This window comes from Aplidium turbinatum, chromosome 11 (genome assembly GCF_918807975.1).
Source record: "Aplidium turbinatum chromosome 11, kaAplTurb1.1, whole genome shotgun sequence".
Lineage (NCBI taxonomy): Eukaryota > Metazoa > Chordata > Ascidiacea > Aplousobranchia > Polyclinidae > Aplidium > Aplidium turbinatum.
In genome coordinates, this window is record NC_137482.1 from 8,521,596 (window position 1) to 8,662,454 (window position 140,859).

Consider the following 140,859-nt stretch of genomic DNA (forward strand, 5'->3'; position numbering starts at 1 on the left):
TCACTGCTTTTGCCGCCCCTTGTCTCTGAGTGACTACCCGGGGTTCCATGTAACCATTTCTTGACCAAACACGATCATTTTGACTGTTAAAATGATGCTAGACATCAAATTTCTTCTCATCGCTGAACACAAGATTTGGCAGCGTGCCTCCTTCAATGCGTGAGAGCAGAATACTGGCTCTGGAGAGACGTTTCTCAATAGTATTGACATTTAGCAACTGTTTCTTCATTTATTTAATGGGCTCATCTTCAAATCCTTCTTGAGAACTGTGAACATGTTTCCATAGGCCACGTTCGCCTTTTTGCCAGTTTTTGAATTGGATCTCTTGTAACGTTAATTATTGATGACCCTTGTAATAGATAAGCCGTTAGGTTAGCTATTCAATCACAGTATAACAAATAATTCAGCAAAGATAGCTTGGGCTCTTTTGTAGAACTCACCACAATGCCTAAAACATTTGCATGATTGGCTAGACTGTTTTAACAAATAGGTTGAAGCAAAAGTCCAGTTGCTTTGATATTTTTGCTTCAATAATTAACTGTTGCAAGCAAGTAAGCCTATAGGCCTGTCGTTTTTAAGCATAAAACAACAATTTAAACGCTAGAATTGTAGATTTGAGAAAAAAAATTTTCATTAAATAAAAGGGAGAGTTGAGCCATGTGGTTCAACTCTCCTTGACGTGATGGTTCAACTCTCCTAATCGTAGCCATTTTGAATTTAGCCCGGATTTCTTCAAAACGCTTTTAAGAAGCTGCATGGTAATTGTTGCATACAATCACCTTTTCCAAAGGTACCCTGCACTATATTTGTAATTTAAATATCTTTTATAGATCTAGAGTTATTTAAGCAAATGCTGAAATTTGTCGAATCTACTTTTTGATACATTTTTTGCATTTTCAAAGATAGCTTTCCGTGGCTATATCGTGAAGCCTTCTTGACAACAGTGAAGCTGTAACATTGTTTTTACATACCACTAGTGACAGTAGAGTGCAATTATGTTAAACAGAATTTCTGCTAGAGGTGGTGGTTCAACTCTCCTTGTGCCTCAACTCTCCTGCATCTCCCCTACGGGTAATACTAACAGGTGTCGTACCTTTGACTACAACACAAAGTCAAGTTTGCGGTTTCTACTGTTGGCAAATCGATTTATCACGGAGTCTGTATCAATTAAAATGTCCCGATGCTGGTATAGTAAGGCTAGGGACAGTAGAATATTGGGATGCGCAACTACATCCGCTTTTGGCTTATCCGCAACACTAGAAGGGTTACGATTTTTTCTGATTTACAAAATAATGTACATTTTATAGGTTATATAAGAATTAAGAATGAAGTTGGTTTTAAAGTAATTTAAGGTTTTTAGTTGAAAACAAGCGAGCAACAAAACGTGAAAAAAATGTCAAATTGGCAATTGACCCTTTTAATGTTGGCGGAACAACGGAGTTGCGCGTCCCGGTATCTACCGTCCCTAAGTAAGGCCAATCCATTCAGTCTTTCATCGCCGATGTTGTTCCTCAGCCAGGTTTTCAACGACCGAAGTCAAGTCAATTTTCAAGTCAAGTCAAGAGATGAAAAGCTTCTTTCGGCTGATGCTATGCTGACTGGCAAGGTTAATAGTAATTTTAGAAGAAAGTGTACGATTGTGTAGGCCTACACATCTTCATCACATTGCTGTAAAGCTTCTTCCGCAGTCATCGGTAAGACTGCAACAGTCGCCGGAACAGTTATATTTGCCCACTTCTCCTGCCATAGTTGGATCTCTGAACATAGAGCAGATTCCACTGATCCCACACTATATATATGACGTAACAAGCCGTTGTAGGCATTGCAAATGACTTTTGTCAATGTTATCGGGTCGATACTTCAGCAATTTCGTGGTGGCAATGATGTTAGGTGACAAAATGTTAAAGTCTCAGCCGAAAATCTTGTTTCCAAGTCAAGTATGAAGGAATCCAACATTGGAATATAGATCGACCTTTTGTAGTATTGGTCTGGTGATGAAGATGGAATATTTGTCCTGTAAACTTGTCGTTGATTAGTTCGAGGTAAGGTAGGCTAACGGTAATGTCCAAATTTGACAAAACTTGAGATGCTTTTTGGAATAAACTACAGAATCATCATCACAATTTTCACGCCGGGCTTTGAAAATGCTTTTAAATCTCTCACAAGTGTTGTAGCTGCAGATAAATGCAGGCTCTTCTTCTGAAACAACCTGCTAAGTGGTAGACACAACATAAACACAGATTGTTGATAAAAGAGTGTGGTGATGAACTCCACATTTCGTATGGATGAAATCATACTTTTAGCTTGAGAAGCACTTTTTGTTTCATTCCAGTTCGAAATGTATTTAAGGGCTTCAATCATCTTCCGCAACTGGTCAAGAAATTGCGCCAATAATTCTGTTCTTGCAACCCACCTAGTTTCGCACATGATCCGCAATCTAGCTTTAACCACATTTAAAAGAATATGATTTCGCTTTGCAGAAGCGTTAAAGAAGGACACGACTTCTTATAGTTGTTCCAACTGTATTACGGACACTGGAAACTGATGACGTCTTGGACATAGACAAACTAAGTGCATGGTTGAAGTAGATGCACCTGGATGCATGGGATTATTATTATAGCCTAATTTAATCTTTGAAAATGGCAAAAGACTTATTCAGCATTGCTTTTGATAGGCTATGTTGTTTTCCAAATCGTATACATATAAATGAAAAATAAAGCTACTTTCTTAGGTTTTAGGGGGGGCGATCGCCCCCCTCTGGACCCGCCCCTGGGCCATGACAACGTACAATGGGATTGTTAAAACTGGGGGCAGATAGTGACGTCATAGTGCCGTTGTCTTCAATTGAACCGACATTGAACGTTAATATTTATAATCCTGAAACGAAAGCTGTGGCAGCTTTAAAAAATTATAATGTTGTTACAGAATGGTCGCCTACTGAAAGTTGAAATAAATTGCCAAGTACGCTACTCGTCTTGTGAACAATTTATATATTTTTTAACCTCGTATCAAACGTATCAATCTCGTATAAAAAGAAACTTTGCATCGAGTTTTCTGACAGGCAACATTTTCCAAACAAACTTGGGGCCTCCAAAAATAGATACTACCATAAAACTCAGCATTGTATTTGCAAGCAAATCTGGCTTATTTACAGCTTTGCCAAAGAGGGTATTGCAGCATTGCCTTTACATAAACTTCATCGATTAAAAGCAGACATGTCTTTTGCCTCTGATCCAATGAAGCGAAAACGTTCTGAAAAAAAGAAAAATCATCAGTGTTTTTGACAATTGATGTGAGTCTTGTAAGTGTTCTAGTACTGGGCAACTTGAAATCCCGTCTCAGTCGGTTGTATGAGCTTCTGGACAAAGATAAATACTTGAAGGACCCAACGATTGTTTCCACGGTGTATTTCTTTTCTATAGCCGGCATGAAATTCATAGATTTCATCTGTTGCAAAAGAATACTTTGTTGATGAGATAATTCCATATAATGCAAGAATCTCACAGCTTCTTGAATTTGTGACCATCTGGAACATTTATTTGCTGATAAAGAGGTTATAGAGCATTTTATTCCAGAATGAAATGCTTCAAAGCTCAGATTGTCATCAATTCTTAAAACAAACTTGGGTAGGCAGGAATCTTTCATAAATTCCTTCCATTGAAAAAAAACCGTCTGATGAGCCCGAAACAATATCATCACCTGCTAAAAATGAAAATTGGACATTAAAAGCATTAGCCAGGAGATTTTCAAAGCTCACAATAATGTCACTTTTGTCAAAACTTGGTAATTCATCAACAGGCTGATTGCGAGTTCCACTTAACGCCCTCTGAGTAGCCTACTTCTACGAAGAAATGTTGGTGAAGGAACTAAATTCAAAGGGACACAGGTAAAAACAGATGGTGGATACAAAGGTCTTACCTTCCCATGCTTGATAGTGGTAGGATAGTTTTCTGGCCAATGGCGTTCACAAACGACCGTGTCCATTGAATCGAGAATATTATCCATTGGGATTGTGGCCAGTGGCTTAGAGAGGGGGGGAAGTCGGGCCAGTTTTCCCCCTTCTCGGAGCCACTGGATATGAGCGGGAAGCTCATTCTGTACAACACCCGTTACACTACTCATAAAGTCATAACACTTGTTGGCAGAAGTTTGGCACACATTTGGGTCTGACTGGTGGAATGATAATTTTTTTTCTGGCAACTTTGAATTGGCAAATGAAAACAAAGTAACAACTTTGCAATGCAATTGTCCTGATTCCTGAACTTCTCCTGGACCTGATTGACTGGTTCGGAATTTGGACTTGCTTTGGTTACAAATATGCAATGTGGATTGCATTTCTTCTCGTTGTGTTCTTCTGGAAAGCGGATTACCAGGAGGTTCTCTTCTGAAAGGTAAAATTTAGAGGTTCTTTGAAGTTTGAAGTGGCTACATTTATGCTGTCCTAAGTGCAGCCGTTTCCTATGGTGTTTTCTGGTTAAACTCAAAGTAGCCTAGCTAATGCGTATGCTAATACGGTACTATTCAATCAAAAATCCTGTATTTTTTAATCAAAGTAATTTGTACAAAATAAAAATTAAAAAACATATGCATAAAAGTTTGATTGCAAAATATCATTGAAGTATGGAAAGTTTTACTGTGAGTTGTCTTTTGATTGACTGAATCTTTATCCTTTGAACTGGGAAAGCTTCTTTGAGTGCTTATTCCTGGCAGCTTTGCTTACTTGTAGAGGCGTTGAACCACTGACGCTGGCCCGGTCACAAAGATTGACAGATTTAAGTTTCTGATAGTAAAAGTGTTGTCAAGGAATTTTACAATCTTGACTGAAAGTGTTGTCAAGGAATTATTCCATCCATTAGATGCCACTGAATGGAGACTAGAGCATTCCTTAACGTGCGTTTCCTTTCTCTAGCACACACCTCCCAAGAGTCAAACCAGCATCGCTTGATCTTGAAGCTTTTTCATTCATAAAATCAAGCGTTAACCCATAGGCGCCGGGTTTTGAAAATTGTCGGGGGGGCAAACTTTTTAGCCGACTGATTGCTTACATTCAAAATGTTGATGTTTGTTTGCGTCTATCTGCCATTGTATATCGCCAAGCTTTATAGTGTAGGCTCAGGCCTCGAAATTCACGGCGGACATGTCCGCCGTCACAGCATGTGATGTCCGCAGGAAGTAACATCTAGATCGGTCATATTTGTCCGCCGAGAAATAGCACAGGAACTAGCGATACAAATCGTCATTGCATAGCACGAACAATTGTTGCGATTATATATTTTCCAGCGCATTTTAGCGCGCATCTAGAAAATGTGAATCCTGTATCCCTTAGCTTCCATTCAAGGAGGAAAACTTTCGATTCTTACTTTGCTTCAACGATTGATGACATTGAATCAGCGTAACAAAGGTGAATTCTTCGCTAAGAATCGATAGGAGTACAGATACTTCTACACTAATCACGCGCAATTTAGTTCACGTTTTACGTCACAATGTCTGGCTTTGATCTCCGAGTAATGATGATACGGCAAGGTTGGTTACTAAATTAGATTATAAGAGTAGGCTATTACAGCAAGATGCAACAAAACTTGTTAAGTTTTGGTATTACAGTAAGAAAGAAAAGACCCAAGGAAAATTCACTTTCGCTCACATGACACGCAAAAATAAACTTAAAGAAAAACGCCTGTAAAACTTTGCACAGCAGAAAATAGTAGCGTTGGTGTAGACATTTTCCGACTCCTGCCCAGAGCATTGAGACGCAATAAGCAACACGACCTCGTTCGGTGGAAGTTAATCAGTTATGTGACGTATTGACCAGCTACACGGCGCTTTGACTCTTCAAGCGCAAGTCGTTGGTCTGATGAAAGCCTTTCAGAGTGACTTTACTGATTTTTTAAAAAGCCTTCTAAAACCGTAGTTAGAGTTCTGAAATGGCAAAGAATTATCATCAAAATAAAGTGATTAAGCATGACGATCGACGGCTAAAACTGGTGTGTCCGCCGTGAGACTTAATGTGTCCGCTGAGATAGCTGCTCAGACCGGACACGTTTGTCCGCCGTCAACAAAAACGAATTTCGAAGCCTGTACGCTACTTCGAATTATATGCTGGTCACTTTGAACTTTAGCTCTTAATACGAGTAGTGAGCAAACTGCACCTCGTTATTGACACTCCCAAGAAAAAAAAAGCGGAAGAAATCAAGAAAAAAGTTTTTCAGTCATTGTTACTATGCTTTAACGGCACCATGCTGGCGTTTATCAGCTACCGTACTTCTGTTCCTTTTGTTGTCTTAGGAGCAGCGCTCTTGTTGCAACAAGTAGATCTTTTAAATGAGATCGATCCGCAATGAAGGTCAAACTAACGCAAATCTGAACTTAGAAACATTTGATTTAGGATTTTTTTTTATAATTTGCGGGGGGGCAGCCACCCCGAGCTAAATTCACGGGGGGGCGCCGCCCCTCCGCCCCCCCGGAGTCGGCGCCTATGCGTTAACCGATAACCAACTCAGCTATCTGGGTGAAACAAACTATAAAATGTTTAATGGCTACAGTAATTATCTGACTTAAAAAAGCTGCAGCAAGCTTATCTACTGCAGCGTGAAGACCAACAAACTGGGCAAAATTCATTTTAACATGATTGTTGATTATATGAATTGGTTAATCAGAATTAGTTAAAAAAGTTACAGAAAAGGGAGCTGGTATACAAATCCCCCCCACCTTGGTAACTCATGACAAAGAGGAATTGACCAAAACATGTGGATTGAAGTGTGTGAACAGTGAAGCAAAGGTAAAGTAGTTTCACCCTATATGTTTGGTCGAGTCCTGTCTTTGTCATGAGTTGCCAAAGGGGGGGAGGGGGGGGAGGAGGACTTGCATACCAGCTCCCAGAAAAGATATCATCTTAATTTAATTATCTGTGGAAAAGTAGGTTTTATAACTTATTTAAAAAAAAGATTTTTCAGGACATTATTTTAGAAATAGGCTGTCAGCTTTATTTACTAGTTTTCTGCTGTTTTATTGATCTATGCAAATATGAACATATCTGCTGAATCTAAGTCACTGAGTAAGGAAAGAAGTCAAATTAGTTTTTCTGTGATTGAAATGACTAATTTGCTGGATGGTGGAAAAAATAAAACTGCAATGAGACAAGAGATAGGTAAAAGCATTCACATTGTATTTTTGTGGTATTGTTTAAATATATCATACTGTAGCTTATGCCTGAATATTAACTCGAAACAATGCATGGGCTACAAAATAAGTAAAAATGTGGACAGATTGCTGAATGTGATGTTGACATAAGTTACTATATCATAATTAGTCAATTCATCCTCATCAATTTGTTCCTTCCTTAGTACGAGACTTGGTGTTTGTCCCTGCCAGCAAGGGACCTCCAGTTTTTGCAGCCTTTTGCTCTGCTTCTTGGTTGTTGAGGTTGATTCAATCCAGATTCTTCACACTGATGTCTTCTTTCACCAACTCTAGCCATTTCTAATTTTCTGCCTCTCAACAGAAATCTTTTTTGCCACTACTGGAACCTTATCATTAGACATATGTCCAATTGCCCATAAAGGGTAGATTGTGAGATATGTTGCACATATATGCCAACAAGTACTGTTGACAAAAAGTTGTTTAGTTGTTGTTGTGGGTTTGGAACAGTCTGACCATTTCACCAACATCATTTTATTTTTGGCAATACTTTGTTGTCTGGACTGAAAGTATTTTGTAAAATATATATGCTGTGTTACACAATTTAATTTTTAAAAGTTTATTTTATCCTTTTGGAACTCTTTTTACATATAAAAATATACATTTCAATAGCCTAAACTTTGTGGAGTAAGTAGAGGTGAGCCACATAGGCTTATGTTTTTACATTGCACATTTAAATTTTTAAAAACTTTGTTTCATCCTATCTTTTTATATATCAAAGCATGGTTATGAGTAGTATAAACCTTTATGGAGGAAGTAGAGGGAAGCCATATAGGCTGATGTTTTTTTAATACATAATAAAAAAATAACAATTTAGACCAACATAAATACTAAACAACTTAATATATAAACAATCTGTAAAATGTTGAAGTGCTATATATATTATATAGGATACATATTGTGAGATGCCATGTTTTTAATATTAATTCTAACAACCGGTTAAATTTCCCTGATGCAAGGTGGAAGAGTATTTACTTTGGGTAACTATATTCGTATACTTTTGTAACTATATTTGTTACTTTGTAGAAAAAGTTATTTTGAATGATCCCAACATGAAGAGTATGGATATCAGCTTCATGAGCCCTGAAGAGCAACAAGTGTTTGGTGTGAAAAGAATGATTTATTTTTATTCACATTTAGCCACAAAAATGCAGTGGGATTTTTCTGACACACGTAGCCCGGAATTGGAATTTTTACCAAGGTAAAATGTATCACCACTATATGATTTTGACAACAACATGAGTGAAAGTATGAAATAACTTGAGAGATACGTTCAGGAGATACAGAACTACTACAGTATGACCTAACTTTTGAGTTTTGTCTATTCTATTTTTAAAAATAAATCTTTTGCATGTGGAACGACACATGTGTGGTGTGTTATAACAGTATACTATTACTATCAACTAATTTTTCTTCATAGGGATCTAATATGGAAATGTGTAAGTTACTATACGTACATTATCAGTATATAAAGCACTTAGCAACCTAATGTTTTGGCCTAATAAGTGCTTAAGTTGACTGCTTTCTTTGTGTTTGTAGAGCTGTTGGGTTGGCCACCTCAATAATGCTTCATGCATGTGCATTCATACCACCTATTTCTTCCTTGGGAACAAAGGAGCAGGTTGATAAGTGGTTGCCCTTATCAAAGGATTACTTTATTTTAGGATGCTATGCTCAGACTGAGCTGGGTCATGGTGAGTACTGTAGTACTATTTGCGGAAGTGTAATAATATTTAATGCATTTTTAGTGGCGCTCTTGCTAATATAAGTACGGTAATAGTTTTTGTGTTTGTGTCGCTGTTGGAATTTCATCTGTCAGAAGAAGAATATTTTAACTTGTATCTGTAGTTGTACTGCAATTAATAATAATATAGGTATAACAGTTTGGTCACATTTGTATTTACATACTTATACACAATTGATACAGGTACCAACCTACGAGCGCTTGAAACCACTGCAACATTTGATTTAGCAAGCCAGGAATTCATTCTTCATTCTCCGAGCATCTCTTCAATAAAATGGTGGCCCGGTGATCGTAAGTATTTAGAATTTAGATGATAAAAGATTTTTACACTGATTGATAAGGCCTTGCCAAGGCTTGTAGCGGACGTCAAATAGTCCAAAGCATCCGCTCATACCTAGCTGTAATTATTCCAGCCAGGGGCTCTGGACACTTCCTGACAGTGGGGGGGGGGGGGGGGGGGGTAATTTAAGTAGGCGCGGGAACGATATTTTGACATCTACAGGAGGCTTATTGGATTATCACATCACATATACTTCCGGGAGGTCGCCACCCAGACCCTCCTTCGCATTACTGAAAGCTTCAGTTACCGTACTCACACAGCGTCGTAGGCGGCATGTTTCGCGCCGAAGGCGCAAAATTTTTGCCTTTTAGCACGATTTAAAATCAAAAAATTATTTTAACGAATCTGAAATTGCGAGCAAAAGCTCTTTAACATTTGCCACATTTTTTTAGGTTTTTAGACAATTTTAACTGGAAGAGGTTGGAACGTACGCAAAAATTTCTCTCTGTATTCTTCCTTGGCTCAAGTCCTCCAAATTTTGCACTTCAGACGCTAAATGGTTAGATTTAAAAAAATCGTTAAGGTCAAAGCTTTCTATAACTTAATTAACACGATAAGGGTCTAGGTCTACATTCAATTCAGAAAAAAATAAAATAAAAACTAAAATGTATTAACTTTTACAACAACCGAAATTATAAAGAGATTGAAACAATGCAACTGTAGTGGTTTCGTTCTTGAGTGGTAAAAGCGAAATTAAACAGTTTGCAGCAGTGAGAAACTATGACGTCACACAAAGCGCATTGTGGTGCGTATATTTTTGACAGGATACATTGGTCATAGATGACTTCGCGTTGTCTTCGAGTCAGTTTCCAAGCAAAAACCTCAAAAGTTGTGCAACAAAATAAAAACATGAAAATAAAGCACAAAACTAAAAAATATATTAAAATGAAATTTTTATCTCTTCCTTAGTGAGGGGTAATTTTACGTTAGTTACCCCCCCACTCCGATTGGTGGGGGTGTAATCACCCCCGGGGGCCCCCCTCTAACGGAGCCCATGATTCCAGCAACATCCTGAGCACACAAGGTGGTGGGGATGATCCGAGAATGATATCTTGATTTCTACAAGTATGAGTTTATTGCAAAGTATTGCAAAAAAACAAACCATCAGGGCGCATTATGGCATTAACTCGAAAACGTTGCAACCAAAAAATACTTGGCTAACACGACGTGATGAACTGAATCAAATCATTATTCGAAACATAAAATTGAACTACCACCTCAACTGCACTGGTAACGTGACTTTCAATAAAAGAATCCGTGGTGAACTGACTGGAAAACATGCACCACCCAAAGACTGAGAAAAACAATACTGATTCTGGTTTAACCCCAGGCGCGTTGGTTTAAGAGAAACCCAGTGTGATTGGAATGCTTCAAGCGATGCACTTAATCACTACACACAACCGCACTGTGGCATGCAGCAGATGCACAACGCTAAAAAGACGTATATGTGTATCAAACTGCCGATTGCAAGCACAATTACTGCTAGCGTTTCAAATTCCTAATAAACGCACAAACTCTAGCTAACGTTTCAAACTTCTAATAAATGATACAAATGCTTTAAGAAGCGCACAAATTCTAGCTAGCAAAACCGCAGGGACCCAAAAGGCATCCAGGTTTCACAACGGCAAAAAGAAGGAAACATAAGAAAAACCGCAGGAGCTAACAAGCTCATTTAAAACTTAGTGTGATGTAGTATATTGATGTTACTTTTAAAGCCACACGATTGCTCACATAAACTGTTGACCAATATTTCCTAACCAGTGAGTCCACTCCCTCATGGATCATGAAGCTCATATGAAGGCTGCGAAGCATTTCAAGTTACTGTATTTTTCCTGTAGCTGCTGTCAATCGGGTCATATCCTTTGTTGTCACTTGTCAGAGCATGTTGTCAAATTAATGGCATTTGCTATCACATACGGCTAGGGTTTGAGAACCGAGAACCCGATTTCAGGAATTCCCGGGATTTAGCATTTTTTCATTTCCCGTTTCCTGTTTTTTTTGAATAAAATTTCCGGTTTTTTAACAACCCAATCCAGCTGGTTTACAGCGAACAAAAAATTGAAAGCCTTTCTGACAGGCTCCAAGCACACATCATTAGGCATTCCACAGACTCACACGTACAATCGGATACAGTGTTTAATGGCAGAAGCCGGCTCCAAGTCATGATAATGCCAGAGATGAGATTACTGGAAGCTACTGTACGAAGACCAAGCAAAACGGAGCAGATTTCCAAAATTCCAATGCTTTATTGAGCATCCCACCAACTTCAGTGGAGACAGAACGTGCATTTTCTGCAGCAGAGTTGTTTGCCACGAAGCTGCAATCACGCCAAAGCGATTAATATGTCAATGCTTTGTGTTTTTACGCAGTCGTCACATCTAAAATACAGAAAATAAGCTTGGTTGCACTTTTTGTTTTGTTGATTCTATGCCCTACTGGTTGTATTTTTAGTTTTCACGTTATTGACTTACTATTATAATTATTAGTACTGGTATAACCTTAGGCGGCAGTGTAGCCCAGTTTCCACATTATACTTACTGTGCAAGCCATTTCTGGTCTTTACATGATTCATTTCTATATTGAAGACAAAACGTAAATTGAACGAAGCAGCATTTATTTCTCCGTACCACTACAACCTTGATGCTGAACTCCACAAAGCATAGCTTCTATAATCTATATTTTGATCCTGCTATTTTGCATTCATCAATTGCTGGCATTTGCACAACAATCTGAGCTCTTAGTGTAATTTATTAAAAATCGATCTCGCTATAGTAATAGCATCTTCAGCTTATTCAAATAGAATCATATTTTGACCCGATTGAAAGTTGAAACTCAATGTCCTGGCTTAAAAAAATAACGGTCCAAGCAAGTAGCCAACTCATACTACTGTCTTTAAGAATTCCTTTTTCCCCCGGAATCCTGGATTGGATTAAACTTTTTCCAGTTTTTAGTAATTCTTTTAAATTCGAGATTTCGGAAACCCTACATACGGCACTTGTCTAAGGAAACAGTGTTTAGTAAAACTTTAAATACAACCCGTGGTGTGAGAGTTCCTTGTATCAAGTTTGACTACATATAGCATGTATCGTGTGTTGTACTTCCAATTTTTACTTGTTTTTTACGTTTCATTTCCATATCGGAATTTTCCACGATACTTTATAGAAAACCGACAAAAAAAATTGAGAGCAGGAGCCAAAAAGCTCGGAAGCTTGGTGACCTAAGTCAGTTATTAACCTTACTTCGATTTAATGTGGCTGGTTTTTTCACGATCATTGTGAATTGTGCTTTTCAGTTGGAAAAAATGCAAATCATGCATTGGTCATGGCTCAGTTATTCACACAAGGGAAATCCTGTGGCATGCATGCATTCATTGCGCAAATAAGGGATTTGACAACGCATCATCCTATGCCAGGTGTGTTGCAATATCATTTTTAATGAAAAAGTCACATTATTTTCCGCACGATAGTGATGTATAGTAGTGTGTGTAAATTAAATAGAAATGCAATTGTGTTCTTCTAAAACAATAAGAAACTGAGTTTTTTTTTTATAGGTGTGTCTGTTGGCAGTATTGGTGCCACATTGGGATCGACTGGTGTTTCTGACAATGGTTATCTGAAGCTGGACTGTGTCCGAATACCACGGGAAAACATGCTTGCCAAATATTCGGAAGTAAGATTTATTTGTGCATATTTTTTACAAACTATCATGTCCTTGCACATTGCACAACGTGGTGTAGTCTCTGAAATGCCAAAAAATTGTTCAAAATTTACTTTCAAGAAATAATGTTGTATGAATCAGGTCTTGCCAGACGGAACGTATGTAAAAAAGGGAAATGAAAAGCTAATGTACGCGTCTATGGTGAACCTCCGTGTCCTGATGACCAAAGATGAAGCAGTGTTAGCTTTGCAAAAGGCGTGTACGATTGCTGCAAGATACAGTTGCGTTAGAAGACAAGGCAGTTTGGAACCAGGGTATGAAATTTATAATTTTTTAATTTTATAATTTTAAATTTATAATTATAAGTATTCAACCTATTTTTTTTCTTAAATTTTCGACGCATAAGTATCTGCTTTACGTGGATCCCTTAACAAACTTTACGTTTATTTAAGGTTAAATGTGTCAAAACCCTTTTTAATTAGTGATTTGAAGTATCTTGCATCCGGCTCGCTCGGATCATTCTACAGGAGGCTGGCTTGACTGGTCTCAGATTTGGGCGTATGTCAACTTGACTGACCCCCATTTTTATTGTTAGAATCTAAATACTTCCCAGAATGCTTTTAATGTATTTTCTTTGAACATTGTATGACCCAATTGCCTTCATAATTTGCATAAAAATTGTCATTATTACTGCTCGTAGACTAATTTCGCAGACTAATTCGTTTCTTGGCAACCACATAACAATTTTGTCATTTTCTAAAGTGAACTGCTGTAAATTTTACTGTACTATGCTGCCTGTTTATATAGTTGTACTGAAGAGGGTTTAATACCCGAAATCGCGATCTGCAACAAGATAATTTCAAGCTGGACATGAAAACTTTGAAAAATATTAATGGTGTAGTTGATCTTACATGGAAGTTTAGTAAATAAACTCTTGTTTCTCTTTGAATTGACTTGTACGGTACTCTACAAGGTGGATGTTAATATGTTAAAGTATTCAACCTATTTTTTTTCTTTTATGAAATTTATGCTTGAATAATGTTTAACAAAAGTTCGCTTTCAATACATTGTATTCAATTCATTACTTGCAAAACACTTCGTAATTTTTGCTAAGCTCTCTCGTTATATCTTATTGTGCTTTATCATATTCATGTATTAAAAAAGTATTTTCTAACTTTAAAAGGTGTTATTTACGTGTTAGCTCAACAAAGTACGGTGCATAGGCTCTCAAGTAAACATTATTCATCCTAGAGTGCATCAAACCCCCTCATGAAGAAGTTTTCTCATGGAAGTATATTAAAGTTGTACTATACCTAGAAAAAATCAATTGTGTAAAATATTACAACATTTGGATGAACTCTACCGGGCCCACATCGAGCTTGAAAAAACGAAAAATAGGGTCATTCCACATGACAACAGGAAATATGAAAATATCTCGAATACGATACCTCGATGGGTGGTACTCGAAATTCAAATGGCCGCCATGGACGTACCCTTCGAGATATTGTTCTAACACTTGGGATTCTTTCGTTTGGTAGCATAGTATGACAATTTTTCAGCAAAATCTGAGAGGTATCCTATTTGAGATATTTTCATATTGCCTGTATTCATGTGGAATGACCCTATTTTTCGTTAATTTCAACTCGTTGTGGACCCGGTAGAGTTCATCCATATTTGGTAATATTTTACGCAATTGATTTTTTCTAAGGGTAGTACAACTTTAATATATTGCCATGAGAACATTTTTTCATAAAGGGGTTTTGATGCACCGTAAAAGGCAATAATAATTTTTTTTAGATTAAATATCTGACTGCCTCCACTGTGAACAGTAAACGCGTCTAAGCAACAGTCATATAATGAAAACTACACTGCAGGCCAATTTTTAAATAAGCAAAATGGATATTTTTTACATACAGTATATTTACAATTTATATTTCCTGTTTAGAACGCCAGAAATTCCAATCATTGATTATGTAACGCAGCAGCATAAAATTCTTCCCCAAGTGGCGGCCGCATATGCCTTTCATTTCACTATTAGAAGAGTGCTACAAACATACAATGCCTATCTTTCGGATCTTGATCAAGGACGTGTTAAAAGTCTTTCTGAGGTATATAGCTATAATGATTTCCTTAGTTTTAGAACAAATGGCATATTACCTTGCAATGTTTTCTACCATTCAGACTGTTGTATGTATGGGCTAAAGACTTTTTCGTATAAGGCAGTTTTCGCCAATATTTTTCGCCAAAATATTGCGTGTTTTATTTTTTCTTGCCTTTAATCGCACTGCAGTATATAACCTGGTGAAATTTTATTTTGTATGTTATTCGCTCTGCGGATGCGCATTGTCATGGTGCGCGAAACGTCAGTGAAGCAATTAACCATCTTGTTTGTTGCTAATTTTACTTGGTTCGTTTTGCTACTGACCCAAAAAATAAGCAAGTTTTTGAGTAACGTTTGACATTGGATTAGTTACAACTTTACGTTGTTTATTTCTTGCAACATATTGATCATTATGTTTCATTAGATTCACTTTCTCACGGCTGGAGTGAAAGCAAGTTTATGTGACCAAAGCGCAGAAGGAATTGAAATTGTTCGAAGAGCTTGCGGCGGACACGGATTTTCTCATGTATGTATTATATGCTTCACTTATACTCCTGCTTCACTTGTTTTGTTCAGTTCTCAACGCTTTTGTGTTTGCCTTGAAATGTATTTTTGAACGGCACAATCCTTCACTTTGGTCTTGTGTGTAATGCAACATGCATTGCCGCACAGCCTGATTAGTTATTATTATTGATAAGACTGGTTAACAGCCAACTTTCCTTTGAAACGAATTGAGTAAATCTTGGATAATTTTAGGCGGCTAAACACGAATATCACGTTGACATTTGTTGGTTAGCTCTGGTTTCGGAGATACGGCAGCATGCTAAAATGTGCTTACTTTACTTGCTGATGAGGCCAGTAGTGTGCGTCTTAGACGAGGCATCTGTTTATATATTTTTTTTGTTAAGATAATCCTTTTTTTTTAATTTTAAAATTATAAGTTTTATTTTTCAATTCGATCCCATTGCAGGCAAGCGGGCTCCCGTTTCTTCTGTTCCGCGCAATCGCATCATGCACATATGAAGGGGAGAACACCGTCATGTACCTGCAATGCGCCAAGTGAGTTGCTTTGATTAAGTTTTGATCGGAAAAGTTTTCTTTTTATTTGGCCCAAGTTCATGGCGTGGGAACAATTGGACGTTCGTACATTGCTGCGTTTAAAAGTTTTAAAAGTGAAAAATTGCTTGGTCCCACTTCAACTTTTTTCAGAAATTTTTTGCGTTAAAGCTTTCTTGCAAACATTGATCATATTTTCACTCTCATAGTTATTTGATCAAATGCGCGTCCAAAATATACATGGGACAACCTATAGAAGGAAATGTGAAGTACCTGAGCGACCCCGTGGAGCCCAAATGCAAAGCTTCGTCTGTGGATGATTTCTCTGAGCTTGATACGTTGCTGCGTTGTTTCAATCACAGGTGCTGTTATTATTATTGTTACTTGTACTTCTTATGTATTTATGTTGTTGTACTTTTTGCTGTTTGTTCCAGTAAGTGTTTTTTCTTTTAGATTCCAAAGATGACTTGTAAGTTTAGTGGTGTGTTTTATAGTACAGCAGGCATGACGAAACAAGTCAGACGAATTATGGGTGTTACAATCAACACGTAAAGGGATGGAGCCTTTTACTCCTTGGAAAAGCTTTGTGCTTTTTTGCAAATTTGAGTTTTATCGTGTTCTGAAAGCTTTATATAGGCAATTCGTCTGGTAGGTTCCCCAGATAGTTTTTTTGGGCTACGCTGCAGCACTTAAAACTTCACTAAAAACCCCTTCAACAATTGCTTTTCAAAGAAAGAAAGATGCTTAATGTGATCACCAACACGTCAGAAAAATTGTGCCTTTACTTTGATTGACAGAAGTCAATCCATGCTAATGGCGACAGCATCAAGAATGCAGCAATTGGTTGCTGAGGGAGCGTCACGGATGGATGCTTGGAACGTGTCGTCGATTGATCTTGTCGATCTAGCCAAGGTATTTTCGATTATCATCGGTACATTTTACGAGCGTTTGTTAATTTGAAGCATATTTCGTTGTCCTGGTGAGTGTATCAGCCTGAAAATCTTTTCTTTTTGTTAACTTGCTGAATAGCTTGTCGTGGTAGTAGCAACTTTTTGCTTCAAGTGTAGTATTTGGATTGAGGAGATGTGAATTTCACGTCTTCAATTATATCTAACACGAACAATGTTTTGCACCCGTCTGAAATTCGAAATTAATCTGCTCGTCGTTAAGTTGGAATGACCGTGCTAATGTGCTGACACTTATCTTCGTTTGCAGGCGCACATGATAAGATACGTGTTTATTTGTTTCATGGATGTCTGGAGTGATGCTTCATGCTCTGACTCTGTTAGGAAGATCCTTAAAAATCTCTGTGCCTTATACGGTCTTCATCAGATTTCCAAAAATCCTCGAGACTTTTTAAAGGTATTTGATTGTTGCATAATGCATGCGTGGGCAGCCAGCTGACCATTATCATAAAGTTGTTACATTTTTCTCATGTTAGAGGTTGACTGTGTTATTTTCAGGATGGTTACTTGAGCGGAGATCAATGCACATTAGTCCAAGCCGCTGAAGTGAAACTTTTAAGACTTCTCCGAACCGATACGGTCGGCCTGGTTGATGCTTTTGACTTTAAAGATGAGATTTTGCTTTCTTGCATCGGTTCCTTTGATGGGAATGCATATCAAAGGCTTTACGAGCACGCGAAAAATCTTCCTATTAACCAAGCAAAGGTACATGGATGGCGTTGTGCTGTACATTTTGCTTCATTTCATAGAGTTGTGCTGGAGAGTTCGCCTTGTACCACAGACATATAAAGCCAAGTAACATTACCAAATATGTTTAAAAATAAATCCATAAAACACCAACACAAGCCAACAAAAAACTACATTAACAAGTATTTACATCTCACGTTCTCAACAAGTCATACCGTCCTCATCAGGAATAACAATGCTAAATTTTTGCTACGTCTAAATAGCAAAAATGCAGTGGTTGGAGAGTGAAGTTATCTAAACTCCTATGCCCCCCCCCCCCCCCTTTTCACATAATCTAATTCTGCAACAACTGAGTGTAACCCCGGATAAAACGAATATTGTTAAATATTATGACGTGCTTGCAAAGCAATTGTAGTAACGATTTGTTTTTTTTTGCATTCAGGTTCATACCAAGATACATGATCTCTTGCGGCGGCAACTGCACATTGGACGAGACAAGTTGAATGAAATCAAGACAACTTCTAAACTGTGATTTGTGTTGTTGTAGTTTTATTAAATTCTCTAATTGTGTTGCGATGGAAGGATAGAATTGTTACGCTATAGCAGAAAACCCTCAGTTGTTCGTTTTATGTTTTGAAGCATGGCGACCTTTATACACCGGCCATAACAACGTGCAGCTTAAAATTTGACTGAAGGCCGATCTGTTAGTAGCCGAAATCGCTAGTATAAGTTGATAATTTGAATATTAATAAATATAGTTTTTGTGTATATTTTGTGTAATTTTGAGTTACTTCTGTGCTATTGTTACCATTCAAATAACAGTAGACCAGGGCTTCCCGATTCGTTTATCACCCCGCACCCCATGGGATTGATAAAGCCAATCTCGCACCCCCTGTTTTGAAGCAGAGTAGTTCTGAGAAAAAAATTCAAAATACGTACGAAAACAACGCAGAAAAGCAGCTCACCGGCCTTTATATGGCTAACGAATAGGAAAAAGTGGCAGCCTTCAACAACGTAATCCCACAAAATAGAATAAAGAAATAACACAAACTGAAAACATAATGGCGTTAATCAAGATCTTTGAGCTTTCTCTTGCCTCTTCTTTGAAATTATCTGTTCGAAACGTGGAACCTTGTGGGACAATGCAATGCGCAGATCATTTTTGGGGTCCAGGGCGTTGCGGTATTTATTCTTTATGTAAAGTAGAGATGAAAATCCCGATTTACACAGCCAAGTGGTAGCAAACGAAACCAAAACTTGCAGTGCTTTCTTAGCCAGAGTTGGATACCCAGTTTGACCGCTGCACCAGAAAGTTTCGAGTGAGCTGGACTCATAAAGCAGCTTTGTCGATTGGCATGCTTGCATGTCTATCAGATGTTCCTTATCTTCATCCTCATCTCCCATCTTCTCTAATTTGAAGGCAAAGGGGTTGATGTTCCAAGTTTCCGGTTCTTCCAGATCTCCTGGGGAGAAATATCCGTCAAATGACTCTCTCAGGCTTTCCAAATGCTTACTAATTTCTGCCTTGACACTTTCTTCCAAGTCCAAGTTGCTGTGTTCCAGTATGACTTTCTCTAGCAAGGAAAAATTAACGAAATTCTGCTGCAGGATACGCCGACTCCACAACGGCAGTTTCTGTCTGAAAGCACGGAACAAGCCACAAGCGGTCACAATATTCACATTCTTTCCCTGTATCGAACGATTTAGGTCATTTAGATGTTGGAAAACGTCCGCCAGGTATGCCAACATAGGAGCAAAGTTAGGAGATTCAAAAGTATGCACAAGAGCACTTTTTCGTTCTCGCAGAAATTGTTCAATTTCCAGTCTGCGCTCAAAAAACCTTTGCAAAACCTTACCTCTGGAGAGCCACCTGACGTCTGTATGAAATAGCAGCACAGAAGCATCGTCATCAAGATCACTGCAAAATGCTTTAAACAACCTGTGATTCAAAGCTCTTCCTCGAATATAATTAACAATTTTAACACACGAATCCATTACATTTTTCAGAGTAACGGGCAAAGTCTTTGACACAAGAGCTTGACGATGAAGAATACAATGAGTATTCATGACCCCTGGAATGTCATTTCGCATGAGAGTAACAAATCCGGACCGGTTTCCTAGCATAGCTGGAGCACCGTCTGTACAAATAGATCCGATAGCTTGCAGCGGAATGTCGTTAGTGTTAAAAAAGCTTTTAAGGAGATCGAAAACATCCCTTGCTGTTGTAGTTGTTTCGAGTGGTTTACAAAAAAAGAAATGTTCCTCGACGGCATCCCCCTTTACATAACGAACAAAAACCAAAAGTTGGCTGCAATTACTGACATCTGTCGATTCATGCAACTGAACTGAGATCTTGGCGGAAGAAGCTTTGATGTCTGACACAATTTGATCAAGAATATCAGCGCCAATATCATCAATTCTACTCCGGATAACATTGTTTGACAGAGGAATCTGTTGTACTGTAGTTTTTTAGCGGCCTCCTCACCCAGGACATCCTTCACAATATTATCGCATTATCGCGCCACCAATCACGTGACGATCAAACCACAGCCTTTTTGTTATCAATAACTTGTCAGGTGGTATTTTCTTGTTGTTGTGCAGTGTGCTGTATGGGCCAATATAGAATGCTCTGAGAGATAATCACCACCTCCGTCGTCAAACAAAATCCATCTCTATATATGGAATAGCTCTTCTTCCTCGGTGGATTCTCGCACCCCCAGCAACAACTTCTCGCACCCCCAGGGGGTGCGAGCACCCCCAATCGGGAAGCCCTGCAGTAGACTTTGGCACTTGTGCTAGAAATCCAAAAAAACGTCTGGCAACACTGGCAAATGAGAAAAATTATCTTTTTTTAACCTAATATTAATAGTTTTGCAGTGTTTTGGGATTCAGTGATCACACTTTGGAAATTTTATTCTCAAAACTATCATTTCAAAGAAATATATAGTAAGTTCAGCTTAGATTTCAAAATTACATCGGCCTTCAGTCAGGCCTCCAGTTCGCACGCTGTCAAGGCCTGTGTATATTTATCGCTCTGTCTTGAAGTCATTATGTGCAATTTTAAGTTCCATTGAATTTATCAAGATATTTAATTTCCTTGTAACGTTTATTATGCCATTCTTGCAATAATTGTAGCTGAATCTTTATCGGGCTTATGGTTTCACGCAGACGATTTGCCGCGACTGTGTCGCCGTCAAGAGTTTGACGTCAGTTTTACAGCCATGGTTACTTTTTGTAAACAACTTTGCAGCGAGCTAATGGTAACTATCGTTCTGTCCACTGAACATAGGCCATGCTTTACCAGTAGTAAAGTTCGTATAGAAGTTATTTGATACTTAAGATCAGGCAGTTTCTTATTTACTACCTCGATGGAAACCTACTAGAAGACCATGTGGTCTCTGCTAGAAAGAGGCCCCCTGTACAATTTTTGCGTTCCTCTACTCTATTTCAAACGTGTGTCGGGCATGTTTTGTAAAATAACCACTCGGTTTGAATTGTTGAAAGCAAACTTTTTCATTTCTTAGGCCTACAGCAGTTCAGTGGGCTATAGATACTCAGAGATTTTATTCTTGAAAAATCGTCTTTTTCTGCATTGCAATTTCTAAAATGCATAGTACATATCATTGATGGTACTAATTCCCATATGTTGCATGTTCAACTTTTGTTAATTATTCTTTTGCACTGTTTGCCAAGCGACGTAAATGCTTCACGTGTAATCATTAACCTTCCTCAGTACGTGCCCAACTTTACCAGTTTTATTGCGCTGAATGCTGCATGAGTTTCAACAAAATCGTAGAAATTGAAGTGCAAGATTTAGATGGCAAAAATATTTTAAGAATTAGATATTCTCACTTAACAAAGTTGAGGAAGCAGTGTGAAAGTAACTTTTGTTTGCTTGTTTAATGTTTATTCATTATATTACCCAAGAATACGGTATTGCGTGGCTAAACGTAAAGTTTCATGTCAATTGATTTATCTGAGTACGGTAGTTAGGGAAGGAATGTGATTGGAAGAACAAAACAAAAGTTAACAGCCATGATGCAAGAGCGCATTGCATTCACAGCTTTTCAGATTAACTAAACTTTACTAGCAGACTACTATTTCGTTGTTACCTTATGTGATATGGTGCCATGTATGATATAATAATATGATGAGGTCGCTGTAGCAGATGGGGCATTTTAACTGGTAGACTATTTAACATAGAGCAATTTTTGTTATGAACCAGCTGACTGCAGTCATTGTGACCTTTTTAGCACTCAACCTGAGAGTTGATGCTTGCTTTGAACTTTGTTAATTACAGAAGAAAAAAGAGTAATGGTAGGGGTGGGAATCGAATCCACTTCATCGAAGTGACTAATTCCTTAACCCTCAAACCGCTAGACCACACTGCTGACGGCGAACAGTTCACTTAATTTATTTTCTGACATGCAAGCGTCACATGACTGCAATCAGCTGAATGTTGCTTTCTGATTGGTTAATAAACCTCATCTGCTACAGCAGTGGTTCTTAACCTATGGGTAATTACCCACATGTGGGTAATTTCAGGATAGCAGGTGGGTAATCAGCTGAACCAGAATATTTAGAATTATAGATGTAACAAACAATGTCACAGAGCTCTGTAAGTGGTAAAGTTGCTTTATTACTTATGCTTTTTTTATGTTTTGAGTCCGTTCAAAACAACCAAACAAGCACAGTGATATTTTATCATTTTTAGAATTCTTTCGTCATAGTGATTTATTTTTCGCATCATTTTTGTTGCCGGTTTTATGTATTTCATTTTTGTGACATATTAGTAAGATTTTTCTTGTATAATCAGTTCAGTTACAGTTGTTTTATGAGCAAGCTTGATGGCTGCGTTGCTGTTAGCAGTTGTTTGAAGTAGTTTATATAGCTAAGTGTACATTTAGAGTTAGTGTTGAGACGAGCGAGCTATATTCTTTTGAAGATGAAAGCTTGAGAAAATTCTGGGGAATGATGGGGAAAGCAATAAGCATATCCAAAAGTTGTGCAAAACCACTAACATTGTTGACTATGTTCCATTCCACTTATCTCTGTGAATCAGCATTTTCAAGTGTTGTTGCTTTGAAGTCAAAACTTCGAAACAAGCTGTTAGATCTGAAGTCAGATTTGCTTTGTGCAGTATCCAAAATCGCACCCAATATTGCATCGATTGTACACAAAAACAGCGCAAATGTCTCACTGAAACTATTGATGCCGTTCTTTACGTTAAATGTTGTTTTTGCTGAATAACGCTGTTTTATATTTTTAATATGGTAAAATAGATAAAATTAGATTTTGGGTAATGGGACTTTGATCTGGACAGAAATGGGTAATAAGGGAAAAAAGGTTAAGAACCCCTGTGCTACAGCGACCTGCAGGTTACAAATACGCCCACGGTTTATAGCTGTGGATATTCCACCAGTGTCAATTCCATCAGAACGATGCCATGTAACTTGCTGCTCGGTTGACACGTGTTACCTCACTGAAATAACAATTCAATTTTTTTCCAGGTTTAACTCAATTTTAGGTTTAGGCTAAAAAGCTGTTGAAAGAACATGAGTAGGCCAATACCCACCACTCAAATGTTAATGATCGACAAGGAAAGAAAAAAGATAAATTTCTCTGTCGAGGAACTCACCAATGTCATCGACGGAGGGACAAACGAAACAGCGATTCGTCGCAGAGTAGGTGGGTAGTGGCTATGTGCGTATGTTTAAGTGCTTACCGGCTACCATAGAATCCTAAAGGTTTTCCCATTATCGCCTTTCTCTTGATTTGTAAAATAGCGAGAAAAATATGGTTGTCGTGATTTGATTTGACATCGTACGCCAGCAATGAGTTATAATAGAATAGTTCTACTTTTTTGATTGTTTGACAAATTCTGACCATCGGTTTAGCTATGTAACAGGGGACTAACATGTCAATCACATTCTAATGATAAAAGAGATGATTATATCTCATACTAAATTACATTTAAAAACATAATACTAAAGTAAAAAAGCCAAGTTCGGTAACTAATTTGATTTGTTTATGAAGCTGTCGCCACCTTAAAGTCGGCTTCTTCAGTATTCTTATTCAAATACAAATTACATGTCTTCATCCTCACATCGTGAGCTAATTGTTTAGTTACTAAACAATAGGTAACGTAATAAAAGAAAGAAACTATAAAGAGTGTTCCTGTTCTAACCTACAAAACCTCACAACGGTATTTGAGTAACAGGTAACACCAGGTCTGCGTCTTGGTAAAATTCGACACTTTTCTGGCTTTATTCCGCTACGTGAGACGCCGGTACGCATTTTCTTTCCGCAGTAGGTTACTATACGGTATTGTGTGCATCTTCTTTCAACCCTACTGTTTTCATAACATAACCCCTTAACCAGCTTCATACAATGTTTGTGTTTGCCTTACGCTTGTACGCATGCGCGTAGTCATGCGCACAAATCGTAACGACAACTTTACCATGTTTTACGTAATTCTCAGCCCAGAAAAAACTGTTTGCAGCTGTCTTGCGACATTTTTGCAAATTTTAGTAAAGTAGTACATTATATCTGACCTTAAAATGCCAAAAACAAACATGACGTGAGTAAAATGTGAGGCACTGTTACGTCGTCGCAAATATTGCCCTTTTCGAAAAGCAAGTTTTGAGCTCGGAAGTTTGGATGGAAATTTAAAAAAAAACTAAAACAGAGGTTTTAAAATATCCTATTGTATCCGAAAATCAGCGTTTAAGTTGAATTTGAAAATTTGCACTGATTTTTACGTATTTCGTCAAAAATAAATTGCTTCAAACAAGGGGCCTATTTATCAGTGTCAATTAATTTCTAGATAGAATTATTTTGAACGACCCGATGTTAAAAGCACCAGAGCTTTGCCACATGAGCAGAGAGGAAAGGTTCACGTTAGGGATGAAGAGAACCGTTTATCTGTACAAGAAGTTGCTGCAAGAAGAAGGCTGGCACCCGCAATCTTCTGAAATGCGTTATCTTCAACGGTAAAGTGTTTACATTTGTTTCCATTTTTTAATCTTTAATACTCCATCACTGTTGTCTTTCCAGACGTTTAATATAAAATAAGCAATAATAATAGTAATAGCCAACCAAGTGAGAAAACCATTTACCTTTTGTTACTTACTGATTCAGTGTATAAAATCAACGCAATATATAGTAAGAAAGAAACGCAAAACAATCAACTAAGGAACGTGGTACAGAACGCTTAATTGATTACACGCGTTGCGCGGTGGTAATCAATTCCAGCGTCTGTACCAGAAAACGCTGAATGTTATTATGTAGTGAGGCAGGTCACAAGTTACATAAAATCAACGTAAATAAAATGACGACTATAACAATCACTTAAGCTAATTACTGTAATTATTAATTGTTTAACCATTAAACAAACTTTCCAAAATAAAAACAGTGCAAGGTAAACAGAAGCAACCACGTATGAGAGCCAAGAGTATCAACAGTTGGACACTTGAGATAAATGATATACACGTCAAAGATTTGCGAGTTTTAGCTTGTAGGCGGTACATTGCTTTCAAAGTAGTGCAGCCAAGAAGAGGTTGCCGATGAATGTATACACCGAAGCTCACTGAACAATGGACTTCTGTATCATTTATTAGGTTGGTTATTATATTTTCGTTTTCTGCGAGCTGCGTTACTGAGTGGAAGATGTGTCTGCCAGACCCTTAATATGACGTCCGTCTTCTTAAGTTCCTGGAGCATGCGAGTGCGACTATGTCTGATAACACTAAAAACATACTTGAAGGCCAACACCAAACTTGGCTTATCACAAGGGGATCAATTTTTGTTACTTTTTTTTAACTTTCTCGTAGTTGCACTGGTCGTGGCTTGTCGCCACAATTTCTATTGTTTGGTACTTTTATGTTGTTTAGCGTAATTTCTATTGTTAATCACTTATCATGATCGTGTTTGCGTAGAACCATCGGAACAGATCTTTGCCTCGGCATACACGCTGCAGCGTTCATCCCCAGTTTGATGAGTTTTGGCTCAGACGAGCAGGTAGCCAAGTGGCTGCCTCTGGCTGCCAACTTACACATACTTGGGACGTATGCTCAAACGGAACTAGGACATGGTAAAACAAGTTGCAGCCTAAAATTTCTTTTTAGTTTTTAGTCTAAAATTAGTTTGTCTTTCAGTTATTTCTGTAGCATGTATGGTAGGGTTGAGTAGGTAAATTCCAACTTCAAGTGATGTAAGACATATTTTTGAAAATGTAAACACCAGCTAATGTAACCTTACATTGAAAATGATTTTTATGTTAGGCCTCCAAGTCTTAGTATCAAAATGCCACCCAAGATATCAAGGATGTTGAAAAGTATTGCTTACTCAGATTGTTATCTTTGCAGGAACGTTTTTACGTGGACTTGAAACTGTAGCACAATATGATAAAGCAAACCAAGAATTTGTAATCAATTGTCCAAAAATATCGTCTATGAAGTGGTGGCCTGGAGATTGTAAGTCATTTAAATATCAAACTGTGATCGTGGGTGTGTACAGATTCATTTACCTGTAGGCTATAATACTCACTCATTGTTTTCATGAGTAAAGCTTTTAGAATTACAAAAGTTTCAAGCAATGTGATTAAAACGTTGAAAATCCGTAGAAAGTGATCGTAATGTAAAATAAAGAAAGAGTTTTTCCGAAGCTACCATGTTGTGTTAGATTGGGTGAGCACTGAGCAACCAATATGTTGAGGTGTAGACTCGCATAAAGAAATCGGTTTCGTGAAACTTCGCAGATGGTGCACAACCACAGCCTCAGAAAGGTAGCCAAGTCGTATCACAAATCGTCGCTAATATAACTCGCAAGTCCAGTGCAATGGTATTGTCGATACGCAATTACAGATGGTATTGGCTTTACTGCAGTAGCAGTGGTAAAATTAACATTCCGAATGCTGATCTCATATTTTTTAATGTGACGTGATTTATAAAGGAGAGTTTATAACTGTCCGCTCCGTTAGCTCAGTGGTTACGCGCCGGGCTCAAAATCAAGCGGCGCTGGTTCGACTCTCGGAGTGTGCGCTTGAGCAACGCATTTCAGGACTGCTCTCCATTCAGCGGCACCTTGTGAATGGAATAATTCCCCGGCAACAACACTCCTACAATAGGAAAACTTCACTCTGTCAATCTCGGTAACCGGTGTAACGGTCCAGGAGTTACTGCGGTCTGAAAGTTACTGTAACTTCTGGACCGCGTAGACGAGGTCTGAAAGTTACTGCCAGTCCAGAAGTTACTAAAACAGGGTTGTCAGATTTGACGCTTGCAGCAGATTTGTATAAATGATTTCAACATTGGAAACATGTTGAACTTGAAGACTTATCCACCATTGCATCTTAACAACATGGTTTAACGCAGAAACGTAATTGGGAATGAAGCGAAAATAAGATGAAAGTTAAAAGATGAGTTTTGTACCAGAAATTGTTGCTGTATTGGAATGAAATTTTAATTTGTAACCTAACAATTTATGTAGGCTATCATTTTAACCTGATTTGTTTGTATTATACCATTTTGAAGTTGTGTCCGTGCCTTACGTGCGTTGGCAAATAAATTTGCATGGGGAGGTGATTGACTAGATGACCACTTAGCCTATAGTCTTTGCTGTCATCCTGATTGTGCTATGATGCAACCTACGATTCACAATGTCTAGTGTTATGAGTGTTTTATTGACTCGTTGTAGGCTATATGGCGCTGTTGAAACAAACAATTTAATTGATCATCGCTCCAAACATTTCAAAGTTTGAATCGTGGTGAAGGCTGACTTGTTAGCCGGTTGTCTTGAGTTGTAGTTGACGAACATAGTCTTTGACTATATTTTATGTATTTCATGAAAGTTAAAACTAAAGTTTTCTAGTAAATGAAGCACTGAGCCTATTTTTGGTCTGGTTTTTCATAGCTACCGTTTTGAAGAAATATAAAGTAACTTAGGCTACATGTCGGCCAACCGGTAGTCAAAACGCCATTAACCTTCAGTGAGTAGGCTATCACAGTCTCACGCGCAGGAAGGCTTTAACTTTTACGAAAGTGTTGAACACTTTGAGATTCCAATGAATTTTCGTTGGACTCCCATCGAAAACACGTGGCATGAAACTTAAAGTCAAGAATAATGGTTTCGTGGTGAGAATGTTTATCCTTGGGATTCATCTTTCGCATACTTGTAGAGGGTTTAATCTACTGACCAAGTGAAGTTTAAACTTTTTTTCAAAATTTTCAGTCCATTTACAAGTTTTCCCAAACGAATTTCGAAATAGCACACCCACTTACAATAGCAGTAACTTTTGGACTGTTTCTGCGGCGTTGCAGTCTGGAAGTTCCTGTCAGTCCAAAAGTTACCAGGGGTGCCCGGCGTTTTCACAATCGATAGAAAAGCGAAAATTGTTTTAACTAAGTGTAATGAATTCATTGCTCTCAAACTAAGGCAAGCTTTCCAGTTAACATTACAAAATACTTATAATTATTAATCTAACCTTTCGAGAGGTTAAAAATTTTATTATTTCTCAATACGAAATTAAATAAAATTTAAATGAAATATTTGGCAACCCTTGTAACTTCTGGCCTGCAGTAACTCTTGGACTGCTACACCGGCCCTGCGTCAAGAGCCTCTACAAGTATGCGAAACTATCAGTGAATGACCAATCAAGGCATTGTCAGTCCGAGGATAAAAATTCAAAACCAACCAACCAACTGCCTAGATAATTGACGTAGTCCTTGTGCTTAGCTATAGTGGACTTCCATATTTTGGTCGATTGTATCGCCTTCAAGTAGATTTATAATAATCGATGTACTTTGTATGTTTGCAGTAGGAAAATCAGCCAACCACGTTTTGCTCATGGCTGACTTGAGGATAGGAGAGACTCGGCATGGGATGCATGCTTTCATTGTGCAAATACGTGACTTAACAACACACCAACCTTTGCCAGGTGAAGTGGCCTGAAATGAGCATATCTCGCTCTGAATCTCTAATTTAATTAATTAATGTGGACAATTCAGGTTGTGATTGAAATTTTTAATGTTTTTTTAACCGTCTTCAAGCATTGATTTCATTTGCTTGTATTCTCAGGTGTCACTGTGGGAGATATCGGCAGCAAACTTGCATTTGAGAGCACTGACAATGGGTTTCTGTACTTGCAAAACTTACGGATTCCACGGGAAAACCTACTTTGCAAGCATGCTGAGGTGCGAGCTTACCCTGTTTCTAGTTTGACATGGTTGGATACCAGTTCACCTCAACATATTGTTTTTAGTTGAATGTCTGGGTTTCACTGCATGCAGTATTGCATAAAGAAGTGCTTTTGACATAGTATGTGAATTTTTTGGAAAGACAGCAAAAACACGACTTAAGATTTTTTAGGCAAATCGTATTTATTTACAGTAACTTGAAAATTTATTAATTACGTGGTGTAAGTAAGACTTCAAATAAATTTTCTGTAAGATATCCGTAATAGCATTTTACTGTTAATTGGGCTGGTTTGTAATGTGTATCAGCTAAATACGGTTAAAAACGGTTTTGCGAGAATGGACGTTGCCAGTAGAGATAAAAAAAATTTACCTCTAAAAATTTACAACTTAGGCTAATACACCAATTTGCATAGCTTCAAAGCGGTATGCCTGAGTCCAGTTGCTTTTTTAACAAGCTCTTCAGCGTAGTCTGGTTATAGCATGCTGAAATGCTTTCTCGTGTTTCTCTTAACCATTCACTATTTACCCAGACAGCATATCAACCGGTTTTTACATTGCAATCTGCAGACGTTGAATCAATGTAAAAACAGCTATTTTGCTGTGTGGGTAGGTTGCTCCAGACGGAACGTACACGAAGAAGGGCAGTGACCGTCTGATGTACGGTTCAATGGTGAATCTGCGTGTGATGGTTCTCAAAGCTGAAGCTGTTTTCCCACTTGCCAAAGTGTGCACAATCGCAACAAGATATTCGTCTGTCAGAAGGCAAGGATTGCTTAATCCGGAGTAAGTTGATAGACAGGCAAGCATTAGGACACTTTACTTTCTTAACCTCAGTTTATGAAATATTTCGAGAAAAAAGTCATGTTGCTAACAGGGCCGGATTTTGCTTTCCGGTCCGGGTCACTTTTAAATCGGGGGGCCCCAGTGCATAATTTTTTTCGCGCCGTTGGCACGAAAAACCACCTCTACGTCTACAGTAGCATTAATCCAGCGCTGCACTTTGCAGAAACTTCAAAGGCTGATAGAAAAAAAAAAAAATAACACAAAATCACATTTTTTCCACGTCGGGAAGCCCTTCAAAAGGGGGCCCGGGGCACCTGCACCCTCTGCCCCCCCCCCCCCCAAATCCGGGCCTGGTTGCTAATCAATCGGTTTATTTTCAATGCCAAAATCGTTTATTGAAGTGTGTTTGAATCTCGTTGAGTCTTGTTATTTCAATAGCGCTGTGACTTCGAGGTTTATATTACAAGTCGTCGTCCGCTTTGTTAAGGAGACTGCTCTGGTAATAATTTCAGCTGTCATTAGACTGTTTTGGCATTCTACAGTATAATATTATTTTTGCAGAAAACCCGAAGTCGCAGTATTGGATTACGTGACGCAACAGCACAAACTATTGCCTCAGCTTGCCGTTGTATATTCAACATTGTTTGCAACCGAAGAATTAAATCGAACATACAGAAACTTTCTTGGAAGATCCAATAAGCGAGACATTTCTCAATTGCCAGAGGTGTGTTGCATGATTTTAATATTTAAACCGCGTTTTTTACATTGAAGATGCATACGCTCTGCACAGACGAAAGCATGCTACAAGCGATGGTTGATATTATGAACTATTTTATAATACGCGACTGAAAACTCCTTGTTGCTGACGTCAGATGCTTTGACAGCGTCAGCAGTTTACCAGCCTGTCAGTATAGGTTTTTAATGCGACAGCCTCCTCTGGACTCCAATGTACAACCACGCCAATTGAAATTGTTGTGTATATTGATTGATGTCAAGGTGAAGACTGACGATAACTGCAATAAACAAACGAAACTAAGACAGGTGCCTAACCTACACACATATTTACACTCGCACATAATAAACCAAACAGTGTTCATACAATGTATGCTGCTATTTTTAATTGTCTTATTCTTACGGCATCATTTGTATCTAAATACAGTAACCAAATCGCACAAAGTATGTACCTGACGTTGGCGAAACCAAGACCCAAAGAGAAAACTGAAATTCTTCCAAACGAACAATCTACAACAATATTTACCAATGAACTCAGGCTTCAACAAATCTAAGTAACCATAGGGCAGATGAGAAATTATATCAGGGCATGTCAATAATGATAGGCTACCCTATGCATCAAATAACATTACACACAAACTACAACATAAAGGGTATGCCGGATATGAGCCCAACAGCATAGCATTTGATTAGACCAGGTTTACTATTAAATTTGTATACTTGCACCTTAACACAGATTGAGCACAACACTAGATACCAGGACAAGTAACACAGCAATGCAGATAGTACACAACAGATAAATGTGAAATTACATACCAATTCAAGTACAGATTTCCTTGTGGCAGTTCCGATCGACTTAATAAGGACAACATACAACTATTCATTTTCACTAATGACCATTTAAACTTAGTTCCAAGCTTTCTTTTAAGTGATTTCAAACTGGCCACATTTTAGAAAGATAAGAAAAACAGGGTTGCCGGATAAAAACACAAACATTAAAAAATACGCAAGGAGCGGAGGATCACGCAGCCGTAACATCGCCCCCCAAAAAACAGCTTTATCACCATAAATAGAGGTAGGGGATACAACACATTTTTTTGGGGGTAGTGTCAAAAACATCAGTGTCCAACCTTTTTGGAAACAGTTTGGTTGTACGACCTCAAAACTTCAAAAAATAATAAAATCCGTCAAATACACATCAGTAGACATCATTCGTAAGATTATCTTCATCAAATTCGCGAAACGAAAAATCACGCTAAATTTCAATGATATACAGTATACAATTAACTCACACCAACAACTCAAAATAAATAGCAGCCTCAATTTTCAAAGAAATCGGGTACGCCGGTCTAGTTTCCAAGCTTCGGTTCTCGGATGTATGACCATGACCATTTTTTTCCTGGAATTGAAGCTAGAAAATGGAAGTTCGGTAACAAAACTTTCGAGGGGGGGCAAATGTGAAAACGGCGGTTGCATGCCCGATTCCTTTCCCCAAAGTGTGAAAACACACCCTGCACATCCTGCATAACAGTTTTCGGGTACCATAGTTACAGTTTCACAGTTTGGTAGCAGACTCCTTGTACGGAAATGTGAGTTTCACACTTCGGTAGCAGGAATCTGGGTACCGTAGCATGAAACTCACACTTGCATGCACGGAGCCTGGAAAAAAGTCACTTTTAGAATATACACATTAAATTCAAGTGCATTTTTATCTTTTTTATTTTAAGTTCAAAGATAAAAATGCGTTTTTAATTTTTGATACGACATATGCATTGATCGCTTCTCTCTGAAGCTTCGTGTCTTTATCTTTTTTTGGAGATCCACCAGGTGCATAAGATAATATTGCAATAACGGTTTCCGATAAAAATGGCAACTTATCACCTAACACAAAAACTAGATTCAGTTTTTCAGTCATCATCAATAAGTAAAGGTGATTGCTTTGTTAACTAGGCTAACTCAGGGGTCCGCAAATACTTTTTGGCGCGACCCAAAAAACAATCGTTCGAAGCCTTCGCGACCCAAACGTTTTAGAAGCATAAAATTTTGAAGAAAATATTTTGCAATTTAATATCAAATTCAATACGGTCGTCTGCTTATTAAGCCCACATCGGAACTGGACGATTTCGGGCTTATTAAGCGGGAGACAATTTTCTACCACTCCTATACCTTCAGTAATTCCGGAATGGACCAAATTGGGCTAAATAAGCCGGTGGACCTACTAACCGTCATCGTGTGAGCTTCTGGGGCCGAGGGTCTATCCTTTTACCACCCCAGATTCACGATGTTCCCAGACTACACTGGAAGGCTACTAGAGAGCAGCCAGTCTTTGGTTTCATCATCCATGACGCGCAGACCTTGCACTCCGTTTGATGGCTTGAAGATGGTACAGTCATTGATGATGTGGTCTGCGGTGTGTTCCTCGGCAACACATTCACAGGAGGAGGAATAGGCCATTCCCCATTGTTGCATGGTTGAGCGGAAAAGCCCGACGCCCGTATGAAGACAGTTGAAGCCCACCCATGTCTGTTTTTGTAGTGTCAGGCCGATGTGGCATATGTTGGCTTCGGAGATAAACGGATGAAGTGTGGTGGTAGGCTATTTGACTTCCATTCAGAATTCCATTTATGGTCTGTCCATTACCCAAATAGTTGCATAGATGTCTTGTTCACCAGCTTCGTTGATCAGTAGTTGAGCGGCTGCCACGAATGGATGTCAGGATTTCATTCGACAAGGGTGCTCGTTTGGGGGAGCAGAAATCGTCTGGTTGTGATGGAGAAGATGTTAGGCTCCAGTGCCTGTCGGCCGAGAGACAAAGTGGCTTCTTCGCGACGAAGCTCGGCAAGTTGGATGCCAGCGAGAATGGGGAGATTGTCCAAGGGTGTGAGACGCAGAGATCTAGTCACTGTGCGCAGGGCGCTTTTTTTGGCAGTGAGCACTGCGGCACCAAACAGCTGCACAGTGCTCTGCTGAAGAGTAGACAAGAGCTAAGGCTACTGTACGCAAAGTGTCAGCCCTCGCCCCCAGATGGAGCCTTCCAGGCGCTTGAGTAGCGCAGCGCCGGATGTCAGTTTCTTGCGCAGTGACACCAAATGGTGGTGGTATGTGAGTGATCTGTCCAGTATCCCTCTCAAGATATTTTCGTTCGGGACAGAAAGACAGAGGTTTTCCATTGTTTTGAACATGTAGCTCACGATCAACTTCCCGATTGTGTAGGTGGAAAGCTTCTGCCACAGTTTTGGTTTCGCTGTGTTTCAGTCGCCAGTTCTGGGGATAAGCTGAGAGAGTTTTCATGTCCTGGCTCAAAGTGTCTTTTAGACTTTATAACCGTAGGCTTAATAAGCGAGGGCTACTGTAGGCTACTACAATCGAAAGTATATATACATTTTTTTTCTACGAAACTCAGCACATCAAAGAGTGTATGATTGTATTTATTTTTGTTATACAAGTTATATTGATAGTAAATTTAAACTGTTTTGTGACCCACCGTGGATGGTCTCGTGACCCAAATTTAGGTCGTGACCCACTATTTGCGGACCCCTGGGCTAACTCAACTTTATAACTAGGTCTTCATAAATGTAGGAATTTTCACTATTTTAAAGGTCACGAAACGAAAGGTCATGCCTCTGCTCTAGGGGTCAACTAAGGTCAAATTAAAATTAGGGATGTGCGGAAGAATAAAGTGGTTCAAGTGGAACGTAACATAATAATGTGCATGTAGCTATGTAGACTTAGAGGACCTACACTCCTAATTATGAATTCATCAAAACACGCAGAAAGCCGAAATTTACGTTTTTTCTCACAAATATGGTCAAAATTTTAAAAATTGTGTCTACTGATGAAAAATAAATATTTTTCAAAAATTTTTGCATATTGTTGATAGTTATCACAAATACTTTCCAAAAAATGTGGACAGAGCAAAATCTGAGAAGGTCACATTTTATCCCCTACCTCTAATAAAGTTTTTTTTTTACAAATTTCACAAGTTAAACGTCGACTGGGGCAGTTTACAATGAATGAATAATGAGATAGGCCTATTGCAATTGTTTCTCTTCGCGCACGTTGCTCCTTCTGTCATCCTCGAACTTAGTCCTCATCCGTAGGTAGAAGTAGAATCACCTTGTGGACGGGCCTACTTAAAAACGAAACAGTTTTAGTCGGTCTACCGCGATTGTCAAGATGTGCATTAGCCATGCGTAGTTTGACTTTGCGTACTAGTCCATCATCGCTAGGAATAACCGAGTCAATTCTGGCAAGCGGCCAGTGATTGCGTGGAGCGGCGTCGTCAGAGACAATCACGATGTCGCCGGTCTGTAGATTGCGTCGTCTGGAACACCATTTCCTTTTGGACTGCAAATTGTGAATAAATTCTTTCCTCCAACGAAACCAAAACTCATTGGCAAGATGTTGGACTCTCTTCCATCTCTTTCTTGCATAAAGGTCAGCCCTCTGAAATATTCCTGGGGGAGGAAGTAGTATCTTAGGTTTCATTGTTAACAGATGATTAGGAGTAAGTGGGGCAGGACATTCTGGGTCGCATAGCTGATCGGTTGAAAGGGGTCTGGAGTTAACAATGTTTTCAACTTGTGTCATCAAGGTCCGAAATAACTCGTCATCTAGTTGACTGCCACACGATTTAAGCATCGGGTCAAGAGCACTTCGAATGGTGCGGATCTGTCGTTCGACCGCTCCATTCATGTGACTGGAGTGAGGTACATTAAATTTATTCGTGATTAAGTCACAGTGATGCTGTAAGAGAAAGTTACCGATGTGTTTTTCGTTCATTTCACGTTTAGCTTGCATTAAATCATTATTGGCGCCAATCAGGTTAGAACCACAGTCTGATCGTAGTTGACATATTGGGCCTCGTCGTGCAAGAAACCTTCTAAGGGCGTTAATAAACGAGCTCGTATCCATTGTGTTGGCGGTCTCTAAGTGGACAGCTCGGCTCGACATGCAGGTAAATACCACACCATACCTTTTCAAGATCGATCGCTTTTCTCGGAGATAGTATGGACCAAACAAGTCAACGCCGGAAAACGTAAAAGGGGGCTCCTCACTCAATTGCTCGCTGGGAAGATCCGCCATTTTTTGTGTTTGAAGAGCACCTCTCCAACGCTTACAAACTACACAATTGCTGATGTGGTAACCTACTGCAGAAGATCCACCAATTATCCAGAAACCGCTCTGTCGCAAATGATTGTGGGTGATTCCGCGACCCATGTGGCTGACTTCCTTGTGACAATGGTCAATTATCAGATGCGCTACATGATTTTTTCTTGGAATAACAGCCGGGTGTTTGGCGAGGTCAGAAATGGAAGCATTTCTAATTCGACCACCGACTCGCAAGATACCATTTTCATCTAGAAAGGGATCTAATTTGTAAAGACTGCTAGTCCTTTTCACAGTTGTGCGTGTCAGATGAGAACGACCTTCCTGTTGGAAACTGGAGAGAAATGATACTTCTTCACTAAAATGTTCCTGTTGCAAGCCTTTGATTATCTCTATCTCTGCGGTTCTCAAGCAGTTTGCAGATACTGCTTCAGCGAATACAGAAGTGTTCTTCCTAATTTTGTGTAGTAGCTTAGCCTTAAGAAGCAGACAGTTTGCTATCGCCCTTTTGGCGCTCAGCCAAGAAGAAAATCGGTCCAAACGAGATGTTTCAAATTGATTGATTGGTTTTGAACGTTCGTTGACAGCCAGTGTTGTTCGGACAGTAGCCTTGCGCATTTCCTTTTGCATTTCGCTTGCGGTTGCTTCGTCTAACGTGGACCTTGCAGTAGCAGAAAGGTCAGAATCACCCCATAAAAATTCTGGGCCTTGAAGCCACATAGATCCTTTTAAAAAGTGTTGTGTATTCATGCCTCTGCTAGCTTCATCGCTTGGATTGGCCTTGGATTCTACATGGTACCAGGAGTCAGGACTGCAAAGATCTCGAATCTGTTGCACTCGGTTGGCCACATAAACATGGAATCTTTTGGCTTCGTTGTTTATGTAACCAAGTACAATTTTGCTGTCAGTCCAAAAATGTTCTACCACATTTGAATACCCCATCTCTTCTCTAACATATTTACTCATTCTAGCTGACAGCAGGGCGGCAGTGAGCTCTAGCCGAGGGATGGTAAATTGTTTTAGTGGAGCTACTCTAGCTTTACCAATAAGAAAGGAGCAATGAACTTGATCAGCACTGTTTTTAAGCCGAATATATGAGCATTGGCCATAACCGTGCTCACAGGCGTCTGAAAAGTGATGGAGCTCTACCTTTTCAACTGTTTCAAAACCTTCAGGCTGGATGCATCTCTGAACTTCAAGGGTACTTAAGGCACTAATCTCAGATCTCCATTTACGCCATCTGGAAGCTAACATTTCAGGAATAGGGTCATCCCATTTTGCACCCTCTCGACATAGTTGTTGCAAGATCTTCTTTCCCTCCAGAACAACAGGGGCGACAAACCCAATAGGATCAAAAATGGAACTAACAGTAGACAGTATCCCTCTTCTGGTGAAAGGAAGGTCTTTGAGTATAATTCTAAACTGAAATGAATCGTTTTCAACGCACCATAAAATTCCCAGTGCATGCTCAAGAGGAAGAGGATCTTTGTTAAGATCTAATGCTTTCACACCATCAGCTCTTTTTTCTTCTGGTATTGCATCAAGGACGGATCTATCATTTGACAAGCATTTGTGAAGTTTTAAGCCAGCCCTTTCACAAAGAGCTATACTTCCTGTTATAAGAGAAACAGCCTCATCAGCGGAAGGGACTGAAGTCAAGCCATCGTCAACATAAAAGTCGTGTTTTATGAAGTCAGAAACATCCTTACCAAATTCCGCTTCCCCATCTTCAGCTGCTTGTTTCAAACCGAAATTCGCACAACCTGGTGAGCTGGTAGCCCCGAATAGATGGACTTTCATTCTGAAGACTTGCAAAGGCTTGCTGGTATTTCCATCCTCCCACCACAGAAACCTCAAGAGATCTCGGTGCTTCTCTGAAACATAGAACTGATGAAACATAGATTTGATATCGGTCATTAAGGCAATCCTTTCTTTTCGAAATCTGCAAAGGACACCCACTAGTTTGTTTGTTAGGTTGGGACCTTGCAACAAGTGGTCATTGAGAGACACACCTTGAAATTCTGCTGAACAATCAAATACCACACGAATTTTTCCAGGCTTCTTTGGGTGGTATACTCCAGTATGAGGGATGTAATTAATTTTACCAGTCTTCTCTGCACCATGATCATCATCCACCACCTTTTCTGCACATGTGGAAACAACGTCTTTCATAAAGGTTACATAGTCCGATTCGAATCTGGGGTTTCTGTCAAACCTCCTTTTAAGCTGATTAATTCTCTTTAGAGCTAGAGCTTTATTATCAGGCAACATGACTTGTTCAGATTTTACTGGTAACGGCATGACATAATGGCCATCTTCTTGTTGTGTGATGTCATGAGAAAGGATGTTGAGAAATGTTCTATCATGTACAGACATAGTACCGTCTAGGTTGTGATCAATAAAATCAGATTCCATTACCTTTCGAATTTGAGAAGGATTGATTACTTCTTTGGCATTGGTGGGATAAACAAATGTGCTGGGTATGCCTTTAACCCTTTGAGGACCATAAACTTTTGAGACATGTTTTATTGAAATATTGATGATTTTTACTGCAAGTTTATCATTTTAAAGAGGTATTTGAAAAAAAAAATTTTTTTTAATTTTAAATAGAAGTTACGCTGTGGTACATATGTGTACCATTGGTCCTTAAGGGTAATGTGTTTAGCATCATTGCTGGTATGGTTTTACACAGTGGCGGCTGGTGCTATTTGTGAGCAGAGGGGCTGCAATGAATAATGAAGTGGGGTGAAGCCCGCCACGGAGATCTCCGAAGGCGAACGACTTTGCAGGGGTCTCCTCCCAGAAAAATTTGAAAAATCGCATTAAATTTGGTGCGTTCTGAGCATGTTTTTACCCCAAATTTTGAAAAAATGCTGTCAAACTTTGTTGAAAAGTTGATATTCCTAAGCTGTTTTTTTAAAAACCCAACAGTATTGCTTTGGAGACAAACTTTACTAGTATTGAGCTTAGTCTTGACTAGCCTAGCCGTTGCATACAAGGTTCAAGTGATTTTGAGATGCCCTAGACTGGACTAGCACTTCCTATAACCTGCTGAATACTCTAACTCTACAGCTAACACTTCTACATTCATGGCTCATCGCTACACTGCGAAATAAAAACTAACTTCAAAAAGTCTGTAAAGTTATTTGGTTTGGTGGGACTGTTTTCAGAGGCTCACACGGCGACGATGACGGAAATCATAATTGCTTGTGAGTATTGACATAATTCGCGACAAATTATTGAAAATGTTTCAACCAGAAGTAATGCTATCAGTTAAATTTACCTTTGCATGAAGGTCTAAAATACATTCCTAAAATATTACGTGTTATTTACATTAAAATTTCACAACAACAGTCTTAATTTTTATGTTTTTCCCACATCACTATATCCCTCCATTAGACTAATAGAATTTACCCTTCAGGACCTTTGGTACATATGTGTACCATAAAAGTTTAGCATTATCTAGCAACATTTTGTTCTTTTTTTTTATGGTTTTACTGATGGGATAAGTCAGATTAATCACTAAACATTGATGTAGAATAAAAATTATATTTTTTTTACATTTTTTTCTTGTCCTGTTGATCTTTCAAAGTTTACCACTTCAAACCCTGACGAATTCACCAAACAAAACCAGTTAAAACAAAGCTAAACAAAATACAATTTCCAAATTTTTTTTATTTATAAATAGATTATCTATTTAAGAAACGTTTAGAGACAAATACTTTTTGATAACTACAAGAGAATGATTAGACATCGTGGAAAAAGTTTATGGTACACATATGTACCAACGGTCCTCAAAGGGTTAAGCTTTGTATTTTGCTGATGTTCCAAATTCTCGACATTGACACGGTGAGCGACTGATACACTGTTCCCAGTGGAATGGCACACTACTCCAACAATTCCCCAGCCAAGCAATGAACGCTGGCCATAAGGTTGGTCGTCTTCACCAGACAAAATCTCTCTTGGTTTAACAGCCTGCGGAACGTTGTTACCAATTAGTAGACTGACTGGAACTTGTGGCAAGTATGGTGCTATTTTCTCGGCAATAGGCTGTAGATGGTTCCACTTTCGAGCTACTTCGGGTTTGGGAATCTGGGATCGACTGGCTGGGATGTTATCTCTTGTAAAAACAGCAGGCAAGTTGATTTTAGTGGTGCGGTTAAAACTAACGACTTCTAAGTCATTTAACTTTCTTGTTGAAATTGTGGCATTACTTTTGTAAACAGTGGACAGGGTCAAGTTGGTCTCACACCCAGCCAAGCCTAATTGCACTCGCAGCTCATTAGAAATGAAGCAACTATTGGACTGATCATCGAGAATTGCGTAGCATAGAATTTCTTTAGATGGATTATGCTTGCTACGAACCCACAATGGAACAATCATGGAGTTGTCACATCCTTGGACTTCATTTTCGCTCTTGCAAACTTCTACGCACCTGGAATGCAACTGTCCACTTGTTGTTGCCTGATTATCTGGTGACCTTTCGAAATGAAGTCCAGTGAGATGACGTCTCCGGCAAATTTGACACACTGCTCTGTGCAAACATTGTTGAGCCCGGTGGTCACTACAGCACCCGCAAGCAAAGCAAAGTCGATTGTCCTTCAAAAATTGAAGCCGCTGATCACGCACTATCTCCAAGAATTTAGAACAATCATTAACAACGTGACTGCCTTGGCAATATGTACAGTACTGTACCACACGGTTATAATTTCTTTCTTCAGTAGTAGTGGCAAATGTTCTTGCTGGTTTGGGGTCTTTAATGGCATTTTTAAATGACAGCACTTCAGTATTTAGCCCTGTCAGTTCAGGAATATTAACTTCTTCTGATCCAACTTCGACAAACTTTACTAATTCTTCAAAAGGTGGGTACTGGCCTGCAGTTCTTTTGTAATAGAAAACCCTTTCCCGCCATTTATTTTGCATGTAAACTGGAAGCTTTTGAATGATTTTGGTGGACTCTTGTGGGAAGTCCAGAATTTGAAGACCATTGACAGACTGTTTTACTTCAGCAACCTGTATCAGAAAGTCTGACAGGTGCTGAAGCTCCGCCGTCTGTCGAGGACTGATCCTTGGCCACGAGGAAAGCTTGTAATGAAATGCCTGACCAATCGCACTTGGATTGCCATACCTTTCTTTCAGGCGATTTCTTGCAATAAAGTACGCATTTTCGCTTTGGTGTAGAAGCAAACCGGTAATGAGCTCCTTTGCATTTTTATCCAAATATTGACTAAGGAGATTCAGCTTGTGTTTAGGACAATGGACCCTATCTCCTATTAGGGCATCAAAGGCAGTTTCCCAAGCTGGAAATTCAATGATGTTGCCCTTGAACACATCAATCTTGATGTCAGGGATGCGGTAACTTGCAGTTGCCCTTTCAGCATATAAGGGAGCTCTATTGTTGTATTCTCTTTCCATGTGCAGATTTTCCATAGACGACATGATCCGATGTTGCTGCTCGTGTTCTGATTCTACAGGAATATTGTGCAGCATTGAATTTAAACTTGATTCGTGTGGACCACGGTTTATTGCCGTGGATCTGGCTTCTTCTTTTGGAATTTTCAAGGTTACATGTCCATCATTGTTTCCTTCAGGAATGGGATGGGATTTTGTGGATGGGTTCTTGGGACCTACAGGTTGCTTTGATTTTCTTGAGGCACCAGAGACAAGAGACATTGAGTCACTGGAACTAAACTCGATTGCAAGTCTTTGAAGCGCTTCTTCAACACTCTTGTTGGCTTGATCGGCAAGCTTCTCACAATTTTCAAACTCTTCTTTGAATTTTCCTTCTTCATCCAGGTTGCTTTCTCTTGCGCTCACAAAAGACTCTTCTAAGGCATCCAACGACGAATACAATTTCCCAACAGCACATCGAATCTCTGCACTGTCACTGGATGTGACTTTTAACCTATTAATAGGTTTTAAACATTTCTTGAATTCGTCTAAGAGTGAACCGAACTGCTCATGTTTGGCCATCATGTAGAGCTAATGTTGAAATACCAAGTTGAATAAACAATAAACAAGTTAGGGTCAGCTAGGTTTAGGCTGCTTATAAATAAACAGCGTCAGTTATTGTGGCTGACGTCAGATGCTTTGACAGCGTCAGCAGTTTACCAGCCTGTCAGTATAGGTTTTTAATGCGACAGCCTCCTCTGGACTCCAATGTACAACCACGCCAATTGAAATTGTTGTGTATATTGATTGATGTCAAGGTGAAGACTGACGATAACTGCAATAAACAAACGAAACTAAGACAGGTGCCTAACCTACACACATATTTACACTCGCACATAATAAACCAAACAGTGTTCATACAATGTATGCTGCTATTTTTAATTGTCTTATTCTTACGGCATCATTTGTATCTAAATACAGTAACCAAATCGCACAAAGTATGTACCTGACGTTGGCGAAACCAAGACCCAAAGAGAAAACTGAAATTCTTCCAAACGAACAATCTACAACAATATTTACCAATGAACTCAGGCTTCAACAAATCTAAGTAACCATAGGGCAGATGAGAAATTATATCAGGGCATGTCAATAATGATAGGCTACCCTATGCATCAAATAACATTACACACAAACTACAACATAAAGGGTATGCCGGATATGAGCCCAACAGCATAGCATTTGATTAGACCAGGTTTACTATTAAATTTGTATACTTGCACCTTAACACAGATTGAGCACAACACTAGATACCAGGACAAGTAACACAGCAATGCAGATAGTACACAACAGATAAATGGGTCATTCCATGTCAACTCAACAGGTTTTTGGAAAAGTGCAAGCTCGACCCTCTTAGATTTTATTGAAATTCACACTAAAGTTTCATATTGATGTATAATGAACACAAAAAAAATTTCAGCTTGTTATCTCAAGACGTTTAGAAATTACAGCCCTTCAAAGTCACCAAGGTCCCTCAAAATACGTTCGCATGTAAATTTTCCTCCATGTTTGGGTCTTCACAACTTTTCATGTGAAGCATTTACAAATCTGAAATTTGGTATTCTGATTCAGAAGCAGCCCTAGTTTTCATATCTACCATCAAAATTGCTAATTTCAAATTAGTTTTAGATATAGAACCTTTCAAAAATTGAAATTTTTAACATTTGAATAAATTACATCAATTTTTGATGTCCGCTATCTCCCAAACCAATAGTCCCAGAACTACCATTTTGCATATCATTACTCCATACTAGTTGGTAATTAACCCCCATGAAACTAACACCAAACAAATGTGAAATTATTGAAGTTTGGAGGGTGCAAAGATGAAGCCCGAGCAAAAAAGCTCAAAATGCGCCATCTTGTGGTTAATATTTGACCCTGTGGACAGTCATTCAGGAAGTTGAAACTTTCAGAAAAAAATCTTCTTTGCCTAAGCTATAAACAGTTCAAGTTTCAAATATGTAACCCAACTCCTTCAATAGTAAATGCAGCTGTGAAATCATGAGCTTGGCCATCACATGCAAAAGTCTCGGGGGTGTGAGGTAGTTCTGGCTTACTTGGCAAACATGAAAATGTTTTGAATTTTGCTGAGGACACCCTTTTAAATGGTGAGGTTGTCAGAAAAAATAACTCCTTTAAAACATTTTTGAATTTGAAATTGATTTAGGGGTGGCCCTCTCCCCCTGAAGTTCTGCGCCCTCCCCCAAAATACCAAATCTTCATATCTCAAAAACTGCTGGAGTTAGAGATACAGTTTTTGTGTCAAAAGATGCAGAAAACATGATTTCCTATCTGCTTTCTGAACAGTGATTGGGCCTATCATGAGTAGAAAAGCAGTTATTTAAAAAAAAAACTGTTTTGGGTATTCTGGCACAAAACAGCGCTGAACAAGTATTGTGATCCAAGTTATACAATACACACAAAGTTCATAAACTAACTTGTATAACTGGTTAGTTTCAAGATAAAAATGAAACTAAACAAACAAGCAAGCAAACAAAGAAAAAACAAAACAAATGAATCAGTAATAGGTAGTAGCACAAAGATGAATCTGCAGTGTGGATTTGTGAGTATCAATTTTTGAAAGGTTCTATATCTAAAACTAATTTGAAATTAGCAATTTTGATGGTAGATATGAAAACTAGGGCTGCTTCTTAATCAGAATACCAAATTTCAGATTTGTAAATGCTTTACATAAAAACTTGTGAAGACCCAAACATGGAGGAAAATTTACATGCGAACGTATTTTGAGGGACCTTGGTGACTTTGAAGGGCTGTACTTTCTAAACGTGTTGAGATAATGAGCTGAAATTTCTTTTGTGTTCATTATACATCAATATGAAACTTTAGTGTGAATTTCAATAAAATCTAAGAGGGTCGAGCTTGCACACCCTGTTGAGTTGACATGGAATGACCCAAATGTGAAATTACATACCAATTCAAGTACAGATTTCCTTGTGGCAGTTCCGATCGACTTAATACAGAGTAGATCGACTTAATTTAAGTAGGCGCGGGAACGATATTTTGACATCTACAGGAGGCTTATTGGATTATCACATCACATATACTTCCGGGAGGTCGCCACCCAGACCCTCCTTCGCATTACTGAAAGCTTCAGTTACCGTACTCACACAGCGTCGTAGGCGGCATGTTTCGCGCCGAAGGCGCAAAATTTTTGCCTTTTAGCACGATTTAAAATCAAAAAATTATTTTAACGAATCTGAAATTGCGAGCAAAAGCTCTTTAACATTTGCCACATTTTTTTAGGTTTTTAGACAATTTTAACTGGAAGAGGTTGGAACGTACGCAAAAATTTCTCTCTGTATTCTTCCTTGGCTCAAGTCCTCCAAATTTTGCACTTCAGACGCTAAATGGTTAGATTTAAAAAAATCGTTAAGGTCAAAGCTTTCTATAACTTAATTAACACGATAAGGGTCTAGGTCTACATTCAATTCAGAAAAAAATAAAATAAAAACTAAAATGTATTAACTTTTACAACAACCGAAATTATAAAGAGATTGAAACAATGCAACTGTAGTGGTTTCGTTCTTGAGTGGTAAAAGCGAAATTAAACAGTTTGCAGCAGTGAGAAACTATGACGTCACACAAAGCGCATTGTGGTGCGTATATTTTTGACAGGATACATTGGTCATAGATGACTTCGCGTTGTCTTCGAGTCAGTTTCCAAGCAAAAACCTCAAAAGTTGTGCAACAAAATAAAAACATGAAAATAAAGCACAAAACTAAAAAATATATTAAAATGAAATTTTTATCTCTTCCTTAGTGAGGGGTAATTTTACGTTAGTTACCCCCCCACTCCGATTGGTGGGGGTGTAATCACCCCCGGGGGCCCCCCTCTAACGGAGCCCATGATTCCAGCAACATCCTGAGCACACAAGGTGGTGGGGATGATCCGAGAATGATATCTTGATTTCTACAAGTATGAGTTTATTGCAAAGTATTGCAAAAAAACAAACCATCAGGGCGCATTATGGCATTAACTCGAAAACGTTGCAACCAAAAAATACTTGGCTAACACGACGTGATGAACTGAATCAAATCATTATTCGAAACATAAAATTGAACTACCACCTCAACTGCACTGGTAACGTGACTTTCAATAAAAGAATCCGTGGTGAACTGACTGGAAAACATGCACCACCCAAAGACTGAGAAAAACAATACTGATTCTGGTTTAACCCCAGGCGCGTTGGTTTAAGAGAAACCCAGTGTGATTGGAATGCTTCAAGCGATGCACTTAATCACTACACACAACCGCACTGTGGCATGCAGCAGATGCACAACGCTAAAAAGACGTATATGTGTATCAAACTGCCGATTGCAAGCACAATTACTGCTAGCGTTTCAAATTCCTAATAAACGCACAAACTCTAGCTAACGTTTCAAACTTCTAATAAATGATACAAATGCTTTAAGAAGCGCACAAATTCTAGCTAGCAAAACCGCAGGGACCCAAAAGGCATCCAGGTTTCACAACGGCAAAAAGAAGGAAACATAAGAAAAACCGCAGGAGCTAACAAGCTCATTTAAAACTTAGTGTGATGTAGTATATTGATGTTACTTTTAAAGCCACACGATTGCTCACATAAACTGTTGACCAATATTTCCTAACCAGTGAGTCCACTCCCTCATGGATCATGAAGCTCATATGAAGGCTGCGAAGCATTTCAAGTTACTGTATTTTTCCTGTAGCTGCTGTCAATCGGGTCATATCCTTTGTTGTCACTTGTCAGAGCATGTTGTCAAATTAATGGCATTTGCTATCACATACGGCTAGGGTTTGAGAACCGAGAACCCGATTTCAGGAATTCCCGGGATTTAGCATTTTTTCATTTCCCGTTTCCTGTTTTTTTTGAATAAAATTTCCGGTTTTTTAACAACCCAATCCAGCTGGTTTACAGCGAACAAAAAATTGAAAGCCTTTCTGACAGGCTCCAAGCACACATCATTAGGCATTCCACAGACTCACACGTACAATCGGATACAGTGTTTAATGGCAGAAGCCGGCTCCAAGTCATGATAATGCCAGAGATGAGATTACTGGAAGCTACTGTACGAAGACCAAGCAAAACGGAGCAGATTTCCAAAATTCCAATGCTTTATTGAGCATCCCACCAACTTCAGTGGAGACAGAACGTGCATTTTCTGCAGCAGAGTTGTTTGCCACGAAGCTGCAATCACGCCAAAGCGATTAATATGTCAATGCTTTGTGTTTTTACGCAGTCGTCACATCTAAAATAAAGAAAATAAGCTTGGTTGCACTTTTTGTTTTGTTGATTCTATGCCCTACTGGTTGTATTTTTAGTTTTCACGTTATTGACTTACTATTATAATTATTAGTACTGGTATAACCTTAGGCGGCAGTGTAGCCCAGTTTCCACATTATACTTACTGTGCAAGCCATTTCTGGTCTTTACATGATTCATTTCTATATTGAAGACAAAACGTAAATTGAACGAAGCAGCATTTATTTCTCCGTACCACTACAACCTTGATGCTGAACTCCACAAAGCATAGCTTCTATAATCTATATTTTGATCCTGCTATTTTGCATTCATCAATTGCTGGCATTTGCACAACAATCTGAGCTCTTAGTGTAATTTATTAAAAATCGATCTCGCTATAGTAATAGCATCTTCAGCTTATTCAAATAGAATCATATTTTGACCCGATTGAAAGTTGAAACTCAATGTCCTGGCTTAAAAAAATAACGGTCCAAGCAAGTAGCCAACTCATACTACTGTCTTTAAGAATTCCTTTTTCCCCCGGAATCCTGGATTGGATTAAACTTTTTCCAGTTTTTAGTAATTCTTTTAAATTCGAGATTTCGGAAACCCTACATACGGCACTTGTCTAAGGAAACAGTGTTTAGTAAAACTTTAAATACAACCCGTGGTGTGAGAGTTCCTTGTATCAAGTTTGACTACATATAGCATGTATCGTGTGTTGTACTTCCAATTTTTACTTGTTTTTTACGTTTCATTTCCATATCGGAATTTTCCACGATACTTTATAGAAAACCGACAAAAAAAATTGAGAGCAGGAGCCAAAAAGCTCGGAAGCTTGGTGACCTAAGTCAGTTATTAACCTTACTTCGATTTAATGTGGCTGGTTTTTTCACGATCATTGTGAATTGTGCTTTTCAGTTGGAAAAAATGCAAATCATGCATTGGTCATGGCTCAGTTATTCACACAAGGGAAATCCTGTGGCATGCATGCATTCATTGCGCAAATAAGGGATTTGACAACGCATCATCCTATGCCAGGTGTGTTGCAATATCATTTTTAATGAAAAAGTCACATTATTTTCCGCACGATAGTGATGTATAGTAGTGTGTGTAAATTAAATAGAAATGCAATTGTGTTCTTCTAAAACAATAAGAAACTGAGTTTTTTTTTTATAGGTGTGTCTGTTGGCAGTATTGGTGCCACATTGGGATCGACTGGTGTTTCTGACAATGGTTATCTGAAGCTGGACTGTGTCCGAATACCACGGGAAAACATGCTTGCCAAATATTCGGAAGTAAGATTTATTTGTGCATATTTTTTACAAACTATCATGTCCTTGCACATTGCACAACGTGGTGTAGTCTCTGAAATGCCAAAAAATTGTTCAAAATTTACTTTCAAGAAATAATGTTGTATGAATCAGGTCTTGCCAGACGGAACGTATGTAAAAAAGGGAAATGAAAAGCTAATGTACGCGTCTATGGTGAACCTCCGTGTCCTGATGACCAAAGATGAAGCAGTGTTAGCTTTGCAAAAGGCGTGTACGATTGCTGCAAGATACAGTTGCGTTAGAAGACAAGGCAGTTTGGAACCAGGGTATGAAATTTATAATTTTTTAATTTTATAATTTTAAATTTATAATTATAAGTATTCAACCTATTTTTTTTCTTAAATTTTCGACGCATAAGTATCTGCTTTACGTGGATCCCTTAACAAACTTTACGTTTATTTAAGGTTAAATGTGTCAAAACCCTTTTTAATTAGTGATTTGAAGTATCTTGCATCCGGCTCGCTCGGATCATTCTACAGGAGGCTGGCTTGACTGGTCTCAGATTTGGGCGTATGTCAACTTGACTGACCCCCATTTTTATTGTTAGAATCTAAATACTTCCCAGAATGCTTTTAATGTATTTTCTTTGAACATTGTATGACCCAATTGCCTTCATAATTTGCATAAAAATTGTCATTATTACTGCTCGTAGACTAATTTCGCAGACTAATTCGTTTCTTGGCAACCACATAACAATTTTGTCATTTTCTAAAGTGAACTGCTGTAAATTTTACTGTACTATGCTGCCTGTTTATATAGTTGTACTGAAGAGGGTTTAATACCCGAAATCGCGATCTGCAACAAGATAATTTCAAGCTGGACATGAAAACTTTGAAAAATATTAATGGTGTAGTTGATCTTACATGGAAGTTTAGTAAATAAACTCTTGTTTCTCTTTGAATTGACTTGTACGGTACTCTACAAGGTGGATGTTAATATGTTAAAGTATTCAACCTATTTTTTTTCTTTTATGAAATTTATGCTTGAATAATGTTTAACAAAAGTTCGCTTTCAATACATTGTATTCAATTCATTACTTGCAAAACACTTCGTAATTTTTGCTAAGCTCTCTCGTTATATCTTATTGTGCTTTATCATATTCATGTATTAAAAAAGTATTTTCTAACTTTAAAAGGTGTTATTTACGTGTTAGCTCAACAAAGTACGGTGCATAGGCTCTCAAGTAAACATTATTCATCCTAGAGTGCATCAAACCCCCTCATGAAGAAGTTTTCTCATGGAAGTATATTAAAGTTGTACTATACCTAGAAAAAATCAATTGTGTAAAATATTACAACATTTGGATGAACTCTACCGGGCCCACATCGAGCTTGAAAAAACGAAAAATAGGGTCATTCCACATGACAACAGGAAATATGAAAATATCTCGAATACGATACCTCGATGGGTGGTACTCGAAATTCAAATGGCCGCCATGGACGTACCCTTCGAGATATTGTTCTAACACTTGGGATTCTTTCGTTTGGTAGCATAGTATGACAATTTTTCAGCAAAATCTGAGAGGTATCCTATTTGAGATATTTTCATATTGCCTGTATTCATGTGGAATGACCCTATTTTTCGTTAATTTCAACTCGTTGTGGACCCGGTAGAGTTCATCCATATTTGGTAATATTTTACGCAATTGATTTTTTCTAAGGGTAGTACAACTTTAATATATTGCCATGAGAACATTTTTTCATAAAGGGGTTTTGATGCACCGTAAAAGGCAATAATAATTTTTTTTAGATTAAATATCTGACTGCCTCCACTGTGAACAGTAAACGCGTCTAAGCAACAGTCATATAATGAAAACTACACTGCAGGCCAATTTTTAAATAAGCAAAATGGATATTTTTTACATACAGTATATTTACAATTTATATTTCCTGTTTAGAACGCCAGAAATTCCAATCATTGATTATGTAACGCAGCAGCATAAAATTCTTCCCCAAGTGGCGGCCGCATATGCCTTTCATTTCACTATTAGAAGAGTGCTACAAACATACAATGCCTATCTTTCGGATCTTGATCAAGGACGTGTTAAAAGTCTTTCTGAGGTATATAGCTATAATGATTTCCTTAGTTTTAGAACAAATGGCATATTACCTTGCAATGTTTTCTACCATTCAGACTGTTGTATGTATGGGCTAAAGACTTTTTCGTATAAGGCAGTTTTCGCCAATATTTTTCGCCAAAATATTGCGTGTTTTATTTTTTCTTGCCTTTAATCGCACTGCAGTATATAACCTGGTGAAATTTTATTTTGTATGTTATTCGCTCTGCGGATGCGCATTGTCATGGTGCGCGAAACGTCAGTGAAGCAATTAACCATCTTGTTTGTTGCTAATTTTACTTGGTTCGTTTTGCTACTGACCCAAAAAATAAGCAAGTTTTTGAGTAACGTTTGACATTGGATTAGTTACAACTTTACGTTGTTTATTTCTTGCAACATATTGATCATTATGTTTCATTAGATTCACTTTCTCACGGCTGGAGTGAAAGCAAGTTTATGTGACCAAAGCGCAGAAGGAATTGAAATTGTTCGAAGAGCTTGCGGCGGACACGGATTTTCTCATGTATGTATTATATGCTTCACTTATACTCCTGCTTCACTTGTTTTGTTCAGTTCTCAACGCTTTTGTGTTTGCCTTGAAATGTATTTTTGAACGGCACAATCCTTCACTTTGGTCTTGTGTGTAATGCAACATGCATTGCCGCACAGCCTGATTAGTTATTATTATTGATAAGACTGGTTAACAGCCAACTTTCCTTTGAAACGAATTGAGTAAATCTTGGATAATTTTAGGCGGCTAAACACGAATATCACGTTGACATTTGTTGGTTAGCTCTGGTTTCGGAGATACGGCAGCATGCTAAAATGTGCTTACTTTACTTGCTGATGAGGCCAGTAGTGTGCGTCTTAGACGAGGCATCTGTTTATATATTTTTTTTGTTAAGATAATCCTTTTTTTTTAATTTTAAAATTATAAGTTTTATTTTTCAATTCGATCCCATTGCAGGCAAGCGGGCTCCCGTTTCTTCTGTTCCGCGCAATCGCATCATGCACATATGAAGGGGAGAACACCGTCATGTACCTGCAATGCGCCAAGTGAGTTGCTTTGATTAAGTTTTGATCGGAAAAGTTTTCTTTTTATTTGGCCCAAGTTCATGGCGTGGGAACAATTGGACGTTCGTACATTGCTGCGTTTAAAAGTTTTAAAAGTGAAAAATTGCTTGGTCCCACTTCAACTTTTTTCAGAAATTTTTTGCGTTAAAGCTTTCTTGCAAACATTGATCATATTTTCACTCTCATAGTTATTTGATCAAATGCGCGTCCAAAATATACATGGGACAACCTATAGAAGGAAATGTGAAGTACCTGAGCGACCCCGTGGAGCCCAAATGCAAAGCTTCGTCTGTGGATGATTTCTCTGAGCTTGATACGTTGCTGCGTTGTTTCAATCACAGGTGCTGTTATTATTATTGTTACTTGTACTTCTTATGTATTTATGTTGTTGTACTTTTTGCTGTTTGTTCCAGTAAGTGTTTTTTCTTTTAGATTCCAAAGATGACTTGTAAGTTTAGTGGTGTGTTTTATAGTACAGCAGGCATGACGAAACAAGTCAGACGAATTATGGGTGTTACAATCAACACGTAAAGGGATGGAGCCTTTTACTCCTTGGAAAAGCTTTGTGCTTTTTTGCAAATTTGAGTTTTATCGTGTTCTGAAAGCTTTATATAGGCAATTCGTCTGGTAGGTTCCCCAGATAGTTTTTTTGGGCTACGCTGCAGCACTTAAAACTTCACTAAAAACCCCTTCAACAATTGCTTTTCAAAGAAAGAAAGATGCTTAATGTGATCACCAACACGTCAGAAAAATTGTGCCTTTACTTTGATTGACAGAAGTCAATCCATGCTAATGGCGACAGCATCAAGAATGCAGCAATTGGTTGCTGAGGGAGCGTCACGGATGGATGCTTGGAACGTGTCGTCGATTGATCTTGTCGATCTAGCCAAGGTATTTTCGATTATCATCGGTACATTTTACGAGCGTTTGTTAATTTGAAGCATATTTCGTTGTCCTGGTGAGTGTATCAGCCTGAAAATCTTTTCTTTTTGTTAACTTGCTGAATAGCTTGTCGTGGTAGTAGCAACTTTTTGCTTCAAGTGTAGTATTTGGATTGAGGAGATGTGAATTTCACGTCTTCAATTATATCTAACACGAACAATGTTTTGCACCCGTCTGAAATTCGAAATTAATCTGCTCGTCGTTAAGTTGGAATGACCGTGCTAATGTGCTGACACTTATCTTCGTTTGCAGGCGCACATGATAAGATACGTGTTTATTTGTTTCATGGATGTCTGGAGTGATGCTTCATGCTCTGACTCTGTTAGGAAGATCCTTAAAAATCTCTGTGCCTTATACGGTCTTCATCAGATTTCCAAAAATCCTCGAGACTTTTTAAAGGTATTTGATTGTTGCATAATGCATGCGTGGGCAGCCAGCTGACCATTATCATAAAGTTGTTACATTTTTCTCATGTTAGAGGTTGACTGTGTTATTTTCAGGATGGTTACTTGAGCGGAGATCAATGCACATTAGTCCAAGCCGCTGAAGTGAAACTTTTAAGACTTCTCCGAACCGATACGGTCGGCCTGGTTGATGCTTTTGACTTTAAAGATGAGATTTTGCTTTCTTGCATCGGTTCCTTTGATGGGAATGCATATCAAAGGCTTTACGAGCACGCGAAAAATCTTCCTATTAACCAAGCAAAGGTACATGGATGGCGTTGTGCTGTACATTTTGCTTCATTTCATAGAGTTGTGCTGGAGAGTTCGCCTTGTACCACAGACATATAAAGCCAAGTAACATTACCAAATATGTTTAAAAATAAATCCATAAAACACCAACACAAGCCAACAAAAAACTACATTAACAAGTATTTACATCTCACGTTCTCAACAAGTCATACCGTCCTCATCAGGAATAACAATGCTAAATTTTTGCTACGTCTAAATAGCAAAAATGCAGTGGTTGGAGAGTGAAGTTATCTAAACTCCTATGCCCCCCCCCCCCCCCTTTTCACATAATCTAATTCTGCAACAACTGAGTGTAACCCCGGATAAAACGAATATTGTTAAATATTATGACGTGCTTGCAAAGCAATTGTAGTAACGATTTGTTTTTTTTTGCATTCAGGTTCATACCAAGATACATGATCTCTTGCGGCGGCAACTGCACATTGGACGAGACAAGTTGAATGAAATCAAGACAACTTCTAAACTGTGATTTGTGTTGTTGTAGTTTTATTAAATTCTCTAATTGTGTTGCGATGGAAGGATAGAATTGTTACGCTATAGCAGAAAACCCTCAGTTGTTCGTTTTATGTTTTGAAGCATGGCGACCTTTATACACCGGCCATAACAACGTGCAGCTTAAAATTTGACTGAAGGCCGATCTGTTAGTAGCCGAAATCGCTAGTATAAGTTGATAATTTGAATATTAATAAATATAGTTTTTGTGTATATTTTGTGTAATTTTGAGTTACTTCTGTGCTATTGTTACCATTCAAATAACAGTAGACCAGGGCTTCCCGATTCGTTTATCACCCCGCACCCCATGGGATTGATAAAGCCAATCTCGCACCCCCTGTTTTGAAGCAGAGTAGTTCTGAGAAAAAAATTCAAAATACGTACGAAAACAACGCAGAAAAGCAGCTCACCGGCCTTTATATGGCTAACGAATAGGAAAAAGTGGCAGCCTTCAACAACGTAATCCCACAAAATAGAATAAAGAAATAACACAAACTGAAAACATAATGGCGTTAATCAAGATCTTTGAGCTTTCTCTTGCCTCTTCTTTGAAATTATCTGTTCGAAACGTGGAACCTTGTGGGACAATGCAATGCGCAGATCATTTTTGGGGTCCAGGGCGTTGCGGTATTTATTCTTTATGTAAAGTAGAGATGAAAATCCCGATTTACACAGCCAAGTGGTAGCAAACGAAACCAAAACTTGCAGTGCTTTCTTAGCCAGAGTTGGATACCCAGTTTGACCGCTGCACCAGAAAGTTTCGAGTGAGCTGGACTCATAAAGCAGCTTTGTCGATTGGCATGCTTGCATGTCTATCAGATGTTCCTTATCTTCATCCTCATCTCCCATCTTCTCTAATTTGAAGGCAAAGGGGTTGATGTTCCAAGTTTCCGGTTCTTCCAGATCTCCTGGGGAGAAATATCCGTCAAATGACTCTCTCAGGCTTTCCAAATGCTTACTAATTTCTGCCTTGACACTTTCTTCCAAGTCCAAGTTGCTGTGTTCCAGTATGACTTTCTCTAGCAAGGAAAAATTAACGAAATTCTGCTGCAGGATACGCCGACTCCACAACGGCAGTTTCTGTCTGAAAGCACGGAACAAGCCACAAGCGGTCACAATATTCACATTCTTTCCCTGTATCGAACGATTTAGGTCATTTAGATGTTGGAAAACGTCCGCCAGGTATGCCAACATAGGAGCAAAGTTAGGAGATTCAAAAGTATGCACAAGAGCACTTTTTCGTTCTCGCAGAAATTGTTCAATTTCCAGTCTGCGCTCAAAAAACCTTTGCAAAACCTTACCTCTGGAGAGCCACCTGACGTCTGTATGAAATAGCAGCACAGAAGCATCGTCATCAAGATCACTGCAAAATGCTTTAAACAACCTGTGATTCAAAGCTCTTCCTCGAATATAATTAACAATTTTAACACACGAATCCATTACATTTTTCAGAGTAACGGGCAAAGTCTTTGACACAAGAGCTTGACGATGAAGAATACAATGAGTATTCATGACCCCTGGAATGTCATTTCGCATGAGAGTAACAAATCCGGACCGGTTTCCTAGCATAGCTGGAGCACCGTCTGTACAAATAGATCCGATAGCTTGCAGCGGAATGTCGTTAGTGTTAAAAAAGCTTTTAAGGAGATCGAAAACATCCCTTGCTGTTGTAGTTGTTTCGAGTGGTTTACAAAAAAAGAAATGTTCCTCGACGGCATCCCCCTTTACATAACGAACAAAAACCAAAAGTTGGCTGCAATTACTGACATCTGTCGATTCATGCAACTGAACTGAGATCTTGGCGGAAGAAGCTTTGATGTCTGACACAATTTGATCAAGAATATCAGCGCCAATATCATCAATTCTACTCCGGATAACATTGTTTGACAGAGGAATCTGTTGTACTGTAGTTTTTTAGCGGCCTCCTCACCCAGGACATCCTTCACAATATTATCGCATTATCGCGCCACCAATCACGTGACGATCAAACCACAGCCTTTTTGTTATCAATAACTTGTCAGGTGGTATTTTCTTGTTGTTGTGCAGTGTGCTGTATGGGCCAATATAGAATGCTCTGAGAGATAATCACCACCTCCGTCGTCAAACAAAATCCATCTCTATATATGGAATAGCTCTTCTTCCTCGGTGGATTCTCGCACCCCCAGCAACAACTTCTCGCACCCCCAGGGGGTGCGAGCACCCCCAATCGGGAAGCCCTGCAGTAGACTTTGGCACTTGTGCTAGAAATCCAAAAAAACGTCTGGCAACACTGGCAAATGAGAAAAATTATCTTTTTTTAACCTAATATTAATAGTTTTGCAGTGTTTTGGGATTCAGTGATCACACTTTGGAAATTTTATTCTCAAAACTATCATTTCAAAGAAATATATAGTAAGTTCAGCTTAGATTTCAAAATTACATCGGCCTTCAGTCAGGCCTCCAGTTCGCACGCTGTCAAGGCCTGTGTATATTTATCGCTCTGTCTTGAAGTCATTATGTGCAATTTTAAGTTCCATTGAATTTATCAAGATATTTAATTTCCTTGTAACGTTTATTATGCCATTCTTGCAATAATTGTAGCTGAATCTTTATCGGGCTTATGGTTTCACGCAGACGATTTGCCGCGACTGTGTCGCCGTCAAGAGTTTGACGTCAGTTTTACAGCCATGGTTACTTTTTGTAAACAACTTTGCAGCGAGCTAATGGTAACTATCGTTCTGTCCACTGAACATAGGCCATGCTTTACCAGTAGTAAAGTTCGTATAGAAGTTATTTGATACTTAAGATCAGGCAGTTTCTTATTTACTACCTCGATGGAAACCTACTAGAAGACCATGTGGTCTCTGCTAGAAAGAGGCCCCCTGTACAATTTTTGCGTTCCTCTACTCTATTTCAAACGTGTGTCGGGCATGTTTTGTAAAATAACCACTCGGTTTGAATTGTTGAAAGCAAACTTTTTCATTTCTTAGGCCTACAGCAGTTCAGTGGGCTATAGATACTCAGAGATTTTATTCTTGAAAAATCGTCTTTTTCTGCATTGCAATTTCTAAAATGCATAGTACATATCATTGATGGTACTAATTCCCATATGTTGCATGTTCAACTTTTGTTAATTATTCTTTTGCACTGTTTGCCAAGCGACGTAAATGCTTCACGTGTAATCATTAACCTTCCTCAGTACGTGCCCAACTTTACCAGTTTTATTGCGCTGAATGCTGCATGAGTTTCAACAAAATCGTAGAAATTGAAGTGCAAGATTTAGATGGCAAAAATATTTTAAGAATTAGATATTCTCACTTAACAAAGTTGAGGAAGCAGTGTGAAAGTAACTTTTGTTTGCTTGTTTAATGTTTATTCATTATATTACCCAAGAATACGGTATTGCGTGGCTAAACGTAAAGTTTCATGTCAATTGATTTATCTGAGTACGGTAGTTAGGGAAGGAATGTGATTGGAAGAACAAAACAAAAGTTAACAGCCATGATGCAAGAGCGCATTGCATTCACAGCTTTTCAGATTAACTAAACTTTACTAGCAGACTACTATTTCGTTGTTACCTTATGTGATATGGTGCCATGTATGATATAATAATATGATGAGGTCGCTGTAGCAGATGGGGCATTTTAACTGGTAGACTATTTAACATAGAGCAATTTTTGTTATGAACCAGCTGACTGCAGTCATTGTGACCTTTTTAGCACTCAACCTGAGAGTTGATGCTTGCTTTGAACTTTGTTAATTACAGAAGAAAAAAGAGTAATGGTAGGGGTGGGAATCGAATCCACTTCATCGAAGTGACTAATTCCTTAACCCTCAAACCGCTAGACCACACTGCTGACGGCGAACAGTTCACTTAATTTATTTTCTGACATGCAAGCGTCACATGACTGCAATCAGCTGAATGTTGCTTTCTGATTGGTTAATAAACCTCATCTGCTACAGCGACCTGCAGGTTACAAATACGCCCACGGTTTATAGCTGTGGATATTCCACCAGTGTCAATTCCATCAGAACGATGCCATGTAACTTGCTGCTCGGTTGACACGTGTTACCTCACTGAAATAACAATTCAATTTTTTTCCAGGTTTAACTCAATTTTAGGTTTAGGCTAAAAAGCTGTTGAAAGAACATGAGTAGGCCAATACCCACCACTCAAATGTTAATGATCGACAAGGAAAGAAAAAAGATAAATTTCTCTGTCGAGGAACTCACCAATGTCATCGACGGAGGGACAAACGAAACAGCGATTCGTCGCAGAGTAGGTGGGTAGTGGCTATGTGCGTATGTTTAAGTGCTTACCGGCTACCATAGAATCCTAAAGGTTTTCCCATTATCGCCTTTCTCTTGATTTGTAAAATAGCGAGAAAAATATGGTTGTCGTGATTTGATTTGACATCGTACGCCAGCAATGAGTTATAATAGAATAGTTCTACTTTTTTGATTGTTTGACAAATTCTGACCATCGGTTTAGCTATGTAACAGGGGACTAACATGTCAATCACATTCTAATGATAAAAGAGATGATTATATCTCATACTAAATTACATTTAAAAACATAATACTAAAGTAAAAAAGCCAAGTTCGGTAACTAATTTGATTTGTTTATGAAGCTGTCGCCACCTTAAAGTCGGCTTCTTCAGTATTCTTATTCAAATACAAATTACATGTCTTCATCCTCACATCGTGAGCTAATTGTTTAGTTACTAAACAATAGGTAACGTAATAAAAGAAAGAAACTATAAAGAGTGTTCCTGTTCTAACCTACAAAACCTCACAACGGTATTTGAGTAACAGGTAACACCAGGTCTGCGTCTTGGTAAAATTCGACACTTTTCTGGCTTTATTCCGCTACGTGAGACGCCGGTACGCATTTTCTTTCCGCAGTAGGTTACTATACGGTATTGTGTGCATCTTCTTTCAACCCTACTGTTTTCATAACATAACCCCTTAACCAGCTTCATACAATGTTTGTGTTTGCCTTACGCTTGTACGCATGCGCGTAGTCATGCGCACAAATCGTAACGACAACTTTACCATGTTTTACGTAATTCTCAGCCCAGAAAAAACTGTTTGCAGCTGTCTTGCGACATTTTTGCAAATTTTAGTAAAGTAGTACATTATATCTGACCTTAAAATGCCAAAAACAAACATGACGTGAGTAAAATGTGAGGCACTGTTACGTCGTCGCAAATATTGCCCTTTTCGAAAAGCAAGTTTTGAGCTCGGAAGTTTGGATGGAAATTTAAAAAAAAACTAAAACAGAGGTTTTAAAATATCCTATTGTATCCGAAAATCAGCGTTTAAGTTGAATTTGAAAATTTGCACTGATTTTTACGTATTTCGTCAAAAATAAATTGCTTCAAACAAGGGGCCTATTTATCAGTGTCAATTAATTTCTAGATAGAATTATTTTGAACGACCCGATGTTAAAAGCACCAGAGCTTTGCCACATGAGCAGAGAGGAAAGGTTCACGTTAGGGATGAAGAGAACCGTTTATCTGTACAAGAAGTTGCTGCAAGAAGAAGGCTGGCACCCGCAATCTTCTGAAATGCGTTATCTTCAACGGTAAAGTGTTTACATTTGTTTCCATTTTTTAATCTTTAATACTCCATCACTGTTGTCTTTCCAGACGTTTAATATAAAATAAGCAATAATAATAGTAATAGCCAACCAAGTGAGAAAACCATTTACCTTTTGTTACTTACTGATTCAGTGTATAAAATCAACGCAATATATAGTAAGAAAGAAACGCAAAACAATCAACTAAGGAACGTGGTACAGAACGCTTAATTGATTACACGCGTTGCGCGGTGGTAATCAATTCCAGCGTCTGTACCAGAAAACGCTGAATGTTATTATGTAGTGAGGCAGGTCACAAGTTACATAAAATCAACGTAAATAAAATGACGACTATAACAATCACTTAAGCTAATTACTGTAATTATTAATTGTTTAACCATTAAACAAACTTTCCAAAATAAAAACAGTGCAAGGTAAACAGAAGCAACCACGTATGAGAGCCAAGAGTATCAACAGTTGGACACTTGAGATAAATGATATACACGTCAAAGATTTGCGAGTTTTAGCTTGTAGGCGGTACATTGCTTTCAAAGTAGTGCAGCCAAGAAGAGGTTGCCGATGAATGTATACACCGAAGCTCACTGAACAATGGACTTCTGTATCATTTATTAGGTTGGTTATTATATTTTCGTTTTCTGCGAGCTGCGTTACTGAGTGGAAGATGTGTCTGCCAGACCCTTAATATGACGTCCGTCTTCTTAAGTTCCTGGAGCATGCGAGTGCGACTATGTCTGATAACACTAAAAACATACTTGAAGGCCAACACCAAACTTGGCTTATCACAAGGGGATCAATTTTTGTTACTTTTTTTTAACTTTCTCGTAGTTGCACTGGTCGTGGCTTGTCGCCACAATTTCTATTGTTTGGTACTTTTATGTTGTTTAGCGTAATTTCTATTGTTAATCACTTATCATGATCGTGTTTGCGTAGAACCATCGGAACAGATCTTTGCCTCGGCATACACGCTGCAGCGTTCATCCCCAGTTTGATGAGTTTTGGCTCAGACGAGCAGGTAGCCAAGTGGCTGCCTCTGGCTGCCAACTTACACATACTTGGGACGTATGCTCAAACGGAACTAGGACATGGTAAAACAAGTTGCAGCCTAAAATTTCTTTTTAGTTTTTAGTCTAAAATTAGTTTGTCTTTCAGTTATTTCTGTAGCATGTATGGTAGGGTTGAGTAGGTAAATTCCAACTTCAAGTGATGTAAGACATATTTTTGAAAATGTAAACACCAGCTAATGTAACCTTACATTGAAAATGATTTTTATGTTAGGCCTCCAAGTCTTAGTATCAAAATGCCACCCAAGATATCAAGGATGTTGAAAAGTATTGCTTACTCAGATTGTTATCTTTGCAGGAACGTTTTTACGTGGACTTGAAACTGTAGCACAATATGATAAAGCAAACCAAGAATTTGTAATCAATTGTCCAAAAATATCGTCTATGAAGTGGTGGCCTGGAGATTGTAAGTCATTTAAATATCAAACTGTGATCGTGGGTGTGTACAGATTCATTTACCTGTAGGCTATAATACTCACTCATTGTTTTCATGAGTAAAGCTTTTAGAATTACAAAAGTTTCAAGCAATGTGATTAAAACGTTGAAAATCCGTAGAAAGTGATCGTAATGTAAAATAAAGAAAGAGTTTTTCCGAAGCTACCATGTTGTGTTAGATTGGGTGAGCACTGAGCAACCAATATGTTGAGGTGTAGACTCGCATAAAGAAATCGGTTTCGTGAAACTTCGCAGATGGTGCACAACCACAGCCTCAGAAAGGTAGCCAAGTCGTATCACAAATCGTCGCTAATATAACTCGCAAGTCCAGTGCAATGGTATTGTCGATACGCAATTACAGATGGTATTGGCTTTACTGCAGTAGCAGTGGTAAAATTAACATTCCGAATGCTGATCTCATATTTTTTAATGTGACGTGATTTATAAAGGAGAGTTTATAACTGTCCGCTCCGTTAGCTCAGTGGTTACGCGCCGGGCTCAAAATCAAGCGGCGCTGGTTCGACTCTCGGAGTGTGCGCTTGAGCAACGCATTTCAGGACTGCTCTCCATTCAGCGGCACCTTGTGAATGGAATAATTCCCCGGCAACAACACTCCTACAATAGGAAAACTTCACTCTGTCAATCTCGGTAACCGGTGTAACGGTCCAGGAGTTACTGCGGTCTGAAAGTTACTGTAACTTCTGGACCGCGTAGACGAGGTCTGAAAGTTACTGCCAGTCCAGAAGTTACTAAAACAGGGTTGTCAGATTTGACGCTTGCAGCAGATTTGTATAAATGATTTCAACATTGGAAACATGTTGAACTTGAAGACTTATCCACCATTGCATCTTAACAACATGGTTTAACGCAGAAACGTAATTGGGAATGAAGCGAAAATAAGATGAAAGTTAAAAGATGAGTTTTGTACCAGAAATTGTTGCTGTATTGGAATGAAATTTTAATTTGTAACCTAACAATTTATGTAGGCTATCATTTTAACCTGATTTGTTTGTATTATACCATTTTGAAGTTGTGTCCGTGCCTTACGTGCGTTGGCAAATAAATTTGCATGGGGAGGTGATTGACTAGATGACCACTTAGCCTATAGTCTTTGCTGTCATCCTGATTGTGCTATGATGCAACCTACGATTCACAATGTCTAGTGTTATGAGTGTTTTATTGACTCGTTGTAGGCTATATGGCGCTGTTGAAACAAACAATTTAATTGATCATCGCTCCAAACATTTCAAAGTTTGAATCGTGGTGAAGGCTGACTTGTTAGCCGGTTGTCTTGAGTTGTAGTTGACGAACATAGTCTTTGACTATATTTTATGTATTTCATGAAAGTTAAAACTAAAGTTTTCTAGTAAATGAAGCACTGAGCCTATTTTTGGTCTGGTTTTTCATAGCTACCGTTTTGAAGAAATATAAAGTAACTTAGGCTACATGTCGGCCAACCGGTAGTCAAAACGCCATTAACCTTCAGTGAGTAGGCTATCACAGTCTCACGCGCAGGAAGGCTTTAACTTTTACGAAAGTGTTGAACACTTTGAGATTCCAATGAATTTTCGTTGGACTCCCATCGAAAACACGTGGCATGAAACTTAAAGTCAAGAATAATGGTTTCGTGGTGAGAATGTTTATCCTTGGGATTCATCTTTCGCATACTTGTAGAGGGTTTAATCTACTGACCAAGTGAAGTTTAAACTTTTTTTCAAAATTTTCAGTCCATTTACAAGTTTTCCCAAACGAATTTCGAAATAGCACACCCACTTACAATAGCAGTAACTTTTGGACTGTTTCTGCGGCGTTGCAGTCTGGAAGTTCCTGTCAGTCCAAAAGTTACCAGGGGTGCCCGGCGTTTTCACAATCGATAGAAAAGCGAAAATTGTTTTAACTAAGTGTAATGAATTCATTGCTCTCAAACTAAGGCAAGCTTTCCAGTTAACATTACAAAATACTTATAATTATTAATCTAACCTTTCGAGAGGTTAAAAATTTTATTATTTCTCAATACGAAATTAAATAAAATTTAAATGAAATATTTGGCAACCCTTGTAACTTCTGGCCTGCAGTAACTCTTGGACTGCTACACCGGCCCTGCGTCAAGAGCCTCTACAAGTATGCGAAACTATCAGTGAATGACCAATCAAGGCATTGTCAGTCCGAGGATAAAAATTCAAAACCAACCAACCAACTGCCTAGATAATTGACGTAGTCCTTGTGCTTAGCTATAGTGGACTTCCATATTTTGGTCGATTGTATCGCCTTCAAGTAGATTTATAATAATCGATGTACTTTGTATGTTTGCAGTAGGAAAATCAGCCAACCACGTTTTGCTCATGGCTGACTTGAGGATAGGAGAGACTCGGCATGGGATGCATGCTTTCATTGTGCAAATACGTGACTTAACAACACACCAACCTTTGCCAGGTGAAGTGGCCTGAAATGAGCATATCTCGCTCTGAATCTCTAATTTAATTAATTAATGTGGACAATTCAGGTTGTGATTGAAATTTTTAATGTTTTTTTAACCGTCTTCAAGCATTGATTTCATTTGCTTGTATTCTCAGGTGTCACTGTGGGAGATATCGGCAGCAAACTTGCATTTGAGAGCACTGACAATGGGTTTCTGTACTTGCAAAACTTACGGATTCCACGGGAAAACCTACTTTGCAAGCATGCTGAGGTGCGAGCTTACCCTGTTTCTAGTTTGACATGGTTGGATACCAGTTCACCTCAACATATTGTTTTTAGTTGAATGTCTGGGTTTCACTGCATGCAGTATTGCATAAAGAAGTGCTTTTGACATAGTATGTGAATTTTTTGGAAAGACAGCAAAAACACGACTTAAGATTTTTTAGGCAAATCGTATTTATTTACAGTAACTTGAAAATTTATTAATTACGTGGTGTAAGTAAGACTTCAAATAAATTTTCTGTAAGATATCCGTAATAGCATTTTACTGTTAATTGGGCTGGTTTGTAATGTGTATCAGCTAAATACGGTTAAAAACGGTTTTGCGAGAATGGACGTTGCCAGTAGAGATAAAAAAAATTTACCTCTAAAAATTTACAACTTAGGCTAATACACCAATTTGCATAGCTTCAAAGCGGTATGCCTGAGTCCAGTTGCTTTTTTAACAAGCTCTTCAGCGTAGTCTGGTTATAGCATGCTGAAATGCTTTCTCGTGTTTCTCTTAACCATTCACTATTTACCCAGACAGCATATCAACCGGTTTTTACATTGCAATCTGCAGACGTTGAATCAATGTAAAAACAGCTATTTTGCTGTGTGGGTAGGTTGCTCCAGACGGAACGTACACGAAGAAGGGCAGTGACCGTCTGATGTACGGTTCAATGGTGAATCTGCGTGTGATGGTTCTCAAAGCTGAAGCTGTTTTCCCACTTGCCAAAGTGTGCACAATCGCAACAAGATATTCGTCTGTCAGAAGGCAAGGATTGCTTAATCCGGAGTAAGTTGATAGACAGGCAAGCATTAGGACACTTTACTTTCTTAACCTCAGTTTATGAAATATTTCGAGAAAAAAGTCATGTTGCTAACAGGGCCGGATTTTGCTTTCCGGTCCGGGTCACTTTTAAATCGGGGGGCCCCAGTGCATAATTTTTTTCGCGCCGTTGGCACGAAAAACCACCTCTACGTCTACAGTAGCATTAATCCAGCGCTGCACTTTGCAGAAACTTCAAAGGCTGATAGAAAAAAAAAAAAATAACACAAAATCACATTTTTTCCACGTCGGGAAGCCCTTCAAAAGGGGGCCCGGGGCACCTGCACCCTCTGCCCCCCCCCCCCCCAAATCCGGGCCTGGTTGCTAATCAATCGGTTTATTTTCAATGCCAAAATCGTTTATTGAAGTGTGTTTGAATCTCGTTGAGTCTTGTTATTTCAATAGCGCTGTGACTTCGAGGTTTATATTACAAGTCGTCGTCCGCTTTGTTAAGGAGACTGCTCTGGTAATAATTTCAGCTGTCATTAGACTGTTTTGGCATTCTACAGTATAATATTATTTTTGCAGAAAACCCGAAGTCGCAGTATTGGATTACGTGACGCAACAGCACAAACTATTGCCTCAGCTTGCCGTTGTATATTCAACATTGTTTGCAACCGAAGAATTAAATCGAACATACAGAAACTTTCTTGGAAGATCCAATAAGCGAGACATTTCTCAATTGCCAGAGGTGTGTTGCATGATTTTAATATTTAAACCGCGTTTTTTACATTGAAGATGCATACGCTCTGCACAGACGAAAGCATGCTACAAGCGATGGTTGATATTATGAACTATTTTATAATACGCGACTGAAAACTCCTTGTTGCTGACGTCAGATGCTTTGACAGCGTCAGCAGTTTACCAGCCTGTCAGTATAGGTTTTTAATGCGACAGCCTCCTCTGGACTCCAATGTACAACCACGCCAATTGAAATTGTTGTGTATATTGATTGATGTCAAGGTGAAGACTGACGATAACTGCAATAAACAAACGAAACTAAGACAGGTGCCTAACCTACACACATATTTACACTCGCACATAATAAACCAAACAGTGTTCATACAATGTATGCTGCTATTTTTAATTGTCTTATTCTTACGGCATCATTTGTATCTAAATACAGTAACCAAATCGCACAAAGTATGTACCTGACGTTGGCGAAACCAAGACCCAAAGAGAAAACTGAAATTCTTCCAAACGAACAATCTACAACAATATTTACCAATGAACTCAGGCTTCAACAAATCTAAGTAACCATAGGGCAGATGAGAAATTATATCAGGGCATGTCAATAATGATAGGCTACCCTATGCATCAAATAACATTACACACAAACTACAACATAAAGGGTATGCCGGATATGAGCCCAACAGCATAGCATTTGATTAGACCAGGTTTACTATTAAATTTGTATACTTGCACCTTAACACAGATTGAGCACAACACTAGATACCAGGACAAGTAACACAGCAATGCAGATAGTACACAACAGATAAATGTGAAATTACATACCAATTCAAGTACAGATTTCCTTGTGGCAGTTCCGATCGACTTAATAAGGACAACATACAACTATTCATTTTCACTAATGACCATTTAAACTTAGTTCCAAGCTTTCTTTTAAGTGATTTCAAACTGGCCACATTTTAGAAAGATAAGAAAAACAGGGTTGCCGGATAAAAACACAAACATTAAAAAATACGCAAGGAGCGGAGGATCACGCAGCCGTAACATCGCCCCCCAAAAAACAGCTTTATCACCATAAATAGAGGTAGGGGATACAACACATTTTTTTGGGGGTAGTGTCAAAAACATCAGTGTCCAACCTTTTTGGAAACAGTTTGGTTGTACGACCTCAAAACTTCAAAAAATAATAAAATCCGTCAAATACACATCAGTAGACATCATTCGTAAGATTATCTTCATCAAATTCGCGAAACGAAAAATCACGCTAAATTTCAATGATATACAGTATACAATTAACTCACACCAACAACTCAAAATAAATAGCAGCCTCAATTTTCAAAGAAATCGGGTACGCCGGTCTAGTTTCCAAGCTTCGGTTCTCGGATGTATGACCATGACCATTTTTTTCCTGGAATTGAAGCTAGAAAATGGAAGTTCGGTAACAAAACTTTCGAGGGGGGGCAAATGTGAAAACGGCGGTTGCATGCCCGATTCCTTTCCCCAAAGTGTGAAAACACACCCTGCACATCCTGCATAACAGTTTTCGGGTACCATAGTTACAGTTTCACAGTTTGGTAGCAGACTCCTTGTACGGAAATGTGAGTTTCACACTTCGGTAGCAGGAATCTGGGTACCGTAGCATGAAACTCACACTTGCATGCACGGAGCCTGGAAAAAAGTCACTTTTAGAATATACACATTAAATTCAAGTGCATTTTTATCTTTTTTATTTTAAGTTCAAAGATAAAAATGCGTTTTTAATTTTTGATACGACATATGCATTGATCGCTTCTCTCTGAAGCTTCGTGTCTTTATCTTTTTTTGGAGATCCACCAGGTGCATAAGATAATATTGCAATAACGGTTTCCGATAAAAATGGCAACTTATCACCTAACACAAAAACTAGATTCAGTTTTTCAGTCATCATCAATAAGTAAAGGTGATTGCTTTGTTAACTAGGCTAACTCAGGGGTCCGCAAATACTTTTTGGCGCGACCCAAAAAACAATCGTTCGAAGCCTTCGCGACCCAAACGTTTTAGAAGCATAAAATTTTGAAGAAAATATTTTGCAATTTAATATCAAATTCAATACGGTCGTCTGCTTATTAAGCCCACATCGGAACTGGACGATTTCGGGCTTATTAAGCGGGAGACAATTTTCTACCACTCCTATACCTTCAGTAATTCCGGAATGGACCAAATTGGGCTAAATAAGCCGGTGGACCTACTAACCGTCATCGTGTGAGCTTCTGGGGCCGAGGGTCTATCCTTTTACCACCCCAGATTCACGATGTTCCCAGACTACACTGGAAGGCTACTAGAGAGCAGCCAGTCTTTGGTTTCATCATCCATGACGCGCAGACCTTGCACTCCGTTTGATGGCTTGAAGATGGTACAGTCATTGATGATGTGGTCTGCGGTGTGTTCCTCGGCAACACATTCACAGGAGGAGGAATAGGCCATTCCCCATTGTTGCATGGTTGAGCGGAAAAGCCCGACGCCCGTATGAAGACAGTTGAAGCCCACCCATGTCTGTTTTTGTAGTGTCAGGCCGATGTGGCATATGTTGGCTTCGGAGATAAACGGATGAAGTGTGGTGGTAGGCTATTTGACTTCCATTCAGAATTCCATTTATGGTCTGTCCATTACCCAAATAGTTGCATAGATGTCTTGTTCACCAGCTTCGTTGATCAGTAGTTGAGCGGCTGCCACGAATGGATGTCAGGATTTCATTCGACAAGGGTGCTCGTTTGGGGGAGCAGAAATCGTCTGGTTGTGATGGAGAAGATGTTAGGCTCCAGTGCCTGTCGGCCGAGAGACAAAGTGGCTTCTTCGCGACGAAGCTCGGCAAGTTGGATGCCAGCGAGAATGGGGAGATTGTCCAAGGGTGTGAGACGCAGAGATCTAGTCACTGTGCGCAGGGCGCTTTTTTTGGCAGTGAGCACTGCGGCACCAAACAGCTGCACAGTGCTCTGCTGAAGAGTAGACAAGAGCTAAGGCTACTGTACGCAAAGTGTCAGCCCTCGCCCCCAGATGGAGCCTTCCAGGCGCTTGAGTAGCGCAGCGCCGGATGTCAGTTTCTTGCGCAGTGACACCAAATGGTGGTGGTATGTGAGTGATCTGTCCAGTATCCCTCTCAAGATATTTTCGTTCGGGACAGAAAGACAGAGGTTTTCCATTGTTTTGAACATGTAGCTCACGATCAACTTCCCGATTGTGTAGGTGGAAAGCTTCTGCCACAGTTTTGGTTTCGCTGTGTTTCAGTCGCCAGTTCTGGGGATAAGCTGAGAGAGTTTTCATGTCCTGGCTCAAAGTGTCTTTTAGTAGGGTTGGGCAAACCACATTACTTTTTTCAAAAGGAGTGTTTTTTATGGCCATTTTTCACGCTGATCACGAATCCGTTGAAATTTTTGATCTATGATGATGTTTTAGGTTGGTAAAATGCAAAAATTCAAAATGGCCGCCAAATTCACGCATTTTTCAGATAAAATTTGATAATTATGTCTTACTAGGTCATGTAATATGTCAATTTTTATGTTTTCAGCGTCACTGATATCGAATATGAGGTCAAAACAGTGATACATAATGGCTTTATACAGTTATAGCTAAAACTGTGTATTTTTTATTGAAAAATACTTACTTTTTAATTTCAGAATCATTTTTGAGTTGATTAAAACACTTTCACTGCCAAGTAAATTACCTGATGGAAGATACATCCTCGGTCGCATGTTAAATGTTATGCAAAACAAAGAAAAGACAAAAACAACTGACACTAGTAGATAGCAGTAAAATAGTTGCAACTGAACTTTGCAAAGATAATCTGAACTTTCGTACGTCTTCATATTCTTCCATCACTGCATGTAGTAAGAAATCGTCCAGTTTACCTGATGATACTCTGGACAGTGTCAATGACTTCTACAGTGATCGTTTCCCAAAAGTCGAGGTCAGAGAAAGTCGCAATACTCAACCAGAATGAAGCCAGAAAAAATAGTGCGATGTATAGTGCAATGTTTCTCCGATTATAAAGTGAGTGCTGCAGATTTAGGTGGTATAATAGTACAAACTGCTAACTTGATATTTGATCAAAACTGGGAGTTGAGCACTGAAGAAAATGAAGAAGGTGATGATGAATCGGATTCTGAAAGCCAAGAACTAATCTCTTCGCTTCCAAGCGGAAGCTCCGAAGCCGAGACACCTGCACAAAAACGATGAAAATGTACCAAAGATATGACCTTCGTTTTCCCGAGTAGGAGAACTCTCAACAGGTATTTGGAGGATGCCTCACATATGAATTTGGAGATGGTCGCTAATATACTTCTAGAGAAAGGAGATAGTGTTGTACTGTCGGCCTCGATGACACTACTAAAGCGGCCGGTCATCGGTTGTATGATGTAAAGGCCGACCACATTACAATATCGGGACCCAGTCGAGACAGATGCAACATGACTACTGGTTACACAGAGAATCTAAGTCACGCAGGAGCAGATGGCGCCGCAGCATACGAGTACAAGCTGAAATGCTTGGCAGCATTGTCAAATTCAACCGTTGATGAAATCAAGGGTGCCATTGATTTTTGGATGTCCGACAGGGCAGGTGACTGTATCACGCTCTTGCAACATCTAGGTATTGAAGCGGAGAAGATGATAAAATGCTGTGTCCATGTAATTTTGGGAATTGACCATGCTTGCGATAAGGTTTTTCGTAATATAAAGCAAAAGATTGGTGTTCAGAAATTGCTCACGTATCTGCTGGTGAGAAAGTATTCACATCTCCCAGCACCAGCGTCCATACTTTGGCACAGATAGCAATTACCAAATTGTTGTCGCCTAGCCATGCTGCACATTCAATATCACTTTATAATGATTATAAAAATTGAATGGATGCTCAGGGGATTAAACACGACGGTTTCAAAGGCTTTACTGGAAATCATTTTGGGTGTATCGCGAAAATAGCCAGGGAATACTTGAGTCGCTGTCAGTCAATATTAGATTTCTTCGACGCTATTGTTGATCCTAATGCCAACAAACTAGTACTCGCAGTTTCCACGTACATCCAAAACGATTGGTTCTTGTGTTGTGCTGAAATTTACCGAATGCTTGGTGATGAGCTGATTATGCTTCTGATGGGACTGCTTGGTATTGATAAAAGTGAAGATGACACGGGTGGTGAGAGAACTTGGGAAGGTGTCAGGTCGTTTTTCGATAAGAAAATACCAGAAATTAGAGCCAAGCAAGAAGAGTGCATGAACGCGGAGAGGGGTCAAGTCCGATTGTATGGTGCTGTACTGAATGAAGTTCTAGATGCAATGGAGAGACAGTTGTCCGAGATGAACTTTTTTTGCAGGTCAAAGTAGTGACGACGTCAAATTGAAACATGCAGCGTTGACAAATTTAGGATGCGAATCCGAATTTGCCAAACTTGATAACCGTATAACTTTCAATGGTGGATCGACGACAGTGAGAACTCATTCAAGGAAGAATGTAGTTTCAACGGATAAATTTCTCATGGATTCGTCGTTTACAGATCTCAGTGAAGATGAGAAGTTGAAGAAATGGAAATGGGCAAGGTGCTCAAAAGAAGTTACCCAGGCGAAAAATCTTGAACAAGACTTTGAACAAGACAAGAACAAGAAAAACGAGTTAACAACTTGCGCTTCTGAAGAAGCAAGAAGCGAAGAAGAAAATGTCCAAAGTGCTACTGGTACTTGAGGAGTGTAAGAAGCATGGAGCATGGACTTCTAAATAGTAGCATCTGGACTGGAAACTCAGTGGGCAACATGAGGCCAAACAGTTGGTACAACAGTTGGCCAACAGTGGGCCAACAGTCAAGTAACTAACCCTGTTGGCCCACTGTTGGCCAACTGTTGTACCAACTGTTTGGCCTCATGTTGCCCACTGAGTTTCCAGTCCAGATGCTACTATTTAGAAGTCCATGCATGGAGGTTCGGCGACTCCAAATACCCTTGACTCTAGACTTAATGAATCACAACTGCAACTGCTCAAGGAAATTGGTTACCTTAGATCGACAGTGGCGCCCGATATACGCCAAAAGCGTAGAGTTAAATGTGCCGACGGTATAAAAACATTCACGTTTGAGAAGTTCAGTGGAGACGAACTGAAAACATTCATCAGAAATGCTATCAAGCCAGAAGACAATGTTTCTGTTGATGTCGATATCTTGCTGAAAAAAGTTCTTTGAAATTCAAAGGACTCTTGTAGAAACAAAGTTGTTGAGATGCTGGTACCCAGATGTTGAAGTGAAAATTAAAGTAGCTTATGGAAATTTATATCTTAATTCTGCTCACGTTTCTGTGCAGATTTTATTGCAATATGTATCTGGAGCGGTCCAGTTGACCTGAGCAAGTTTAAAAACATGATTATCGCTATCAGTGACCCTGAAAACAGAAGAAATGACATATTACATGACCTTAAGACATACTTATCAAATTTTATCTGAAAAAATGTGTGAATTTGGCGGCCATTTTGAATTTTTGCATTTTACCAACCTAAAACATCATCATAGATCAAAAACTTCAACGGATTCGTGATCAGCGTGAAAAATGGCCATAAAAAACACTCCTTTCAATGGGACAACAGAGAAAAAGTCTATGTGTGCCCAACCCTACTTTTAGACTTTATAACCGTAGGCTTAATAAGCGAGGGCTACTGTAGGCTACTACAATCGAAAGTATATATACATTTTTTTTCTACGAAACTCAGCACATCAAAGAGTGTATGATTGTATTTATTTTTGTTATACAAGTTATATTGATAGTAAATTTAAACTGTTTTGTGACCCACCGTGGATGGTCTCGTGACCCAAATTTAGGTCGTGACCCACTATTTGCGGACCCCTGGGCTAACTCAACTTTATAACTAGGTCTTCATAAATGTAGGAATTTTCACTATTTTAAAGGTCACGAAACGAAAGGTCATGCCTCTGCTCTAGGGGTCAACTAAGGTCAAATTAAAATTAGGGATGTGCGGAAGAATAAAGTGGTTCAAGTGGAACGTAACATAATAATGTGCATGTAGCTATGTAGACTTAGAGGACCTACACTCCTAATTATGAATTCATCAAAACACGCAGAAAGCCGAAATTTACGTTTTTTCTCACAAATATGGTCAAAATTTTAAAAATTGTGTCTACTGATGAAAAATAAATATTTTTCAAAAATTTTTGCATATTGTTGATAGTTATCACAAATACTTTCCAAAAAATGTGGACAGAGCAAAATCTGAGAAGGTCACATTTTATCCCCTACCTCTAATAAAGTTTTTTTTTTACAAATTTCACAAGTTAAACGTCGACTGGGGCAGTTTACAATGAATGAATAATGAGATAGGCCTATTGCAATTGTTTCTCTTCGCGCACGTTGCTCCTTCTGTCATCCTCGAACTTAGTCCTCATCCGTAGGTAGAAGTAGAATCACCTTGTGGACGGGCCTACTTAAAAACGAAACAGTTTTAGTCGGTCTACCGCGATTGTCAAGATGTGCATTAGCCATGCGTAGTTTGACTTTGCGTACTAGTCCATCATCGCTAGGAATAACCGAGTCAATTCTGGCAAGCGGCCAGTGATTGCGTGGAGCGGCGTCGTCAGAGACAATCACGATGTCGCCGGTCTGTAGATTGCGTCGTCTGGAACACCATTTCCTTTTGGACTGCAAATTGTGAATAAATTCTTTCCTCCAACGAAACCAAAACTCATTGGCAAGATGTTGGACTCTCTTCCATCTCTTTCTTGCATAAAGGTCAGCCCTCTGAAATATTCCTGGGGGAGGAAGTAGTATCTTAGGTTTCATTGTTAACAGATGATTAGGAGTAAGTGGGGCAGGACATTCTGGGTCGCATAGCTGATCGGTTGAAAGGGGTCTGGAGTTAACAATGTTTTCAACTTGTGTCATCAAGGTCCGAAATAACTCGTCATCTAGTTGACTGCCACACGATTTAAGCATCGGGTCAAGAGCACTTCGAATGGTGCGGATCTGTCGTTCGACCGCTCCATTCATGTGACTGGAGTGAGGTACATTAAATTTATTCGTGATTAAGTCACAGTGATGCTGTAAGAGAAAGTTACCGATGTGTTTTTCGTTCATTTCACGTTTAGCTTGCATTAAATCATTATTGGCGCCAATCAGGTTAGAACCACAGTCTGATCGTAGTTGACATATTGGGCCTCGTCGTGCAAGAAACCTTCTAAGGGCGTTAATAAACGAGCTCGTATCCATTGTGTTGGCGGTCTCTAAGTGGACAGCTCGGCTCGACATGCAGGTAAATACCACACCATACCTTTTCAAGATCGATCGCTTTTCTCGGAGATAGTATGGACCAAACAAGTCAACGCCGGAAAACGTAAAAGGGGGCTCCTCACTCAATTGCTCGCTGGGAAGATCCGCCATTTTTTGTGTTTGAAGAGCACCTCTCCAACGCTTACAAACTACACAATTGCTGATGTGGTAACCTACTGCAGAAGATCCACCAATTATCCAGAAACCGCTCTGTCGCAAATGATTGTGGGTGATTCCGCGACCCATGTGGCTGACTTCCTTGTGACAATGGTCAATTATCAGATGCGCTACATGATTTTTTCTTGGAATAACAGCCGGGTGTTTGGCGAGGTCAGAAATGGAAGCATTTCTAATTCGACCACCGACTCGCAAGATACCATTTTCATCTAGAAAGGGATCTAATTTGTAAAGACTGCTAGTCCTTTTCACAGTTGTGCGTGTCAGATGAGAACGACCTTCCTGTTGGAAACTGGAGAGAAATGATACTTCTTCACTAAAATGTTCCTGTTGCAAGCCTTTGATTATCTCTATCTCTGCGGTTCTCAAGCAGTTTGCAGATACTGCTTCAGCGAATACAGAAGTGTTCTTCCTAATTTTGTGTAGTAGCTTAGCCTTAAGAAGCAGACAGTTTGCTATCGCCCTTTTGGCGCTCAGCCAAGAAGAAAATCGGTCCAAACGAGATGTTTCAAATTGATTGATTGGTTTTGAACGTTCGTTGACAGCCAGTGTTGTTCGGACAGTAGCCTTGCGCATTTCCTTTTGCATTTCGCTTGCGGTTGCTTCGTCTAACGTGGACCTTGCAGTAGCAGAAAGGTCAGAATCACCCCATAAAAATTCTGGGCCTTGAAGCCACATAGATCCTTTTAAAAAGTGTTGTGTATTCATGCCTCTGCTAGCTTCATCGCTTGGATTGGCCTTGGATTCTACATGGTACCAGGAGTCAGGACTGCAAAGATCTCGAATCTGTTGCACTCGGTTGGCCACATAAACATGGAATCTTTTGGCTTCGTTGTTTATGTAACCAAGTACAATTTTGCTGTCAGTCCAAAAATGTTCTACCACATTTGAATACCCCATCTCTTCTCTAACATATTTACTCATTCTAGCTGACAGCAGGGCGGCAGTGAGCTCTAGCCGAGGGATGGTAAATTGTTTTAGTGGAGCTACTCTAGCTTTACCAATAAGAAAGGAGCAATGAACTTGATCAGCACTGTTTTTAAGCCGAATATATGAGCATTGGCCATAACCGTGCTCACAGGCGTCTGAAAAGTGATGGAGCTCTACCTTTTCAACTGTTTCAAAACCTTCAGGCTGGATGCATCTCTGAACTTCAAGGGTACTTAAGGCACTAATCTCAGATCTCCATTTACGCCATCTGGAAGCTAACATTTCAGGAATAGGGTCATCCCATTTTGCACCCTCTCGACATAGTTGTTGCAAGATCTTCTTTCCCTCCAGAACAACAGGGGCGACAAACCCAATAGGATCAAAAATGGAACTAACAGTAGACAGTATCCCTCTTCTGGTGAAAGGAAGGTCTTTGAGTATAATTCTAAACTGAAATGAATCGTTTTCAACGCACCATAAAATTCCCAGTGCATGCTCAAGAGGAAGAGGATCTTTGTTAAGATCTAATGCTTTCACACCATCAGCTCTTTTTTCTTCTGGTATTGCATCAAGGACGGATCTATCATTTGACAAGCATTTGTGAAGTTTTAAGCCAGCCCTTTCACAAAGAGCTATACTTCCTGTTATAAGAGAAACAGCCTCATCAGCGGAAGGGACTGAAGTCAAGCCATCGTCAACATAAAAGTCGTGTTTTATGAAGTCAGAAACATCCTTACCAAATTCCGCTTCCCCATCTTCAGCTGCTTGTTTCAAACCGAAATTCGCACAACCTGGTGAGCTGGTAGCCCCGAATAGATGGACTTTCATTCTGAAGACTTGCAAAGGCTTGCTGGTATTTCCATCCTCCCACCACAGAAACCTCAAGAGATCTCGGTGCTTCTCTGAAACATAGAACTGATGAAACATAGATTTGATATCGGTCATTAAGGCAATCCTTTCTTTTCGAAATCTGCAAAGGACACCCACTAGTTTGTTTGTTAGGTTGGGACCTTGCAACAAGTGGTCATTGAGAGACACACCTTGAAATTCTGCTGAACAATCAAATACCACACGAATTTTTCCAGGCTTCTTTGGGTGGTATACTCCAGTATGAGGGATGTAATTAATTTTACCAGTCTTCTCTGCACCATGATCATCATCCACCACCTTTTCTGCACATGTGGAAACAACGTCTTTCATAAAGGTTACATAGTCCGATTCGAATCTGGGGTTTCTGTCAAACCTCCTTTTAAGCTGATTAATTCTCTTTAGAGCTAGAGCTTTATTATCAGGCAACATGACTTGTTCAGATTTTACTGGTAACGGCATGACATAATGGCCATCTTCTTGTTGTGTGATGTCATGAGAAAGGATGTTGAGAAATGTTCTATCATGTACAGACATAGTACCGTCTAGGTTGTGATCAATAAAATCAGATTCCATTACCTTTCGAATTTGAGAAGGATTGATTACTTCTTTGGCATTGGTGGGATAAACAAATGTGCTGGGTATGCCTTTAACCCTTTGAGGACCATAAACTTTTGAGACATGTTTTATTGAAATATTGATGATTTTTACTGCAAGTTTATCATTTTAAAGAGGTATTTGAAAAAAAAAATTTTTTTTAATTTTAAATAGAAGTTACGCTGTGGTACATATGTGTACCATTGGTCCTTAAGGGTAATGTGTTTAGCATCATTGCTGGTATGGTTTTACACAGTGGCGGCTGGTGCTATTTGTGAGCAGAGGGGCTGCAATGAATAATGAAGTGGGGTGAAGCCCGCCACGGAGATCTCCGAAGGCGAACGACTTTGCAGGGGTCTCCTCCCAGAAAAATTTGAAAAATCGCATTAAATTTGGTGCGTTCTGAGCATGTTTTTACCCCAAATTTTGAAAAAATGCTGTCAAACTTTGTTGAAAAGTTGATATTCCTAAGCTGTTTTTTTAAAAACCCAACAGTATTGCTTTGGAGACAAACTTTACTAGTATTGAGCTTAGTCTTGACTAGCCTAGCCGTTGCATACAAGGTTCAAGTGATTTTGAGATGCCCTAGACTGGACTAGCACTTCCTATAACCTGCTGAATACTCTAACTCTACAGCTAACACTTCTACATTCATGGCTCATCGCTACACTGCGAAATAAAAACTAACTTCAAAAAGTCTGTAAAGTTATTTGGTTTGGTGGGACTGTTTTCAGAGGCTCACACGGCGACGATGACGGAAATCATAATTGCTTGTGAGTATTGACATAATTCGCGACAAATTATTGAAAATGTTTCAACCAGAAGTAATGCTATCAGTTAAATTTACCTTTGCATGAAGGTCTAAAATACATTCCTAAAATATTACGTGTTATTTACATTAAAATTTCACAACAACAGTCTTAATTTTTATGTTTTTCCCACATCACTATATCCCTCCATTAGACTAATAGAATTTACCCTTCAGGACCTTTGGTACATATGTGTACCATAAAAGTTTAGCATTATCTAGCAACATTTTGTTCTTTTTTTTTATGGTTTTACTGATGGGATAAGTCAGATTAATCACTAAACATTGATGTAGAATAAAAATTATATTTTTTTTACATTTTTTTCTTGTCCTGTTGATCTTTCAAAGTTTACCACTTCAAACCCTGACGAATTCACCAAACAAAACCAGTTAAAACAAAGCTAAACAAAATACAATTTCCAAATTTTTTTTATTTATAAATAGATTATCTATTTAAGAAACGTTTAGAGACAAATACTTTTTGATAACTACAAGAGAATGATTAGACATCGTGGAAAAAGTTTATGGTACACATATGTACCAACGGTCCTCAAAGGGTTAAGCTTTGTATTTTGCTGATGTTCCAAATTCTCGACATTGACACGGTGAGCGACTGATACACTGTTCCCAGTGGAATGGCACACTACTCCAACAATTCCCCAGCCAAGCAATGAACGCTGGCCATAAGGTTGGTCGTCTTCACCAGACAAAATCTCTCTTGGTTTAACAGCCTGCGGAACGTTGTTACCAATTAGTAGACTGACTGGAACTTGTGGCAAGTATGGTGCTATTTTCTCGGCAATAGGCTGTAGATGGTTCCACTTTCGAGCTACTTCGGGTTTGGGAATCTGGGATCGACTGGCTGGGATGTTATCTCTTGTAAAAACAGCAGGCAAGTTGATTTTAGTGGTGCGGTTAAAACTAACGACTTCTAAGTCATTTAACTTTCTTGTTGAAATTGTGGCATTACTTTTGTAAACAGTGGACAGGGTCAAGTTGGTCTCACACCCAGCCAAGCCTAATTGCACTCGCAGCTCATTAGAAATGAAGCAACTATTGGACTGATCATCGAGAATTGCGTAGCATAGAATTTCTTTAGATGGATTATGCTTGCTACGAACCCACAATGGAACAATCATGGAGTTGTCACATCCTTGGACTTCATTTTCGCTCTTGCAAACTTCTACGCACCTGGAATGCAACTGTCCACTTGTTGTTGCCTGATTATCTGGTGACCTTTCGAAATGAAGTCCAGTGAGATGACGTCTCCGGCAAATTTGACACACTGCTCTGTGCAAACATTGTTGAGCCCGGTGGTCACTACAGCACCCGCAAGCAAAGCAAAGTCGATTGTCCTTCAAAAATTGAAGCCGCTGATCACGCACTATCTCCAAGAATTTAGAACAATCATTAACAACGTGACTGCCTTGGCAATATGTACAGTACTGTACCACACGGTTATAATTTCTTTCTTCAGTAGTAGTGGCAAATGTTCTTGCTGGTTTGGGGTCTTTAATGGCATTTTTAAATGACAGCACTTCAGTATTTAGCCCTGTCAGTTCAGGAATATTAACTTCTTCTGATCCAACTTCGACAAACTTTACTAATTCTTCAAAAGGTGGGTACTGGCCTGCAGTTCTTTTGTAATAGAAAACCCTTTCCCGCCATTTATTTTGCATGTAAACTGGAAGCTTTTGAATGATTTTGGTGGACTCTTGTGGGAAGTCCAGAATTTGAAGACCATTGACAGACTGTTTTACTTCAGCAACCTGTATCAGAAAGTCTGACAGGTGCTGAAGCTCCGCCGTCTGTCGAGGACTGATCCTTGGCCACGAGGAAAGCTTGTAATGAAATGCCTGACCAATCGCACTTGGATTGCCATACCTTTCTTTCAGGCGATTTCTTGCAATAAAGTACGCATTTTCGCTTTGGTGTAGAAGCAAACCGGTAATGAGCTCCTTTGCATTTTTATCCAAATATTGACTAAGGAGATTCAGCTTGTGTTTAGGACAATGGACCCTATCTCCTATTAGGGCATCAAAGGCAGTTTCCCAAGCTGGAAATTCAATGATGTTGCCCTTGAACACATCAATCTTGATGTCAGGGATGCGGTAACTTGCAGTTGCCCTTTCAGCATATAAGGGAGCTCTATTGTTGTATTCTCTTTCCATGTGCAGATTTTCCATAGACGACATGATCCGATGTTGCTGCTCGTGTTCTGATTCTACAGGAATATTGTGCAGCATTGAATTTAAACTTGATTCGTGTGGACCACGGTTTATTGCCGTGGATCTGGCTTCTTCTTTTGGAATTTTCAAGGTTACATGTCCATCATTGTTTCCTTCAGGAATGGGATGGGATTTTGTGGATGGGTTCTTGGGACCTACAGGTTGCTTTGATTTTCTTGAGGCACCAGAGACAAGAGACATTGAGTCACTGGAACTAAACTCGATTGCAAGTCTTTGAAGCGCTTCTTCAACACTCTTGTTGGCTTGATCGGCAAGCTTCTCACAATTTTCAAACTCTTCTTTGAATTTTCCTTCTTCATCCAGGTTGCTTTCTCTTGCGCTCACAAAAGACTCTTCTAAGGCATCCAACGACGAATACAATTTCCCAACAGCACATCGAATCTCTGCACTGTCACTGGATGTGACTTTTAACCTATTAATAGGTTTTAAACATTTCTTGAATTCGTCTAAGAGTGAACCGAACTGCTCATGTTTGGCCATCATGTAGAGCTAATGTTGAAATACCAAGTTGAATAAACAATAAACAAGTTAGGGTCAGCTAGGTTTAGGCTGCTTATAAATAAACAGCGTCAGTTATTGTGGCTGACGTCAGATGCTTTGACAGCGTCAGCAGTTTACCAGCCTGTCAGTATAGGTTTTTAATGCGACAGCCTCCTCTGGACTCCAATGTACAACCACGCCAATTGAAATTGTTGTGTATATTGATTGATGTCAAGGTGAAGACTGACGATAACTGCAATAAACAAACGAAACTAAGACAGGTGCCTAACCTACACACATATTTACACTCGCACATAATAAACCAAACAGTGTTCATACAATGTATGCTGCTATTTTTAATTGTCTTATTCTTACGGCATCATTTGTATCTAAATACAGTAACCAAATCGCACAAAGTATGTACCTGACGTTGGCGAAACCAAGACCCAAAGAGAAAACTGAAATTCTTCCAAACGAACAATCTACAACAATATTTACCAATGAACTCAGGCTTCAACAAATCTAAGTAACCATAGGGCAGATGAGAAATTATATCAGGGCATGTCAATAATGATAGGCTACCCTATGCATCAAATAACATTACACACAAACTACAACATAAAGGGTATGCCGGATATGAGCCCAACAGCATAGCATTTGATTAGACCAGGTTTACTATTAAATTTGTATACTTGCACCTTAACACAGATTGAGCACAACACTAGATACCAGGACAAGTAACACAGCAATGCAGATAGTACACAACAGATAAATGTGAAATTACATACCAATTCAAGTACAGATTTCCTTGTGGCAGTTCCGATCGACTTAATAAGGACAACATACAACTATTCATTTTCACTAATGACCATTTAAACTTAGTTCCAAGCTTTCTTTTAAGTGATTTCAAACTGGCCACATTTTAGAAAGATAAGAAAAACAGGGTTGCCGGATAAAAACACAAACATTAAAAAATACGCAAGGAGCGGAGGATCACGCAGCCGTAACACTCCTGTAATGCATACAGGTAGTCGCATTATAGTTGCAATCTAGTTCATTGGAACCTCCAAAACCCGTAGGTCCAGTTGCATTTTACCAGTTCAAATGTATTTTCATTGACTCGTCTACAATTGGTTTGTGTTGTTCCTACCAACCGGCTTTGAAGCGACTACACGTGTGGTAAAAAAGAAACACTGCTTGATGCACGTTTGTGATTTGACAAAGTAAATGTACATTTTCATATCTACTGGCACCTAAAAATTGTTTATTTCCTGACGGTATGTAGATTGTAGACGTGTCCTTTGAATCCACTATTTCACTATCTTTTTTACATATACTAAGTTATAATATATAATAACAAACCAATCATCAAGAAGCTTGTGCAGTGTGTATTTATTGAAGTACCTGGAAATACCGGCTTGCAAAAGTGGCTTAAAATTTGGCGACGTTGAAACGATGTAAAAGTGGTCATATTGCTAGCTGTGTGTTTACACAGGTCGTTCTAAATTGCAGCTTCACGCCTTATCAGCTGGCATGAAAGCGTCGGTGACTGAGCAGTGTGCAGCTGCAGCTGAGATTTGTCGAAGAGCTTGTGGCGGCCATGGATACTCCCTGGTGCGTACGACTCTGTTCAGAACATTTTTGCTTCAAAGTAGTTTGTTGAACGGTTTGGTTTTGAGTTCTGTTTGTTTGCGTATAAAACGTTTCATGACACTTAGGTTTTAGAATACATTTACAAGAGAAAATCGCAATGTTGTGTGAGTTAAAAAAGAAGTGAACACATCATAATGCGTAGACTTAGTATGCTTTGTTGTTGTCAAAATAAAAAAAAACAGCGATAGTTTTAATTTTTCATTTGCCATCTCCGGTAGACATCTCGCTATTTTCGTATAAATGTTGACATTCTATCTCGTTCCCGATAGTATTGCCTACAAAAAGGCGAGCAGAGTTGTCAACGCGTTAGCCAAGTAGTCCGCAGTGATGGAACCGGAAAAGGGTGCTCAAGAGAATCGAACACGCAATTAACTCTCAAAATTGTTTTTATTTCACTGTTGGCATGAGTGAATATATTGGTGACGTAGCCCAAATCTTGATTTCTTGCAGGCGAGTGGCATGCCTATGATATGTAACAGATTATTGGCATCGTGTACGTATGAAGGAGAGGACACAGTCATGCATCTTCAATGCGCAAGGTTCGTGATCTTTTGTAAAGAATCTGTCGGCCAGCATCGGATTGACTAGTAACGTGGTTGGTGTGACCACCAGCCTCAATAAACCGTTTGTTTAGTTTTGGGCTGTACAATTGTTTGAGATGTTTTCGCTTTTTTTATGTCAAAAATATTTATAATTCATCACCTCATTTTTGTGGCACTGAAGATGAAAACAGTTAAGTTTTCAAAATGTTTGCTGAACATGAGTTTTAGTATCTACATTTGTGCTCTATTTTTTGATTGCATTGGATTGCCAAGAAATTGATGTGCTGATCACCTCAACTGTGCGCAGAGCTTGACACCATTGTTTGTTATTTTTTGCACAGATACTTGGTGAAATGCATGGAACAAACACAACCATCAACACTACTTGGTTCAGTTGCTTACTTGGGTCAAAGTGACTTCACATGTTCTGCTCAAACTGCCAACGAATTTAAACAAATACATATTTTGGCCAAGCTACTGCAACAACGGTAAGTGACCGCTATTTGCTTGCGTTCTTGTTGTGTAGCATTCACTTGTGTTTGTGGCCTACATGAGGACTAATTATTTACTTGTTATTTTTGGTTCTTTAACTTATTGTCCTGTTAGCGATTCTGTGATTGGAGGCTTGAAATTTTTAACTCTTGTAGGTGAGAGAGTAACCAATGGTGGGTGGAACGTTGCTTTAAATTACCTACCTTATTTCCAGATCAAAGGTTTTTATTAAGGAAGCTGTGCAGCAATTGAAGCTACGCATCCGGCAAGGTCAACCAATGCATGACGCATGGAACAATGCTTCACTATATTTGTTGAAAGCTGCAAAGGTATGAGATGGATTTTTCTATCCCGTTTTTGTTTTTTAATTTCGAAACTGCAAATGTGCTTGTAAAGTTCGATTACATTGTCAGATGACATGAGGTTTTAAATTCAGCTGAGTTCTAAGATGTTCTTCTTTTTTGTGCCATTCAGTAGCTTTATCTATCTCAGGTGCATAGTCTTCAATTCATTGTCTCAACAAGTGCTGCGAAAGTAACAGCTTTGTCATGCTCTATTCCTGTCAAGAAAGTACTGAGTCAGCTTGTTGCTTTGTACGCCTTAAACATCATTAGCAACAGTTCAGGAGATTTTTTGAAGGTTTGTAGCAGTGTCAAATTTTTATTTCTGTCGACAGTAGCCTCTTTGTTTGCGCGTGCCTGTAACATGTACCATGTTTTTAATAACATACCTTCATGAGTTACATGCCTATTAAGTCCTTTGAAAGTTTTGTGAGGTGGTTAATGTAATGATTCTGACTTGTTAACAGACCGGCTTACTTAACCCGACTCAGTGCCATTATGTGGAAGATGCTGAACTAGAACTGTTGGCTGAGTTGCGTGTTAACGCAGTGGGCTTGGTGGACGCTTTCGACTTTCCTGACGAATCTCTACAATCGTGCATAGGAGCGTATGACGGCAACGCATACGAGCGATTGTTTGAATGCGCCAAGCGAGCGCCTTTGAATAAAACGGAGGTAAAAATGGCCTGTTGCTGTCTCAATACCGTTGAAATTTTTACCCAACAAAACTCTGAAATTAATCCACTCGAATTTACAGCGTAGATTTTTTTACAGATGTAAACGATCCATATTTTTCTGGAACGAAAATGATTAACTTCTAAATGCCTTGAATCAATTTTACAATTTTATATTTTGTTTGACTTCAAATTAGTTCACGCTTCATATTCCGGTCATTACTTGTTGAAACCTGTTACCACAGGTGCACGAAGAGTCGTACAAGTATCTTCGACCATTTCTTCATGAAGGAAGAGACATCTTAGAAGGCACGAAGAAAGCAAAGTTATAGCGTGTTTACCAACCTACCTCGTTGATTTTCAAACAAACAAAATTTTCGGACCAAAATAGTTGGAACGCTTGGTCTATTTAATAAAAAAAAAATAAAAAGCACAAACTGTAGATACTTAACTCAGTTCAGTAGGGCGTAGCTTTATCGAGCCCGTAGGCATTTCTCTCCAGAGCAGCTGTTCTCGCCCGATCGAGTCCACGTCTCCAATCGAGAACATTGTCCATCTACTCTGTTCTTCTCTTCTAGGTTTACCTTTCCACAAACCTCTCCTTCGATACCAGCCAAAACTGATCTATGTCCCCTTCACTTTTCTCAACTCATGTTCAGTAATTGTTTCGAAGTGCCATTTATAGCACTTGAAGATGAAGACAGTTTAGTTTTCGAAACGTTTGCTGAACATGAGTTTGGTATCTACATTTTGGGCTCTTTATTTTTTGATTAAGCATAATTTTCTTATATTGATTTAGTGTTTTTACTAATTTTCTATTTTATTGCGGAACGTTGAAGTATTGTATGAGATAATAAGCAATATCTGATTTTGTCATAGGTCTATCTCTGTTTAATCACGGCGAAACATGTTTAAACTAAAAAATTGTTTGGTATTTAACTGGTTCGGCAGGTGGTCCTGCTGGAGTCTTGCGATCGATGCTATGTCCGGCCACACTTAAGATCCTTTAGCGGTGAGAAAATTTTTTGATATTTTGTTTATCGCTGTGCGCACAAACGTTCCAGTTATGTCGCCTACCGTAACTTCGAACATCACTTTTAATTGAAATCTTTTGCAATTATGTTTTTGAACTCTCCCTTAATTGTACTTTTAAGTCCCTTGTGTGTAGCCTAATGTGGGCTACAACACCAGGACTCTCGCTATTTAGTCTACTATTTTAACTAGCTTACGCCTGAGTTACGGTAAGCAGACGCAATAAATAATTTTTTTAATATGTAGTGTTGTGCGTTTTACTGTCATGCGCTTCTTTAAAGCAACAAAATATATTTCTTCGTATAATTTCGAGACTATGTTTCTTTCTGTTTGTATGCTTAGGCCTCAGGGATATCTGAAGAAGGGGATGCGAAGGCTCACAGCGATTGCCTTATTTTTATGACACTACCAGGGCGGTAGTTTGTAGCGCGTAAAACATGTGGTTCTTCAAAATTGCAGAAAGTTTTGTAGTGCAGCTGGTACAGTCAGCTACAGAAGACAGTTACTTTTTTTTGCCAAGAACATATCTGGGAATCATAACTCAATTCAGTGTTAAAATGTTTTATTGACAAAGTTCTAAGTTAAGGATTGTTATTAAATAACTGGTGCAGTGTTTGATTTATAAACCGCCGTCCCAATAGCTCATCAGGTTAAACGCCTGAATTTGTGCACGAAAAGATTTACTTCGAAACAAACTGTTTGTGCGCTGTTCACTAATAGCACGTTCGTCCGCCCCGTTAGCTCAGTGGTTTAGCGCTTGACTCAAGATCTTGCGGTGCTGGTTCTGTTCTCAGGGTGCACGCTTGAAATTTTTAAATTTCAGTGCACCAATTTTAAATTTCCGTGCACCCTGAGAATCCCCTTCTTCAAATTTTTAAATTTTAGAACTGCTCCCCATTTAGCGTCACCTAGTGATCGGAATAACTTCCGGGCAACAACATTTCACCAATCAGAACATTCACTCTGCCAATCTCGGTAACTGGCCCTGCGTCAAAGCCTCTACATTCTACAGGTAGCCTATGTGAATCTACCAGGAATAACCCATTGAAGGTCTGAGGATAAAGATTCAAAACCAACTAACACTTGGATTCAAAACGCATTGAACGAAGCAAAGTCTAAACAATTTTGTTTCGAAACAGAATATTCCAAGGTAAGGCCTAACTTTCGTACTCCGTGCGTTTTGGTTTATTTATAGCTGAAAAGTTTCAAATAGGTCTTCTGTGGTTAGAAATGGTTTCGAAACTTATGCAATAGGCTATCATATTTTCATCTCCAATCGGCGGCAAGAGCTGGTCTAAGTTATTTCTCTTAACTATCAGTAAATACCAGCGCAGTGGCTAACGCAGAAAAATTTCATAGGTGAAAAAAAAATTAAATCTTTTGTAGGCTATGAGGTAGATTGTTTAGGCTTCAGTGCAGGTGATGAAAAATCAGGTCAATGTAGCTTCGTCCAGTGCTTCTATGGCATTCTATTTGGTGCTTTGTAGACATTCAAGAGTGACCTGATCAGGAACCATATTTGTAGGCGATGAGAGGCCAAATCTCATTTGTGCATATTGAAATGGAAGCGTTTCAACCAATCAGAAGCTACAGAAGGTTTACAATTGGACGGTAGCCACTTGAATTGAACATGTTCTGATTGGTTGACGGTGTCATTGGAATTTAATTTGAAATTGACCTGATGTACCTGGGAGTTGACCTACCATCTACTAATACTAGTACTATGGTGTTCCATGGTGGAATTCAGTAGAAGCGGAATGAGTCGTATTTTCCGTCCAATCTTAGCCATGGACAAATGTAGATTATTGCAACAATGGATTGTTATATGTGATTTTTCTCCATCTCCAAGTTTACTTATTTCAGAAAATCGACATCAAAGCCTTGTGTTTATTGTATTGAAAGTGATTCTATTATGCTTCAAACAGGTCTAGTAATTTAAAAATAAAGAAATGTTTATTTTTGGTTTCATCTTTTTGGTACTTCCCCTTTAAAAGTACTTTCCCCAATCATCATCATCATTTTGTTCCTTCCTCGTATGGAGGGTTGGATACAATGCGCCATTGTTCTCGACCATGAGCTGTGCGCACTGCACATTCATAAATTAATTTTGTCCATTTTGTGATGTTTGTTGTCCAAATCATTCTTGGTCTGCCTTTACTTCTTTTACCATTTATCTTCCCTTCTATTAATGATCTTTGTAATGAATTTTGCCTTATTGTGTGTCCGAAATACTTCAATTTTCTTTTTTTGACTGTTTGTAAGAGCATTTTGCTTGAATTGAATTTGGAGAGTACTTCATCGTTATAGTGATCTTTTGTTTCCATGAAATTTTTAACATTTGCCTGTATGTCCAGAGCTCGAAGGCATCGATCCGTTTCTCCATTTTTTGTGACATTGTCCAAGTTTCGGAATTGTATAATAGGGTCGACCAAATATAGCATTTTAATATCCTGAGACGAGTTGATAAATTTAAACGTTGATTGGTTAAAATATTTTTCATTTTTCCAAATGTAATTCTTGCAATTTCTATCCGTCTAAGAATTTCATGGTCACATCTCCCATCTTCAGTTATTAAATGACCAAGATATGAAAAAGATTCTACTTTTTGTATAATTTCGTTGTCAATTATAATTTGGAGTAGCCTACTGAAGTGTCTGGTGATTTTGAGATTATCATTGATTTGGTCTTTTTAGCGTTAATTTTCATATTAAATTCTTTACCAATTGAGTTAACATTGTCCAATATTTCTTGAAGATCTTCTTGTGATTCAGCCAACAGAACAGTATCATCAGCATAGCGTAAATTTGTTATATTCAAGCCACCAACTTTTACTCCTCTCATATCATCAATGGATCGAAAAATTATTTCTGTATATAAATTAAAAAGACATGGAGAAAGTACACATCCTTGGCGTACTCCACGCTTGATATCAATTCCTTTAGACAAATCTTTTTCCATGCGAATAATAGATTTTCCATTTCCCCAATAGCTCAGTGTAAAAACTTTAACACGGCCATATATTTAACAAACAAAAGCATAAACGGAAAGAAAAAACGAGTTGGTTTATGAAAATGGGTAAATAAATGTACTATTTTCTCCACTGTTAGTTTACCTATTTATTTTCTCGTTTTCGATAACCACATTTCTTTCCTCGCCGCTTATGTGTACACTTTGTTGGCGCTTTGTTAAATCTATGACCATGTTAAAGTTTCTATCTCAGGTCAAAGGTGAAATTGAAAACTGAAAAGGTGAAGCGGTGTTTTATAACAAAATGAACAAATTACAAATCTCCTTCACCTTGAATTCAGCTTATGCCAGAGGCCAGCAGTTTTGATTTTAAGGAAATTTAGCATGGATGATGTACAACGAATAAGGAAATGGCTTCATAATGCAAACCTAGTTTGACACCCAGCAATCCCAGATTAGGCCTACCATATTTTCATCACCCAAAAAGAGGACAAGTTTAGTAAGCAAGTAAAATGCCAGCAGATTTTTACGTTTAAACAATTTTTACATCTTCTTAGATGATTATAGGCGTATGTAGCAAAAGTGACAAATAAAAAAAAAACACATTTCTTTATCAGATTCAGTCAAGGAACATTTTGCTGTTCATTTGATTTTCTCCACAGAAAACATGCGTTTTACATTTGCATTTTGAGCCATAGCTTATTGCAGATGAAGAATTGGTCGATTTTTAACAATTCATTAAAAAAATCTCTAGTTCTGCAATATTTGAACTATTCTGTCCATTTTCTAATGTGCCATCATTTAAACAAAGCTAATGCAAGCTAGCTATCATGCTAGCTAGCTATTGCACTAGCGTTGGTATAGATCAAACAGTTTAACATCATCAATGTCAACATTTTTCTCTGACAGATGCTTCCACACACCGCTGAAAAGCATTATCCTATTCTTTGGTGTAAGACAGCACAAGCAATAAGCATCCAATCAAAGGATGTGAACTCGGAAAATGAAACTATAGTGGTCTGAGTAACACTGCCTTCGTTTGCCACAGAAGTAAACGTATCCACCATATCCACAGTAAGCAATGTTGGTATTGTCAACTACAAAGTCAATAAACACTTTTCTTAAACAAGGATAGCCTACTTCTGCCACAGCTCACAGAAAACATATATACTTTTCCTTTTTGGTATTGTTGCTTAGCCTTTTTTAGCTTTTGCCAAGGTCACATAAAAATAAAACCTTGTTGGAAATGATAGCAATGCAAAAAAGAGGACATTTGAGCATTTTCAAGTGTCCTCGGAGGACAATTCATTTTTTATGAAAAAAGAGGACAAATCCTCCCAAAAGAGGACATATGGTAGCCCTACCCAACATAAGCTGGTTGTTGATAAATCTTGCTCACTGCTACCCAGGGAGCAGGGTGTCATAAGTTGAGTAGTAGGCATAGTGGTATGGCGACCCAGCGAAAGGAACTGGCCATCCTACTCTCATTAGTGCCGAAGGCCTAGTGTAATGAGAACCTTATTTTCTCAATCCCCAAAGCTCAGTAACTGAGTATGGAACTACCTTTAGCTCCGTTTAGATTCTAAACTTTAGAAGGTATTGAGAACGGGAGCAACCTAATTCGTACCCTGAACAATCTGTACCCTCAGTTCGTACCCTGAAAAGATCAAGAGAAAAAATAGCACAAAGCCGGAGTGGCTGATTGCAACAAAGCCGAAGTCGCTAATCAGAGTTTCCGCAAACATTTTAAAGTTAGGGTTAGGGTTAAGCGGAAACACCGATCCGTGTGCTATTTTGGCTTTTTTAATTTTTTTCTCAATTTTTTCAGGGTACGAACTGTTCAGGGTACGACTCAGGTTGCATCCTTGGGAACTTATACGTACGACTCCCTAACGTCCTTACTTATCGTATGTATGTATATTTTTTTATTATGCTTAAATAAAGTTAGTCCCGGAGTTTGCAGTACTAACGATTACTTCAGGAATGTATGTACAATCTACATTTTGTAAACAAATAGTCTGATTACTGCACTTAAGTTCTTTTCGCTTCAAATTAATGCAACAGCAAAAGGCTTGTTGAAATAAGGAGAACCAAAAAAATTAAGCAAACAGAAGAAATTTAAGCTATATTTTATGTCATGTTATATAAATGAACATTAAACATGTTATATTGCCATAGCTAATCTGAAACCTATGATTGAAAGTATTTTGAATTGTATATACCACTAGAAATTAGAATTACATAGGCCCACTTATTACTTGCTTGCACTTTCCAATTTTAAGTGGAAAACAATGAAGTTGAAATAGCTTGGAAGATTTTAGTACCGTAAACCGGAGTGACTCAGGCATCCTGGGGTGACAAAGGCAGCATCCCAGGAAAATGTTTTGAGGTACTTTAACGTGTGCTAATGCCTTTTTTCTTTCAAAGTTGTAGATTTTTCAAGTTATTATAGGAAACTGATGTTGTAGTAGAGTATAATTTAGTAAAAAAAAAATTGTGGATATTTTTCTTGGATGAGTGAAGTCTATTTGAAAAGTGACATCAATTTTGGAGTTTGACGGATTCTGACTGATATCACCAAACTTTGGCAATTGCACTCTGTTCTATTACATTTTCAAAGTTGGGTAAAGGTTATATATCTTCATTTAATCATCTAAAGCCGCCCTCCAGCACCTAAAGCCAGGCAAATCCCCGGGCCTTGACCACCTATGCCCGGAACTAATACTCCAAGCTGCCCCCTCTATGAGGTCCTGGTTAAAAGCATTCCTTTCCTGCTGCTTGCGTCACCTGCGCATCCCAAGAATCTGGAGAAGAGCCCTAGTGGTTGCAGTCCCAAAGCCGAAGAAGCCCCCAGGGGATCCGAAGAGCTACCGCCCCATCTCTCTGCTCTGTATCCCCTTCAAGATACTCGAAAGACTTATCTACGCCCGTGTCGAACCGATAATAGACCCTCAGCTCCCTCGGGAACAAGCCGGCTTTCGCCACGGAAGATCAACTGTAGACCAGGTCACCCTGATGACCCAAGACATCGAGGACAGCTTCTCGGCAAAAAAGAAGGCTGGCGCCGTGTTTGTCGATCTCACGGCTGCCTACGACACTGTATGGCACAGCGGCCTTACCTGCAAACTACTCCGTCTCTTTCCTGACAGGCACATGGTCCATATGATTATGGAACTTGTGCAAAACCGCAGCTTTACCCTTTCCACCGGTAGCGGCCGACGAAGTAGACTACGTCGACTCAGGAACGGCGTCCCACAGGGCTCTGTCCTGGCTCCCCTCCTCTTTAACACTTACATCTACGACCTGCCTGACACCATCTCCAGGAAGTATGCTTATGCAGACGATCTGGCTCTCCTGCATCCAGCCGGAGATTGGCAGTCAATGGAGAGGAACCTAAGCCAGGACATGTCAACTATATCAACATATCTCCAGAAATGGAAGCTACAGCTCAGCAAGGCAAAGACAGTGTCGGCGGCCTTCCACCTAAACAACAAGGAAGCAAAACGTGAGATCAACATTACCACCGATGACGAACACCTCCCCTACTGCGCCGAACCCACCTACCTCGGCGTAACCCTGGACAGGTCACTCACGTACCGACGACACCTGGAGTCACTGCGCAAAAAACTATCTGCGCGCGTTGCACTTTTGAGGCGGCTGGCGGGTTCCGGCTGGGGAGCTGATGCGAAAACCCTTCGCACAGCTACCTTGGCCCTTGTCCATTCTACCGCTGAGTACTGCGCACCAGTGTGGTGCCGCAGCTCTCACACCCGCCACATTGACACCGCCATCAATGACGCACTACGCACTGTGACTGGATGCCTGCGTCCCACTCCAACGGACTGCCTTCCCATCCTTGCAGGCATCCAACCTGCTGAGCTTCGCCGTAAAGGAGCCATGATTTCCCTTGCTCGTCGCGCACTGGACCCCGACCACCTCCTCCACAGTACATTCCAGCGCCTACCTGGAGGACAGCAGCGACTGAAATCAAGACGCCCATTTGTGCCCGCCGCACGACAGCTTCTGAACAACGTTGAAGATCTTGGAATAAGTGCGGCACACTGGACGAACTACACATGGAACATGGAGTGGCAAAACAACACCTCCCGACTCCGTGATTTCCTACCCGACGTCGATCCCCACCCTCCGGGAATGTCCCTCGCAAGACTTGCGTGGGTCCGGCTTAACCGCCTACGAACCGGCGTCGGTCGCTTTCGTTCAGACATGTGCAAATGGGGCCTGGCTCCCTCACCGGGATGCGAGTGTGGCGCCACAGACCAGACAGTAGATCATGTCGTCCATGACTGCCCAATCCATCAACCACCACATGGAGCGCTTGGACTGAAGGCCCTAGATGACGAGACTGTCGAGTGGCTGATGACATCATGCCCAAACATATAGTCCAGAAGAACAGCTCATACGACGAAGAAGAAGATTTAATCATCATATGAGGCACAAAAACTTTTTTTTTGAAAATCATATTTTAAAATTTAAATTGGGGGGGTGCCTTAGTCACCTAAGTTTTCATGGTTAAGAATGGGGTGGCTAAGGCACATCATATAATGGATTTTTATGGGTCACAGTACCAGTAACATAATACCAGTACCGTACAACTTAGATTGGTATATACCTTACCGTACACACATATATACTCCAGTACACATTTTAGACCTTTTCGATATATACTGTACCGTATGGTACACATTTTGGACCTCTTCGGATATGTACCGATATATCGGTCTATTGGACCTTTCCGGATATATACCGTACACATTTTGGACCATTATATACACATTTCGGACCCTTACATATCTTTTTAAACATCTCTTTTGCATCTACTATGCCTTAGACACCTCAACGTGAGGTGTACTTGCGCTACTTACGTAAAAGAAGTGATAAAAACGAAATTGCCTTATTCACCCCATGCCGTGGCGACTAAGGCATCCCTAAAAGAAAAGGAATAAATTCCCCAAAAGTAGTCATATGATTTCAAAACTTTTGGTACGGCTAGTATTCACCTTTGCCCCCATTTTGATCCTAAAACCTTTGATTTAAACTTACAATTTTTCCAGGGGCGATTAAGTTCAAAAGTATGCCTTAGTCACCCCAGTTTACCGGTACTAACAATTGAAAGTTTAGTTATTAAAGTTGTCAATGATGTTGGAATTTGAGATTAATTAATCATTATCATACATTTGTTTGCGTCAGTTTACTCAGACAAATTTTGGCTTAGTATAGATATATACATTTCTTAGCCTAGTTTTCGGGGATGAAGTGTTCAGGGGCGAAATAGGTTGAATACTTATTAATAGTTAGGGTTAGAAATAGATGTGATTCAACGGTGTCCGACAAATTGTTTGTAAGCAATTGTTCGTAAAACAATTGTTCGTAAAATTAATTCTTCGTAAAACAATTCTTCCTAAAGCATTTTTTCGTGCATGCAGTTAAAATTTGATGTATACGAAGAATTGTTTTACGGATTTCATTTTACGAAAAACAGTTTACGAACAATTGTTTTACGAACAATTGCTTACGAACAATTTGCCTATAACCGATTCAACAGAGTGTGATTTTGTCAGCTCTATGCAACAGTTGCCATGTTTGGTCGTTTCAGTTGAATGAGTTTGAAGAATAAAACTATCATATTATCACAAATAGCAAATGTTATCGTATTTTTGATTAAGTAGTCCAATACCGCATGATGCAAAGGCACATAATAGTATATGTATATTATAAAGTACGGTATGTTGATAAGGAATTAATACGCATTGCTATATTTCAGCTCTTTAAGTATCGTTGGTAGCAAATGGACTGTTTGGCTTGTGCATTATCATAGTGGTTGTTCTGTGTCGAGAACTAATGTTAACCATGCCTGGTATGTCCAAAAGCTTTGCTAAAGCTAGATATTACCTGCACAAAGAACTGCCGATGAAGGTGAAAGCTTGCTCCAAAGAAGCAATACAATATGCAACTTGTGTCAGCGAATGGGACAATCTTCGAAAAGGCGACTGTGAACGTGAATTTTTTGCATTAAAGCAATGTGTTCAAAAGGCATCAGTAAGATGAATTTGTGATTTTTGCAATGCATCGATGGGTTACAGAACTTCAAGCTCCTTATTTTGAAGAATTAGCTGAAATATAGCTTTTCATGTGTCACTTTTCACATCGTGTAGGTTACCGTACGTTATTTTTATTTCCTGGTACACCATCATTTAAGACATGAAATCCATTGGTTGATGTATAAAAACTGAATTTTTTAGTTTATTCAGCCACAAGTCCATTAGAAGAAGTTTATTCTTTGAGTGTTACCAGATCGGTGTGTTTTCTAAGTGGCTGCAGTCGTCCACCACACGTCGTCATCGGAATATATTTAAACTCAAATACCGGTAATAGAACGAAAAAATATGTTTTGATCTCCTTTGCCTTTTAAGACTTTATTGTGTACGGCATGTCGGTATTGTGTACGGCATGTCGGTATTGGTTGTGTTCGGTATTATGTACTAAAGTATACAGCATTTTATTTATAAAACAAAGTATGGTATAATACAACTTCGTGGTCAGTGTTTTCATTATTGCGAAGTTGTCAGTCTTGTGTTAGTGTAGTACATATAGAAAAGTTAACCGAAATTGTTACGACGCGCAAAACGTAATGGGCTTGCAAAACTGATTGTGGTTAAAAGATACCTAAAATAATGAATTTTTAATGCAAATTTGTCAATCTAGGAATGTAAGTTTACATTTGTCTTACATGTGACGAATTTTGACGATGTTACGCCGTTCCTTCATGAAATTAATTACAGGTAATAAATCCACACGCTCCATGGACATAATTTATTGCAATGGCATACTTTACAATGACTATTGAACGACAAAAAAACTAGCAGCAACTTGAACATTCAATCGCTCTTCGCCTGGTGAGCAACCCAGCTTACAAAATCCTTCCCTTTTAGATTGATTCAACGTCAGCAAACGTTGAACCAACGTAAGGGCCGATTTTGCTCATTGGGAATCGAATTTCTGTCTACGTTGCTTCAGAGCTGTTTACTTCAGGCAGGTTCCGCAAGCGTGCCTGTATTGCTTGGACCATCTTCGATCGTGGCAAAGTCACTTCTTCTCGTGTAGCCACTGAGCGCAACTTGATAGTATCCGTCTCCTTTTCTTGAGACGCGATGATGACAGCCAACGGTATACCGCGCTCTTCACACGCTTGCAACTGATTCAATAATTTTGGATTTTTCTTGTACGCCATTTCCGCCTGTAAAATGATTTCACGTTGTGATTAGTGTAACACTAGATAATAGGGTGTTTCATTTTTTCACCATTTTTGAAATTCAAAATGCCTGGGGTCCCATCTGGTGGTATTTGGGGTAAAAAGTTTATACCCCAATTTTTTTTCAATTATGACGTCATATTGAGGTGGTCCACGAGGTTTAAAATTTTTAGGCCTCAAATTCTCGAAATTTGGCCGTATCTTCGGAACCGCTCATCATATATCGACAAAATTAGTATCAAAATGCGCAAAAGGGTCGGTTTCCTATACCTGATGTAGAGAATATTAAGGTCTATCTGCTTCAGAAAAAAAGTTATTTCAAAAAATCTGATTTTCGGTCTATTTTCTCTTGATGAACAGAGATCAGGTGATCAAGATAAAAGTTTTTCTGTATTTTTCCACTCTTGGAAGCTGTTATTGCGTAATAATAGTTGGTGTTAAGGTTTCAGTACTGGGCTTGTCTAGTCTTGATATCTGCTTAAGCAAAGCCCCATCTTGCATTGCTCCGGGACTCTTCTTGTCGTCGTCCACAAAAGAAATGACATGGGAAAGATATATTTCGTTTATGTGGAACATGCATTAAAGGGTATGAATATCATGACCAACTTCACCATTAAAATAATTGACCAGTCGAGTATTGACTCCGGACTTTTTTCCTGTGTTGAGAGCAGTCGTATCAGCCATGACTGAATATTGGGATAGGTGAACTCTGCAAGCCTCCTGGATGATGGTGCCAAAAATCAGTTCTGCAATGACCGACACACTTTTGGGAAAAGATTTAACAGCAAGCACACCTTCGTGCTTCATGCCATTATCATCAACAAGTTGGCCCAAGGAAACGTATCGATCTATTTGATCGACAACGCGCCCATCATAACATAAGCTGAGTTGAGCAGAAGCTGAGTTGAGAAAGTTCTCATTTTCCATCAGAGATTTTTCTCTCGTTTTTTGTCGTTTGCGGTATACTGTCGAAGGTGATGCAGCATTGCAGCTACTTGATCTTTTCCAAGAACCGACCTCATAAGATCTTACTGCTGGCGTACCGAAGTTATCCTACGATCAGCAAGTACACAACTTCTATCATTTATGGAAAAAGAATGTACTTTCTTGTACACTTTTCCCCAAACAGCTGGTTTCAGAGGCTCGTATTCCTTATCATCTTCCCAATTTATATCACCATCAGAGTCGCTTTCGCTACTGTGTAGACATCTAACTACTTCATTTATTTTTCTTTGTTTCAAACATAGTAGTGCCGATGCTTTGGCAGATTGTATGCCAGAAGTGCTAGGTTTCTCTGTTTGCTAAGCACTGGAAGACCAGCTTTGTTCCATATGCCAACTACATCTTTCAGCAGTTCATCTTTCAAATCTTTGAAATGGAGTATTTTCTTCAAAAACTTAGGATTAGTTTCGGCTACTTTCTTCCTCAAGTAAAAATAGTGACTGGCTATATCTGAATTCAGGGGAAGCACATTTCTCTCCAATTCCATGAAGTTTTGCATCGACTTACTAATACCTGACCTTAATGCCATAATGACACTTAATCTAAAGCAGGTGAGCAGCATACCTCTTCCTCAACGGTTACATTAATATTATAATAGTAATACCTTCAAATTACTATTTCATCTCTTGCAAAACGAACAAGAACTATTATTACGCAATAGCAGCTTCCAAGATGGAAAAACACAGAAAAACTTTTATCTTGATCACCTGATCTCTGTTCATCAGAAGAAAATAGACCGAAAATCAGATTTTTTGAAATAACTTTTTTTCTGAAGCAGATAGATCTTAATATTCTCTACATCAGGTATAGAAAACCGACCCTTCTGCGCATTTTGATACTAATTTTGTCGATATATGGTGAGCGATTCCGGAGATACGGCCAAATTTCGAGATTTTGAAAACCAAAAATTTTAAACCTCGTGGACCACCTCAATGTGACGTCATAATTGAAAAAAATTTGCGGTGTAAACTTTTTACCCCAAATACCACCAGATGGGACCCCAGGCATTTTGAATTTCAAAAATGGTGAAAAAATGAAACACCCTACTAGATAAGGTAATGAATTGATGGCCTTCCAAAAAGACATTTTGAATGTCAGGCTTGTTTTTGTTTAGTCTGTGTAACAAAACAGGGAAGTAGATTTCAGTTGAGGTTTCCGTAAAATGGCGAACCTTTCTTAGTTGTGGTCCGCTACAACACGATAGGATAGTAGGATACTTGCATGGCTTTCAACTTTATACGCTTATCAAGTTGTGTTTAAAATTTTGAAAGCAAAAGTTGTTGGTAATCCAATGTAAGTTTTTAAAGTGTTTCGTTATTCCAAAAATACCCAAGAGTCAACACACTGTCTCGGTCATAATCCCGAATATCATGAGCAAATTAGTTACCACCCCAATAGAGCAGTTATTTCGTGTGTACAATTTCTCGAGTAATAATTGAATAAAGTAGGCTATTAATAATCTAATGACCTTTATGCCAGCGTTCCAAAGTTCAGTGATGATCTGCATACGCTCTAGAAGAAAGTTCTTCTGTGGAGACACAACGTAAACCTCGGTTTCGTTTGTTCGCATTTTGCTGCCATCCGTGATCATGCGATTTTCAAGTATGGAGAAGATTCTCTCCACTCCGATGCTAACCCCAACGCATGGAACCTAACCAACATACAATCCTTCAGAGAGGTGCTTTTTATGTCCGATGCACACATAGAAACAGGGGCAGATCCAGCAAGTAGCCTTAGAGGGGGTGAATTAACAAAGAACGATGATGTGTAGGTATACATCAGGGGTTCCCAACCTTTTTTACACCGTGGCCCCTTTGAAAATTTTGAAAGATTAATGGCCCCCCCTATTTTATTCAACCTTTTGAAAAAGTTAAGAAACGTCATTTTAATTAAAAAACTTGTGTATATACAGTAACCGGTAAAGACCATTTCATGAAGATTTGAGCAAAATGTACCAGTATTTTTTATTAAATTTTAATTTATTTCTTTTGTTATATACCATAGTGTTGGAGAGGACTTAGAGATGATAAATTAAAAAAATTATTATTTTTCAATGGCCCCCTTGAAAAAGGCTCATGGCCCACTAGGGGGCCATGGCCCCCAGGTTGGGAACCCCTGGTCTACATTAATCCAAACTTGCAAATACACCGTGTATAAAGTCACTTTGGTGTGTCTTAGGGAGGCAATTGTCAAGTTCAACTGATAAAATTGATCAGAGAAAGTCATGAGCTTGTGGGTAGCCTATCTATTGCGTATTATTTTTTTTATAGAAGTCACATCACCACATTGTGTCTTAATAACAAAAGTTCTAAAAACTGTTTTCAAGGAGTGACGTGGTTAGAAAGAAAATTTTGGGGGGCAAACGTCATTCAACACGAGTTATAATGGTATTAAAACATTGTAATATTGAAGGATTAAAACATATTTGGGGGGGGGGCGATTGCTTCCTGTGGCTACGACTCTATTTTTAAGTTTTAGCCCTGCCACGAGATTCCAGCTTTAATGCAAGACTGTGATAATCCAATCTCACCGATCTTCCTTTGGGGTCAAAACTGCCAACAAGGTTGTCATAGCGTCCGCCGCCAGCGACCGAGCCCACACCCACGGTCTCTCCTTTGACACGTTCCTTCTCATTCCCAGCAGCCGCGCCAGTGAGGATGGCTTCAAATATCGCGCCGGTGTAGTAGTCTAGCCCGCGGGCTAAGCTCAAGTCAAATGAGACCTACAAATGAAGTTGAACGACATGAAAATGTAAATTGCATTTCCAAAGGCTCAAAAACCAGTCAGTGTACTATCTAGTAGCATGAGAGTTAGTTTTCTTGGCTTAAGAGACTAGAATCTGGTTCGATTATGATGACGTAACTGTGTTTAAAAATAACAAACTAAATCAACATTCCTACAGATGGCAACTGACTTATAGACCGTATCGTTGTTCCCCTGTCAGGTTAGCTAAGAGGTATATAAAACAGAAGTGGAGTGTAGATATATTTAGTTGTTACTTTAAAATGTACGCATTTTAGCATTCATTTACGTGTTTGCATCAAAAAAGCAAGCAGATAAAGTAATAAATTTCAGTGTGAATGCAAGACAACTATCAGACCTTTAGCATGGAAGTATCTATCTTGGCCATATATTTATCATGGCCAGTAACGATAGACAGAAATGAAATCTATTATACAATAATTTTGAAAAAGTAGAACGTAGAATATTTTGTAACTTAGTACGGTACCCAGGGGCGCCGGAAGCGGGGGGGGGCAGGGGGGGCAATGGTGCCGTTTTAAAGTCATGTAAGCTACTGCACATTCTGCAAAATAACAATTTCTGCTTTTCGCCTTAAAATTCGTTGTTTTTTCGGCAGCCATCGTGGCCTACCGGGAGCTCCTTTTCGCCGGCCAAATCTGCGTGCTTGGAGGCCAAAATACAAAATAACGATAGCACAAGTAAATAGAATTAAACTTGCAACAATGCTAAAATCATCACTTAGCGTTGTTGAAGTCTGGGCCTGGGCGACGTCCTACAATAGAATCGTTGCACCACGCAATAACTGCTTCATCGGGATTGTAATCCAGTACTGCGGGACCATCTAACGACACTCGCACGAGTGTCTCCAATGTGACTGATTTTAAAGAAGTTCGCCACTCATCTAGAATTCTTTTTAGCAACGAGAAGCAACGTTCGACATGTGTTGACGATGACGGCAAGGTAATAAAATAAGTATTTCAATGATGTGAAGGACATTACTAAAAGAAGCAGAATTTTTGCAAAATAGGATGATAAAATGTTTTCCCCTCGGATGTCAACTAACCTAGTTTTCCTTTTTAACAACGATTCAATGTCCGACAACATCGATTCGACATAAAAACGACAATATTGCCAGCCGATGTAAATTAGCACTTTCGATTAAGACTTTATTCAAATATACATCGGGAATTACAAACAAGACTTACAGCGCTGTTGATCGGCTGATTGCAGATGGATATATTCCAGCAATAACAAATATTCCCGCACAATGCAACAGTGGCGATTATGACGCGCTGATCTAATTTTGCGTCACTCTTTGACACTACATATTTTCGACAGTTAATCCACGATCATTCTATTGCGAAATTAAATAATTGGCTAGAAGAGACTGGCGGCCAAACTTGGCCGATTGAGGAGGTAGCACCGGCGGTCATTCAAGCACTACTTAGCGGCCATGGCCGCAGGCTGCTTTAAGGCTTGACAGTAGGTTACATCATTATAACATAGGCTTGTCGTTTTTTAGAAATGCAAATCCGGGACGCATATAAAACTGCAAATAATCTTAATGTAGGCCTAATACAAAATAATTTAATGCAACTATAATTATTTAATATGGGAAAATTACCAATATATTTAAGCCTATTTCTCCAACGAAAGCAAGGGAACTTAACAATATTTATGAGCACATGAATCAGGCCTAATAATATTTTTCTGTGCTAAGTACCTTTTTCGAAAGTAAGCTACAGTGTTAGATTTTATCTTTTCATAAAATTCACTACATGTCAAATCAACATTAATTTTGCAAGTGAGGAGAGCTTTGACATTCTGTTCTAGCATTTGGCCTCTGTCATCAGACCACATATTGTTCATAATTGAAAAAAATTGTTCAACTGGTGCTGATGTCCCAGGCAAACAAAACGCAAACTCGACAAGGTTTTGAAAGTTTGGAATGGTTATGTTTTTGTTAAAGTTTACTTTTGTTCAAGAGATGTCGTTGCATTTTGCCATGATTCTTTCCTCTCACTCTTAGACATCTTATTTCTTTACCAAAACGTGCTCATCGAAAAAGAAGTCGATGTTGATCATTTGCTTCTGAAACATTTTGTTGATATTTTCCGCAGACCTACTTGAGAAAGAATTGTGATGACTCGCTCAAGAATTTTTTTTTGCAAATCTCAAATTGAAAACTCCGGAACAAATTGGTTAACCGGGCGAGACAACGGGCAAGGTCTTAAAATCGGGACTGTCCCGGCTAAACCGGGACGTATGGCAAGCCTATTATAACATAGCATGATGCCCTTCTTTGCATACCGGATACTTGTATGCTATCATTACTCAACACATAGTGAGCTGATAGATTAGCATTATCGCTATATCTTATCTTAAAACTTGAAAAAAAATTGGCCTTTTAGTAAACAAAAGTGCCCTTTTTTCGTAATCTTGCCCCCCCCAGTCAAAAATCGTTCCGGCGCCCCTGACGGTACCGTACTTCCTAAGGTTTGTGTTTACTTTTAGTCACGTTGAGTTGGTATAAGAAATATTCATTCTCACCTTGTCAATGATTTGAAATATATCTAAATATTCCAACAATAGCTTGATGTCACTTAGGCCATCAACTGCAGTCTTGCTCGTCTTCAGCAATTCATCAGAAAGTAAATCTTCTGCTAACCTTTTTCCACCTGAAAGTAACGAACACAACAAATAAACTGATTTGGTAGTGAAACGTTGATATGTATCATAATAAAAGCTTTCGGATAAAAAGCGTTGAAATAAAAGCCTGCGCAATTTGGAAGATGGATTTCTGGACGTGTCAAAATCAGTGCGCGTTGAAAGAAATGAAACTCTGACATAAAGTTTTAATTTTTTTCGCCATTAGCTATAAAAGTTTGCTGATCTAAATTTTCATAAAAAAATAGTTTTGGCAATGAATGATAAAATTTGATGCTAGCTTTAAACTTTTAGTGGAGTACTTGATCTCAGTTCAGTTGTTCATCTCAATTTGATATATCACACTTGCCACTGCATGAAGATATGGAGTTCTGCAGCCGTACTTTAAATCATACCAAGTTATGAAGTCACAACAAATAATACCTGCCATTTTAACATAAGATCCAATTTTTTCGGCAGCGTCTTCGGTCAAGCCTTTCTCAATCATTTCAGCCCGCACATCTTCCCAGGGTAATTTATCTAGTTTATCAACCGCAGAACAAGCTTGACGGAATTTATCTTCCGGGCATCCACAAACAGCAAAGACACCGTCTAATATCCGCCGGTCGTTCACCTAAATTGATATGTAAACCGGTAGTCCCACACTCAGATATTGCGGAATGATAAAATAAGATTCTTATATCACTAGGCCTTCGGCACTGACGAGAGTAGGGTGGCCAGTTCCTTTTTCTGGGCCGCCTTTCCTTAAACAACTATTCCCAACCAGCTAAGCCGGGTGTCGAACCAAGTTCGCATTATTGGAAAGCCAACGTCTTATCCGCTGCGCCTTCCCACCGCAACTGATGTAATCACTTGTACCTTGAGATTTGTCAAAACTTTGTCGTTTTTAAATTGTCAAGCGACGTTGGAATGATGTGTAAAAGGCAGGTTATTTGGTTGAAACCAAGTTTACATCGGCGCAACGTCTGTTATCTTACCCAATTGCTCACAATCGATTTCCAAAGAACATAAACGCTTCTAACACGAAGTATATTTTTGAAGTACTTTTAAGAGCTCTCATGTGCACATGATGATACTAAGCTGATCAGGAATTAATCAATTTGAAGCTACACAAAAAAAATCACTTCAAAATCAACATTACCTTTATTACAAAATTTCCTAAATTTAATTCTGAAAGAATTTCATAGACGATTCTTAAGCACTCGGCATCAGCTATCATTGAATCATACTGACCAGCGATGTCGAAGTCGCACTGTTGAAAACAAACGAACACAATCAATATTGCGGTGTAAAATGTAAATGAATAAATGCTCCCAAATTCGATGTTGCAAGGCAGACAAATCTTCATAACTCCATCGAAAAACGCAAAAATTTCATTTCATCGTTTCACCAAGATGGTAGATAGTATAATCTTCTTTAGAAGTTTTAGTAGAATTCGCAGCTACTACTGTGTAGTGTGCTGACAGGGATTGCGACGTGAACGCTTCTACTATGATCCCCAGATGATCCCAAGACCAAGATGTTTTAAACTCGGCGTTTGGTGCAAACGCAATTTCAAGTCACCTGAAAGAATTCCCTGTATCTTCCTCTCGTCATTGCTGGGTTATCTCGTCTGTAGACTTTCGCAATGTGATATCGTTTAATGCTTTGCAACTTGTTCATAGCCATGTACCGGGCAAAGGGGACCTGAAAACATATCACATTAAGCTAGATTTGTTTTGGCAATTTAGTCACATTTACAGTAAAGAATAAAAATGTCAAGAAGATTGATGCCCAATTGCCCATGCATATTGCATAGAGAAATACAGACAGTACGGTACTGTATTTCTGATGCAACAAGCAAATGTAACTCACTGTTAGGTCATATCGCAGTGAAAGCATTTCTCCACCTTGGTCTTTCAGATCATAAATCAACTTGCTGTCTTCTCCATATTTGTTGGTCAAAGTTTCCTAAAAAACAAAAATTAAAGTTGTCTACTGCATGACTTCAAGCTGTCAGAAGTTTAAAAGCTTCATAAATTTGCAAATCTACCAAGATTCGCTTCCAGACACGTTCTCTTTACTCATTACTCAAGTACATGCGTTCTCTTAATGAATGATTTAACAATTGAATTTTTGCAAAATCTACAAAAATTGATTAAACCAACACAACAGTGAGGGTGAAGTTGATGTAAAAACTTTCCATCAAATAAAAAACATAATAATAAGTTACAATATTAAAATGATAAAATGTGAGCTTGTGAAGTCAAGACTTAATTCAAATTAACAACACAAATGTGGTACCGCACATGAATAGCTTGTAATTGATTAATTATTGAAGTCAAGTGAAGAAGGTGCCATTGATATTTTTACATTTCTTGCGACACATATATTCATCTTATTGATACGTTTGTGACATATTAAAATTATATGGAGTATCAAAATAGAAAACATTATACCAGTACCTTTAGCTCAAAAACAGGTGTATCAATTGTTCCAGCACCATGACGCTTGAAGCATTTAATAACAGTAGAAAAAACATTTTCCCGAATGGCCATTTGTTTCAAGTCATAATCTCTTGTGCCTTTTGGAGTTTTCAATACGAACTGAGATGAAGGCTTGCCATTTCCAATCTGGGCTTTCAAAGCCAGAAGCTTTGCGACTTCCTCATTAATCTAAAAACAAAACACAAATAAACAATTGTCTGTTTTTCTGATTAAAGATTCCACTTTATAGTCATAAGTAAGCATGGCTGTTGAAAAAAGTTTATCATTCAGAAACTTCTAACCTTTTTGGTGGTTGCAAGCACTGAAGTGGTTCTATAATGCAGCTTGGAAATGTGGCTGGAATATTTCCATGTCTTACACAAATTAAGGTATAATAGACTAAACAAGTAGCTTGGATTAGCACTTGAACTCATGATAGGTCACCACTGCATTTCATTGGAACTTTCATATACACAGTGAGCATAAATATATATAATATTACTTATTGAGTGATAACATATCTGTAAAACAAAGGATTGAACAAAAGTGTAATTAGAAGTGATAAATCTGAATTTTTGTTCAGGTCATAGTTAATAGAAGATCAAAACTCAAGTTTAACTGTTAAACACATTACATGAAGCGGTGGTGCAAGTGTGTTAATTTAACAACTTTAAGGATAATGGTTGTTGTTATGATATAAACAGTTAAACATTTTATTAAAAGACTAGTTCAATATCATCAACCAGTCATGCCACTGCTGGCAGATATGTTTCCACACCATTCTGTCTTTGGCTGTTTTTATCCAGGTGATACCAATATTTTCTTCAATGTCTTCCCACCATCTTCCTTTCGGTCTCCCTCTAGTTCTTTCGCTTGATGTTCATTCTGTGGTTTTATTGGTTCATCTGTTGTCTGTCATTCTTGCAACATGTTCCGCCAATTACTATTGTAGATTTGCTGCTGTGTCAATGACATCTTTGATATGACTTATTGTTTCTGATAGCTTTGTTTTTAATCTTGTTCATGTTCCCTTGTGCTGCTGCCAGTTTTCTTGTTTGCTGTTTTGTGAGTGACCAAAGAAACTGGTTATTGAAACTTCAATCAAAAAGTTCTCCATAAAAATGTCAGGTACACTCTACACACAGTGGCAGTAGAGATTCTACATAGCCCACACTGGAGATTGGCTGTTGTATAAAACGTACAGTGAGCGGCATTGACCAGATATCAATAGCCTGTAAGGATTGAAAGAGGGAATCCTTTCCTCAGACGGAAAAAACTTCTGATAAGAGCTTAGCTCTGGTAGTTTTGCATGCTTGTACATGTACACTTGTACAGGCTTTGAACCACTGATGCAGGCCCAACTACCAAAATTGACAGAGTGAAATTTGTCGCTTGTTGAAGTGCTGTTGTCTGTGAATTATTCCATCTATTAGATGCTGCTGAACGGTGAGCAGTCCTTAGAATGAGTTGCTAAAGAGCAGCTCCAAGAGATAAACCAATTGTTTGATCTTGCCGTTTCTTTGTATATATACGAAATCAGGCGCATAACCAGCTGAGCTATCAGGGGGAGAGGCAGGAGACACACAGCAGTAACAGAGGTGGGCAATAGCATGCTACTTTTGTAGCGCCGCTAGATTTCTTCTAGTCGCACTCCCGCTGCTTTTCAATTTAACGTAAAGAAAGATGACTCGCAATTGGAGATTTTTTATGTAAACTGTGATTAAAAGAATCAAGACAGAAATTATTTGACTATTGTGGGAAACACCCAGCCACTTTGATACCAACAAGAGTGACACTAACACCAGTCATGACTACAAGTATGAATTTTTTGGTGTGTTGTTCGGATTGGAAAAATGTCATTACCGAAAAAAAAGTCACTTGTCCTTTTTTCGGTAATGAGGCCTTCAAGGCCTTGAGCTTTCCCAATGCCAAGGTAAAACGTCTGTTAATCAACTATAACATCCCTATTCCTTCCAGTGCTGCGGTGGAGAGACTTTTCTTGGTTGGGAAGCTGTAGAGCGCTACTTTAAATGTAGTGGTAGAGCGCTACTTTAAATGTAGTGGATGCCTGTCTCTAATAACAAATTGGCTATTGGCATAACATTGAATGTACCAAGAGAATACATAAATATACCTTTTCTTTATCTGACTTTTCCAACTTTAATTGACGCACTATTTCACCTTGTTTTCGAATCTCTTCCTTAATAGATGGTAGATCCATCACAACAAATTTACTGAAGATAATATGCAGAAAAATTCAGTTAAATGAGTGCCGTATTACACATTCGACAGTTCTTAAATAAGTCTGCAAAAAAATCATGTTAATCACAACCCAAGACACTTTTTCAAACAATAAAAGGAACTACTTTCGGTGAGAGGCCACCAATTCTTTCCCGTCCAGGGCCCATTGCCTTGCACTTGCAAAGCCAGAATTTGTCCCATTCAACATCGACCAAGCAAGTAACTGACCCACAACCAGTAACGACCATGAACAGTGCTTCCACTTCTGACAATTGATAAATCCTCTTCAATTTCCTTTTTTGTCCTGAAAAATCCCTTTTTCCTCAGTCGGAAATCTTTCAAAATTTCCTTCATAGGCGAGGTTATTTAGGTTAAAAAAGGTGCTAATACAACTTTAAAGTTATTATAATCTCAGTTAAAGCTATTTTAATCTCGATTTTATTCAGTAGCACCGGTACGGTATGTCGAAGCAACGTTGTTTTATTAGAACAGTAGGCTGCACAAAAGCAGCCCATATTTTACAATAACATGGTTTACTTCCTTTGTTCACTGTTCAGCCAAAAAACTGCTTGTCAGTTAGTCGGTTCTGGGACATTTACCACCTGGAGTCCTGGACATCATTTACCAATTACCACTCTCATCTTTCCTACCCGGACTTCCTAACCTATCCCTAACAGCAAAAATGTACAGGTGGTAAATGTCCAGTTTCAACGAATTATCCATCCATTAACAAATTTATTTTTGTGTTTAGTTTAGTTTTCCTTGATGCGCTAAGCCGCTAACTTAACACTATTGGCTAGGCTATCTCTTTTTTCCCCTTGTCAGTAACGCCTTCACAATCATTTGAGACTGACGAAAAACTCCAGGATACTAGGCCTATTCATGATACTGACTCAGTCTGACTGTGTAGACTATACATGTTGTATACATACTACATAGCCTCTAGTCTATTATTATGACACCATCAGTTAGCATAGGCAAAAACTAACTTTTCTAAACATATCACTAGCACTAAAGATATCACTAGCCTAAGCTTATCATACCTAACTGTACGTCGAACCTCAGTGAACTTTGTCATTGCTACTCAACTTCAACTGTAAATCAACGGATTACCTAATTTTAACTCAAAGAATTGAGAACTAACTCTCTCACTACAGTCTGCAATCACGTCCAATTCCCAAAGTGGCGATAAAAGAAATCAAGCGATAGAAAGGTAGAAAGGCGAGGATGGGACAGGGACTCAGGGAGTAAGAGGGGTTCCGGATGGCGAGTGACGATGGAAACCAGCTGATCATGGTTATTCCAGTCGTTTTTAGAACTTTTGAAAGGGAATATGAATAAAATTTTCTTTAAAATTGCTAAAAAGAACAAATCCCTTTTTAAGACAAAAATTCCTTGTAAAATTGTTAAAAATCCCTAAAAAATCCTTTTTTTCTTCAAATCCCTTTTTTATCCTTCGAAGCGTTGAAAAATCCCGATTTCGGGATAAAATCCTTCAAAGTGGAAGCACTGACCATGAATCCATGATGACCAACCGCAGTTCACAAGTTTCATCATGGTCATGGTTTCACAACCAAGGTTGCCAGATTTTAAAGCCCTAAATATGCCAAATTTTTCTGAAAAATTAGACAAAAATATGCCAAATTAAAAACGCAAGAATTCAAGGTCAAAATTAGATAAGAAACAATTGAAAATTCAAACAAAATATTTAGAACTATCATAAATTGTGCAAACTGCACCAACTACAAATAATCAACTTCAAAAAGAAATTTATTCACGTAATGTGTGAGTGTGATACATTTCCGAATTCAAAGCTCAAAATTACTTATTTTTATTCAAATTTATTACCTTCACTCAAAATATGCCAAACACAAAATTTACATGCCAAACAACAAAATATTATGCTAAATCTATGAAATTTGGCATCCAGTATGCTAAATTGGCAATTCTGTTAATAACGGTAACGTCTAGAACATCACACAACTAAGGCGAAAGAGAAAATTGAAAAAAGAAAACTAGATGTCATGAATTACCAAGGGGGATGGGGGGGACTTGTATACCTGGGACTGGTATACAAGTCCCTCCACCCCCCCTTGGTAACTCATGACAAAGACAGGAGTTGTGTGATGTTCTAGGTTTTTCCTTTAAATAACTCTAAAATGATTCAAAAAGAAGTGTTGCCAAATGTCACAAAATGAATTTTCTCACAAATTCTCCAAACACAACTCCATTTCATCAACACTGATCTTTTACAATCCAATTCAGTTTTATTTTTTATTGCTGGCGCAAAAATGAAAAAAACGATAAAGTAAACACGCGGATTTGGCACCAGCAAAAGGAAAAGATTTTAATCCAAAAGGTTTAAAACATTAATTTTCATAACCACAAAAACTAATACTTTACAGCAAATCGACTGCAAGCTTCTTTTTTTTTTCCATTTGAAAGTGATCTAAAAACAACTCAGATAAATAGTACACACTTCGAATCTGCTTCGCATCCTGAGCAAGTCTCATTACTAGTTTTAGACCCTGACAGCTCAGTTGGTTAGCGAGTAAACTTCGTGAAGGATCGAAGAAGCTTTAAGATCAAGCGGCGCTGGTTCGACTCTCGGGGTATGGGCTTGAGCAACGCATTTTAAGGATTGCTCTCTATTCAGCGGTATTTAGTGGATGAAATAATTCTCTAGAAACAAGATATCAATAATCGAAACTTCACTCTGTCAATCTCGATAACCGGCCAGCGAATATTTTTTCCCACGAACTTTTTGTCTCATTTGCATATTTCTGTAAGTGTAGCCATTACTGGTTACTGCGAGGCGCGCGTAACCGTTTTTACCAATTTTTCAAAGTCAGCAGCCAATTTTTTCCCTCCAGGTTCAAATCTAAACATTGAACTTGAAAAATAACGTAGCCTAAAGAGACACACCTAGTCTCGTCAAGTTTTAAAAAGTTGAGAAAAAAAAATTGATTCAGGTCACTTTAAAGGGGTAGGCTACTAAAGGAAAAACCTGACTTGGTGATTTTCCACGTTCTTTGTGTTTAACTTGCTACCATAAAACAATTTTCAATAAAATTTTGCCCTATTGCGGTCTGATCAGCATTCCGCGCGTAGCCTACTTTTGTCAGAGCTTTCAAAACCAGAATGGGCCTGAGCAGCGAAGCGTGCGACTGTACAGTCTACGTAATAAAAGACGAGCAATCAGCTAATCACGGAACAGTTGTTACTGCCGGCGATTTAACTGTAGGCTATGTATCAGTGGCGTATATTCAGGGTGTTCAAGGTGTTCACTGAACACCCCAAGAAATCCAGAAAAAAAGAAAATTTCCATCGGTTGTCGATGTTCTTTACTTTCATGATATTCTAACATCTTGCTGCATGCTGATTGCTTTCTTTTCAATTGCAAAACTCGTCCCCTTCTAATTTTAATACTCCAACGTTTGAGGTCACTGCCTTTAATTTTTTTCGGTCATTACCTTTAAGCTGGGTGTGCACTGACAGCTTGGCGAGTGCTATTTAAAATAAACAATTAAGAAAAATGACGTCACAAGGCAGCGAAAACAGCAATGGTTTTAGTTCAGCCAGGCTGTTCACTCGCTGATCTGAACACCTTGGCGCGTCATTGGGGGAATCCCAGGCAATAGCAAGTTTTAGCTTGTTGGATTAGAGTTTGAGGTGATCAGAGTTGGAAACAAGATAAGATAAAATGTTTTTTATGCACCAAGTGCCAGTAAATGTTTGTTGAAATGACATCAAAACATGTTTGTGAAAAGACATCAAAGTAAGCTAATTTGATGTGAGGTAATGGCAGAAAAATAGCTTTCTACTGCAAAAGTAAGTTATTAGGCAGATTTTAGCTAAAATAAAGGCCTTTTGCAAATGTTTTATGGTATTTCCAGTCAAAGTAGATGCCTCCTAGAATTCAAGGCAATTTTGTTTGCCAAACTTAACTCTTGTTTCTTTCATCTAGCTCTATGCTATAAATGAATTTTCCTTCTGTAGTCGAGGTGTTAAACATTTTCGTTTTTACTAAGTAGTACGGCGGATAAAAGTACAGCCGACCAACATAGCAATCGACTTTTTTTTCTTGTTTATTATCGAGTTGCTTTGCTATTGTTTTTTGTTTTAACTTTCACCTGTTTGTTTTTAATTCGCTTGTACATTTCTCAAGGTGTTGCGACCGTGCCTAATCCTTGCATGAAGTAAATCATTTCCATCTCGAGCACGCTTTAACTTTCGCGTTTTTTCAGACTCCTGCTGTGTTATGGCAAGTAATATTGTTCGTTTTGATGGTCGGAAAGAAAAACTGAACTGAATTATGTGACTTTAGAAATGCAACTTAATGTTTGATATTATTAAGTCTTTCATTCAATAGGCGCTGTCAAATAAATATCTATTTTGTATTCTTCTCCATTCCGACAACATTATTTTTGTCAGTTCTGTTCATGTTCAGAATTTGTGCTGAAAATGCTCTCAAAACGCACCAAATTCAATGTTAATTTTAAAATTTTTCTGGGGGAGGCCCCCCAGACCCCCCGCTGTTGCTTTGCCGTCACTGAACACCCTGTCAAAGTGGTCACGGTACGCCACTGCTATGTATGTATGTACATCAAAACATCAGATTTCAACGTCAAAACATCAGACAGTTTGCTCAAAACCTCAGATCTGAACATCAGATGTTGTAACGTGACTTTTGTTATTGCTGTCTTTTGTGACGTATTCTCAAGCTGTGTTTGCACTTTTTGGTCATTTTGAAAAAAAATGAAAATAAATGAAACACTGGACTTTGGGCCTTGCCAGCGCCATTGAAAACAAATTTTTTTCGGTAATTTTTTTTGAAATGTATTCTTGAATGTTCAGTTTACGCATTTTAATGCTTAATTCCCGTTTGAAAATTTCATTTAGTATGCCTTTAAAAGTAAGATTTTCCGAATTGATTAAGAATTAACCCTAGCCCTAAAAATTAACCCTAACCCTACTTATTTTGAAATGCTTTTGTACGGTAGGCTACACTGCAAAAATTAATTTAAAGAAAAAAAATTGACTTCGATGGGCGTCGAACCGTTGTCCTCACGAACATAAGGCAAAAAATGAAACCACTGAACCAAACACGCCAACAAAAAATATTGCATTCACACTGTATTAATATAAGCTCTATGCCAGGGGTTCCCAACCGGGGGTACTCGTACCCCTTGGGGGTACGAGATTGAACATCAAAGGGTACGAAGATCCTTGGGCTACAGAGCAGCTTTTCAAACTGATTTTATAGTGACACGAGTCACAGAATTTTTCAATCTTTTTGTGCCGAAATCGGAAATCAACACGACATTCTGCTGTACCACACTGAAGTAAGGTGGCTATCTCGAGGTCGAGTGATGTCACGATTTTTTGAACTTGGAGAAACAATCATGTTGTATTTACAACATCGAAATTCTAATCTGGCTGCCTCACTTGAAAGTGATGAATTCGTTCAGAGCGTGGCTTATATTTCTGAAGTCATGCATCTCCTAAACAAGCTAAACCTGTCGCTTCAAGGTCAACAGATAAATGTGGTTACAGCTTGTGAAACAATTCAAGCTTTCAAGCTAAAACTATCCCTATGGTCTCGAAGCATTGAAAATGTAAACCTTGCTAATTTTCTTTCTCTTGATAACATTGCAAATAACTCTTTGGTACAAAATGTCAAAAATGAAGTTATTTCCCATTTTTGAAGATGCTGGTTGATTCTTTCAATGGTTACTTTTCTGCTGTTGAATTGAATTAATTCCAGCATTGGATTATAAATCCATTTCTTTTTGATTTAACAAAAATGTCGGATGATGATAATTTGAAGAACATCATCGAAATGAAAAGCTGCCAAAAATTGAAACTGCCATTTGACAAATCAAAGTTTGAAGATTTTTGGTGTGTTGCTATGAAAGCCTTCCCAAGTCTTGCTATAGAAGCCATGACACTATGACAGTGTTAATTCTCTTCTCAACAAGTTATTACTGTGAAAGTGGCTTTTCGACCATGATATATATCAAGAATAAGTACAGACATCGTTTGCAACTGGAAGATGATTTACGTGTTGCCTTGAGTAAAATCGAACCATCGTTTGAGCGAATTTTATCAATGAAGCAGCAACAAATATCTCACTGAGAAGTGACAAACAAAATAACTGATGTTTAATTTCTTTTTGTAATTTTTGCATTTTTTGTGCGAAATACCGATTTAACGTTGAGCTATAAAAGCAATTTAATTTAGCAATGTATATCTGAAAAAATCAATTAGAATTTTTTTGGGGGTACGAAGAATGCTCTGACCTGACAAAGGGGTACGAGCAGCAAAAAAGGTTGGGAACCCCTGCTCTATGCGAAGTAACAAAAAGTTCGTGGGAAAAAAATTTCGCAACTGGCCCTGTCTCAAAAGCCAGCGATATCTAAAAAAGGGGATGCGAAGGCTCACAGCGATTGTCTTATTCTTATGACACGACCAGAGCGGTAGTTTGTAGCACGTCAAACATGCGGTTCTTTTTTAAATTGTGGAAAGTTTTGTAGTGCAGCTGGAACAGTCAGCTAGAGAAGACAGTTAGTAAATGTTACACAGAGCATAATTATTAAAAGAATGCTTGTTTGGAAAGACAGTTGAAAAGTTACTAGTAAGCTGTTTTTCTTAAAGCTTTTGCAGTAGGCTAGATGGAAAGCAAGTATAGGGGTAGTTCATAGTTGAATTACAAAGTAACCATGGAGCATTCAGTGAATGTCCATGGCTGATGCTAATAGCGCAATGCAGGTTATCATAATAAGATTTATTAAAATACTATCGGTGCTAATTGTTTCTTCACTCTGTCAATATCGGTAACCGACCCAGAACCGACCATGCGTAAAAAGCCTCTACAAGTATTCGAAACTTCCAGGAATAACCTAGGCTATGTAAGCAAACTGCCAGGAATATATCAGAGGCTTTGTCAGTCCGAAGATAAAGATTCAAAACCAACCAAGCCTAGCGTCTCATCCTGATCTTCGTGGTAAAACCTTAACAGAGCTGAACTGATAAGAGATAGGAGGCAGGGGGCTAAAGTGTACATTTCGGAATGACTGTGTGATTTAGTCAAAGTTTGATGGAGAAAATTTAGCCTACTTGAAAAAAATTGCATTTTCGTGTGTGGCGACAATAGCCTATTAGTCGGATAAGCTGATGTTTTCTAACTTAATGGCGAAGTTTATAAGCAAAGTAGCTTACCCAATTCAACAAAGCTAAAATTAGCCATGCCTGCATTGCCTAGTTCAGTAGTTCTCAAACTGTGCGTCGCGACGCCCTGGTGCGTCGTTTCAATTTTCCAAGGGCGTCGCAGAAGAGTTTCGTTTCGTAGCTGAATTCAGTTTATCTTATAAAGATGAGGTTAATCCTTTGATTAGCAGTTTCAGTTGTCATCAAAGTTGTTAACTTCATTAAAACACGCCCACAGAAGTCAAGAGTTTTCAAAAAACTTTGTGGAGAAATGAATGCAGCGCATCGGAGTTTGCTCTTTTAATTTTCATCCAAGTGGCTTTCGCTTAGAAAGTTCCTTGAAGGCTTCTACGAATTGGTGGATGAACTTCAGGCTTTTTTGCAGCAAGAAAATAATCCACTTGCAGATCGTTTAGCTCAGAACAATTTCTTATTGAAATTGGCTTACTTTACTTGTGTGATATCTTCGCCAAACTGAACATTTCTATGCAAGGGCCGAATAAAAATGACATTTCAGATAAAATTGCAGCATTCGTTAAAAAGCTGCTATTGTGGAAGGAAGATATAGCAAACCTGTCTGGAAGCTTTCGATGCTTCACTTTCTTGTCCAATTTGCTTGAAAAGAAAAGTATGACGCTGCCTTCAAATTTGTGAAGCATATTTGGGCAACATTTGTCCAAGCTCGAGTCGAAATTTGCAAAATACTTCCCGAAAAATTTATCAAACTACGAATGGATTCGTGATCCTTTCGTCCAACCTACTCCACTGTCTTTTACTGCACAAGAAAAAGAAGCCTACATTGACCTTTCTTGTGACAATTCCCTGAAAAGGATGTTTAATTCAGGAAATCCGGCAAATTTCTGGATTTCAATGAATGGCGATTATCCAGCTTTGGTGAAGAAAGCACTACGAATTATTATCCCATATGTCACGTCATATTTATATGAAGTAGGATTTTCTGCCTTGGCGGTGATAAAAAGCAAATTTCGATCACCAATAAACACTGAAAGAAAAATGCGGGTGGCAATTTCAAAAATTCTCCCAAGATTTAATGAACTTTGTAAAAACAAACAAGCCCACACGTCACATTAAATAATATGCATTGCTTTTTGTTGTTGTATCAACAAACCTCATTAACCGTTAACAGTATCATTAACAGTATCAACAAACCTCATAGTTCCTCATTAACTTTTATTTGCTGGTGCGTCGCAAGTCCAGAAAACTTTTCCAGAGGCGTCGCAACAAAAAAAAGTTTGAGAACCACTGGCCTAGTTTACAGGGACGCATTAACTTTCTAGAAATTTAGAGAATTTTCTGGTGGGCCGATCAAGCGAACTGTTTCGTCATATAGCCTATATAGTTCAAACCTTAGCTTAGGCCTTCAGGTAAATATAGCTCATGCAAAAACTGGCGGGATAAGCTTTCAAGGAGACTTTTCAAAGACTCTTTCAATCAGTAATGATTTTTTGTGTTTTTGACATAGGCTACCGTGGCCTACCAGCGCGTCATCACACCGATAGCCTGTGAATTTTTACTGTAGGCCTACCGTAACTATAAAAATTAAACGGTAAAATTATCTTTAAAGAAAAATCAGATTTGATAAAAATAGGTCATTAATTTTTTTTAATTTTAAGTTAAGTCACTTTTTGCTAGTCCGTGTTTGAGGATAGGCAAGAAATTGTTTTGTTCAATTTTGTATAGGCGCTAATTTACAGTTATTTAAGCTACAGCAGATATTTTTCGCTTGGTAATTTTGTTTCATTCTATGTTCAGTTCAAGTTCAAAATCAAGCGATGCTGGTTCGACTCTCCGGGTGTGCGCTTGAGCAGTGCATTTCAGGACTGTTCTCCATTCAGCGGCACATTGTGGCGATGGAATAATTCACAGAAAACAACACTTCAACAACAAGGTCTGAGGAAACTTCACTCTGTCAATCTCGGTCATCCGCCCTGCCTCCAAAAGCTTCTATAGGTAGGCTATGCAAAATTACCAGGATTAACCTATCAGAGGCTTTGTCAGGCCAAGGATGAAGATTTAAAGCGTTACAACCAACAAGTTTTGCTTAAAAGTTAAAAATTAGGCTACTCCTCAGAAGTCCTGACAACTTGTGATAGGCCTATTGCTCTTGATAACCAAAAATTCTGCAAACTTGTGAGTGTTCGAAGTAATAATATGTTTTCATTGTTTTGTAACGTAATGTTGATGAACATTAAGTCAAAACAATGTAATGTTGTTGATGAACTGTTGATGAACATTACGCTTTTGACGTATTGTTGATGAACATTAGGCCTACGTCAAAACAATGCAATGGTCGTCATCATTACGTCAAAACAATGCAATGTACTCAACACTGGCAAACAAAAGATAAAATCACAGAATCGTTTTCATTGATGACTAGGGCCATTTTTATTTTGACCTAAAAAAATATTTTTTGACTTAATTTTTATCAAATTTTGACTTTATTTTGACCTAACGAAATAGGTTATTTGAAGAGGCCACAGTTCTTCCTAAAATTGATACCAGTTACCCAAACATAATATTTTGTCGATTTCAGACAAAAACGTGTTCAATAAAAGGGGCTTGTTCAATAAATGTTTGCCTTGATTGCGAAGCTTGTTGTCGCTCCAATCCAGCTTGATGGCGTTTACTTTTCCTGTGGCTTTCAACATTAGACTATTTATCGCACCTCACTATAAACTCGCAAAAATGCACCTTAAATCACCCCCGGGAGTTGCATTAAATTCATCAGGAAAATCTCGAAAAATCTGTCCAACTTTTGCTGAAGACCACATTAGCTTGCTTAGGCATTTTTGTATTACAGAATGTCAGTAGGCTATCCCTAAAATCCAAACTGTTGACGTTCGAAAATACCACGTTTGTGAAAAGGGGGTGTTTTATAAGAATAATTAAATATGTAACAAAGAATAAACAATGGACAATTTGTGATAAAAGTTAGGCTACTGCTGATCCAAGTGGGAATTGTGACATATTTCCTGCTTTTATGGGTTAGCCTAATATGGTTTAATTGTGTCGCAGTTCCTGATTACAATCCATCCACGAGGGTTTTAACAAAAATTACTCTCAAGAAAAACACAAAATGTTGGTCAAAAGCCATAATTTGACAAATTTTGACTTTATTGTCAATTTTGACTTTATTTTGACCTACAAACTTTTTAGAAACAGTCTCCTATAGGTGCTGAAAACAACTTTACTTTTTGACTCGTGGACAGACGAGGTCCTTAAAAAATGTTGATTTTATTGACTTTTGCGGGCCCTATTGATGACAAATTCGTCTACTGGAAAAGTGATAAGCTGACTCTTCCATGGTTTTGGCAAGGCATTCCATGGTAGCCTACAAACACAGTAGGCTAACTTTAACAAGAGTGATCTTAACACCTGTACTGTAGTTGGTTTGCCACTAACACAAAGCGTGTTAGCTGAAATAAATCCACAATAATCAAACCATGACATTTCGTCTGTGTAAGTAAACCTATTGGCTATTGCAATCTTGCTACATTATTAATAAGCTGCAACTTCTGGTTGAAAACAGTCTTACTCAAAATAGACCGTTTAAAAAATCTTTCAATCTGAATACTATATGCCACCTGAAATGTCCATGCAACATTTGTCATTGCTGCAGTCACTCTTCTATAAATTCACATAAGTCAATCTCTAAATCATCTTTTTCTTTCATTTATTTTTTTCTTAACTGTCATTTCCTTGCTTATGAATGGAAGCATGAATTGAACTCAACTACACTCCTTATCTTATTCTCATGTAGCCTAGGGCTACCAGCCTACCATACGTCCTTTTTTAAGAGGATTTATCCTCTTTTTTCAAGAAAAATGAATTGTTCTCCGAGGACACTAAAAAACGCTCAAATGTCCTCTTTTTTGACAGTTTGGGTTTTCATGCTTATATTTTCAACGGGATTATATTGCTTGATGTCGTTTCAGTGACGGCTTGTAGGCTATTTGTTATCTAAACATGTTGTATACCAATGTAACATGCTAATTTATAAATTCTACAAGAAATTGGTGCATTTTATGGAGCTGTTGTTGAACGTTCATTGCCTGGTTCACTGTGAGATATTAAACGACATTTTATAGGCCATGCTCACACTTTCACAAAAAACTATTTTTCTACCTACATACGTTTTACATTGATACAACGCTTGTAGACGTTGTTGATTATACCAACTCAGTTTGGTTCGTTTGTTACTTCAAACTAATCGAAACGAATGTCTAAAAGTGCAATGTGTATAACACCTAATAGACCGAGAGCCTACGACAGAAGATTTCACCCCATAAGGTACAAAAGGTTTGACCCCTTGAAGTTACTGGGGTCAACCATGTCACTCACAAAAAGTATGGAAGATTGACCGCACCGGGTGGATCTGGACGCTAGAGCCCCCTAAAAAGCCCAAAAAGGGGGTTAATTTCACCCCGTAAGGTACATGGACCAAACTTGGTGAATACGAAGTTCTATGTCAGGACATCACAAAAATATCAAATCTAACAATATTTTCGAGTGGAAAGGTGATGTAAGACCCCCCCGAAAGTGACCCCCCGGGGGGTTAATTTCACCCCATAAAGTACATGGACCAAAGTTGGTTAAAACGAAGTCTTATGTCAGGACATCACAAAAATATCAAATCTAACAATATTTTCGGGTGGAAAGGTGATGTAAGATGCCTTCAAAGTGACTTCCCTTAATGTGACCCCCTCGGAAGATTTATTTCACCCCATAAAGTACATGGACCAAACTTGGTCAAAATGAACTCTTATGTCTGACATCACAAAAATATCAAATCTAACAATATTTTCGGGTGGAAAGGTGATGTAAGATGACTTCAAAGTGACTTCCCATAATGTGACCCCCTCGGAAGGTGTATTTCACCCCATAAAGTACATGGACCAAACTTGGTCAAAACGAAGTCTTATGTCAGGACATCACAAAAATATCAAATCTAACAATAGTTTTGGGAGGAAAGATGATGTAAAACTCCCCCAAACTGACCCCCCAGGGGGTTAATTGCACACCATAAGGTAGGCTACATGGACTAAAGTAGGTTAAATCGAAGTCTTATTTCACGGCATAACAAAAATATCAAATCTAACAATATTTTCGGGTGGAAAGGTGATGTAAGATGTCATCAAAGTAACCCCTAGAGGGTTTATTTCATCATAGAGTACATGGACCAAACGTGGTCAAAACGAAGTCTTATAGGTCCTAGGACACCACAAAATATCAAATCTAACAATACTCTCAGTTGGGTAGATGATAAAAGACCTACCCAAAAGTGAATCTCCTCCTATAATTTAATTTACTTCATTCCTTACTCGAACCAACCTTGGTGTAACGGAAGTGGTATGCCAGGACAGTTCCAATGGATTAAATCTAAAAATATTTTTATTTAGGTTTTGGTGAAATACATTCACAAGCTGTCCCATGATGCATGAAATGGAACTATAGCCTACTTTACAAAATTTTTTTGTATAAATCATATTCAGTCAATCGAAAAAAGGCAACAGGACATGATAATACATGGCTTTGTAACACCAAAAACAGAAAGTACATAAGAAGCATATAGGCTACAGTCATGGGCGCCGATCGTTCTCTAAGATTGGTGGGGACATTTACTAGGAAAGAAAGGGCAGACGAGCGAAACGAGCTGAAAGATTGGGGTCTGTTCAACAAACAAACAAATAGGCCTACAGTAGATAGGCTACAAGTCTAATGCGATGTATTTTAATTGTCAGTGTCAGCATTGGACAGCAGAAGTTCAAACACTGCAACTCGGCAACGAGTCTCCGGCGAATTAAAAACGAAGTCCTTGGTTGATCCTTGGCTTGTAATGAAGGTTGATCGAATTCAAAACTTTATTGTGCACATAGCAGACCATTGCATGATTTGGCCGTTTCTGTGTCATGGTAGATCGTAACAAAGTTTTGATACGTCGCAAAGTTGAAAATGAGCGTTCAGCTGAACACGAGCGGGCTGGTGATATGAGCAAAAGTTCCACTTGCGGAAACATTTGCCGAACAGCGGATGGTACCTTCTTGAATATCATTCGAAAATCTTGTGCAAGGGACTCTGTGTCAAAGAACTGAAGATAATCGTCTACCAAATGTGATTGTAGCTTTCCACTAAAGAGTGATTCTTGTAGAATTTTGTAGTGCTCAAGATCGGTCGACTTGAAATAGTCAGTAACATTTTGCTGCGAGCTGTCAATGACTGCAAAATACTCTGACCGATTGATCTTGAAGTTTAGGAGGTTAACCATGGCCATGTCCATACTGAAGACGATTTGGAACGTGACAAGTCTTTTAAAAATTGGGTAGGGTAAGAGTTTTTTCAATTGAAAAAAAGCTGCCTGCCAGCCTTCCAACTGCTGATTTTCCTATATACAATTTTTTGCCAAACCGGTAAAGACATTTCAGCAGCTCTTAACCTCAATGTAATAATAACTGAAAAAATAGCTTTTTTCTTATACAAAAGTAACACAAGCTACACTTACTGCACTACATGCTTGTACGACTCTTTCAAAGTAATTCTAAAACTCTGCACTGTGTGGCTCTGGCGTAACCAAATTAAATACAATTTGCGAGTTACACCAGGGTTTCTCTGCCTAATAAAACATTTCTACTACGGTTGGGGCTTCCTCGCATAAAACAAAAATGTTGTCCCCTCCTTTCAATATATTTTAAACGTTTGACTGGCAAAATTGTGACATTCGGGTAATATTTTCCCTTTCACGTTACAAAAATAATTTAAAAAAATGATGGGGACATGTAAAAAGATGGTGGGGACATGTAAAAAGATGGTGGGGACATGTCCCCACTGTCCTATAGGGATCGGCGCCCGTGGCTACAGTAGCCAGAAAATTGATCCAAGATCTTGATACGACCACTAAATGTTGACTTAATTGAACAACTGACTATCCAAATAAGACGAAGAATAAGACGAAGAAAGTGAAAGCGACAGCAGTGACAATGAAGAATAAAGAAACGACCGTTTACATTTACACAAACAATCTCTGTTTATGAATGAACAGTTACAATAACTGATTAGAGACATGAAGCAAATGGCATTAAACAAAAATTTACTACATTGGGTTTATTGGGTTATTTCTTGTAGCAGCTGGAAAATTTTCATTACTGCCTGAATTAACGTTCGAAATGATTCACTTCGAAACGTTTTGATTTGGATAGTCAGTTGTTCGATTAATTCAACATTTAGTGGTCGTATTAAGATCTTCAATCAATTTTCTGGCTACTGTAGCCTATATGCTTCTCATGTACTTTCTGTTTTTGGTGTTACAAAGCCATGTATTGTCATGTCCTGTTGCCTTTTTTCGATTGACTGAATATGATTTATACAAAAAATTTTTGTAAAATAGGCTATAGTTCCCTTTCATGCATCATGGGACAGATGTGAATGTATTTCACCAAAACCTAAATAAGAATATTTTTAGATTTAATCCATTAGTACTGTCCTGGCATAGCACTTCCGTTACACCAAGGTTGGTTCGAGTAAGGGATGAAGTAAATTAAATTATAGGAGGAGATTCACTTTTGGGTAGGTCTTTTATCATCTTCCCAACTGAGAGTATTGTTAGATTTGATATTTTGTGGTGTCCTATAAGACTTCGTTTTGACCACGTTTGGTCCATGTACTCTATGGTGAAATAAATCCTCTTAGGGTTACTTTGATGACATCTTACATCACCTTTCCACCCGAAAATATTGTTAGATTTGATATTTTTGTTATGCCGTGAAATAAGACTTCGATTTAACCTACTTTAGTCCATGTAGCCTACCTCATGGTGTGCAATTAATCCCCTGGGGGGTCAGTTTGGGGGAGTCTTACATCATCTTTCCTCCCAAAACTATTGTTAGATTTGATATTTTTGTGATGTCCTGACATAAGACTTCGTTTTGACCAAGTTTGGTCCATGTACTTTATGGGGTGAAATACACCTTCCGAGGGGGTCACATTATGGGAAGTCACTTTGAAGTCATCTTACATCACCTTTCCACCCGAAAATATTGTTAGATTTGATATTTTTGTGATGTCCAGACATAAGAGTTCATTTTGACCAAGTTTGGTCCATGTACTTTATGGGGTGAAATAAATCTTCCGAGGGGGTCACATTAAGGGAAGTCACTTTGAAGGCATCTTACATCACCTTTCCACCCGAAAATATTGTTAGATTTGATATTTTTGTGATGTCCTGACATAAGACTTCGTTTTAACCAACTTTGGTCCATGTACCTTATGAGGTGAAATTAACCCCCCGGGGGTCACTTTCGGGGGGGTCTTACATCATCTTTCCACTCGAAAATATTGTTAGATTTGATATTTTTGTGATGTCCTGACATAGAACTTCGTTTTCACCAAGTTTGGTCCATGTACCTTATGGGGTGAAATTAACCCCCTTTTTGGGCTTTTTAGGGGGCTCTAGGGCCCAGATCCACCCGGCGCGGTCAATCTTCCATACTTTTTGTGAGTGACATGGTTGACCCCAGTAACTTCAAGGGGTCAAACCTTTTGTACCTTATGGGGTGAAATCTTCTGTCGTAGGCTCCCAGACTATAACCTAGAGCAAAAGAAATCGTGGCATGGATAGGCCTACAGCTTTGCAAGGAAAGGAACAGCTTTTTAGTTCACGCCGTTTTTAGCATCTTAACGGTTATGTGCAGCAGTGTATCCTACTGTTTTAATCATATTTCTTGCATATAGTTTAACAATTTCGTTTAGGCTGACCATTCCTTGTTGAAAAAAGTTAAGGATTGGCTACCTGGAGGTCGTGCCTGATTTGTCACATTTTGCAGATTTTTGCGATCATTGCTGTCTGACTGAAACTGTCTAAAATTAGGTATTTTTTTCACTTTTTGCTTACTCTTTATAATATAAAATCATTTGTTGTCTTAAGGAAGCACTAGAAATGAGAAAAAATAAGCTAAAGGTTCAGTCAATCTGTTTTCTTGCCTTTTTTGGTAACTTTTGCTGCGTAGGCCTATTCTGTAATGATCTAAAAAGATGTAAAAGATCCTTCAAGCTTAAAATTTTACTTGCTGGCGAAACGTGTTTTCTTTTTAGGCGATGAAAATATGGTAGGCCTAATGTAGCCTAGCCTACTGCTGCCTTTTTGTTATATTTTTGTGGATAAGTAAAACCCAATTAACATTGAGCAGCGTTGACGGTTGGTCAATACAGCATAGAGGCAAATATAGGATGTCGTATAGGCCTAAGTTAGTTGAGCATTAAACGCACAGAATCAAACGTAAGATGACATTGTAGAGCCGATAGAAAGTAGGCTTATCTAAGGATAGCCTATACATGGCCACATTATGCTTGGCTACAATAAATGTTGAAAATGCTTTATTTTTCTCTTTCCTTAATGTTAAAGCTCTTGAATCCAATGTAAAAATTATGTGCACATGTTTGCAATTCAGTAATGTGTTTAAGGCATGTTCCAGTGCTTGATTTAAGCTAAAACTAAGTTTTATAGCAACAGTGAACAACACAGTGGTAAGCAAAACTTGATTACCGGTGAGGTGCAACTCTAATAAATTTGATGTTTCACAACAATTGCTATTTGTGTTGTTAAAATGTGAGAATTGCAATGACGAACGAATATCTTACCTTTTAAAGATTTAGTGGTTGCGTTTTTGCTTATTTTTATGTGATAATCCCAAATTAACATTATTCTTACTTGTTTTTCCCATTGGAAAGAGTACGGTGAGTTAAAACCTTCTCTGTGATATTTTACTCGAAAACTCCAAGAATTCCAATGATGAACAAGCATGCAACAACAAAAAACATTGAAAGCGAGAAGAAAGTAGTTAGAAAATTGCTTTTCTTGCTCTACAACTGTGGTGTGATCATTCATTTATTTCAATATAAGTTTAATTTCTAATCTGATAACCCTTAAAAACGTATGAATATAGCCTACCCCTTAAAAATGTTGTGATTACGTTTTTGCTAATGTTGGTATGATAAGCTCAAAAATACACATTGCTTTCTTTTTAGCCTACTATTGGAAAGAGTATGGTAAAACTTTTAATATGATACTTATCTGGAAAAATTCCAGATATAACCATTTTTTTATAATTGGTTAACGTTGCGTCACGGATGAGTGATTAAAGGAACGTAAACTTAGAAACGTGTAAGGAAAATCACTCGACCATGACCAAAATTGCTTGAAACTTGCATAGGACAATTATGATGCGTTTACTAATTTAATGCATTTAATTAAAATTTCATGCTGGAGTGAACACAAATATTATCAATTTTTAAAGGGCCATAACTTAAAAAACACAAACCCAATTTTTCTCAAATTAGTCTTATTTTGTTCAAAAAACTAAGTTCTATTACTATGTAAAATTTCAGAAAAATCTGTGATTATGGGTGACATGGCCTGGATGATTCACAAAAAAATGACCTTAAAGCAGTTGACCGACTGACCGTGTTGTATCTGGAAGGCATCCCAATCAGAGTTTCCGCAATGAAGAATGCGTTATTGTCTTAATCGCAGTTGTTTAAACAAATATTCAATGTTGTAAGGTGTAGTCTAAGATTTTCAAAGATAAACAGCTTTCTTAACTGAAACAAACGCAAATTTTAGCGTTTTTTCTTCCATTATAAAGTAAGAAACAAAAAATATATAAAGTAGACCTATAGATGCTTTGCCAGCGTAAGCCTCTCGTAATTCATTGTTGCTTGACAAACGCCAATACATCTGTATTTCGCAATGGTATGCGGTTACAAAATCTTTTCTTTTATTAAATGCTTTAAATCATTTAAAGCATATTGCAAGATAATTTATTGAATTTTGGGTTAAAATATTTTGGATGAACGTGACAAAAAGCTTGAACAAAAATTCCAATAGCAGCAATTCTGTTGATATAAGGTACGAAAGCTATATTAATAAATAACAATTTGTGATGCTGAAGAAAAAACGTTCTGTAGTAGACCTAAAAACCTTGCACGATGTATACGTACCACTGGGAGAGAAGATTATATTTTAAATTTTACTGGTTTTCCATTAGACTGATACGCCTACCATCTATTAGCTTTTATCCATTTCTGCGTTTATCTTTTAATTCAAAGATCAACGGAAAAAATACAACAAATATGAATGGTTTTTAATGAAGCCTTTTACGAGCATGCATTAAAATTAAATTTCAACATAAAATACCGTACTCAATTTGTTTTCCGTATTGATTTGATGGAATCAATGTCAAACAATATGGTTGTTGTAAAATGTTCCTTTGCGAAAACAAAACATCGGCGATCATGTTTTTTAAAGCTTTGAAAATACATATGAAGATATTTTTTGAAAAACAATAGACTTTTCTTCTTAAAACAATAATATTTTTGTTTTTATTCAAACCAAAACACCAATTTACAACTGCTCGTTAAGTATGAAGAAGTATAAAATTAAAATGGAATGGTCATGTATCTATTGTATTGTGCAGAAATTGTAGGTATCTTACCAATACCATGGTTCATTGTTCTACCACAACACTTTTTAGAATATAGTCTGCGGTAAACATATATCAAAGGTTTTTCAAATAGGTCTCTTTCTAAAGCTTTCGATTTTTTTTGTGATTTAGATGCAAAACAATGCGTTTTGCTGACCATGCAATAATTTTGCACTTTACAGGATATCACAAATAAAGAAACATTTAATGCAACCTGCCACAACGCATTACTCACTGAATTCCAAAGTCTTTTTTGAAATAAACTTTTATAATGTTGTCAGAAATAAAAAGTCCTAAGCAGGCTTAACGTAAGCTACATCGAAGTCAAAAAAGTGAAGTTACTAAAATCATAAATTACTGTAAATTGCAAAGAATGATGATACGCTTTACAGGTAAACTACCCAGACAGCAAACTTCATCATTTTTACATTGATTCAACGTCTGCAGACGTAGTGCCAAATTATGCACTTTGTTTTGAAGTTTCAGCTGTCTGCTGTCCTTCATTGACATCTTCCAAGATAATAGCATGGATTTTCTTGCCTTTTCTTTTAGTTTTTAGCTCTTTACTTTGGCTTTCAATGTCCTCAGGACAATCCGAACGGCTGCAAAGAAACCACAAAAGTTTTCATTATTTTCGGTATCGTTAACATATGCCGGTAGTTTTGATTAAAATAGCCTACATGTTAAGCGTTATTTGACTTTATAAATTTGGGAGTACGACTTAAGAGGCGCAGACGCGTATGCAGTATCCTGTAGCGTTGACAGGGTGGTCCAAGAAGTAATTTGGAACCAGGACCCGGAATAATTTTAGAGGCCCGAAACTTTTTTGCAGGGCTCGAAAACATAAAAAAAACACCGTTTAGTGTTTGGATATAGGGCATTTTTCTTATAAACTGCTTGATTTGGGACCCAAGCATCTCATTGGTACTGGGTCCAAAATACGCTCTCAACGGTTCCGCACATAAGCTATAAGTGCGTTTAGGTAAGGTCCATACCGTGACTCCTGGCGTTTGAGGTGCTACTTCACTGTGGCGCCTGGAGAATTGGACATAAATGTTTCTACAATCTTCTAGAATTTTATTTCTAGTAGAACAAATTAACTGGACACTATGGTTCTAATTTAATAATTTAAAACCCAACATGTCGTATAAAGTTTCTTTGCCATTTAAATTGCTTGAATACTACTATGGCTACAGGTGTGTTACGCCTGTTGTAGGTGCACATAACAGTCAGCTTCACGTTTTCACTTCACAAATGCATTCAGCTTTTGGATATTACATAAATATGTAATTGTTTTTGGGTGTTTAAATTCAACCACTGATCCAGGAGGGGGGGGTACTTAGTCAGATTCACACCCAAGGAAACAAGAAAACAAACCATGTGATTTGATTTTTCATCGTTTTTTTTTTTTTTTTGCTAAATTGTGTCGTTCTCTAGATCACATTTCATTGATCTAACCCTAACCCTAACCACCACACAGAAATAGCGTGTTATCATCAGTAAATATAAAGGTTGCAAGTTTTTGTGTATTTTAAAAATTGACAAAATAATCTTCAATAATATTTAGAGACAGAGCTCGTTCCTCACCCAACTATTTAGCAATAAATTAACCTATTGCAGTGTTGAAATAATGACTTGAAACCTAATTGCAATTTTACAGACATCTAGCTTTTACTTGTATAAATTTGTGAATTATAAAGTGTGAGCTTTAAGTGAATATTAAGAATGTTGGAGGACAAAATACGTAAAAGGCTACAAAAACAAGGTAAAAATTGCTTTAACCGTCTGGGGAGCAAGCCCCCCACACCCTTATCAGCAGGGTCACTTTTTTAAACTTTTAACATTTACATAATTCACTTCAACTGGCATTTTTGCGTCATTGAAACTCTGGTGCCTCCAAAACTTTTCTTAGATACGATACTGTTTAAATTGGATTTAGATTTTAGCAAATTTTACACACATCAAAAGGTTTCTGTTTTTTGGCATATCGCTTTTTTGCATGACTTAACTTGTCGCTTGAATATAATCTTATAGTTGGCCTCATAGGCCTATATAATTGGATACAGCAAAAATCATTAAACGTGGCATGATTGTGATTGACATCTCAATGCTTTCAATTAAAGCTTAGTGGTGAAGACTAATCGGATTATGGAAACGAATCGGGTTTGAAATATAAAAGCAAATTAAATCTGTCTATTGGGCAGAATTTTAACATGTAGCCTACCTTTATTTTTATAGTGAACATAGCCTAGTAGAACGCACACAAAAAAAAATTATGTGAGATTGTTAAGACTTTATTTTGTGACATTTGCGGTGACCAAATGTTGCTTTCAAATTTGTGATGCTAAGTTCCGTTCATTACGACACATAATATTCTTTTTATTAAAATATAATTATATAATATAAACTTTTTAAAAAGGTCTGAGACAAAACATATGCTACACGAGCCAACAATTAAAAAAAAAAAATAATTGCTTGACTTTCGCCGCTAAGGCAATTTTAAGTTATTTTTTTTAGTTTCTCGGGTAAGCCACCTAGACTCCGCTATGGGTGCTCCGTTTTCAATGTCTCGTTGCCAGACTCACATACATCTGCAAAAATACTTGTTCCACTCTCAAAATTTTATGCTGGCTAAGGTCCTGCTCTAAGGTTCAATGAAATGTGTGAAACGCTACAACATCTATCTTGCAAATTGCTGATGACACGAAACATATATTTAGAAGACAGCTTTACTTGCATTTTAAAACTGGAATTTTTAATTCAACCTTTTCAGCTTTTACGTGAAAATTGTAATTGTTTTGTTACTAAATTTTGTGACCACTTACCTTTCATGTGCTACCGATTTAGTTTTTTTTGCGGCTTGAAACTCAGATTTTTCTTTTTCTTTTCGTTTTTCCAGACGCCTCTTTCTCCAATCCATCCATAAACAGATAAGAAATACAAAAACAGATGGCACAACGATGAGACACAGCATGATGAAAAAAACTTTAACTTTTTGTTCCAGTGAAAGATGATAAAGAGCATGATGCAGCAGGGCTTGATTGCTTTCTGAAATATCCGAGGAAGTAATCTTGAACATAATCTAAGCGTTCGACTTCGTTGTATTGTTTTTTATGCAAATCAATATCAAGAAAGCTTTGAGCTTTTGTTGTTGCGTGGATCACATTCACTGAAGAGTGGTCTGTGTGCTGTGCCCCACAGTAGGCAAATGCAACCAGTGAGTGCAACTTTAAAATACAATGCTTGAAAGTAAATTTATTGCCTATAGCTGAAGTAGACCTGCGGATTTTTTGTTAGTTTGTTTTTTTCCTTGTAGCCTACAGTTCAATTCAATTTATTTTTCTTTATTGGAATACAGAAAAAACGTTATTGTGGAAATGAAATACAGCAACAAAACCAACAAAAGGAAAAAGTAGAAAAATCTTAATGGTTTAAGACACAACAGTAAATAAATAATAAACCTTCCTGGACAGTGAAACACTTTTTTACATGCAAACCCTCCGGCGTATATTTATTGTAATGCAACTCCAGCTAATCAAATTTGGGTTACCTGTTTTGCATATTTCAGCACAGTTTTAAGATACAGTGCTAACGACCTACTAAAACTTTAAACGTTTATAAAACTAACCAAAAGCAAGTTCTTTCTCTTCTACAGCTTGTCATATCGTATAACAATTCTAGCTCATTTAATGCAACAAAGTTAATACTGTACTTTTTTTCCTTCAAAAGTAATTGCATTAGTCACTATAGCCTATGATTCGGCGAAATGTCATGCTATCGGTTGCATGTTAATCAAAAACCAATCAATTCTTTTTTTGCTGACAATCTGTACAATGACTTTGTTCCGTTAATCACTCGCCAAGCAAAGCTTTCCAAATATGTACCTTCAAGAATTGATTAAATTTAATGGCGATTTGTTGAAGTTTTGAATTATTTAAAGTCTCAGTTTCTTTTGTTTTCTTCTTAGCTACAGGCGTTATATAATACACACTGACTATAGAATGCGCTGTCAAAAGCTTGAATGGCGATGGCTTCGTCATAGCTAAGTCTACAATGTCAAGGAAAATATTTCTCCGCAAGTCGAAAGGAAATCGCATGTCACTTTTGTTGACATTCAACCTCAGCTTAAACGTGTAGTTGTATCTTAAAGTCTCTTACTTTACATATTGTGTTCTCTTACAAATTGTCTTTTTTGCAACTAGTTTGCAATCAACAAACTTAATTAACATGAATTCCAAGAAGGTTTAAATTAAAATTGTTTAAGGCATTATAATCCCCGCAGGATTGCATTGATCGTATGTGCAGTATGTCGCTAACATTGAATCCAAAGTTGATGTTTTTTGTTGAATGATTGTTCATGACTCTATTAAGTCTTCGATTGCAATCAAAAACGTTCTAGCGACCAAGCTGAAGGGGGGAAGGAGGTGTGGGTCACAACTTTTCCTTTGAAGCGAAAGTGACGTCGTGATCATTGGACAATTTTTTTTTAACTGAACAAGTTATCGTGACGTCATACACGTCACAAGCGTAGGAATTGTGACTAACCCCCTTTTAGATACCCTACACTATTTTAGCATGTCCAATTCAAGGTTGTATTAATCAAGTTTGTTTGAAGGATAACCTGGGCACTGGGCAGCCGTATAGCTATGCTACAACCTTTCGCATAAGCAGTTGCTGACTACCCATCAGAGTAGCTTATAAAAACAGAGAGAGACTGTTCACCAGGCATTTTATAATAAAAGTAATTTGCGTTCTTCTGGTGACTATTTACTAGGTTACCTCCTGATGTTAAAGATGATAACTAGCTTTTGTATTTCCGACGTTTCGTCAGTCAGCACGACTGACTTTATCAAGGTGGCTAAAACAGGTTAACACAACCTGTTCAGCAACGATGGCACAACACAAAAACGTACTGATAAAATGAATAAAGTAAGCAGCAAGAATCAGAATTAAAACACGCAACAAGACACCTAGAGGTTAAACTGAATGCAGTGAATGCCTAAAACCAGTAGGCTGCTTTCCAACAGCGTAAATTTATCTATCTATTGGGCCACCGTCAAGAAACATTGAAAAGTCATCAGACAAGACAGAAACCAAGGGAATTGGCAATAACAATGATAGAGAAGACGCACTGAGAATGGAAAAGGTGAAGTTAAAGTTAAAGTAATTTTTTGTACACAGAGGGAAAATTCTGACCATCTTTCTGGTTGAGAGCATGTTGTGCTTTCTGGTTTATGTACCACTTTTCTGTAAATAATCTTTTTGTGTAATCCTTTTCAGTTTTAAGAATGGTAGCGTTGGTCCAAGTAATTTTATGGTCTGAATTTATAGAATGTTTGCAAAGAGCGGAATGCTCCGGACGTTGAAATTTAATAGCTCTTTGGTGCTCGTTGATTCTAGATTTAAGGTCACGTTTTGTCTGTCCAATGTAGATTAAATCACAGTCATGACACGGAACTTGGTAGATCAATCCAGAAACTTCACCTTCTTTCATGGGGTCTTTAGCCGAGGGAAGGTATTTACCTATTGTCAGATAGGGTTTCATCGCAACTTTGATTCCTATGCCATAAAGGATACGCTGAATTTTGTCGGTTACCCCCCTTATGTAAGGAAGACAAGTAAAAGATTTATAAGGAGGAAGCGAAGGTTTCGGTTTGGGTCGCTGTATGCAAGCAAGTTTTCGTGGAAATCCGTTGAGCATTAAAGTATTGTGAATGTTTTTCTTGTGGTGTGAACGTTCAGAATCATCCGTTATGTGAGTGTCCAGTCTGTTGTACAATGTTTTGGCCACTGTGAGTTTTTGATGCTTGGGGTGATGTGAGTTGAACTGCAGGTATCTGTCTGTATGTGTTGGTTTTTTGTGTATGGTAGTGGTTAGTTTTTTGTTGTTGCTATGGCGAACCACTTTAACATCCAAAAATGAAATTTTGCCGTTGACCTCATGTTCTATGGTAAATTGAATGGATGATGAAATGCTGTTAAGGTGCTTGTGAAAATCATTAACTGCAGTTTTTTTGATGATGCAAAACGTGTCGTCAACATATCTAACCCATAATTGTGGAGGAGTGTGAAAGGTGCTGATGGCTTTGCGTTCAACAAATTCCATGAAGATGTTAGCAACAACTGGAGAGATGCAGGAGCCCATCGGCGTACCATAAATTTGGCGATACAACACATCTTTATAACAAAAAACAGTAGATTGAAAACACACTTTTAAAGCTTGAATCACGTCATCTGCACATAATTTTGTACGACTTTCAAGTGAATCGTCTGCCGATAACAGGTTAGATATTAGGTCCAAGGCTTCTGTCAGAGGGACAGAAGTGAAGAGGCTTACAACATCAAACGAAACGAGACAGTCTTCCTGGCTAACGTCAATATCTTTAATTATTTTGACAAACTCCGTGGAATTTTTTATGCAATATTGATGATCGAAGAGTGGAGATAAGATATCAATTAAAAATTTTGATAATTCATAGGTAGGTGAGCCAATAAAGGAGACAATAGGGCGAAGAGGAATGTTAGGTTTGTGAATCTTAGGTAAACCATAAATTCTGGGAGTAACGCCTTTATCACATTTAAGACTGCGATAGGTAAGCATGGTGATTTTTCGTTCAGTGGCTAATCGCCAAACTAATTTCGTAACTGACTTGGCTATGTTCACAACAGGATTAGGTTTCACAGGTAAAATTTTGTAAGTGTTACAGTCATTTAATAGAGTCATTAATTTAAAGTCATAATTCTTACTGTCCATGACGACTGTTGTATTTCCCTTGTCTGCTTTCACAATCTTGATTGATTCATCGGATCGCAGGGCTTTCAACGCTTGCTGGTGTTGTGGAGTCAAGTTGGGTGGGGGAGGTTTAGCTGTTCTTAAAATTTGAGTGATCTTGGATCTGACCATATCAGTAGCTGATGGGTCACTGATGCCTTTTAAACCTTTTTCCGTTGCTGCCACAATGTCCAGTTTTGGGATGGATTTTGGAGACATGGCAAAATTTAGACCGTTTTGCAAAACTTGAGTTTCACTTTGAGAGAGTGATTTTTGGCTAAGATTTTTAACCCACCTTTCTTTTAAATGTTCCGATTTTTTAGATGAGATTTTTCCTTTTCTAATTTTTTCCAGTTTTTGTTCGTGGGAACGCATAGTGGTTTCCTTCGAATGCCACTTTAAATGCCACTTTAATATCAAGAAGATATCGTCTAGTCTGGAACAATTGAACCTTGAACTGAAAGAGAATTTGGAACTCGACCACTACCAAGATCTTCTACATTACACCACTAAAGTAAATTTCTCATCGAAGGAAACCACTATGCGTTCCCACGAACAAAAACTGGAAAAAATTAGAAAAGGAAAAATCTCATCTAAAAAATCGGAACATTTAAAAGAAAGGTGGGTTAAAAATCTTAGCCAAAAATCACTCTCTCAAAGTGAAACTCAAGTTTTGCAAAACGGTCTAAATTTTGCCATGTCTCCAAAATCCATCCCAAAACTGGACATTGTGGCAGCAACGGAAAAAGGTTTAAAAGGCATCAGTGACCCATCAGCTACTGATATGGTCAGATCCAAGATCACTCAAATTTTAAGAACAGCTAAACCTCCCCCACCCAACTTGACTCCACAACACCAGCAAGCGTTGAAAGCCCTGCGATCCGATGAATCAATCAAGATTGTGAAAGCAGACAAGGGAAATACAACAGTCGTCATGGACAGTAAGAATTATGACTTTAAATTAATGACTCTATTAAATGACTGTAACACTTACAAAATTTTACCTGTGAAACCTAATCCTGTTGTGAACATAGCCAAGTCAGTTACGAAATTAGTTTGGCGATTAGCCACTGAACGAAAAATCACCATGCTTACCTATCGCAGTCTTAAATGTGATAAAGGCGTTACTCCCAGAATTTATGGTTTACCTAAGATTCACAAACCTAACATTCCTCTTCGCCCTATTGTCTCCTTTATTGGCTCACCTACCTATGAATTATCAAAATTTTTAATTGATATCTTATCTCCACTCTTCGATCATCAATATTGCATAAAAAATTCCACGGAGTTTGTCAAAATAATTAAAGATATTGACGTTAGCCAGGAAGACTGTCTCGTTTCGTTTGATGTTGTAAGCCTCTTCACTTCTGTCCCTCTGACAGAAGCCTTGGACCTAATATCTAACCTGTTATCGGCAGACGATTCACTTGAAAGTCGTACAAAATTATGTGCAGATGACGTGATTCAAGCTTTAAAAGTGTGTTTTCAATCTACTGTTTTTTGTTATAAAGATGTGTTGTATCGCCAAATTTATGGTACGCCGATGGGCTCCTGCATCTCTCCAGTTGTTGCTAACATCTTCATGGAATTTGTTGAACGCAAAGCCATCAGCACCTTTCACACTCCTCCACAATTATGGGTTAGATATGTTGACGACACGTTTTGCATCATCAAAAAAACTGCAGTTAATGATTTTCACAAGCACCTTAACAGCATTTCATCATCCATTCAATTTACCATAGAACATGAGGTCAACGGCAAAATTTCATTTTTGGATGTTAAAGTGGTTCGCCATAGCAACAACAAAAAACTAACCACTACCATACACAAAAAACCAACACATACAGACAGATACCTGCAGTTCAACTCACATCACCCCAAGCATCAAAAACTCACAGTGGCCAAAACATTGTACAACAGACTGGACACTCACATAACGGATGATTCTGAACGTTCACACCACAAGAAAAACATTCACAATACTTTAATGCTCAACGGATTTCCACGAAAACTTGCTTGCATACAGCGACCCAAACCGAAACCTTCGCTTCCTCCTTATAAATCTTTTACTTGTCTTCCTTACATAAGGGGGGTAACCGACAAAATTCAGCGTATCCTTTATGGCATAGGAATCAAAGTTGCGATGAAACCCTATCTGACAATAGGTAAATACCTTCCCTCGGCTAAAGACCCCATGAAAGAAGGTGAAGTTTCTGGATTGATCTACCAAGTTCCGTGTCATGACTGTGATTTAATCTACATTGGACAGACAAAACGTGACCTTAAATCTAGAATCAACGAGCACCAAAGAGCTATTAAATTTCAACGTCCGGAGCATTCCGCTCTTTGCAAACATTCTATAAATTCAGACCATAAAATTACTTGGACCAACGCTACCATTCTTAAAACTGAAAAGGATTACACAAAAAGATTATTTACAGAAAAGTGGTACATAAACCAGAAAGCACAACATGCTCTCAACCAGAAAGATGGTCAGAATTTTCCCTCTGTGTACAAAAAATTACTTTAACTTTAACTTCACCTTTTCCATTCTCAGTGCGTCTTCTCTATCATTGTTATTGCCAATTCCCTTGGTTTCTGTCTTGTCTGATGACTTTTCAATGTTTCTTGACGGTGGCCCAATAGATAGATAAATTTACGCTGTTGGAAAGCAGCCTACTGGTTTTAGGCATTCACTGCATTCAGTTTAACCTCTAGGTGTCTTGTTGCGTGTTTTAATTCTGATTCTTGCTGCTTACTTTATTCATTTTATCAGTACGTTTTTGTGTTGTGCCATCGTTGCTGAACAGGTTGTGTTAACCTGTTTTAGCCACCTTGATAAAGTCAGTCGTGCTGACTGACGAAACGTCGGAAATACAAAAGCTAGTTATCATCTTTAACATCAGGAGGTAACCTAGTAAATAGTCACCAGAAGAGTAGCTTATTTTGAGTGCATCCGAAGCGAAGTACAAAAAGCAAAACATCCATCAAGGCATTTCAGTAAAAAGAACCTACGCCCTCAACCATAGGCGTAGCCAGGGGGGGCGAAAGGGGCCATGGCCCCCCCCAAATTTTCGAAGTTTATATTCCAAAGTTGAGCCCTTTGTTGAAAATATAATAAAATTTGTAGAAACTTATAACGTTTTCCAAGAGATCTGGCTATTAACACCCCCAAGGACTTGTTTTAGACACACAGAGACACCAATAAATTTTGAAAATCGTAAATCGCGCAAAGTTTACGCGATTTACGTTTCTTTCAACTAATTTGGAAATTAGTTAAAATGGAAATTTGGAAGCAATTTCTAGGCTAGGTTACTCTGTTGGGTTTCTGTGTAGTTATTGAGTTTTGTGTAGCTGGGTTTTTGGTGCTCTCTAATTTTAGCCGCAGTTTTTGCCCGTTCGTGTGTAAGAGCTAGGCTACCTTTAATAAGTTAATAGCTGTTTATCTGCTAATAAATTTCATACAAATATTACCCTAAAAGTGTTTCCAAAAATCGTTATAATCCAATTATTTGAGTGTAGGGGAAGGTGAGGTAAGTTGAGCCAGTGGGTAAGTTGAGCCACCCCCCGTAACTCGAAAAATAAAAATCGCATCAACTTTCTACTGCCACCTACCTGACCGTTTATCTTATATGGAGCTGTTCTGTAAAGATTATAGGTCTTTGTCTTGTAGAAAGACAGAAAAACTGTTTTTAGTGATTTTGGGAAGTTTTTTGAACTTTTTGAAAAAAATTATTTTTTGAGTTTTACAAAATGTTTATGGCATTCACCAGTATTGATATGTCTAACAGTAATCACTAATGTTAGCTTATTCAGAAACTATTAAAGTGAGGTTGCTAGCTCATATATGACTGGAGAAATTCCCGTTTAATTTTTAATGGCGGCCTTGAGGTAAGTTGAGCCAGTGATGTACAGGTAAGTTGAGCCGGTGGCTCAACTTACCTCACTTCAGCTGCCAGTGTTAAGTGATGATATATGTAGTCATTAAATAGATAACAAAGCGTATTTTACTCTTTAATAGTCTAAATCTCTGGAAAAAATAATTTGTCCATTGGTCTATTGAAGTTTAAATTTATTTGTAGTGTAACTTGCAGCCTACTAGCAACATGCAAGGGAAAACCCGACCTGTGTATTACATTGGTAAAATCGAATGCTTCAATGAAGATGGAGAAATTGAGGCCAACTTTTTAAGAAAAGTGCCTGGAAAGTCCGAGAAAAAGTTGTCCTTTGTCTTTAAAGCAGACGATGAGTGTGCTTTTCTTAATGAGGATGTCGTTAAAGCTTCCTCACACGACCAGTTGGAGAAACTTTCTGCCGTCAGCAGAAATTCCGGTTTCCATGCTCTCTTGATCAGTGGCATATGGAATAAGTTTAGATCTGACAGACAACGGAAATTGATTTAGAAAATTCACATTTGGAGGTTTATTTAATCAGGATTGTGTAATAATTCATCGTTTTATTTTCTGTTCTGCAGGTCAGTTGACACGATCTGCTAGTACTACATTGATTCAACGTCTGTTGACGTTTAATCAACAAAAAAGTGGCAGATTTGTCGGCTGGGAAGTGCGCAATTTCACAGTCGAACAGTCACAACCAGGCCCGGATTTAGGGGGGAAGAGGGGACAGGTGCCCCGGGTCCCCCGACTTTTGAAGGGCCCCCCTACGTGGAAAAATGTGATTTTGTGTTATTTTTTCTTCCTTTCAGCCTTTGAAGTTTCTGCAAAATGCTGTGCAGTGCTGGATTGATGCTACTGTAGACGCAGAGGTGGTTTTTCGCGCTGTAAGCTTGAAAAAAAATTTTGCAGGGGGGCCCCCCGATCTAAAAGTGCCCCGGGCCCCCATCAGCTAAATCCGGCCCTGGTCACAACAAAATAAATTTTTCCTTTTACATGTTGTTCTTTCTTCCTGGTAGCAGCTATGTATTAATTGCTACCCAACCTGTCTTCTTTCTAACTTTCGACTCAGGTTCCACATGTGTTGAGTTAAGATTGTATATTGTCAAAAAGAGACGGGTTCAATTGTGATGTGGAATAGTCACTGCACACTCTAATACGTCCGTCCGATAGATTTATCACATCGTAAAAGGCCGAACGTTTTCGCCAAGCAGCAAAACACGAGTTAGTGAATAGAGAAAAAATAATGAGAGATTGTCGCTCAAGCATGACAGTGCATCGCAAATGATGACGTCACCATTGCGTCACAGTCCATGTTACAATTCGGGACAAATATCTGGGCAATAATTTCGTGAACATATGTATTGCATAGCATTTTATGATGTAGGCTACCATCGCTACAGCTTTTGTTATTGAACAAAAACGAGTGGCTCAACTTTCCTCACACCCCGGCTCAACTTACCACGTGGGGTAGGTAAGTTGAGCCAAAATGACGTAATATATAAAACATGTTTTTTTTTAATATTCTTATGAGTTATGAAAAAATTTTTTTTGTTAAATTAAGGCCAAAGCATCAACCATTATGCTGCCACTTTCACTTTTATTGTAAACCAAGCGGTTTTCTTAGTAGAAGCGTTTAAGTAAAAAGTGGCTCAACTTACCTCATCCTCCCCTAATTTTGCAAAAAAATTTTCCGGGGGAGCATGCCCCCGGACCCCCCTAGATAACGCGTGCCTTCGGCAACCAGCTTTATTGCTTCCCTTGCTCAACCCACCAGGATACGCCACTGCACAACAGGTGGTGATGGCTCAAATCAAACACTTTCTCGTTCTCTTTAATTCATCAAATATTTGGCCCCCCCAAATTTCTTTCCTGGCCACGCCACTGCCCTCAACAGTAGGCCTAAGAAGAAAACCACATGCTCATACTAACAAAGAGATGCCTCAGCAACAGTGTGTGTTTTTGTTCGTGTGTGTTCGTGTGTGTTTTGTTAGGAAAGAGTTGTGGCGATGTTGTACGCCTATAGTAGCGGTCTCCAAGCGTTTTTCAGAAACGACTGAATAAGTAAAAGAATGCCTCATCGCCATCATCGGATGCAGCAAACACAAAAAATATTACAATCAATATTTTTATTGATTACGGATATAACCTACGAAAAACCGAAATTTTATCCATATAGCAGTCACTTAAATAAATTTTTGATCAATCTACTGATTGTGTCAATTGCCCAGAATTGCTATGTCGTTGTAGCCGAAGTTCAACAAACGTGTTTTGAGATGCCAGTGTCCAGAAACTTTTTGCCAGCTAATTATTTTTAACCATAGAGAAATAAAACAAAGTAACTTCAGCGGGTTTAACATGATGTATTACATACACAAATCATGGAAGCCTTAAGAATCAAACGTAATAACCCGTCGCTCAACCGGCAGTTATTCGCCTGTGGCTCATCGTTCCTCTTGTGTGTGTTCTAATTTGTTTGTCAAATGCCTGTAGTTTACACCTCATGTGATCTGTTTTCCACCGTATAATTTATTTGTAATCATTCCTGAGTCATTCGTTCAGTTTGTGTTTTTCAGTCTGGAGTATCGATAGTACACAATTACAGTTATAGTGCAAAGTCAAATTTACCTTACAATTTTTATTTTATGTGTATTGCAGATATGTAATTCCTGATGAAGACACACGTACGTGTCGAAAACGTTAGAGTTTATTTTTAAATATGTTATATTTGTGTATGTAATTTGTAATAACTAATACATCATGTTAAACCCGCTGAAGTTACTTTGTTTTATTTCTCTATGGTTCAACAAAGCAAACTCTCTACCAAAGCTTTAATTATTTTTAATACATGTAAGAACCATAGCGCAGGTTATTTTATGTCGGACAATGCCATCGTTGAGTCTCAACTACTCTAAAGGACCTTTGAAACGAATGTAGGCCTTTTGTTTCTACTTTGAAAAAATACGTCTACCGCAGTGGTTTTCAAACTTTTCTATCTGGCGGACCTCTTTCGCTTTCTGAAAATAACCGAGGACCTCGATAAGCTTTAAAACAAAGAAAAAAAGGCAGTGCAATACTTACTATAGTCGACTAACATTTACATCAGTAGCCTACAGTGCTTCAACGACATTATTATCAGCAACAGGAAAAGAACAAACCTACAACACTTTAATTAATGGTTAAAGCAATTGAGCGTTAATCCTATGGTTGAAGGTTTAAGTCTCTTCCAATCCACTTGGCTTTAAGTGACAAACTCAGAGTAAACTTGATAACTTAGCATGGAATTAATTACGGTACATATCCAGTAATCCAGTATGGCAGGATTTTGACCCTGATGTGATCATGTCCATCTCGTTGAGCCAGTGGACTGTTTTTTTTTTGTAAAATTTACACAGTTTTGCGAGTTGCTAACGATTGTCTCAACTGCTTTTCTTTTTCGCTTTCCTATCAACTGGTTGCAACTTTCTGTGATTTCATTTTTTACACCACTGATTCAGATATGAAAACTTTGAGTTTTAACCTGGAAACTGCTCGCTTGCTTGGCTTCTAAGAAAATGCTTAAAAATATATGCATTTTACCTCTTCACGATGAAACAGTCAGAATTTCAGTTGATTGGAACACGTCACGTCCACGTGTAGATTGTTTATCTACAATACTACGAAATATGTCAAAATGTCATGTTTGACTAAGTTTAAGGAATTTGTAGCAAGTAAACTGATTTTAAATTGATCACTCATGCAGCCCAGCCTATCCCTATAAGTAGGTTATTTCAAGTGAACGTACGTAAGCTATTACATAAGTTATATGAAGGCGCGAATTGATCGCGGTTTGTTTTATACAAACGGATTTTGTGGTCAAGCGAACTACAGATATGCAATCTACCTTCTGTCTACTCGAAAAACTATTCATTTGGGATTTCTACACCAGAAACAAGAGATGACAACCTACCTGTTCAGAGTAGTGCAGTAAATAATAGTGTTACCAGATATCGTTTTAGCCTTAATGTTATTCTGACCAGCTCAAAAGTAAACCAATTCTTCTTTCGCAATGGTTGATTTATAAAAAGCTCCAAGCTACAACTTTATTCTAAAATGACTTAGAAACTCGTTAACTAGAAGCATTTCAAAATTTAAGGTAGGCTATACGGAGCATTAAAAGCTACAACCTGAAAATAAATACAAGCTTAACAAAATCCAAGAGAATCATTTTTGTATGAGCATTTTTGTTGTATAGTGCTTAAAGTTATACAATAGGCATTGCATTTGTAATATCCTTTAGGGTTGTAATTTTCTTGCGGCCAAGTGTTTTGAACTTATTTATAGCCTAATACTGCATTGATATTTTCTTTATCCTGACATCTGGTTAAAAGAAATCACTTTCAATAACACGGTGCAACTAAGCTAAACTAGAATAACAAAATGTTCTACTTAATATACTCTGCATTTATTCCGATGTGAAGTTAAATGTTGATAACATTTTAACACCTTTTTTTAGTTTTAAATTTCTGTGTAACGTTTGGTTCGATTTTGAATCTTTGCCCTTTGACTGACAAAGCAGAGACAAAGCCTCTAATGGGTTATTCCTGGTAATTTTGCATACTTGTAGTGTAGAGGCCTTACAATGCGTTACTCTGACGCTCACCCCGAGAGTGGAACCAGCCGCTTGATCTTAAGCTTCTTCGTTCACGTAGTCACGCGCTAACCAATTGAGCTGTCGTGGAGGACTAACACGTTTTCGTTTCAAATGGTTTGCATGTTTAATCGTTTCACAGCAAAGTTTAGTTGTTTTTTTTGCCATGACAGTTAGTCATTACTTATATCTAGCTAACTGAAGAAGGCAGGTGTGTCTGATTGAAATAAATGTCGGAATTAATGTAGATTATTATCATTAAAACATCTTGTGATAGTTAAATTAGCTTATTTTACACCAGAAGATCGCAATCTGTTTTTCAATTAAATACTTGGAGAACAATCTCATTTTAGGAAACTACTTTGAACTCAACAGATTTCGGAAACTTTGATAAAACTTATGATCTGCATGATTAAAAAAGCAATTTTGCCGAGTTAAAACCTGGCAACACTTTTATTTGACACGACGACCTACTCTCCGAACCAAGATGGCGAACTTTGGGCTTCCTGATACGCTCTCAATTTCTCTGTAAAAAAACCTCTTGGTTGATCCAAAGCCTTTCAGTGACATAACGGCTGTTTTATTTGAAATACGACTTGGGTCTTCTTTTTCGAGCTTTGGTCTAGCACTCGTTTAATACCAAAAAATTACATGATTTTTATTTTTTTTTTAATTGGAAGCATACGGCATTGTTTTTTCTGTGCTGTCAAACGCTTTGAAAGAAATCTAATGTTTGCGAACTGTGTTAACAGGATAGAGTCACTTTTTACTTAATATGTTATTCTGGGATTGCACGAAGCGTTAGGCCTACATTAATCCGTGACTCATCTATGCGAATCTGCATAATCAATAGGATAAAATTTTCTTCCGAGGGATGTTTACCAATCAAACCTTCATACTTTGTGCCAGGATAAATAATCTCTCTAGACAACTGTGAAATCGAAAAAGTGAAAAATGAGTTCATTTGAAGCCTACTTCGAAAAACAGCACCATGTCGGCCGATAGGGAAAACAGTCTTTGTAAATCTACAACTCATTAGATTAAGCCATGTCAGACGCTGGCTAAATATTTACTACCGGTACATTTACAACTATTTACTTAGGGCTACCATACGTCCTCTTTTAAGAGGATTTGTCCTCTTTTTCCAAGAAAAATGAATTGTCCTCCAAGGACACTAAAAAATGCTCAAATGTCCTCTTTTTTTGACAGTTTGGGTTTTCATGCTTATATTTTCAACGGGATTATATTGCTTGATGACGTTTCAGTGACGGCTTGTAAGCTATTTGTTTTCTAAACATTTTGTATACCAATGTAACGTGCTGATTTATAAATTCTGCAAGAAATCAGCGCATTTTATGGAACCGTTGTTGAACGTTCATTGCCTGGTTCACTGTAAGATATTAAACGACATTTTAAAGTCCATGCTCAGTTGCTCACATGCACTTTCACAAAATATTCTTTTACCTTTATAGCCTACGTTTTATATTGATACAACGCTTGTAGACGTTGTTGACTACCAACTGAGTTTAGCTCGTTTGTTACTTGAAACAAATCGAAACGAATGTCCAAAAGTGTAATGTGTATAACACCTCAGCTACAGCAAAAAAAATCGTGGCATGGATAGGCCTACAGCTTTGCAAGGAAAAGAACAGCTTTTTAATTCACGCCGCTTTTAGCATCTTAACAGTAATGTGCAGCCAGTGTTGGGCGCGATAACTCATTTTTCAGTTAAGCGATAACGATAATCGATAAACGGAAAATGCCTAAAGCGATATCGATAAACAATAAATCAAAAAAAAGTTAAGCGATAACGATAAACGATAAATTATCACCGATAATGTCCAATAACGATAATTTTTTTTTTCTTGATTAGCGCTGCACCATCCCATGCAGCACGAACTGTTTTCATCAACATGACGAAAAATCGAACATAATATACTGTAAAGGGACAAAACTTTTTGTAAGTTATGCATGAATAGAATCGCAACAGCGGCAGTAGGTATCGAATCTTCAACCTCTTGATCCAGAATCAAACCACTGAGGTAACCGCCGTGCTTATAATTATACCTTCAGATACCAGTTGGATGCTTTTATCAATTGAGTTACACTGCCGCTTACGTGCAGTAGGCAAAATAATTAAATCAAATGAAAATACCATAAAAAATTCCAAACTTTGTATTTTGCTTTCTACGGGCTGTT

The 140,859-nt window shown here is 38.3% G+C and overlaps 9 protein-coding genes and 1 long non-coding RNA gene across 12 annotated transcripts; 4 read left to right on the top strand and 6 right to left on the bottom strand.

The window, feature by feature from the left end:
• The first annotated feature begins 7,020 nt into the window (after positions 1 to 7,020).
• Positions 7,021 to 22,564, top strand: LOC145780157 (peroxisomal acyl-coenzyme A oxidase 1-like). The gene is made up of 15 exons (XM_082591868.1): positions 7,021 to 7,144; positions 8,221 to 8,395; positions 8,734 to 8,888; positions 9,122 to 9,229; positions 12,571 to 12,690; positions 12,829 to 12,947; positions 13,077 to 13,249; positions 14,881 to 15,043; positions 15,461 to 15,562; positions 16,007 to 16,095; positions 16,302 to 16,454; positions 16,890 to 17,004; positions 17,308 to 17,454; positions 17,556 to 17,762; positions 18,187 to 22,564. The coding sequence occupies exons 1-15, from the start codon at positions 7,021 to 7,023 to the stop codon at positions 18,274 to 18,276; spliced, it is 2,040 nt and encodes a 679-aa protein (XP_082447994.1). The 3' UTR covers positions 18,277 to 22,564.
• LOC145780158 (protein FAM200C-like) lies at positions 18,816 to 19,868 on the bottom strand. The gene has a single exon (XM_082591869.1). It carries the CDS (start codon positions 19,866 to 19,868, stop codon positions 18,816 to 18,818), a length of 1,053 nt encoding a protein of 350 aa, XP_082447995.1.
• Positions 22,565 to 23,266: 702 nt separating the features above from the next.
• LOC145779717 (peroxisomal acyl-coenzyme A oxidase 2-like) lies at positions 23,267 to 56,917 on the top strand. The gene is made up of 15 exons (XM_082591353.1): positions 23,267 to 23,432; positions 24,571 to 24,736; positions 25,682 to 25,836; positions 26,111 to 26,218; positions 28,561 to 28,680; positions 28,821 to 28,936; positions 29,550 to 29,722; positions 30,284 to 30,446; positions 50,066 to 50,167; positions 50,612 to 50,700; positions 50,907 to 51,059; positions 51,495 to 51,609; positions 51,913 to 52,059; positions 52,161 to 52,367; positions 52,792 to 56,917. Exons 1-15 carry the CDS (start codon positions 23,300 to 23,302, stop codon positions 52,879 to 52,881), a joined length of 2,037 nt encoding a protein of 678 aa, XP_082447479.1. The 5' UTR covers positions 23,267 to 23,299; the 3' UTR covers positions 52,882 to 56,917.
• On the bottom strand, positions 34,538 to 41,536 carry LOC145779626 (uncharacterized). The gene is made up of 2 exons (XM_082591264.1): positions 39,349 to 41,536; positions 34,538 to 38,073 (listed from the first exon to the last, which is right to left on the bottom strand). Exons 1-2 carry the CDS (start codon positions 41,534 to 41,536, stop codon positions 34,538 to 34,540), a joined length of 5,724 nt encoding a protein of 1,907 aa, XP_082447390.1.
• LOC145780159 (protein FAM200C-like) lies at positions 53,421 to 54,473 on the bottom strand. The gene has a single exon (XM_082591870.1). The coding sequence runs from the start codon at positions 54,471 to 54,473 to the stop codon at positions 53,421 to 53,423; it is 1,053 nt and encodes a 350-aa protein (XP_082447996.1).
• An 83-nt stretch (positions 56,918 to 57,000) lies between the features above and the next one.
• Positions 57,001 to 82,740, top strand: LOC145779809 (peroxisomal acyl-coenzyme A oxidase 2-like). Of its 2 annotated transcripts, XM_082591456.1 has the most exons (15): positions 57,001 to 57,166; positions 58,305 to 58,470; positions 59,416 to 59,570; positions 59,845 to 59,952; positions 62,295 to 62,414; positions 62,555 to 62,670; positions 63,284 to 63,456; positions 64,018 to 64,180; positions 80,090 to 80,191; positions 80,681 to 80,769; positions 81,114 to 81,260; positions 81,479 to 81,593; positions 81,757 to 81,903; positions 82,073 to 82,279; positions 82,524 to 82,740. In XM_082591456.1, the coding sequence occupies exons 1-15, from the start codon at positions 57,034 to 57,036 to the stop codon at positions 82,608 to 82,610; spliced, it is 2,028 nt and encodes a 675-aa protein (XP_082447582.1). In that variant the 5' UTR covers positions 57,001 to 57,033; the 3' UTR covers positions 82,611 to 82,740. The 2 variants fall into 2 exon arrangements, with proteins under 2 accessions (XP_082447582.1, XP_082447583.1); XM_082591457.1 differs by lacking the exon at positions 82,524 to 82,740 and having other exon boundaries at positions 81,765 to 81,903; positions 82,073 to 82,211.
• A 10,353-nt stretch (positions 82,741 to 93,093) lies between these two features.
• LOC145779811 (histidine--tRNA ligase-like) lies at positions 93,094 to 104,723 on the bottom strand. Of its 2 annotated transcripts, none has more exons than XM_082591459.1 (10): positions 104,558 to 104,723; positions 102,403 to 102,612; positions 101,813 to 101,908; positions 101,522 to 101,644; positions 101,100 to 101,210; positions 100,382 to 100,571; positions 99,842 to 99,969; positions 97,080 to 97,271; positions 96,018 to 96,200; positions 93,094 to 93,532 (listed from the first exon to the last, which is right to left on the bottom strand). In XM_082591459.1, exons 1-10 carry the CDS (start codon positions 104,642 to 104,644, stop codon positions 93,299 to 93,301), a joined length of 1,554 nt encoding a protein of 517 aa, XP_082447585.1. In that variant the 5' UTR covers positions 104,645 to 104,723; the 3' UTR covers positions 93,094 to 93,298. The 2 variants fall into 2 exon arrangements, with proteins under 2 accessions (XP_082447585.1, XP_082447584.1); XM_082591458.1 differs by lacking the exon at positions 104,558 to 104,723 and adding an exon at positions 102,726 to 102,924.
• Positions 104,724 to 123,825: 19,102 nt separating this feature from the next.
• LOC145780160 (uncharacterized) lies at positions 123,826 to 126,307 on the bottom strand. Its single transcript, XR_014290607.1, has 2 exons — positions 126,191 to 126,307; positions 123,826 to 123,967 (listed from the first exon to the last, which is right to left on the bottom strand). It is a non-coding gene; the product is annotated as an uncharacterized LOC145780160 (long non-coding RNA).
• Positions 126,308 to 128,303: 1,996 nt separating this feature from the next.
• On the bottom strand, positions 128,304 to 129,803 carry LOC145780019 (uncharacterized). Its single transcript, XM_082591722.1, has one exon. The coding sequence runs from the start codon at positions 129,508 to 129,510 to the stop codon at positions 128,524 to 128,526; it is 987 nt and encodes a 328-aa protein (XP_082447848.1). The 5' UTR covers positions 129,511 to 129,803; the 3' UTR covers positions 128,304 to 128,523.
• A 1,584-nt stretch (positions 129,804 to 131,387) lies between these two features.
• Positions 131,388 to 132,673, top strand: LOC145780036 (uncharacterized). The gene has a single exon (XM_082591740.1). The coding sequence runs from the start codon at positions 131,681 to 131,683 to the stop codon at positions 132,665 to 132,667; it is 987 nt and encodes a 328-aa protein (XP_082447866.1). The 5' UTR covers positions 131,388 to 131,680; the 3' UTR covers positions 132,668 to 132,673.
• Positions 132,674 to 140,859: the final 8,186 nt, after the last annotated feature.

Coding starts and splice junctions, on each gene's coding strand:
- LOC145780019 (XM_082591722.1), bottom strand. CDS start 129,510: ATGGGCTCCTGCATCTCTCCAGTTGTTGCTAACATCTTCATGGAATTT.
- LOC145779717 (XM_082591353.1), top strand. CDS start 23,300: ATGAGTAGGCCAATACCCACCACTCAAATGTTAATGATCGACAAGGAA. Junction 52,060..52,160: donor ATCCTCGAGACTTTTTAAAG/GTATTTGATTGT, acceptor TGTTATTTTCAG/GATGGTTACTTGAGCGGAGA. Junction 52,368..52,791: donor TTCCTATTAACCAAGCAAAG/GTACATGGATGG, acceptor TTTTGCATTCAG/GTTCATACCAAGATACATGA.
- LOC145779811 (XM_082591458.1), bottom strand. CDS start 102,857: ATGAGTTCAAGTGCTAATCCAAGCTACTTGTTTAGTCTATTATACCTT. Junction 101,211..101,521: donor GATACAGGGAATTCTTTCAG/GTGACTTGAAAT, acceptor TGTTTTCAACAG/TGCGACTTCGACATCGCTGG. Junction 96,201..97,079: donor TTGACCCCAAAGGAAGATCG/GTGAGATTGGAT, acceptor TATGTTGGTTAG/GTTCCATGCGTTGGGGTTAG.
- LOC145780159 (XM_082591870.1), bottom strand. CDS start 54,473: ATGCTAGGAAACCGGTCCGGATTTGTTACTCTCATGCGAAATGACATT.
- LOC145780158 (XM_082591869.1), bottom strand. CDS start 19,868: ATGCTAGGAAACCGGTCCGGATTTGTTACTCTCATGCGAAATGACATT.
- LOC145779626 (XM_082591264.1), bottom strand. CDS start 41,536: ATGGCCAAACATGAGCAGTTCGGTTCACTCTTAGACGAATTCAAGAAA. Junction 38,074..39,348: donor TAACCCTTTGAGGACCGTTG/GTACATATGTGT, acceptor ATGTCTCAAAAG/TTTATGGTCCTCAAAGGGTT.
- LOC145779809 (XM_082591456.1), top strand. CDS start 57,034: ATGAGTAGGCCAATACCCACCACTCAAATGTTAATGATCGACAAGGAA. Junction 80,770..81,113: donor ATGCATCTTCAATGCGCAAG/GTTCGTGATCTT, acceptor TTTTTTGCACAG/ATACTTGGTGAAATGCATGG. Junction 82,280..82,523: donor CGCCTTTGAATAAAACGGAG/GTAAAAATGGCC, acceptor CTGTTACCACAG/GTGCACGAAGAGTCGTACAA.
- LOC145780036 (XM_082591740.1), top strand. CDS start 131,681: ATGGGCTCCTGCATCTCTCCAGTTGTTGCTAACATCTTCATGGAATTT.
- LOC145780157 (XM_082591868.1), top strand. CDS start 7,021: ATGAACATATCTGCTGAATCTAAGTCACTGAGTAAGGAAAGAAGTCAA. Junction 9,230..12,570: donor AAAATGGTGGCCCGGTGATC/GTAAGTATTTAG, acceptor TGTGCTTTTCAG/TTGGAAAAAATGCAAATCAT. Junction 15,044..15,460: donor GTGTTAAAAGTCTTTCTGAG/GTATATAGCTAT, acceptor ATGTTTCATTAG/ATTCACTTTCTCACGGCTGG.